The sequence below is a fragment of the Chamaea fasciata genome, unplaced genomic scaffold, assembly GCF_029207755.1.
Source record: "Chamaea fasciata isolate MVZ Bird 193981 ecotype frontalis unplaced genomic scaffold, bChaFas1.0.hap1 SCAF_4, whole genome shotgun sequence".
Lineage (NCBI taxonomy): Eukaryota > Metazoa > Chordata > Aves > Passeriformes > Sylviidae > Chamaea > Chamaea fasciata.
This window is the reverse complement of record NW_027094089.1, coordinates 71,145,251-71,289,429: the sequence shown is the minus strand read 5'-3', so window position 1 is coordinate 71,289,429 and position 144,179 is coordinate 71,145,251. Positions and strand designations below refer to the sequence as shown.

At 38.7% G+C, this 144,179-nt stretch overlaps 2 protein-coding genes across 5 annotated transcripts in view; one reads left to right on the top strand and one right to left on the bottom strand.

Moving 5' to 3' along the window:
- Positions 1-31,278, top strand: part of FBN2 (fibrillin 2) — a 121,216-nt gene extending 89,938 nt beyond the window's left edge. The window contains exons 40-65 of one of the 2 annotated variants that reach the window (XM_066181933.1): positions 725-850; positions 1,373-1,525; positions 5,654-5,722; positions 6,258-6,383; positions 7,208-7,333; positions 7,722-7,847; positions 9,108-9,224; positions 10,734-10,862; positions 11,157-11,276; positions 14,289-14,414; positions 14,629-14,781; positions 15,088-15,153; positions 15,406-15,531; positions 15,621-15,740; positions 16,299-16,421; positions 16,828-16,959; positions 18,324-18,449; positions 20,765-20,971; positions 21,659-21,784; positions 22,388-22,510; positions 22,648-22,764; positions 23,409-23,537; positions 25,595-25,714; positions 28,575-28,806; positions 29,450-29,606; positions 30,878-31,278. In XM_066181933.1, the coding sequence (XP_066038030.1) occupies positions 725-850; positions 1,373-1,525; positions 5,654-5,722; positions 6,258-6,383; positions 7,208-7,333; positions 7,722-7,847; positions 9,108-9,224; positions 10,734-10,862; positions 11,157-11,276; positions 14,289-14,414; positions 14,629-14,781; positions 15,088-15,153; positions 15,406-15,531; positions 15,621-15,740; positions 16,299-16,421; positions 16,828-16,959; positions 18,324-18,449; positions 20,765-20,971; positions 21,659-21,784; positions 22,388-22,510; positions 22,648-22,764; positions 23,409-23,537; positions 25,595-25,714; positions 28,575-28,806; positions 29,450-29,606; positions 30,878-31,243 (3,641 nt within the window). In that variant the 3' untranslated portion in view covers positions 31,244-31,278. Of the gene's footprint in view, positions 1-724; positions 851-1,372; positions 1,526-5,653; positions 5,723-6,257; positions 6,384-7,207; positions 7,334-7,721; positions 7,848-9,107; positions 9,225-10,733; positions 10,863-11,156; positions 11,277-14,288; positions 14,415-14,628; positions 14,782-15,087; positions 15,154-15,405; positions 15,532-15,620; positions 15,741-16,298; positions 16,422-16,827; positions 16,960-18,323; positions 18,450-20,764; positions 20,972-21,658; positions 21,785-22,387; positions 22,511-22,647; positions 22,765-23,408; positions 23,538-25,594; positions 25,715-28,574; positions 28,807-29,449; positions 29,637-30,877 lie in introns of both variants that reach the window. The other variant, XM_066181932.1, reaches the window with a different exon arrangement.
- A 14,784-nt stretch (positions 31,279-46,062) lies between these two features.
- On the bottom strand, positions 46,063-100,396 carry SLC12A2 (solute carrier family 12 member 2). Of its 3 annotated transcripts, none has more exons than XM_066181929.1 (27): positions 99,696-100,394; positions 83,860-83,979; positions 82,752-82,827; positions 82,082-82,177; positions 80,347-80,486; positions 79,453-79,563; positions 76,370-76,478; positions 75,826-75,953; positions 75,654-75,738; positions 71,412-71,572; positions 66,662-66,769; positions 65,935-66,058; positions 64,648-64,749; positions 63,267-63,422; positions 62,418-62,517; positions 61,485-61,596; positions 59,355-59,495; positions 59,046-59,152; positions 57,188-57,267; positions 55,775-55,912; positions 55,031-55,078; positions 53,459-53,581; positions 53,188-53,299; positions 52,634-52,720; positions 50,621-50,756; positions 49,861-49,928; positions 46,063-49,103 (listed from the first exon to the last, which is right to left on the bottom strand). In XM_066181929.1, the coding sequence occupies exons 1-27, from the start codon at positions 100,194-100,196 to the stop codon at positions 48,968-48,970; spliced, it is 3,405 nt and encodes a 1,134-aa protein (XP_066038026.1). In that variant the 5' UTR covers positions 100,197-100,394; the 3' UTR covers positions 46,063-48,967. The 3 variants fall into 3 exon arrangements, with proteins under 3 accessions (XP_066038026.1, XP_066038028.1, XP_066038027.1); XM_066181931.1 differs by lacking the exon at positions 99,696-100,394 and adding an exon at positions 98,132-98,182; XM_066181930.1 differs by lacking the exon at positions 55,031-55,078 and having other exon boundaries at positions 99,696-100,396.
- Between the last annotated feature and the right edge of the window lie 43,783 nt (positions 100,397-144,179).

Genomic DNA, 144,179 nt, shown 5'->3' with positions numbered 1-144,179 from the left:
CCTCTTTCTCTGTCACAGTGCAGTTATTACAAAAAACACTAATTTTTAGCCTTAAATCCATAAGTGGGCATGGTGCACGACACCCTTACCTAGAGTATTCCCTAAAATCATTATCTTTGGCAACACTGATACAATTAGCACAAAGCTTGTGAGGGAACACTTGGATATATTAATGTTTATTTTAGATGTTAGACCTCAGCCATGTGTATTCACTAAACTAAGGGGTTATTAATGGTTTCTGGCTTCTCACTTAAACACCTTGTATCCCTGGAAAGTTTTATGATGCTCCCTGCATTTTGGGTGTGAGAGTAGCAATTTAATTTACTCAATATAAAGTAAAGTTCATACTGGCTTTCATTTTGTATTTGAGAGTTTTTGTAACTGTTACAACCAAAATTGTAAATTGATCCAAAAACTTTTAAGTGACCAACCCTGCTGTGAGAAGAAGGTGTCAGTGTCTTTTGTGAAGTTGATTTGTTCCTATGTCAGTTGCAAGTTCAAGAACTTTCAGTTTATTTAGTGTGTTGTCTTGCACTTAAGAGAACTAAGGCTAAACTTAGAGGTTTAAATCAGAGCTGTATTTTTCAAGCTATTCTTTAAATGAAGCATTTTTGTTATCTTAGCAGTGTTTATTATGGTTGTATTTCTCAGAAACATTTGCTTTGACTTGGACCTCTTCTCCCTCGTTAACTGCAATGGGTTTTGTTTTTTTTTTGGTCTCTAGATATTGATGAGTGTGTTGCACACCCTGGAGTCTGTGATCCTGGCACCTGCTACAACACCTTGGGGAATTACACCTGCATTTGCCCACCTGAATATATGCAGGTGAACAGAGGACACAACTGCATGGGTATGCAAAATGTCGTCTTTTTTAGAACTGCAAGAATATCGGACTGTTTGAGGGCCATACCCTGTGCTTTGTATTTATTTTGACTATTTTTGGCTCCCAGTTGGTGTCATGTTGTCAGGAAAGAGATCCCCTGTAATATCGGCACGCAGCATTCAAGGACTCTTAACTCCTTAACAGGGCTCACTGTTCACTGGGTTATTTTAGCTGATCATTTCAAAATGGTCGGGTTTACCATACAAATGGATCTTGTGAGTAACTACACTGTGTTTATGATTTCTTAGGAGTTTGCCTTTTCCCCCCTTCTGTCTTTAAATGAAAACAGAAAATATGTCACATAAGTCTGAAACAAAGCATGTAGAATACATCAGTCCTTAAATTATTTTTAAATGCCTGTGTTTATGTTACATTCAGAAAACAGAGTTAATGAATCATTGTCTGGTTTGGTAGGGGATTTATGTTTATGTAACACTGTGATTATCATAATGTCGATTACTTCATAAGTGCTTCTTTTCTCACATCCAGACATGAGGAAAAGCTTTTGCTATAGAAGCTATAATGGAGCCTCGTGTGAGAATGAACTTCCCTTCAATGTGACCAAAAGGATGTGCTGCTGCACATACAATATTGGGAAAGCCTGGAACAAACCTTGTGAGCCGTGTCCAACTCCAGGAACAGGTAAAGTTTTCTGTGGTCACCCTATTTTATTCTTTCTTTGCTTATGTGCTGCTTTGACCTGTTAACATTTCATCCCAAAAGAAGCTTTACTGAGCACTAATATTGGTGTTGAAGATACTGGCTGACCAAAGATACCTGCTGTATCTTTCTTCCAGGAAAATTAATTTAGGAGAGTTTAATTTAGTTCTTGTTAGTTAGGGACACATCTATCCTGGTAGTCCTAGTCTGTCAGAATATCAAGATTGGGTTTCATACTGAATGTAGGAAGCCTTTCTAGAATTTTCAGTTGTCTCTCACATTTGATCCATGATCTGCATGGTTGCTTTTACATTGCCTCTACTGAAGGTGACTGAACTTGTTAGAGTTGCCCAGTAGGTAGGGCATTGCAATGGGAAGTAAAAAATTCTCTTCTGTAAATGAAGGTGAAAATAATTAAGGACAGTTCATTTTCAGTTAGTCTTTATGGAATTGATTTCCTCGAATAAAACACCCCTGAAAGCTCAACTCACAAAAGTCATTGTTGAGAGAATCATCAACTTTGAGGGAAACCTGACATTCATTGGAAGATTGTTTACATTTGAAAAAAATAGCAAAGATGCTTAGAAAAAACTAAAAAACTCGTGCCTGTTTTGTACAAACACAGTTTATTGCTTAATATACTTGTGCCAAGTTTACTTGTGTAGTATCACTAAATCTATGCCTCTGGTACTGTGATTTTAGTGTAAAGAATGTATTACTTCCATTCCAAGTGGTTTATCCTGGTGATGTGAGGTAAGCAACAGATAATTTAAGAAAGATTTTTTTCTCTCTCAGTAAACAGGAGGGAAATTGGACTGGAAAGAAGAAAAAAGAGCCTTTTTCTTTTCCTTCTTAAATAGGAGGAAGGAAAATGAAGGAATTCTCCTAGCAGTCAGGAATGGGAAGTAGGAATTAAACTTGAGAGAGGCAATACATGTTTGCTACGACAGAGAGCTTATGAAATTCTTTCCCCTAGTCATTCATGTAAATGTCATAAAATTGTCATCATGGTAACAATATGATGAGAAAAGTACAGCAAACTGCTAGCAGGGATTCATGCAGTTAATGTTCTTGGATAGAAAGAATTCTCCTTTTAGACTGGTGACACGCAAATTCTCAAAAACTTCTGCACCTTTTAATGATTTATTAAAACCAAAATTGCTTGGTATTATGCAAGCAGTTGTGGGATTTAAATATTTCCTGAAATATTTCAATATTGCCTTGTTAGCTTTTCTAAATGACTGTACTGTTTCTGCAGGCATGGTTGAACCTTTTCCCTCATGAAAAGGGTTTGTGTAAGGGATCAAACACAAATTCCGAGTGGAAATGGTTGAATAGCTGCACTTATGTTCTGTAATCAGTTGTTTTGCAGTCTGGGAGGGAGTTGCACATCACACACAGGGATTGGGGTACACTGACCTTAACCGTGTCACCAGACTGAATCCAGTGGCTCATTCAGAGCGTTATTCTGTGCTGATGAGGATTGTAAGTGAACTTCACATGCCCATGCTTTTGCCTTTTGTTTTTTTCCTTGGTGAACAGAGCTCTTTCTTCCTTTTTCTCTGTTTATGTTTAGCAATCAGTGTCTGTTTGATGTCTTTAAGTAGTAAAGACTGTTTTGTTTGGCTTTATGCATTATGCAGATCATAACTATTAGCATACAGACTTTAATCAGACATAATAGTCCTTTCTTGTTTGTTCATTTTTTTACCCCAAGAAGTGTAGAAAGCTGCTTCTCTGTTAAGAAGTAACAAAGAATGTACAGAGCTCTTTCATGGTTTGGTAATTTCAGAAGTGCCTGATCTTGGTGTTTTTCCTGTTACATGACAATCTTTTTGTCCTAAAAAGTAGTATAGTTATAAGTATATGGGATTTTGAGATCTTTTAAAGTCACTGTTACAAAGCCAAGCTTCCAAGAGGTAAATCTCTGGCATGTGTTTGTGTGACTATTTTGTCAGTTAGTTTAAAGGCATTTTCATACAATCCTTACCTAATTATATACTCTTTCTCTACATAGTAAAAACTGGGGGAAAAAAAGTGAAAAACTGAATTCAGTGTAATTCAGGAAACATGGAGGTAGTATAAAGGTCCTGCAACCCTTTCAGCCTCTTCCTCATCCTCCCAGACCTGATGTGTTTTATCATGGGAGTAGAAGATCACTGCCCACTAGGACAGGGTAGTGAACACAGGGCTCTGTTTTTGTCTGATATATTTACTGACAGGCTTACAGAAAGCAGTAAATGGCGTACATCTCCTTGCAGAAACTAGGTTGCTAAGCCTCAAATCTTATACATTTGTAGTATGTAGAATATATTAGTGTATTAAATCATTATGGGAACATGTATTAAAGATACATCTCTGAAAGAGCAGTAAATTGCTGAATGGTAAAGCACTGTGGTAGACAGCTCTGTAGCCCTGTACCCTGTACTGCAAGATAACCTGTGTGAGCATTAAGCAGACATCAAACAACAGGACAGAAGAAAGGAGAAAATGCTGATGTTCATAGTGGCTCTTGCTTGGCTTAGAAAAATGACTTAAGTATGTCTAAGTATTTTGCCAAATACCATTCTGAGCAGTAATTAACTAAATTTGCTAAAAATGGGGATGTTTGGTGTAGAGGCAAGAACTATTCAACTTATAATGATAGTTGAATTTTTCAGAATCATGAGTTGCTGAAGATCTACCATTAAATGTAGATGATAAGAAACTCAGACTACCGCCAGTAAAGACTGATTGCTGCAGATTAAAGAGCATTACTTGCAGGAAGACAGAAGGAGCTCTATGTTTTTCTTTTTTTTGGTGCTAGAATAATTTGTCAGCACTTCAGGTTTAGAGACGCATCAAAGGCAGGCTCCGTACTCTTCTTTCTTTTGGGTAAAGAGGTCTTCTGTAGGTCCTCAGCAGCAACAACAGTGAGCCAAGCACTCATGGAACTCTCCAGATACTAAACTTCCAGAAACCCCTTGAATTTTATGTCAATCTGATGTTTTTGTAAATTTTACTCACTTTTTGGAAGCATATTTCACTTTAACCTAACACCCTGAATGTATACAAATAACCTTCAACACACCTTGAAATGCTTCCTTGGCAGTAGTTTGGAAACTGAATATTGAAACATACTTTTTCTGGATAATTTGCGTGCTGATATGTTCTGAAAAGGTGCTGTAGAGTGGCTGCATGGCTGTTGTTTGCAAACTGTTCATTCAAACTGGTTGTGTCTTCACACTGGAACTGCTTCATTTCACTCAAACAGGTACAAATCCCTCTCATAGTATTATAGAATTTTGACATGCTTATAGTTGTAGACCTGTCACTTTTTATATTTCTACCTGAATAAAAAAATTATTGCTATAAATGTGTAATAACTTTTCGTCTGGAGAGCATTGTTGAGCCACTGAAACCTTGTCTACAATAATTAGTAGAATCCATGCTAGAAATTTTTCTCTCTATGTTCCAAACCCACTCAATTTCAAACACCTTTCCCGGCAAACTGGGGGTTAATTTATTTTAGACTTCATGCCAAGCATTTCCCATTCTCCAAGTGCAAAATGAGTATACAGATGAAGCATGTTAAATAAATGTGGTGGTTTTGGAGCATCTCTTTTTAAAGCACAGTCTCCATTCTGGTGAACAGCTCAGTGGAACTAATCTGCAGTAATTCCACAGAAAATAAAATAGATAGTATTGTGAAAGAAGCTTAGGTACTAGTAATTAATTTACTTAGGTAAATTTTATTTATTTCTCATATTTGAAAGTGCTGCTGTAGATTCTCACTAGTGCAGATGCTTAGAAAACAGGAATAAACCGTAAGGAGTTCAATTAAATAAAAACCCCAAAAACAAAAACCAAATCAAAACCTAGCTGAGTAACTGCATTCTCAAATCAGACATTTACTCATGTGCCAAAGCCTGCAAAGATTTGGGGAGGTTATGAATTACTATTTCAATTTGCATTAATTTACTGGCAGTCTGAATTTTCAGTATAAGCTGTACAAGAGGCAATTGCTCTCCTGAATACATTTGGCTTAAAACAACTCTTGAGAAGACTGCAGGTAATTCACGGGAGTTTTATGCATTCCCTAAAAATGTATTGCTTTCTGTTTTGCTCTAGTTGAATTCAGGAGCCTGTGTGGAAATATTCCTGGCTTCACTTTTGACATCCATACTGGAAAAGCTGTTGGTAAGTTTCACCAGTATTATTTTAACCAAAAATGATTTCGCATAATGTTTTTGTGCCTGCATAATTTTAACCAAAATAAACATTTCATATACTAAAGTTGTTAAAATTAATTTTGGAGTTACAGTGGTGACACAGGTTGAGACCAATTTATATGTAAAATGCTTCCAATTTTTCTTTTTCATTTCTGCATTTTGATGTGGTATTTTGCTCACCTGCCATCATCTGAGTTCATAATTTTGAGTTTTAATTGGTAAGATAAAAAGCTTTGCCTTTAAAAATATTGTGGTACTTCTCGGCATATTTGTAAGTTTTGCATCTTGACCAATACTTAGTGTAGCTCTGTTTTGATCCTTTCCTAAACTTCACATGCCATTTTGTGTCGTAATGGGCACGTGTGTGGTTTTATAACCTGTGTGTAATTTTGGTATAGTAAAAGGAACATCACAACTCAGTTTTAAACACGGTGAAAATGAGAATCTTTGCAGTCTATAAAGACATGATTAACTGTACTTAAAGTAGCTCCTCTCCCTTTCAGACATTGATGAATGTAAGGAAATCACAGGAATCTGTGCCAATGGTGTCTGCATCAATCAGATTGGCAGCTTCCGCTGTGAGTGCCCCACTGGATTCAGCTACAATGACCTGCTCCTGGTCTGTGAAGGTGATTTGAAACTTGATTATTTTCTCCTTAGCCCCCTAAACTTATCCTGAAGGGAAGGGGAGCATTTAATTCATGTGGTTTTCAAAATCTAGGAGATAGACTGTGATTTTTTGTAGGGCTCAAGGTTATAAATCTGTTTAAGTGCTTATCTTTAATACAAATACACTAAATAAAATTTGTAATTTTTATATAAATTTTATTTAAAGTTTTACTAAAATCTGTAAATTTTTTCTGTCAAGCTGCTAAATAGATAGTCAATGCTTTTGTTTTGGTTTGGTTTGTTTTGTTGTATTTTAGGCAGAATATTTAATTCTTGTCCTTAGAACTTATCGGAGAAAAGTATCTTGGGTTTTTTGGGTTTTTTTCCGACTTGAGTCTCTTCTACAGTTTTAAAGGCAGAGATACTCATAGAAGCTAATAATGTTTTGTGTGTTGTAGATTCAGTAGGAGTTTTGTCATTTGTTTGAGGATTTTGTACTAACATGTGCATCCTAAATAGTTGCAAACTGTGCCACTTACTTTTTCCATTCAAAGGCAAAGAGGAAGTTTATTTTGATACAAAAATGTCTTTAGGCAGATACTGCAAATTTGCAAAGTGACTTTGATGCATGATAAGTTGGATTTGTGGGATCCTCTTCATGCAGAAGGTGACATGGGTGAAATGGTGTTGATTTTGCTTTTTGTGTCCATTCCCAGCACACAAGGCTGGAGGTCAGGCTGCTCAAACTTTGCAGAGGACTGAAGTTTCCTCTTGCACAGACAGACAATGCGGTGTAAATCTGAGGCAGGAGTGGTTTCTGATGTCTGCAGTCTTGGTGTTTCAGATATTGTTGAGTGCAGCAATGGGGACAACCTCTGCCAGAGAAATGCTGACTGTATCAACAGCCCTGGGAGCTACCGTTGTGAATGTGCTGCTGGCTTTAAACTGTCATCCAATGGTGCCTGTGTTGGTAAGAAATCGGATGACTTTTTTCTCCTGTTTTTACCTCACCGATGGTATACGTGTATTTCTCTCAGTGTGCTTTATTTTCTGTTACCTTGTGCATTCTGCTATTTTGCTTTATAGTCACGTTTCTCAGTAAAAGGAGAGAAAAGATAGGGTGACATTCTTAAAGAACATTTTCCAGGTATCAGCCAAATCCTGACAGTAGTTTATCCTCAAGGTGTGTAGGCAAGCACTTCCTGTAAAATGAAGGTCTGTTATGAATCAGATTTACTTACAGATAATTTTGGACATGGTTTTAATCGTACCAGCAGACTGTAAAAACATTATTGTGTAAAATGAGGATGTAATGGAGGTCAGTAACGTGCACCATCTGTTTTATGGTTTTGTTATAGATCGCAATGAATGTCTGGAAATTCCTAACGTTTGCAGTCACGGTTTGTGTGTGGACGTGCAGGGAAGCTACCAGTGTGTATGTCACAATGGCTTCAAGGCATCCCAAGATCAGACTATGTGCATGGGTATGGAGAGAAAACACTTTTCTGTGTGTGGTTTCTTTAGCTGTGAGCTCTTTGCAGGGGGAGACAATGAGTCTAATTTTTTCATTAGGTTATACTGATACTATAAAACTGATTCATGCATTTCTGGGGGGGTTTTTTTATGAAAAAAGTCTGTGAAGTTATCCTTGGAGGGGATAAATTAGTTTGAGAAAAAAACTCAGCACAAAACAGTTCCAAGATTACTGACAAAACATTTCCACAGAAATACATCATATGGCTTATTTGACAGAGTTTTATAGGACATATCAGAGAGTGATAGAGTTTGGAGCTAAAACCACACTTTTTTCAGGTATTTAAATCTGTTGAGTTCATATGTCATTTAATAATCAGAATCCCCCTTTTAAAGTAACTATGCTAACTTCATGTGAAATTATGGCATGATAGAGATTATATAAGAAATAAGATTGAACAATAAGAATATTTATCTTGTTCTTTCAGTTCATAATCAGTTCGACAGTGTTTTAAAATGAAAAGGTGATGCATTTCTATTTTAAATAGATATTTAAAACACATTCATATTGTAGTACATACTCATATATGCCTAGAGTCTGCTTGTATTTAAACTAAATCCCATTAGTCAGACTGTCTGAGGAGGATATTTGGGAAAGTGACCTGTTTTGACAAAGCAAAATTTTGAAGAACTAGCTGGACAAAATCTCAATAGCTTCCAGATCCCCAGGAAACTCCACAAATTACTGTGACACATGGCAGGAGACACTGAACTTCTGAAAATTGATGTTTGCAAAAGTTTCTAAGCAGTCTTTGTAATTCTGGATGTGATATTGACATTATCCATTTACTTATATAAATTGAATTGCATTTTCCACAGCTTTTCATGGGCTCTGAGGTAAAATACGTACACAACAATCATTTCAGGGCTGTGATGCTAAATCCTTTGTACTCAGACCTGATCACTTGTATATGTTAATTAAGAAATTAATAAATGTTAATATGGGAAACAGAAAGATGGAATGCCTTCAGATAACTGCACATGCTTTTTTTAACACGTTACAGTACCCTTTATTTTAAAATACACACAAAATGGCATCATGTAGTGTTTTCCTCGTGTACTGAGAAGCTGTAAAAATCCATAGCATAAACACGTAATGTGACGGATGAAACGAGGGACCAAAGTTTAGGATATTGCAATTTTGCACAGACAGCTCATTAACCCATACCTGGGAAAATCAGTTCCCGCATGCAGTTTGTCTCTCCTCGCAGATGTTGATGAATGCGAACAGTATCCATGTGGAAATGGAACCTGCAAGAACACAGTTGGATCATACAACTGCCTTTGTTATCCAGGATTTGAATTAACTCGTACTAATGATTGTGTGGGTAAGAGACCTAACCCAAGCTTTTAGTTTCATTGCTGCTGGCTTGGCTTGCCAAGGAGGACAGTATGTAGTTAAACAGAAGATATGTCAGGGTGTGAAGAAAGTTAATTGAGTGCAGTGGCTTCTGCCGTTACCAGCCCTAGATGTTAATGCTTACTGTAATGTTTCAAACTAATTAAAAGTGTTTTTTTTAATTACAGCAAATTGAGATAATATTATATTATCCTAAATATCTGGACTACTGGGGTAACTTTTCAGTTCACTAATGTTTTAGTGCATCTCTCAGCTCCTTTAGATTGCCTTGGTGTTTACAGCACATCTTTGGCTACAGGTACAGTCCACAGGCACCACTTGTTTCATCTCACCAGTGCTGCCTCATGAATTTGAAATAATTCCGTTATTTCACAGTTTTGCTTGACTCTTGCACAGGATGAGAAATAAGAAGCAGACCAGCAATAAGAAAGTCAGAACACCTGATCTGCATAACTTTGCTCATTTTAGGAGAGCAGACCCACCAGATCTGCTCTCCTAAAATGAGCAAAGTTATGCAGAGTTGACACAGGCATTACTATTTCACGTTCCCTAAACACAGGGCACTAGAATATCTGATGAGTTTGGACTACTTCAGTTTGTAGGTTCCAATGATAAAGCAACCAACACCTTCCTGGGCTGAGAAACAGGCTCATAAACCTCGAGATCTTCGCCCTTGTGCAGAGCATAAGAAAAGAAAAGAAGGAAGCTTTACACTCCTTCCTGCTACAGAGGGAAGACAAAGCAAAGTCTGATTGCTCCTTCAACTTCAGGAGAGAGCTAATATGTCAATAAAAAAGCATTTTAAATCCACTTCTTGGCCAGGAAAGAAAAAATTAAAGTAACAAGAATGTGCTGCAAAGTACAAGTTTTTCTTAGAGCATGTTGTATATCCAATATCCATTTCATTTATGCTTCCTTCTCCATATTTTTTCCTTATGCAGTGCTCCTTTAAGTCTGCATTACTGAAGTAACTCTACAAAATAACAAGCATTTTAAAACATCATTTTCAGAACAGTTGAGAAGGAAAAAATCATCCTGTGGAAATGAAATTACATAATCCAAAACTTGAGATTGGCAGGGACAGGTTTTTAGGAGGAAACTCGAGTGCATATGGATCCAGATAAACTCCAGATCATCCCATGTAACGTTTTGTCCTCTGTTGGAAGACTTGGTGTCATGCAGTCCCTTAGGAGTAATTGAATATCTCCAGATGCAGTAATTGAGGTAATGCTATAAGCCTGGAAATTGTAATAGTCTATGAAAATTGTGTGGTTTAATTAGAACATGCACCTTAATTCTCCAGTGAGTGTTACTTTCCATCAGCTGTCAGCTGATTTGTTGCTACAAAATATACCTTCTCCACAGAAATACCAATATGGAAACTTGAGTGTGGTTATAATATACTGTATGTAGTATGCTGGGACTCAATTCTCACTTCCTAGGTTCAATTTTGATATTTTTAATTTTTTTTAATCAGATATTGATGAGTGCAGTTCCTTCTTTGGTCAGGTGTGCAGAAGTGGACGGTGTTTCAATGAAATTGGTTCTTTCAAATGTTTGTGTAATGAAGGATATGAGCTTACTCTGGATGGCAAGAATTGTGTTGGTATGTATGTATGTATGTATGTATGGTGTTCAAGTACTGATGAGCTGAAATAAACTAATAGCTCCCATGTAGAGGGATGCAACACAGTCTGAATATCTCAATATCAAAAGAGAATGACAGTGACTTAAATGAAAACACAGTAGAAGTAACAGGCTTTTTTTGGAATAGTTGTTGGTCTTCAAGCAATCAGTTGCCTTAGAAAATTAGTACAGAACCCTTCAGTCTTTTTCATTTTTTATTACCATAAGAATTACAGGATTCTAAACCTTTCTTGATTTCCTCCACTCTCCAAAGATACCAACGAGTGTGTGGCACTGCCTGGTTCATGCTCCCCTGGTACCTGCCAAAATTTGGAAGGATCATTCAGGTGCATCTGTCCACCAGGATACGAAGTAAAAAGTGAAAGTTGTATTGGTAAGGCAAGTCGTAACTCTTGTTCCTGAACAATTTAAGAGTTTGTATGTGACTCTAGTTGGGTGGAAAGCAGTTGTACACCCTTCTGGTTGTGAATTTTTCCTGACTTAAAATCAAGGTGACAGGGAATAGGTATGAAAAGTCTTCAGGAAGAGGTTTTAAAAAGGAAGGCAGAAGAATATTTTGTACTGTATTGTACTCTTCTTTGAACATTGATTTCTTCATTAATGCAAACAAAAATACTTCTAAAAAAACAAGTATTTTTTTCTTTTAGTCACTTTTCAAAAATAAAATTCATAAAACAGATGTGCTCACTGTATTTATCTAATTTTTACAGAAGGTAATTATTGGCAATCAGTGCATGAACTAAGCATTTGGTTTCAGAAGGAAATGAAGTTTAAAAATCTTGATGAAATTATGGCGCTTACAGGAATAATCAGTTAAATCAGTTTCTTCTAACAAACGTTTTCTTATTTTGACTTTTGTATAATGCCGCTCAAGTGCTGAGATTCAGAGGAAGAGAAGGAGGATACAGCAGACTTGTCATCATTTTTTCTGTTCCAGTTTGCTCATGGAGTTCTCACTTAAAGCCTTGAATGCCATTCAGCAGCTGAATGTCACACACTGAACTAAGATTTGCTGTGGCAGAGAACAAGAAATAAATCCAAGTTACAACTCCTTTTTGCAACAGAGCAAAGCATGGGACACTGTGAATTTATTGGGCATTTAAGATTTGGCTTACTGTCACCTAATCTGTGTGGCTGCAGGAACAGAAACCATTTTGAACTTTTTTGTCTTGAAAAACAGGATTTATTTTCCTAAGCCCCAGAGTTCTCTCAGCCATTGTATCATGCCACCAAATTCCATTTGCCTTCTAACTTCATAATTTCTTTCGGCAGCTACTGACTCCATATTAGCAGTTATGTTTGAGGTGAATTCAAATCATCTACATTTCTAAATTCATGAATATAAAATAATGAAAGGTTTTTGTTTTCAAGGAATGTTACTATTTATGGCCAGTTTTGTATCTTCTCAGAATCTATGTTTTTGAGAGGATCAGTGGCTGCCAGACAGATTTTTGCCCAAAATGAAAGAAAAAGGCTTGCTTGCACTCTTTTGTCATTCTGCCATGTGTCCAGAAAATCTGAAGCTAGAGCTCCTAGGAAATGCCCAGGTTATCACATGTGATTGCACTAAAGCTTAGATTAATATTTTGACAGCCCTTGTAGCAGATGTTCCCTATTACTCTCTATTGATGTTGTATACTAACAGCTTTCTGAGAATCCATTATGTCTGTCTGTGATGTGAAGGTTGGCAGTGGCTGATTGCTTTTTGAGCTCAGGGTGTATATATATGCAGGAGGAACCAGTACAACTGGGGCCACAGAAAAATTCTTAGTTTTTGCCTACCCATGTTATACATTCCCTTCCATTTTATAGGAATAAAGGGGAAAGGACTTGTTTTATTTCCACAGTCTGGCTGGTCACCTCTCCATCATGGCCACAGAAAGAGTCTTAGCACCAAACCATTCATTGCAGTAATAATGAGCACTTCAAAAGAGCAATTTTCCTGTCTTATGCAGCTGGATTGCTGAGCTTTGTATATTAACTGCTATCACAGCAACTGGGAAATTATTTACCATTTTCTCTGAAATAAGCTGACTTAGAACGCTTCACACAGAAAGAGCCTGTCTGTGGGAAGCTAGTTCAGACAAATTCCAGGTTGTGCTGCAGTGGTTTTGTCCATGTGCTGTACCTAATAGCAATTTCTGAAAATGGAACTCAAGGTAGTATTTTTCAGAAGTTATATCACAGAATCTACTCCCACCTGATTTCTTCCATCATTTCACTTACATTTTCCAAATAATAAAGATTGTATTTCCATTGTTTTCTTACCTGCTGAAAATAGGGCGGTTTTCTAAAATTCAGTACAGCAGAGAATTCAGTAAATAAGGGCAAAAATTTGAGTATTCATCATCCCTGAAGTTAATTTTCATGGAAAGGGCCTTGTTCCTGCCTACAGCTTTGGTTAAGCTTAGGTTAAGCTCAGTGTGGCTTTTTTTGTAGAATGCTTATATAGCCACAGGGTTCTGAGGTGGTTCTTTCAATATTCCTTACTGAAAGACTCAAAAAGGGATGCACTTTAGCGATTATTAAAATACATCTCAAAATTTATCAGATTATAATTATCTTTAAAACTTCCTTAGGAAGGCAGCTTATATATTCTTTTAGTATTTGTGGAATAGGATAAGTTAAAATACAGTTTTAAATAATAGATAAGAAAAATTAATGGCCTCCTAATATATTATTTTCCTGCTTTGTCTGTTGTCTGTACAGATGGGGGATGTATACACCTGATGCTATTTGAGCTGCACAATTTTACAGACACTTGATACTTACACTAAATACTAATACTTTGCCTTATGCTTTTGGTAATTATTTAATATAATATTTAGTGATATACCTCTATTAAAAATAAATTTCAACTATCTTCGAATAGTAATAATAATATATTACAGATTATCAGTAGAACAGGAATACATTTTAAATAACCCAATGAGGGTGGCAGTAAAAGACTGCTACATATAAATCTGGGCATGACTCTACTAATTACTAGCTAAGGTTTCGAGTCCCAAAATCTGACAGGAGGAAAAAAGTATACCTTTAATTAAAGAGAAGCCTCAACATGCAGATTTTAAAAAGTAATCTTGGGATGTTTTATGCTTCAGAAAAATTCTGTTCCTATGGGAAATGTGTTCTGAAAGTATTTATTTAATGTTTATATTTTTAATATATTGAAGAACAGAGAATGGTATTTAGGAAAGAAGGTGCATGCCAGTGAGAAACTCCTAATTTGAAGGAGTCAGTGAAACCTATGGGCTGCTGTAACTCCTGAGCACTTTATTGGAAACTGCTTCAGTTAAATCAGTTAATCAATAAATAAACAATATTCCTTAACCAAGGAGTTCACAGCAAGTGAGGTTATGGTGAAGGTTTCTCCATTGCTTTACAGATATTAATGAGTGTAACGAGGATCCCAACATCTGCCTCTTTGGGTCCTGTACGAACACCCCGGGAGGTTTCCAGTGCATCTGTCCCACAGGTTTTGTGCTGTCTGATAATGGACGGAGGTGCTTTGGTAAGTTCATAGATCAGGAATGTAGTAACTCAGTCTAAAAGATAACAGATACTCTGTAGAAACCCCTTCCAATTTATATCTTTATGAGGATTGCTGAGTGCTTTTAAAAAAGTATGAAAAATACAGGTCTTACATTATTTCTATCAGGGCAGACAGTCATCATCTAACTTGGGAAAAGGTTCTAGATCTGCATAACTGTATTTTCTTCTCCTAGATATTCGTCAGAGCTTCTGTTTCACCAACTTTGAGAATGGGAAGTGCTCAGTGCCAAAGGCTTTCAACACCTCAAAGGCCAAGTGTTGCTGCAGTAAAATGCCAGGAGAAGGATGGGGTGATCCTTGTGAGCTCTGTCCAAAGGAAGAAGAAGGTAAATATTTGAAATTTAAGATTTGTTTCTGGGGGAAAGGGAAGAGCCCATTGGTGTTGTACTTTTTGGTCATTGGAAAGAGAGATTTTTCTGGAATTTGCTCTCAGTGTCTTTTTCTAGAATGATTTTTCAAGTCAGCTAAAGGAATAAAATTAAGTGGAAGAAACCACAGACAAAGAGAAATACTGATTTCTTGGTTTTTCTCTGTAGACACCTGAACTAGTATCCTTTTTGGATGGCTTTAACCATCTGTCATGATTCTGTCTCTCACTTGCTCTATGTTTTAAAGAAAATGTCTCTCTACAGTTGCTTTTCAGGACCTGTGCCCATATGGTCATGGAACTATTCCTGGAATTGATGATACACGTGAAGGTAGGCATTCTTCTGAATATAAAAAGTAAGTATTAATACTTAAAACTATACTTGAATATTATAGTATGTTAACAGCTTGCTCCTCACAGCTGCTGGTGACAAGAGGCTGATCTGTAAACTGTGTTTAAAAAACTTCTTGAAGTGTATGGCTTGAGAAAAACATGATAGGGTGCTTAGGTATTTTTTAAAATGCCTTTTTTAAGATTTGAAATGCATATGCTGAGTGGCTGTTAATTTCTTCCTGCTTTTTAGATGTCAATGAATGCCTTGAAAGCCCAGGAATTTGCTCCAATGGTCACTGCATCAATACTGATGGATCATTTCGCTGCGAGTGCCCCATGGGGTACAACTTGGATTTCACAGGAGTGCATTGCATAGGTGTGTGCAGTTATAGGAATTGGCACCCTTGAATTTAAAACACAACTCTTCTCAGTTCTCTTCACTCTGCATTTATTTATTATGTACAGATACAGATGAGTGTTCCATTGGCAACCCTTGTGGAAACGGAACGTGCACTAATGTGGTTGGCAGCTTTGAGTGCAGCTGTCACGAAGGATTTGAGCCAGGCCCAATGATGAATTGTGAAGGTAACCTGTCCTCTTCATTATTCTTTTCTCCTTTGGCTTTTGGCCAGTCCTCAGCATTCAAATTACTTTATTGGCCATGTCTTTCATGCTGTAATAACTCAGAGGAAAGGAAGGTTTCTGTGCTTTAAAATATGTGATTGGAAAAGAAATCTGAATTGATTTAAGCAGAGCTTCTAGTTTATCACAGGACTTCCACTCAATGGGAATGCCTCCCATGGGGCATTCTCACTAATATTGTATTTTATGTATCATAATTTGCTTTCTGAAGCTGACATTTCTCACCACACAAAAGTACATTAAGTATGAGCATGTAACAAAAATCTGAAATCAGCCTGCCCTAACTTGCCATACTAAGCTCAAGTTCTTCTATATATATATACTAAGCCATTATTCTTAAGCAGATCATTGTTCAGTTTTCTCTAGTTACTCAAAAGCTCATGGTTTGAATTACCACCTTTCTGATAGTTTTAGCTGAAAAGAGAAGCATGGGTGTAATAAAACCTTCTGGTGATCGTTTTGAAACTTAGTAGAGAGTGACTGTTTTGTTTCCCTGTTCAGATATCAATGAGTGTGCTCAGAACCCCTTGCTGTGTGCTTTTCGTTGCATAAACACTTATGGTTTCTATGAGTGCACCTGCCCAGTGGGATATGAACTAAGGGAAGACCAAAAGATGTGCAAAGGTAATGACTGATGTATAAACTTCTCCTCACCTTCCATCACCAACACATAATCCAAGTATTTCTATGCATCTTGCATTCATCCTCACTGTGGAATTTAGCAAACAGCCCAGCAGGTGATGATTTGCTCTTTCAGAACTCACAAAAAAGCAATATTCAGTGTTTTTGTATCAAGTGTAACCCTTGAGGGGGACTGCAGAGCCAAGAATGTTACAATGGTGAAATTCATCTTTAACGTGACAAGACGATACAGCTCACAAAGATCAAGATACCTGCAAATTATCATAGAATTTGGCCTTCTCTGTCAGTGCTTTACTTAGGGAAGCCTGTATGTCCTTTCTTTTGAAGTTGTATTCAGGGACTGAAGCTACTGGAAGAAAGTTCAAACATGATTTTTTTTTCCCCCCAGATCTAGATGAGTGTGCTGAAGGTCTCCATGACTGTGAATCAAGAGGCATGATTTGCAAAAATCTGGTTGGTACCTTTGTGTGCATTTGTCCTCCTGGGATGATCCAGAGACCTGATGGAGAAGGATGCACAGGTAAAGCTTAGAAAGGGAAGAAGGCATCTAATGAAATATACACAAGCAAACAGATAAAAAATTATTTGTGTGTATATATTTATACATAAAATCAGAAAATAACAATTCATGAAGGACATTTAAGATATCTAATAATACCCAACATCTTAAAGTTTCTATTTGGTTTCAGTGTGAGTTCTAACTGACTAATAAGGATTTCAGAGTAAAAACTCCACTGCTCTACAACTAAATCCAGAAGGTTTTCAGACAGTTGTTACATCTAAAAAATGAACTTGCCAAACAAGTGAGACCTCAATTTATGGCTAGGAAGCAAAATTTTCATAAATAAAATTTACATTTCCTTTAGCATTAGTATAAATAATGTGTCACTTCTTTCAAGAGTTAAGACTCTTACGATTCTGAAACTACTTATGAAAGACATAAAGAACAAAAGATACGTAAACTGCCATAGTTCAAAACAGTTCCCCATCCTGGAAGTAAACAAACACCTTTGCTCATCACTTACTTCATTAGTTGAGGGGAGGATAATAGCTATATTTTAGCAAATTATATTTTCTTTTGGTATATAGAAGAAAACCTAGGACCATGCCAAAATTCTCTGGAGGGGGAAAAAAAAACCAAAAATCCATGTTAGTGAATGGTTTAAATGGAAGTATTTTATAGCAATGTTCCTTCAGCAAAAGAATGACTACTCTCCTTTAGAGAGCTTTATGATTTTTAGGGAAAATAATCTGTATTAACAAGAAATTAGTCCTTTTTTTTTGACATGTAATTCTGCCTTTAAAGAACCTGGAGTTTTTCTAGGTTTATTTTAAGCATCTAAAATATTGTGTAATTGCTTATGGTGTGTGTGCCTTCAGCTGTGGAAGAAAATACATGAAGACTGTAAAGTTTCAGGAAAGTAATATGTGGACTGAAATATGACTTACTGCAGGAGAGGTCATATGTAATCAGATACTCTTGATGATTACAAAGTGAAGATTTGTCACTCAAATCATGCATGTATTCCAGTTTTATTTAAATACTACTTACCAGGTAAATGTTGTGACTGGAACTTGCCTTCTGTGTTTTCTGCCTCTTGTTATATAATGTGAAGCATTAAAGCTTTTGTTCTGGAATAAAGTGCAGAAGGAATGAAATAGGATAACATTCCTTGGAAAGCCCTTTCCAGGTTCAATCAGTTGATTTTTCCACATCTTGAAAGTATTTTTCAAATACTACATGGAATATTTATTGTATTCTAGAGAGTCTGATATATTTTCTTGTAATGAATTGTTGTGGTTGTTGATGTTATTATGTTTTATTTTTGTTCTTATTGTTGCTGTTATTATTATTAATTTTATTAAATTTTTTTTTTTGTAAAGATGAAAATGAGTGCCGCTCCAAGCCAGGTGTCTGTGAAAATGGTCGTTGTGTGAATGTTGTTGGGAGCTACAGATGTGAATGTAATAAAGGATTCCTGTCAAGTCCATCAGGCATTGAGTGTCTTGGTAAATGTCTCTTCTGTACACATTTCATCTCACATTAGATTGTAAATGCAGAGAGAAAATTAGGCTTCTGAATACCTAATAGCTGTCATATCTACAGAAATGAAAATAATTAAATAATTACACTTCTCAAGTGTAAAACAAATAATTAAAACTAAAATAATTAAAATTAAAATATTATACTTCTTAATTAATAATACAATATTAAATAATATTATTCAATATTATTAAATAATGATAGGAATGAGCAGCTTGTAGCAATCAGGCCTCATGTAGAAACATCTTAATTCCATATAACATAAATGTAGACAAAATACAGGGATTTTTAAAGAAGGAGAATTTAGTTGCCTTGAGATAATTCAAAAATGGATGCAGAGTAAAATTGAATGTTTGCTTATTCAGAATGTGATTTTAAGCACCATATGGCAACTAGGCATTTGAATTTTCTGTACCTTTCATTCAGACATAAAATGTTATGATTTTACCAAAAAATGGCAAAAAATTTTTTGAGGCAGGCCTGCGATTTAAATACTTGTGGAGGGTTTTTGTTCATCAACCTGTATTTTCTTTTTAATACATTCGTATTTGTCATTTGCACTACAGAATTCATCATTCCCATTTTTATAGTCAAATGGAACTGCAAAAATTCACTTTTCTTGACCAGTGTTCCAGTGTCCATACAGTACTGAAAGGGTGTATTTATTAGTATTCTTGCATGAAAAATACATAATTATCTTACACCATTACTATAAAACCAGCTTCTTGTAAAATGTCGTAAGGAATGAGCTGACTTCATGGCTAAGCAATAACACTGAAGTGCAGAGTATTTCCTAAGGATTAGAACTAGATGGGAAGAGAAAACTGCAGTTTGTTAACCCCAGCCAATCATTAATGCCAAGGAAATGCCCTGTTTGGAGGTCATTATTGCCTTCCCATATTTAATATGTAATTTTCTTACTATTTTCTGCCTTGGGAAAGTTTGCCTTTTGCTGCTTTTCCTTTCATGTTCCCTGGGTTAGAAATTACAATGAAAAATGGATCTGGCAGAAACACAGAATTTCTTCTGAATTGTATCACAAGCATTAAGTCACAGATTACATTGTTTTAAAGACATTGTGCAAATCTTTATATTCTGCTCACATTAATATTCATTCCACGTCTCAAACTGGGGACAAAGCATTTATGTGTTCCTCAGGTCATAATGTCCCTAAAGACCTGCACAATATCCCTGTCTGGGAGAACAGAAATCTGCAGAGTCTTGCAAATTACTACAGCAAGTATTTTGTTTCACAGAACTGACACTTTCAGTAAGGACAGCTTTATTTGATGTATACAGTTAAGTTACCAGGTGGACAAATTAAGTCTTTCCTAAAGCCAGAGTTTGCCTTTGCCTAATTCTTGTAAGAAAGGTACAGATTCTTCTGATTTGTAAAAGAGAAGGTCAGCTAAATATTCATACATTTATAAATTCTGAGGGATCTCTACTAGCTTTGAGAGGAGAAAAATTAAAAGCTTTCATTTAAAAACATAAGCATACTCAGATCAGTAATAGACAATGTCTCCATTTTAATCAAAAAATAAGATAGGTGAAATAGCCTATATAGAAGGCAAGATTTGGAGTTTCTGTTAGCACTGGAAATTGGTATTTCTTTTCTCTTCAGCTGTTTGAAGGAAGCCTGTAGGAGCCCCGTGACCTTAAAGCTTTGCTCCCCTTTCATTTTTGACAGGTGTTAACCAAAAGGCTTAAAAATGAAACTAAAATTAGGCAGGGACATACCAATAATAAGGCCATACAATTCTATTTTTTTCCCCAAAAACATCTAGGAGTACCACTGAAAAAGTATTGAGTTGCATACATGCTTTCAAGTTGTAAGGATTTTTTATTTAAATCACAGCAGGATAATTACAGATGATCAAATGTGTTATTTTGGCCAGTAAAACAAACAAACAAAATAAACTTCTAACCCCACTCCAAATAAATCATTCAAATGCAAACACAGCATAGGCAGCTGAAGTGGAAGCTCAGTTTTGCCCACAGCCTGTTTTACTGCTAAGGGCACAACTTTCCTATAAGCAAAACTCTCACCTAGCTCATGCAGATACTGAACATTAGGGATGTCTTGTGATATATTTGGAATGGCAGCGTATTACCAGAACACACAACAATTCTGAAAGGCTTAAATCAAGATGGACTTCATGGTAGCTAATAACCTTCTGCTGCTTGCATATGTTGACAGAGAGCCAGAATTATACACCAGATGCCTAACGGAGCGGATCTTTATCTCCTCTATTTCAACCTCTCTTCTTTTTCCTCACAGATAATCGCCAGGGGTTTTGCTTTGCTGAAGTTCTGCAGACCATGTGCCACATGGCTTCAAGCAGCCAGAACCTTGTCACCAGATCCGAGTGCTGTTGTGACAGGGGCCGGGGCTGGGGGAACCAGTGCAGGCTCTGCCCCCTCCCCGGAACCACCCACTACAAGAAACTCTGTCCACATGGATCAGGCTATACCACAGATGGAAGAGGTATTTGCAGAGATGAAAAGAGGCAGAAAAGGGGAAAAGAATATGCTTGCATGCTTAAGAAAATGCAAAATTCCCTTTGAAGTTCCTTTCGAGAATTTCCTGTTAAACAACAGAGTTTTATTTTTCAAATAGTGCCAAGAGGCCAGAAATTAAAAACACATTTAACAGTAGCTGCAAACATATCAACTGTGCAGAATTTTCAGGATTAGGATTTGGTTGGAAGTTCCAACCAATAACTAAAAGCTAGAAATGATCCCACAGCTCTTTTATTGCTGAAAAGTTGGACACATGGCAAAGGCAGCAACCATCTCATTTAACAATGATCTCACAATGCTTTGCAGGTACTGTTTCCACACAGGATGCAGAAGTTAATGTGTGTTTTTTAATGTAGGTGATAATTTTTGACATGGAAGTAGTCATAAGAAAATTCTCTTGTATGGGGTTTGTACTTGGAGTTAGCAAAACTGGAACCTGAGTACCCAGTGAAACAGCAGGAATGTGTTGGTGCAAAGAACAGTAATGAAATTTGAAAGATGTTTGGCTTTGCATTGATATCTGTTTTTAAAGAGGGAGAAGGGAGAAAGTTCCTGTCAGAAGCATGATGATGAGGTACTCTGCAAATATGGAAGAGAAGTAAAAAGTTGAATTTAAAACCGAGACATGACATACTTAATAATTCCTGTACAGATATTGATGAATGCAAGGTCCTGCCAAACCTGTGTAGGAATGGGCAGTGCATTAACACCATGGGCTCCTTCCGGTGCTTTTGTAAAGGTGGCTATACCAATGACATAACTGGCACATCTTGTAATGGTAAGATTCATTAATTACTCAGCAGCTGAAGTAACCATCATTTATTTTTTCAGTTGTTACACAGTGATGTACCAATCTTTGTAAGTCCCTGTAGCAAACCATTCTTTTTATCTCTTTTATCCCATGTCCCTTATTTCTTTTCCTGATATGCATTTCTGGTTTTGTATTTCATTTGGGGAAATTGCAGAACAAGCTCTGCTGGCAGTATTCCTGCAGTAAAATGATCACTAAAATTGGTTGAAGCTGTGTAACTACGTTAAATGACAAAGAGGCTCGTTACTTCATGGTCTACATTTTTCCCACTTTTTTGTTGGTTTGCAGGTCCAAATATATCACAGTATACAAAAAAAGTAAGTATTTGTTGCTTAGATGCAAATACCAGTGCCACTGTCACTGTAGTGTATTACTCTTTCAAGGCAGTTTGTCATGGTAGTGGTAACCCCTCCACAGCAACACGTTCACAGAGAAAGGAATAGGAACCCTGAACAAATGTGAAGAGGGGGCTTTCTTCTTTGAGCATTTTTCTCTAAAATATTGTGCTATGTAACGAACATCTTTCTGTCAGAGAGATGAGGACACAAGATAACATTTTCTTCTCTTTAGATCTCGATGAGTGCTCCCAGTCTCCCAGACCATGCAATTTTATCTGCAAGAACTCAGAAGGGAGCTATCAGTGCTCATGTCCCCGGGGCTATGTCCTTCAGGAAGATGGAAAGACATGTAAAGGTAAGAAGGTTATGCACAGTAACTTTTAATTTGGTTGCAACTTAAAAGGAATTGGTTTATAAGTATGATACTTTTATCAAATTTGAATAAATATGCCTCTTTGTTGACTTTAAGACATCATCATCTCTTACTTTCAGATCTTGATGAATGTCAAGCCAAACAGCACAACTGTCAGTTTCTCTGTGTCAACACCCTTGGCGGCTTCACATGCAAATGTCCACCTGGTTTTACACAACATCATACAGCTTGTATTGGTAAGAAAAACACTAGTTTTCTTTCATAAGCTGTTCTGTAAGAACATTCTCATCTCTTGTGCTCTTTATGCAGAGCAATATTGTTAAGAGGGCGGAAGACAGATTTTGAAAAGCAGCAGTTACAGCTAAAGAAAAATGAGTCTATCCAGTCTGTTCACTATTTCTATTTTCTTGGTTAGCAAAGAGTTGTCCATATTTAATACATGTTATTATGTTCTAAGTATAACCACATGGGGACAAAAGGGTGAATTATTAAAATCTCATTTAAAATGTAGTTAACCAAAACCAGACTACATTTTCTTTTTTTAGTAGATACAGATGTCTGTAGATCTTAAGCATATGTATAAATCTTGCCAACTGAAATTGTTTCAGTTCAGCTAACACAAAAGGGCAGCATTTTTCCAGTATCAGCAATTACATGCCTGCTGTTTCACACTCATACCACAACTGAACTACCACTAGCACTTCCAATTTATTAATTACTCATAGTTCTGCATGAGTCTCCGGTTCGTCTGGCATTTAAAAAATGAAAAGCTACAAAATAAAATGTTGCATCTCTGTGGATTTTGTTTTTATGTTATATGAACATGTCTAACATCATGCCACAAGGTAAACCAACCTTCTCTCTCCTCTGTATTTTGAAGATAACAATGAATGTGGTTCTCAACCATCACTGTGTGGGTCAAAAGGAATTTGCCAAAACACTCCTGGAAGTTTTATCTGTGAATGTCAAAGGGGATTTTCTCTGGATTCTACTGGATTAAACTGTGAAGGTAAATAGGAGCAGTCAGACTTTTTTATGGTGCAGATCCTTACTTTGATTTCTAGTGAACCATTTGATGTTAAAGACAGAGAAAACAGAGCACCAGCCATAGTAAAAGTAATCACAAAATGAAATTGGCAAGTATTAGACTAATTGTAAGTATAACAAAAGCATATGCAAGAATGTACTGCCTTGAGTAATTTTTACAGAATTTTGAATAAAAAGGTGACTGACTCTCTAGTTGAACTCTTCAACAGTTGGTTTCAGGCTGCCATTGCAACTTCACATAGGTTTCTGCATCTAAAAGTCTAGCAGTTGTGGAGCTTTTTTACATCTATGCCTTTGTGTGTCTGAACAGAATTTCTCTACAGTTTTCATTTTGGCTAATTTTAATTGTCCACCTGAGGGTGGACTAAGATCAGATTCCAAATTCCTGTACTTGATTCTCCTACCACAGAGTTACACACTGAGAAGGCAAATTCACTGCATTCAGAAAGTCAATTATTACAGTTAAAATGCAGGTTATATTGATGAGCTTTATCTCTCTTTTGGCCCAAGGGGAAGCTTCAGTCAGGAAATCTGTACTTGAGCGCTCCAGACATCTCAGTGGGCCTCAGGTATTGATCAAAGAAGAGAATAAAAGGTAGTACAAGGCCACCTGGCTGCTGAGAATTAAAAATGCAAGAGCATACATGAAGAAGTTTATGACTTTCAAAATACCAACACCTCTGATAGAGCATTTAAAACAGGAATTGATATTTAGAGCCTATTTCTAGAACAGCAGTGCAGAATATATGCAGGTGGAAGTTTTTTCATCTCCTGTCAGTTTACTTTGTTCTCATAAAGTGCATGTGTCCTGGTGTGCCTGTAAAATAAAGAATTATTTTTTATTTTTTATGAGATTTGCATAGTGTACCTTAAAAATTAGGTCGCTTACAATCTACTTATTTCCTATAGTAGATGAAATTTAAGATGTCTGAGTTTTTAGAATTTGGAGGGTGGAATGGTTGTAGCTGTCTCTTTTTACTAACTCTAGTCTCAGAGACTTTTTATGTGGCTTTTTATTTTTAATTTCAAAGACATCCAAATTTGATATTCAAACACTATAGTATGTTTCAGTAAACTAAAAGCTTATCCCTAAGTAGTTGGTTTAAAACTGAAATTTCAAAACCCCTCAAATTTTAAGCATTACACTAAAACAACAACATGTGGATTACCAGGAGTAGTGTTTATTCTCCAAATTTGAGTACTGAAAGGCTCAAGAGCTCAAATCAGATCATTGATGTAAAGAACTGAATGTTAGTTGACTGCCAGGCTTTCTTAAAGAACAACCTGCATGGTTTTTCTATCTTACAACTGTGCTCATCTGTCATAAGTAATAAAACCACAAAATCACTCTAATTGGAAGGGACCTTAAAGCCCATCTCCTGCTACTCTTTGCCATGGGCGGTGACACTTCCCACTGTCCCAGGGTGCTCCAAGCCCCATCCAACCTGGCTTTGGGCACTGCCAGACATTTCCTGAACAGCTTCTCTGGTCTGGGAACCTGTGCCAGGGCCTCACTACCCTCACAGGGAAGAATTTCTTCCATATATCCAGGTTAAATTTACCCTATTTCAGCCTAAAGCCATTCTTCCTTGTGTCCCATCACTACATGCCCTTTCCAACTCTCCTGTAGCCCCTTTCAGCATTGGAAGGGCCTCTAAGGTCTCCTTGAAACCTTCTGATCTCCAGCCTGAGCAACCCCAGCTTTCTCAGTCTTTCTTTGTGGGAGAGCTGCTCCATCCCTCTGCTCATCCTGGAGCCTCCTCTGGCCTGGCTCCAGCAGCTCCAGCTCCTTGCTGTGCTGGCCCCAGAGCTGGCAGCTCTGCCGGTGGGGTCTGAGCTGAGGGGGCAGAGGGGCAGAATCCCCCTCCCTTGCTGCCCATGCTGGGGCTCAGCCCAGCACAGATTGGGCTTCTTGGGCTGCCAGAGCACACGGCTGGGTCATAACAGACTCCTGATCCACCAGTTTTTGGCAGTGGGTGTAATCCTGTGTCATGCTCTGCTTCCCTCCTGAATGCACAGATGTGGATGAATGTAATGGAAACCATAGGTGCCAGCATGGCTGTCAGAACATCCTGGGTGGATACAGATGTGGGTGCCCAGAAGGATTTATTCAGCACTACCAGTGGAATCAGTGTGTTGGTAAGGAAACAAACAGCACATACTGCATTTAAACAGCAAATGTATCAGAGTGTTTATAGGGACAATACCAGGCAAGGGCAAGAACGAGCAGAGCAAAGGGTGTGCAAACAAAAATGTTTCTTGTCCGTCTCCCTCTCTTTCCACACAGTTACTAATCCCAGCGTCAGTCAATGACAGGAGAGGTAGCAAGAAAACACGCTCAGCCTTCTGAAACTCACCATGACAATTAGCTTTCTTAGAAAGGTCTAAATTCTGACCTGTTTCTTCTGTGAAAAATCCCCATCATTGAATGTTCATTGAATTCCTGAAAGTAGCAATGTAAATATCTCTGCTGAGGAAAAAAAAACCTATTAAAAAACTATGCCTGTCATAAAACAGACAAACTAAAAAAGCATAAAAAACTATTAGCAATGTAAGAATTCTACAGAATAACATCTAAAGCAAATGGTGAGGAAAAAAAAGTCAAAAAAACCATTAGGGTTTCCTAGGGAGGGTTTTTCATGAGCTGGGGAAATGTACTCCCTCAGCATCTGGCCCATCTCATGCATCTCTTTTACCAAAACCTCAACCCAATCCGGGTGGATCCTTTCTGAGGCAGGCTGTGGGGCAGAATCAGGCTCTGGGGTATCATCCCTATTCTGTGGGGTAGGTATCAGGTTGGTTATCCAGGTCAATCTTCCCTTATCTCTGAATGCTAAATAGAATGCGCCTATTAGCAGCACCAGCCATTGTATGATATCATTAGCATTCAGAGAGGATTTAAACCCTTCAAAAACTGATGGGGCAGACCCAAAGAGGTGGGTAAAGGGTTGGGAAAAAAACTCCCCCGGTGTAATTTCCTCACAGTAGGTACCATTGTTAAAGTAACTCCAAAAACACACAGTTAGTGTACGATAGCCCTGAATCCATGTGCCTGCCTTCCAGAGGAAATGAAAAATCCATGAGTTCTTCACCTTATTAAGCCATAAAATAAACTGGATGACAGTCACAGTAGCTTTAGTTATGGGGCCTATATTTAGATAAGGGCTTGCAAATGGCAGAAATACAGCCACAACCACGTGCCACCCAAACCAGGGAAAACTGGACCACATGATGTTGTCCAACAAGGCTTCTATACACAAGAACTTAGGTCACCAAAGAACTGCCATTCCTTTTTCCTCTCAATGCCCTCTAGCCCCATGTTCGGTGCCAAAATCTGTCTCGGTTTATCTGCCAGGGAGGGTTGGAGTCTCTCTTAAAATGTAAGCCCCTCCTCCCTTTTTCCAAATTATCATAAATTTGCAATTAAAAGGCTGTCAGGCAAAGATTTTGGGAATAGGTATAGCAGTTCTTTACTAGGGATATAAAATTACAGATGTTGCAGTACAGAAGAATAAGCAGACAAATAAACAAGAAATCCTAGAAAACCTTGACAGAGTCAGAAATACAACCTGACACCCTGTTGGTCAGGGTGTTGGAAGCAGTCCAAAGTAAGCCCTCCTGGAGTGGCAGATGTGGTTCTGTTGGAGTAGAGATGGTCCCGTTGAAGAAAAAGGGTCCAGTAATGGTAAGATGGGTCTGGTCTTCTTCCAGGGATCCGGTGGAAAAACTGGATACCTAGTGAGACTGTGGCTCCTTTTTGTCTAGGTTAAGATGGTTTGGCTCCTCCTCCCTGTGTGGAGCAGCTTACAATAGTGCACTGTAATGTGTCATGTCATTGATGAGCTCTTAATGGTCTGTTAGCAGAAGACATTCCCATGGAAGTAGTGAAACAGTGAAGAGAGATAAGTAGCACTCCACCATCTGATTAAGTGACACTAACCCATTTGGGCAAAGATAAGCACTTCTGCTCCACCCAGATGGAATAGAATAATATGCCCTTTACAAAACCCAAGGCCAGCATTAGTTCTTCGTGCAGAGAATGAGACAAATTAGGAAGTTCAGGAGTTCTGTGTAGATTTTGCTCATTCATTCCATCACTTATTTTCTATGGTTCATGAACTAAGCTATATCATATACAAAACAAAATGTGGGATTTTTTTTTTAATAAGAACCAATACACAAAGAAACAATGTCATCCCGCGCTGTTCACAAAGACTAATACAAAATATTTGCCTTTTCAGGTTTGTTTTCATGGTTTTCTGTCAGTGGTATTATAATCAGAGCATGACTGTGAGCACTGCCATACATTTCATTTAGGCTGATTTTACTGTCCCGATTCTGTACATAAAAATTAGTTTATTCTACACATTTTAACATTAAGTAGCACATCAGCCAGTCTTTCTGAAGTCCCAGTCACCATGATCACTCCTGACTTAATACTGCTCTTCAGCAAAGAAAGCAAAGGACTGGGGTGAGGTGACAGAATGCACAATGAACAACTCCTACAAAACCCCAAACCAGCTTAAGTTTCTGTAAATTATAATCCTCAAAAGAATCTCCCTCTGAGTGACTGCAGACAGGAATGGTAAGGCATTCACTAGTGGTCGTGGTGAGGAAAACTGAGGTGAGGATAACTTGGCGATGAAAACCTACAGGTTTTAGAGAAATACCTTGGTTAGAGAAATAAAATAACCATGTTACCTACTACCAAAACACGACTTTCCATACCATAACCTTCCTCCCCCCCTCCCCCCCCCCCCCCGCAAAACCAGACCAAATCAAGTCACACTAACCGGAAGTGTCATCTTCTCTGTATCTTAACATCCACAAGTGAAGATGATACTCCTTTTCTTTCTCAGAAACCAGGTCTTTATGGGATGATGAGGTCAAGGATGTAGCAGAGCCCTGGGACTTGTGGATATTTTGATTTGTTAGCAGCATCATGCTGACATGTTGTCTCAGACTAGAAAACACCAATACTTTTGTGTTTGTTTACTAGATGAAAATGAATGCTCCAATCCTCACATGTGTGGCTCTGCTTCTTGCTACAACACCCTGGGAAGTTACAAGTGTGTCTGCCCATCTGGGTTCTCATATGACCAGTTCTCCCATGCCTGCCATGATGTGAATGAGTGCTCTTCTGCCAAGAACCCCTGCAATTACGGTTGCTCCAACACTGAGGGTGGTTATCTCTGTGGCTGCCCACCTGGCTATTACAGAGTTGGACAAGGGTGAGTTTCTCCATGCAGCCATTCACCAAAGACACATTGAGAAGGTGCAGAGGTGCAAATGAATGACAAGCTGCTAAGTCCTTTCTAGTTTTGTGCAAAACATCCAGAAACTAGGAAAAAAGTAAAATGTCTGTACATGCAACATGACATTAGTTTTAAATGTAGCATATAAATAATGTTAATCAACGAGTTCTGCTTTCTCACCCAGTATTAGCACATGAATTCCTTCATGGACCTGCTCAGTGGGGATTGATAATGCATAAGGATAAGGTACCATGTGTACTGAGATAATTAAGGGGTTTAAGTATCACTGATCAGTCCAGAACATTAAACACTAATTAACACTGTTGTGGTAGAGAACAGTGGGTAAACTCCATAGTCCCCAAACTTCAGGGCAGGCTGACTTTGTTCAGTTTCTCTGTAGAATTTGTAAATGAAAATTAGATTAGGCTAAAACCCTTCCGCCAGTGTTTGCATTTGTAAGCCACTCTAATGTGAAGGAAATTAAGGCACAACCCACCCACTGGGGAAAGGACAAGGAAGGGGATACAGACACTTTGGCACAAATTACGCACACTCCATTTAGCAGGGACAGTTCATAAAACTGCAAGGAGTAAGTAAAACACATGTTTTCGTTCCACAGACACTGTGTCTCAGGGATGGGATTTAACAAAGGCCAGTACCTACCACTGGATGGAGATGCTGATAAAGAGAATGCTTTGTCACCTGAAGTGTGTTACGAGTGCAAAATCAATGGCTACTCCAAAAAAGACAGCAGGAAGAAGAGAAGTGCTGACACTGTATGTACCAGCATAAAAAAGCACTGTAATGTTTTTCAAGGTATTTTCAGAGATATGACACCAGTAGTAAATGGAGGGAGTCTTTAAACATGTCACATCTAGTGGTGAGAATCTCTTTTCTCCCCCTGCTTCACCCGAGGTCCTGCTCGTAGTAATAATTTGATGATAAGAAACACATCAACAGCTGTGAAAGGATGAAGTTTTTAAAGCTTGCAAAGATTTATTTGTAGTTTGAGATGTGGTCTAGTTCCTCAGAGTACATTCGGGGGAATAATTCTCCTTTAATTACAGAGAACTGAGAAACTGGACATGTCTTCAGCATGTTCTTCTGCCAGGAGGAGGTTGGGACAGCATTTATGGTCTGGGACAGCTAAACAGATCTCCTTGCAGATCATTTTAGTCCTGGTGTCTGTTCCATAGTTGCTCATAGTGGTGGGGGATTAGACCTGGCTGATGGAAGTCCAATATTTACAGAATTGATGAAGTTTTTAGAGAATTAAACTTCAGATTAAATTCTTTTCTCGCTGCATTTTGTGGGCTTATAAGTGTAAGTTACAGGAACTCATATCTAGTTTGTAATTGTTACATCTGGTTATTACACTTCTGAAATACCATTAACCTTCTCAGTTTCTAGAACTTTCTAGGTAGTAACAGTGACATCCATAAACTATGTGAAAAAAGAAACACTTTTTAATCATTATCGTTGTCTATGGAATTCAGGTATTTACTGCATTACTTGCTCCTATCCAAAAATTTTCCTTATTTTCACTACGCTTTACTAGTTGCATTAGATACTGGTACAGTATGGAATTTGCAGAGAAGGTTTCAGTGCTGTGAAATGCATTTCTGTGTTGTTCCTGTTGGTCATAACAACATACAAACTGTGGGTCTTGGTGTGTAAACACAGTAAGCACACATTTCTCCTTGTGGTGGTGCATTCCCCTCTCCTCCTTTCTAGGCTGCAGTGCAATCTGAGAAATCCTTGGTAGGCCTTGGCCTTGAAAATTAAATCTGGCTTTTGCTGATACCCTGATGATCTATTAAGTGATCTCAAATGCTTGTTTCTAACACTCCTCTACATTGTCTCTTTGCAAGCATGAAGTTAAACAGGTTCTCAATCTGAAGTCAGAGCCTCCTGTTCATTGTCCTTGTAAGGCCTGTTTGATGCCTTTAGGATTTATAGGGTGCGTTGTATGGAATCAAGGCAGAAACTGTTAATTGTAATCCTCATTATTCCTCTCTCCTGCTCTAAACACTCTTTCCTCCTCCAGCTGGAGCAGATGAGCTGGGGAAGCCTTGACACAGAGAGTCCCCTGAGGGTGAGAGTGGACATGTCCAGACTGGGCAGCCGGGAGCACATCCTGGAGCTGCTGCCGGCCCTCAGGCGCCGCGTGTGCTACGTCATCTCCCACGGCAACGAGCATGGAACCTTCCAGATCCGCCTGAGGGACGGTGCCAGCTACCTGTATGCCGTGAGGGGCAGGGCAGTGCCTGGGCTCCACGCCCTGGAGATCACCAGCGTGCCCCTGTACGAGGAGAAGGAGATGGAGCAGCTGGAGGGCAGTCATGAGGACAGCTACCTCCGAGGGGAGCTAGGGGAGGCCCTCAGGGTGAGGCTGTGGGTGCTCCTCTATTAGCTGTGGTCCTGTTCTTCAGCCACTTCTATTCTGTCTACGCACCCAAGAACATCTGCTTTTCAAAGCTAATCTGCTTTGCAGAAGAGTGTTTTGGGGGAGGAAGGCAGGGGGGAAGAGTCCTTCCTTTCCATCCTGTCAGGACTGCAGAACCGTCTTTTCAGGAGGGTGGCTTAAAACTCTGCCATTGTCCAAACCTCTATTACAAGGGCAAATCATGGTTACTGTATCTTTTATATATAACCTTGATTTAAAGTATATTAAAAAAGCTAAAGTTCAAGAATTCATCATATGGCACTAAATGGCACAAAAATGTGAGCTATTCTTTTTCTTGTTAGCAGTCTGTAACACTTTGGGTATTTTGCTATAGTTCCTAATGAAAAAAAATTATAGAAGTTTATTTATTTTTAATGCAGTAATATATGGAGAAAATAACAAATTATGTAAACAAAAAGGGAAAGTTGCTTGTTTTCCTTCAGTTTTATAAATTTGAGCCATAACATTTTAGAGGTACTTTCTAATCAAGAAAAAAAAAAAAAGTAGATTTGAAAAATGTTTTCTTTTCTACTTGGACAAGCATCCAAACAGTATGTAAGTAATTCTAAAATATATCAGAGCTGAAAGATCAGTGTAGTAGGATATTCTGAAGTGGGATATTGTAAACTGTTCACATAGTAGGATACTCTAAAGTGCTCTTGTAAATGAGAACTAAGAAAGGAAAAAAAGGGAAGAGTCGTAGAGGACAAGTATCACAGTATCAGTCTCTGCAGAGATCATACTTCACAGCTCAATGGGGTTGTGTTCTGTATCACCCACAGCAAATAGTGGAGAAGGCACAAGCCCTGTAGCAAAATACCTGGACTGTTTTTAATCCACTTAGAACTGCAGAACTGAACTGTGCTGCCCTTCCCGCAGTGACCTCATGAGCCAACACAGGCAACCACACCTCATGCTCAGAAAGGGTGCTCCACAAACTGGCATTAATTCCTGCAGGCAGCTGAAGGAAATGTCTCTTAGAAGAGAATGTTTCACTCTGTTTCATGCTGGCTCGAAACCAGGGTGCATTTCCTGAGCCCTGAATGCTGTGTCAGGACTGCCACACCTGCAAACTTAATCATTGCAGCGCAGGTGAGGCAAGTTATGTATTTGAAGTTCCATGTTATAAATCTCATTAATGCTGTAGTTATACATGCCTCATTTTATCATAGCTTGTTTTGTAAGAAAGGTGATTGTACAGTTACTTGAGTTTTAGTTTACTTTAGTGATTTTTTTTTCTTTTTACATTTTGTACTGTTGTGTGTTAAGTGTATGTCTCAGTGGTGCTTTCTGTGACAACTAGTGCCTGGAACTGGCCATGCAACAAAATCTCACGTGAAAATAACCAAAGCACAACCAGGATTGTTCCAGTTGCATGTTGGTGCTGACCAGTGACTATACTGAGTTAAACTCAGTGATTTTTCTTCTCTTTTGTTGAGTTTGGGGATTTTGAAAAGAGACGTTTTAAGAAAAAAAGCTTTCTCTTGAACATTTGTATCAGTAAGACAACACTTTTCTTGCAATAAAGCGTATTTTGGGTTATTTTTTGTCCTTTTTTTTTTTTTCATTCAGATTTAAACTGGTGACTGATTTAAAGCAATAGCCAATACTGGGATCTGGCCCACATTTATTTGACATTACTTTTCAGATATAGTTGTGCAAGTTTCATTAGGGTTCAAAGCTGCTTCTCAGTAAAATGACTGACATCTACAGAAGTAGAGAGACCTCTAGGGGTCTGATAAATGTATACAGGGCAGCACTGACTTTAAGGCTTAACAACTGTAATAGGTGGTTTAGAAGAAGGATACTCTCACTCCAAAATGGGAGCTTTCGAGGAAACACTGCAAGGAAAGCCATCAGACTGCACTCGGCAGAGCATTTTGTCCAAATGAACAAAGTCTCAGGAGAGGAAGTAGTAGCAGCACTCATCCATGACTTCTCTGAGGCTACTCATTCTGGAGGATTTTATTGGCAGGGATTATTTACATGTGCTGCACACACTTGTTAGATTTTTGTAGCTTTTTTTTTTTTTTAAACAAAGAAACTATCCTCAGATAACACCTGCATTAACTAATTACACAGTAAGTGCAAGGTACAACAAAAGTCCTATCTCTTTTCTAGAAAGCATTATCATCCACCATTGTAAATTGTACAAGACAGATATGCACAATCCCAGAAAGAAGTCACTCTCAGCTTCAAATCCAGATGAAAAAATAACTAGAATTAAAAGAAAAAAGAATCCAGAGGAAGAAATCCAAAACCTCTTTCCAATCCAGCCTATCACAGTATATATTTCTATACCAATTTCTCTAAATTCTACCTTTTTACAGCTCCTAGTCTTTTAATGAGAAGGCTGACCACACATGCACGGAGAGAGTGGTGTAGGAAGATACAGAGCCCCCAAGTCTGTTGCTAAAAGTAAAATTAAAATCTTGCTGTTTAAGAGAGCCTGCAGTATCTCGTGGCAACTCAAACCAAGATTTTAGTGACTAATTGTAAGATCTGAGGTAGGTGTAGGCAGCAGGGACTTTACTTATAACTGTCTATATTGTGTAGTGTAGACACAGGTTTGATTGAAGTCTTCTGGTTCAATAATCATCATAATTTTTTAAAAAATATATTACAGAAATATGTCTGGTTTGCCATCTTCAATCCCACAGGACAAATTTGTATAAAAGGCTCAATTAGGCCCATACAATCCTTTATTACATAAACTGTTGGCCTAGCTAGGCATAAGCAGTCAGCATTCTAGAAAGGGCCATGGGATTCTTATATGGGATTTTATTGCTCTGGCTTATAATCAGCAGTCACACCTCAGACTGAGATCCGCAGATGACAGCTGAAGGGTCTTTGTGCTGAACCCACAGAAGAACCCAGGAGTGGCTGTGCCCTGCAAAACTAAGTAACAGCAAAAATCTCACTGCCTGAGTGTGTTCCTTAATTCTTCCCATGTGTAATAAAGTAAGCTTACCCACCTAAACTAAACTGAAGCTGCAACACAGGCATGCCTTGTACCCAAGAAAAGGGTTGGGTTTATGAACTTCACTCTGAGGAAGTGGATATTCACACTTCTTAAAGCAGGAGGGAATGAAACTGAGAGAGGGAAGAATATCCATATATCTTAGATAAAATCCTTGGTCCCTGTTGTGGCTGTTCATATGTTTGACATCAAACTGCTGTAGCAGAGGTAGGAAGTAAATTCTTTGCTCCCACAGAATTACAGAACTGGTGGAGGAGGTGGTTTCTCACACGTTCCAAGAAGCCAACCACGTGTCAGCACGGGTGGTCACAGAGAGGTCTGACGTGTGTATTTGGGCATGGTTTTTGCATGAGCTAAAACCTCCCAAGGCCTCCTCCCAGCCTGGGCTTGTCAAAAATGAGGTTGTTACTCAAATCCTATGAAAATGTCAGGAAAAATACAACCTTCTCTAACACTGTCTTTTTTTGTGTTAGCAAATCAGGCATGATTTTTTTCCTTTATTCTTGGCCAGGGTTTGTGAGTGTGATCGTATTTTCAGCCTCCACACTGAAGCAGAGGCAAAGCTTTGTCACTCACTTATACATTTTTTGCAAACTGGAATTATTGTGGGTTCCAAAGTACATAATTCTCTCTATTAATTAGAGCTGTTTCCTCTGTTGGTTATTGATTTTTCACTCTTAGTGCTCATTTGGCCCATATTTTTAGTTCTTCTATCATCTTTTTCCCAGGGAGTCACCAACTTTCCAGGCCTTCATCTCCTCTGTATCTTCTGGTTACTCCAACAATCCTTGAGGTGCCACGAATTTAGGATCCCAGATGGCCAATCTTCAGCTCTATTTGGCTTTGTTTATTGAAGCTTGTCAGCGTTAGTTTTAGTAAAATTAAGTTTACAGTGATTTAATGAACAAAGGAATAATAAGGATCTGTGAAGAAACCTAGCTAGTGCTGGCTAAAAGCGGTCTCTGCTTACAGAACCAACTTAATCAAGTTGCCTTAATTAGGGCAACTAATTAAAAAATTTGTTAGGAAAGTGATAGCATTTCCATTTCTACTCATTGCCAAAACCAGACCTCCAGACACAAGGAATGCCAGCAGGAGCAGCTCTTTGTGTGCCATCCCTTTGATGTCTCAAAAAGCACTTGTTATTACTCAGGATTTTTAAGCAGGATTTTTTTGGGTACATTTTAAAATCCTGTGAATAAAGGTGTTTTTTACATAAAGTAAATATGCAACACTTTTCTGCAGTTTTGTTTGATTCTGGTATTTCTATATTGCTCATATATTTATAGAAATATTTGGTATTTCTCTGCTTCAACCTCTACCATTTCCTGAACAATGTGGACTCAAAAACCCCTGTCAGTTGCCGCTAAGATTTGCCCCTGGGTGAGATTACTAAGAAGCTGCCAAAAAAAATCCATTCTGAACCAAAACAACACAAATGTGCACATGGCTAGGCAGACACTCCCTCTTCTCTGCAATGATGAGAACTGATGAATTACTGTCACCAAGACACCTGGATTCTGGAAATACTAGGAATTTTAGCCCAGATCACCAAACTCACAGCTGAAAATGAGCTGTGTTTCCAAGGCCTGGCTTGTGTTTTTGAATCTAAAGAATGAATATGCATTCAAGAAAACAGGATCTGACTCCCAGTTTACTTATTTAGCAAAAAGAATTCTTTATGTACCTAAGTGAGGGAAATACAAGGGCCTCTCTGAGTTCTGTAAAATAACTGTCATATCTTCAGGCCTTGCTGTTCTTCATGTGGAGAGAGCCCCACAGAGGATGGGAAGGGGAATATCAAATAACCATCTGACCATAACATTCAGATGAACATCGAATTTTTTTGAAGAACACTAGCTTTAAGGTGAAAGTTACACACAGAGTAACTGTAACACTCAAAGGCACAAATTTCACCATTGTTCTGTCTGCTCCAGAAAAATCAACTGAAAGAAGAGGGCTGAAAGGAACTGACTAAAAACTTAACAGCTCAACAGAAACCCTGGCAAGCAGTTCACCCCCAAGGTTAAAAGGTAACTGAAGTGTTCTCTGCAAATCATATTACATTTCTGAAATCCATGAATTCCTAAAGATCAGAAATAAAAGCAGTTTTGAGCATGTGAGGTAGACATTTGAGAAGAACCGCTCCCACACAACACTGACAGTCACAAATGGTCTGAATCAGGTGTAAACATTTAACATCAACAAGAAAAGGTTGTGTGGTACAAATACAGCACATCTGGTTTGCTATAATTGGGTAGGAGGCTTAGATCATAATTTTTGTGCACATATTTTTACCTGGGCATATGCACAGCCATAGAGAAGCAATGTCAAGAAGCAGTCAGATAAGGTAATACTGAGACAAACTGACAAAACCCAACAATTCCTCCCTCCTCCAAATGGGCTTTTTAACTTGTATAGCCTTCATATTTTATGCTTAATTTCTTAATATTAAGATTAGAATGCCAGCCCCCGTATCCTGCTAGTAAGTCCTTCACATCAAGCTGCTCTCTTTTCCAGGCCCTAGTTTTAGGGATAACCACAATGGTCTAGATTGAAGTCTGCAATACCACAGCATCTGATAATCACAGACCTCCTTTTCCCCCTTATCTAAACTACTCTTTTCCCCCTCATCTAAATTACTCATAAATTATCTAAACACTAGCTTAACAATTTCTGTGTCACAATTTCACTTTTTTTTTTTTTTTTCTAATACTGTAAAATGACAGTGTTTGGCTGGATGCCTTCTTTTCATGGCATTGTTTCAAACACACAGCTGGGAGACTGAAAACCCACAGTTAAGAATCAAGATTCAGCTTGAAATGCCTGTTGTTAAATCTATCAAGTGTCTCACAGAGCTTAGACAAGATAAATTAAAACCAGAAAAAAACCCCAACTACAGTATTTTTAAAGCCAAACTCACTGCTGCGATACCACAGCACTCTCTCCCTCAATCTTGATCAGTTAAATTGACCATCAGATCGTTCTGTCAGCAGCAGCCACAGCTTTGGAAAGTGCCATGTGTTTCTCCACAGGCCTCTGAACTTCTGTAGAAGAACACTTTTCTGAATCATTCATTGAATCCTTGGACACACACAGCATTTTAAGCTTTTTTTATTTCAGCATGCCTAAAACTCAGTGAAATCCTTACATTGTGTACTATTTTTATACAGACCAAGCACATGGTGATGGTCTCAAATAGCTGTTCTTGAATTAGAGCTGAGATTCACTACGATGGCTCCTGATCTAGCTCGTCTATTAATATCACTCAATGAAAAATACCAAGTATACCAGACATGTCATTAATTAAACAGATTGAAATTCTTCTTCTTTCTTATCACATGACATAAAGAAATGATATTTCTAAGTGTTCCACAGAATAATGAGATCCAGTTCCAAAACAGCGGGTTTTTTACTAAACAGCAGCTGTCAGGGAGCCCAATTTTCAAGCCAAGATGGAAGCAGAATACTGTTTGAAAATAAATTTTATTATTATAAGCGACTCCTCAGCAGCTGAGAACACAAATGTAAATTTTATAAACACACACTTTGAAATACGAGAGTTTGTGGAATATGGAGCTATTCACAGATGAGTCTTTTTTCCTGCTGGATGAACTGAATTACACCCAGCTCTTAGCCTAAACCTCCTTTCCCATGAAAAGCAGCCACACTTGTTTCAGGCAGCACTGAGCAGGACGTGATTAAACGGCCTGAGCTGGCTCCTGTGTTTCTGTCTGACGTCCTGGCTGCTCCTCTTTGTTCCCCAGCTTCCTCCAGTGAGAGGAAAACTGAACTGCCCTTGCTCAGGACATGTGCTCCTAAGGAGAGTACAGTCCAGAGGAAGGGCCCAAGGAAAACAAAACACAGCAACCAAACCTTGAATGGCGCATCAGAAAAGAAAATGCTTTAAAGGCTCATTTCCTTAAAGTTACATTCAACACCCATGAAAACATTTTGGCTGACCAGAGGGGGGAAAAAAAAAAAAAAGAAAAAAAAAAAAAAAAGAAAAAAAAAACCAGCAAGAAACAACATGAAAAGGGCATAAAATACGGATACAACTTGGCATGGTCAATAAAAACAAACAAAAGAACACAAACAACAAACCTGTCCTTTGTGGAATGCAGTGGTTTTTTAATGTTTCTGAAGTTCCAATATGAACACAGACAGAAAATGGGGTCATATCTATTTATCCACAGAACAGGCAAATATTTTACAGTCACAGTGCGAGATCTGCCTTCTCCATTGTACAGACAATATTTTCCAAAATGAATAAAATAGAAATTTCTTCTCTATATGAGAAGAAACCACTCTTGTCAAGTTCTTTGTCTCCAGACTAAATACCTAAAGTATTTATGTATCATATAAACACTATTTTTGTGAAATAACCACCACCTTCCTAAGAAAATTTTCCTAAGAAACCTTGTATTTGCTTTTGTTTTGTATTGCTACTTAATTAAAAAAAAAACCCACTTATTTTCTTGATTTTTTACTTTCAGCCATGCAATAGCATAAAAAGAACTGTGCGTTCAAGTGTAGAATGCAGTCTGCACTAAAAAAAACTGGTCATGAGGGCAACAAAGAAGAAATAGTCTAAAGTGACCCAGAGAAAAACCAAAATTTGTTAAAAAATTAAGAGGAAGCAGAATCTAACTAAATGGTTTATATTGAAAAAAAGAAAAAGACAACAGTGAGAAAAAAAGGCAAATCACTTCAAGCCTTCCATAGTACAAAGTGCTTTAAAAAAAAAAAAAAAAAAAAAAAGTATGCACAGAAGGCATTCATACACCCTCGTTGTCCTGTTGTCTATTTCCTTACAACACTTGTGAAGTCCTCTCCAAAGCAGAACTCAGAACCAGAGGATCTCATTCACAGGGATTCATCTTCTGCCAGTTCACTCCAGCAGATCATTTCACAGCTACTCTTGTGGCAGACACATAAATTTTCATGACTCTCAGCTCCTCAGCCAAGACGTGAGATGCCTTCAGCATTTTTGCTGAAAGGAACCTTCTATTCCTTTCTGTTCTGACAAGAGCATCTAAGTGCCTCAGAACACACCTGAAATGTGTGTGCTCCCACAGGTCAGAAGATGAGGTGTGAGAGTGAACAAATTTCTCCTACATCTTCTAAGAAACAGGAATATTTCTGTTTCTTAAACAAGCAACCTCCTAGAAAACTGCATCCCCCAATGACTGCTCAGAAGTGGCTTACCTGGAGAACAAACAGCACCAATTTCCAAAATCTTTCAGACACGGTGACCTGACCAGCCTGACTTTTACTAAAACCACAATGAAAATCTGAAATCTTAGGAGGAACATTGTTCCTTCAAGCTCCACGTACCGCAGGCCAGTTTGAAAGGTTTGTACATATATTGCAGTGAAGCCAGTGAAACCACACATCTTTTCCTGCTTTTGTTTAGATTTGGGAAGTATCTTCCAGTAGTGGTTTGAAAGCAAAACAAATGAGAAGCTCCAAGACAGACATACAATTTAATAGGAAAGAAAGAAAGAAAGTAAAATAAAATAGATGCAATAATACAAAAGACCACTGACAGAGTCAGAATACAACCTGAGCAGGGTGATGGAAGCAGTCCAGATGAGGTGGTCTTCCTGAAGCAGTGATCCTGTAGAAAGGTCTGGTAGCTCTGGTCCTCTGGGAATCCAGTGGGTAAGGGCCCCCTGTACTGTCCCAAACTCCAGATTATATCCAGGTGAGAAGGCTTGATTCCTCCCTCTGGGTGGAGCATCTCACAATGGGATGCAGGGGGTCCCTGATGGCCCATTAAACAGAGAGAACTCCCGGAGGGAGTTATCTATGAGTCATGGGCAAGGCATTTGGTGGGCCATTAACAGAAGATAATGGCCCAGAGGGAGGGGGTCTGGGAAAACACTGCCTCACCTGGATTCAACAGTTCATGAAGATGGTGATAGAATACTTTGTGCACATCCTATACTACAACCCAGGACACTTCCCTTCTGCTCAGAGACTGAAGGAACAAGCTGGTTTATGTATCTGATTTTTCTTTGTCAGAAACCATTAATTATCCCACAGGAATGTTTTAAGGTAGATTACAAAGAATAAAGTGTTATTTTAAAGAAATGACAAAAAATTAATTTTAGATGTTTTCCATTAAAAGGAAGAGAAAGTATTATTATTATTCACAGCAAAACACACACACGTTAAAAAAAAAAAAAAAAAAAAAAAAAGGGATTTGGTCTGAATTGCATATCACCCAGTAAATTGTTTCTTCACATAAAAACTGCTGTAGAATATGGTTAATTACTATCAGAACAAGGACAGAACTACCAGCTCAGAGCTTACTGCCCTTTATTTAGAGACTGACTACATAATAGCCAAAGCTATAGAAGGGGAAGATGGGTTTTATTACTAACCTGGTTTAATCCTGGGAAAGTAAAAATTTCTCGACTATGATGCATTTGGAGTGATGGCACATGGATACATTTGCAAATACAGACTCCAAACCACAAATTAATGCTGCAATATTTTGTGTCCAGGGCAGAATGGGTTTTCTAGAATGACTGATGGGTTTGAGGGTTGGACAACAGGATGCAAAAAGTGAGATCTGTGTTCTAGCAAGAGAGGAAATCGTAACCGTGCACTTCCAAGTCTCAGTGGAGAATAAAGCCTCATTTTCTAGATCCTTACAAATATGGCAAGAACATGAAAGCTACTCCCAAGCCCTGCAATACAATGAAAATAAAAATACCATCAATAAAGAGTGCTCAGTAAGGTTTGTCATGTATTTGCCAAAGGCTGAACTTTCCTCATAAAGCCTGCCATGCCTGAGTTACTACTATTACTGCTTGAAGGGTACAGAAAGATTTTAATGAGAACAAAGACTCTTAACAACACTCCATAAAATGATATCTGTATGAGGTTAGCCAAAATCCCCCTTGAAAGCTCACACTAGTGCGTAGTTAGCCTTGATTTCACCTGCTAATTCTGCATATAGCTGTCCTTGGTTGACTCTGCAGGGTGCTGTTTCCTCCTCTTGGCAGGCACTGTGCTTTGACCTGCCATAATTTTCAGGTGCCTAAACTACAAGCCTGACTTTTGTGCTGATATTTTTGCACCTTATTAAACAGTTTTGATTAAATTTTTTCTTCAGCACTGCTACCCATGAGAGAGGAGTTGCATTAAATTGCCCCCAGGGTTTACAAAACACACAGGCTAGCACTGCATTATCTGGCACATTCTTCTGCACAGGTGTCCCAGCCCTTACTTGAAGTGTAATTTTATTTAACACTACTCTAAATGTTGTTGTATGCAATTGGTAACAGCAGTACAATGGAATTGTTCAAGAGTCCCTATAATTTGCAATGCTGTGGTTAAACCATCCAGACAGACAGCTTGGTCTGAAAAAATGAGTAACCTCACAGGGCTGGAAGTGAGGATATTTCAAGGCTAATCCCAGCTCTTTAATTTAGCCAGAGCTTGTGGAAATACTTTGCTCGTGACTGACTCCATGTTACCATCTGTTTTGCATAGACGAATTTAATTGCAGAGATGTTCCAGGATTAACTAGCTGTAAAACTGTTCAACAGAGTGATAAAGTTATTTTCAGGCTAAAGTAACTTGAAAATGTGTCTAGTTGCTACATGATTCAGTTTCCTTCACTACTTTAAGCAGCCAGTACTTGAATATTTCAGGATGACACAAAGCATTTTCTTTTGTCCAGCTCCCACCTTTATAGTTGGAAGTGGCAGACAGTTGTGTTGTTTGTTACTTATGAGGTAAAATGCCTTATTGGAATGTCATAGATCACTCTAAAACTAGATGGGACATGCCAGTGTGTTCTAACATCTCTTCTCCCTCTGCCTGCAACATTTCGCCTTCTGCCCCCTAAGGTTAACACAGCTGGAAAAAGCCACTAAGAAAAGCAAGCATCACCCAGTGTGTTACGAAATGGTTACTCGGTGGTAAAAAGGCTGTTTGAACTCATCAGGAAGCTTCTGCTTGAAGGTTTCTGCATCTCTTTTGAGCAAAACCACTGTATTTTTTCCCACAGGGCCTAGCGGAATGAATCTTAAACTCTTCACCAATCCAGTCTAAGCTATAAAAAAAATTACAGAAAAAAATGTTATTATGCTGATATTTGTTGTTCATTCAAAGTACTAAGTTGTTTAATGAATGAAACCAACGGAACAGTGCAGGAAGAGTGCATTTGACAGTGCAGCTTCAGGCATTACATGAAATGCTGAAAGGCAGTGGTGCCACCTGGTGATATGATTTTAGTTGGAACTCTGAGAAGCGGTACAGGAATAGGATTTCCCTTATAAAAATGATGTTCTGTTAGCAGTTTTATTATCACTGTGGATGGATCTGAGGGGCTACCAGGGGATGTACCTGGACAAGGAACCTCACACTGGAGTTTGTTTTGGCTGCAGCTCAGCTGGGTCAGTTTTCTCCAGATCCCAGGGACCAGAATTGTGAGGCAAATCTCCCAGAGCCAGGGGCTACTGCCATTAGATTGCTGTCAACAGGGGTGAGAGGGCTGTGAGGGCCACTGGACAGGCTGCCTTACTTTTATTTTTACATCAGTACTAGCAAGGCAGAGCAGGTGGACTTTTCCCTGCAGGCCTTTGCTGTTGCTCTTGGTAGATCGGCTCAGTACTGAGGGATCTTTAGAGAAAGATGTGTTAAAAAGTTTAACATGGCCTGACAGTTTAAATCCCGAGGGATTCCCTTTCCCTGCTCCCTGATGTGTTGTGAGGTGCAGTTGAAGTTGGCTGTGCAGGCAGGGTGCAGAAAGGGTTCTTGGGAGATAGAAAGCCAAGGTTTTCTGGAAGAGACAGCAGGCAGATCACAGGAGAAACAAAGAAACTGCTCTCAGGTTCCTTTTGCTGCTCTCAGTTCAGCAAGGATAGGGGTGTGAGAAGTCAGCATAGGCTTGCCTTGGTAACTTCTGTTACCAAGCTGTTGCAGCTGTCAGCAAGTCCAGAGGAGCCTGAAGGATGGAGCAGAGTCTGTCAGCACGAGATGTACCTCTGGGCACAGGAAGCCTTCTGTACTTCAAGAAAAATATCTTCCCTGCTGCTGTTTGGAGAACGTGCCTGCTACTACTTCACCATTTTCTCCTTCCATTCAAAGCTTTGGACCAACTTGCATCTCTCTCTGTCCTAAATACAGGCAGTGGCCACCACCAGCCTAATCCAGAGTTAACTCTATGTCTTGGCTTGAAAAGACAGGGGTCTGCTAAGGAAAGCAGGAGCCTCCCTTGAAACGGAAAATGTAACCCCCCTCTGTCTGAATTATTGTAACTTTGAAATTAAGGGGCTCTCAGGCAAAGATATGGGAACAGAAATAATAGTTCTTTACTAGGAAAATTAAATAAAAATGCAGTAGTTAAAAAACAAACAAACAAAACCCAAAAAACCCCAAAAACAAAAAAACCCCAAACAAAACCAAAACAAAACAAAAAAACCAAAACACTGGCCGAGTCAGAATACAGCCTGACACCCTGTTGATCAGAGTGTTGGTAGCAGTCTAATTAAATCGTGGCTGCAGTCCTCCTGGAGTGAGGGATGTGATTCTGTTGAAGCACTGATCCTGTAGAAGGGTGTAGTTTTCCTCTGAAGGCCCAGTGGTGATGCAGTGGGGTCCAGTCTTCCTCTGGGAATTCAGTGGAAAGGAGGCTGCTCTGGTGTTCTCAATCTCAGATTTTTATCCAGATAGGAATGCTTAGCTCCTCCTCCTGGGTGAGGCATCTCACAATGGAATGATGTAATTTTATCAGTCATGCAGTGAATCTCAATGGCCCATTAACAGCAGATATCCCCCGGAGAAGAGATAACAAACACCGCTCCACCTGATTTCAAGATGGTGATAGAATTCACATACTTTTGGTTACATCTTGCATCGCAGCGTAAGACACTCTGGAAAACCTGTTTTGCATCACACAAAGGCAGAATAGCAGGAGGGATGCACCACTTACTGCCTGAGTGGTTGCACTGACCTGAAGTCTGGCTCCCACCCCAGCTGAACACAAACCAGGCTTTGAGATTTACAGGACCCCACAGTGGTTATGTGAGAAGTGTAACTAGAGTGGTGAAGATCCAGCACCACCAAGGTGAAGGGTATCCTTTTTCCCTGTTTTAAAACAAAATCACTGCAATCATTCTCTGCAGAGCCTTCACTCCGTTGTACAGTGATGGGATCGACCTTGATCAAATCCTCATTTTTTTAACCTTCAAATGCATGCTTGAGGTCACTAATGTATGAATTCAGTGCAAGGTAATGTCATTATTCAGATCCACTTCTTCACACTTGTACCAAGCAAACAGGAGGATCTAGAAAAAGCAGCTACAAACCTTCTCTGCCTCTGCCTCTGCCTCTTTACAGAATACACCAGGGTAGAGCCCATGCCATGGGAGCTGGCAGGGTATTTTTAACAAGCTTTCCCTTCCCAGTGGCCTCCAAACCTCACTGCTACGGCCTTGATTTAAACACTAACAATGGATATGCAGGAGAAATCCAAATGTAGCCAAGATTAAATACTAAAACTGATGAGATTATTAAGTTAGCATTCTGTAGGATTTTAATAAAAGAACTCACCCTTTCTTTATGCTTTTAAACTTCAGATTTTTAGTGCTTTTTAGTGGAGTGCACTGAAGTTAGGGCCAAATATATCTTGCTTACAAAGTAACTTTGCAACAGTCTGAGAAGCTATTTTCCCAGCACATGTCATGTCCCAATGGACATCTATTTTAATGGGAGAAAGAGGAGTTAAGAGAGCCCTTCTCTGTATGGAGGGGCAAAATGAATTGGAAGAGATTTTCAGATACCACCATTGCAGCTGAGATGCTCCAGGGGCTGAGGATGGGTCTGTGCTGTCTGGCCAGTCATGGCAAACTTTACAAGGTTCATTTCTTATGCAATGGCTGCTGTTTCTAGAGGCAAACGTTTCCTGCCCCCCCCCCCCCCCCCCCAAACCGATATAGTTTTGGCCTTATACCAGACACATTAATTAAGTTCCTCTGGTCCTGTGCAAATTCCACTACAAAGGTGGAATTGTATTGCATCAGATGGATGCAATAAGCATATTTGTCCTGGGGTGATGCTTGTACCCCCAGTTTTCTGTTCTGTTTATGCTGGATATTAAGTTTTACACCTTTAAGACTGGTTTCCAGAGCAAAAGGGGGAAATGAAGAAGCGCAGATTTTGTTTTCAGAAACTGCTCTCACTCCTCTGCATTCTGCTACTGGACTGTGCTGTCTGCAATGGACAGCAGGAGAGAGAGCTCTCCTTTGCTTTTTAGTTAGTTTTTAGCTAGCTGAGGCAGAGAAGTTCCTGGGACTGTGGTTTTATGTTCCTTTTTATTGGAACTGCTTAAACCTGTTCTGGACTGAAAACCCAGAAGAACACCAGGAACTCGCACCTGTGGCCACTGGGGCCAAGGACAGCATTTTCCAGTGCTGGAGAGACTGAGAAGAGACTGGGAGAGCTGAGCTACAACCCACAGCAAGGACTTTCTCAATTCTGCCATCTCTCTTCAGAACGGTGAGAGGGTGTGTTAATATTATCCACTTTCTGTGCTTGTCAACACTTTGCTTGTTGAATAAACAGTTTTTTTCGCTTTTCCTCTAAGGAAGGTTTTCCTGAACCAGTTGGGGAAGCTGCTTGAATTAGCTTTCCAGAGGGACCCCAGCTGGAGGTCTCCTTCTAAGACTTGCCCTAAACCAGGACAATATTCACATCAGGAACCAAAATCACCATTAACCTTTGAATTATGAACATTATTCCCTTCCCACCACCACCACCAAAAAAAATGCTTTTCTAGACAAGAGAGTTGTATTGAATTCACTTCTTTTATTGCAGTGACATCCCCCTGGTACAAAGTATTAACTGCAATAATTACGTTAAAACATTAGAAAAGCATCTGTGTGGGACAGTTACAGTACAGTGTCAAATCTTACATCCTCAAACCACGTGGGCCATGACCCACTAACGGTCAAATCTTTTAAATTATTGTTAGGTTTTCTTTAAATATGTGATGTCAGAAAAAAGGCATATAAAAAGAATGTATGTAAAAGAAAACCTAGATACAAGTGAACAAATAAATAATTGATTTTCACCAGCTATTATTGTCTTTCTAAACCCATACAAAGGAACCTAATCTATAAGAAGGTATGAATTGCCATATGTAAGTGATTTTATTTTCCACATAATTAATGATGATTGGAACATAAGTAATTTTGGCATCAAAACCAAAGCAGGAGTCAGAGTGACTGCCACTAACTGACATCTGCTGCAGACAGTTACTATTAATTGTTCAAATTTAAGTGAGCAAATAATGTTGGAATTTGCCCTCATGCCTAGCATTAGTGGACTCCTGACAGTGCACGTGAAAAGCATTCTATGGTATTTCACAGACATGACCTTACCTATCCCCATTATGTATATTTAGATATACTTTTATATAATTTTATACACATATATGCATGTATACACACACTTCATTTGGTTTCTGTGTTGTGTTACAGATCACAAGCAATGGTTTCCTGAATGGGCAAATGAACCTTTTAAAATAAGTGTACCTGTGCATGTTTTGTTTTTGTATTTTTTTTTTAAGATAGCAGCACTAAGTCCATGCCATACTGTCCATCTGCTCAAAAGAATGTTACCCACAAAACAAGGAGAAATGTGGCAATGATTCCATATGCACGATGTGACAACCTTATCCCCTACAACACACTGTAAAACCTGTGATATAGGTAAGTTTGATCCACATCCTGTCACTTGAAAGGAAACATCACTTTGACCCCACACTGTCTGTCTTGTCTTACAATGTTTTATCATAACAAGCTGGGTTCATGCTGGCATCAGTTATCTCACACTTAGCAGCAAGACATGCACATTTGTTTTTCTTAGAAGTTTTTCAAAAGTGAAATGATTCCATAGTCTCAAATCCAATTGACAGAAACACCAAAAAAAAAAAAAAAAAAGAAAAGATTTTTAGCAGTTTACCAAGAACTTGAAAACAGTGTACACTGCACAGCGTATTTTGATCTTTAATCACAAGAAGTTGAAGCTCTACCTTGCCACACAATTATACTTTGTCCTTCAAAAGGAACAGTTACATTTCAATGTGATCCTGTATTTAGCAAAAAACAAAACAAAACAAACCCTCTCAAACAAACAAAAACAAAATACCTAACCAAACAAAAACAAAACAAAAAACCCCCAACCTTTTCTGTGCATCCTTAAATGAAAGTCACTCACCCACTGGCAAACTGATCCGGTAGCATGTCCAATGCTAATATCAAAAGCTTGTGAAATGTTTTTAGGCAATCCTTTCTACCAAAAAATATCAGGAATTTAAAAAACAGTTCACATTACTAACCTTTATACAAAGGCTCAAGTGAAATTTCTTCTGCAGGTGTTCATAGTAGACTAAATTATGAAGTTTCCAAAATATACAATGAAAGGGCACATAAGACTGGCAGTTTCTTTATTGAACATAGAAAATATATAAAGTGGATGTATGGAATAGATCAAAATTGCTAGACAATCAAACCTGAGTATTATTTAGTAAGACTAAATTCATTTTCTGACAACTGAATGAATTGACCTAAAAACATCTCCCCTAAGAACTTAGTGGTCCATTTAACCATTTGTTGAAAAATGCAAGAGAACTGCAGCTTTTACATTTCATACTGGATAGCACAATTCCACATAGGGTTTACTGTTTTCAGTAAACACATCACATTGCTTATATTATCCCCATTCAAGCCTTAAGTCGAGTTTTGTTTCAAAAGTAAGTTGAAAGTGACACTAAATTGTAAGAGGCCAAGAACTAGGACAGGTCTTTTATTTTCTTCCAATTTGTATTAAGATAAAAAGCCTCAGCCAGCAAGATGAGCTTGATGTCACAGCAGAGCTAAGACTCTGCCAAGACAGATAAAATTAGCTATCTCGACTACTGCCAAAGTAGTCCCATTGTCAGATTTGAGAAAAAGAACCCTCTCTACAGGAATAATTAGTTTTATTATAACTGTTACAAAACTTAGTGACAGTCATGTCAGGGATTCGCTTTAGTTCTACTGACCTGCCCCAATTCTCACCTTTAAATCTTACAGATGTAATAACAGAAAAAAACCAAACAAACCAAACCAAAACTACAACAACAACAACACCCCAAAAAACTTTCTGATGACAAAAAACATACAGTACTAAGAACTAATAGCTCAATGGAAGACTGAAAAGCAGCATTCATTTTTATTGTAATATGGAATAGACTACAAACTAAAGGAAGTCTGATCGAAACTTAGTTGAAGGCAGATTTTGACATTCTATATAATTTACAAAATAGGATGTATGGGTGAGATTTGGTTAATTTCAGAAGGCACCTCAAGGCTAAAAGGCTTTTATAAATCTATAATCCTTTCATTGGTCAAAAATACAACATTTTATTGCTGCTATTCAAATAGCAAACAAAAAGCTCATCTTGTTCTTCAGTCTAACAAGGAATCCTCCCCCATTAAGCAAGATTAAATTACAGAAAATATAGAATAAAACTGAAGATGTCACAACTTTAGAAATACAGTGACTTTCCTTGTGTGCTTTCAAGTCAGTGAAATAGTGAAAGAGTCACTTTTTGCCTTTGTGATGTTAATGAACTATAGACCATAGCAGTCACTCTCCCCTGGGCACTGCAGTACCATTTCATCACAGCTCTGCCATGTGCAACACTCTTAGGAATAGAAGGTGAGGACACTCTGATGATTCCCACGAACAAGGAGGATTGGTGGCAGATCTTTAGAGAGAACTTCCAGCCAGGCCATGTACAGTGCACTGGAAACTGCCCCTTTCCGTGCCACAGGTAAGCTCCTGCAAGCCACAAGGGAAACAACTTTAATTGAGCAGAAAAACCTGGCCAGGTACAAGTCAGATAAATATGTAATGTGTAATAAATATGACATTTTATTCTAGAAAGATCTAAATATTGAGTCACACTTCCTCATCTTTTTAATTTTACCCCCCCTCAGATTTCATGAGTTCAGTTTGTATCTGAAACATCACAGGCATTTAGATCTACTTCCCCCTTACTTTTGGCCTGTTAACACCATTTAAGACTCAGCCCGCTTCATGCAGAATCCTCCTCAGCTGAGGACATTTTCCTCATCTTTAACATTTTAAAATACAGCAATAAGAAACCTACAATCTGCGTCTTGCTTGTTCACACCAAAAGCAATTCCCCAAAAATCTGTGAGCAAGATAATGACTTAACTTTATCTAGAGAGATCCTCTAGAAAAGGAAATCAAAGGATGGACTTGAGAAAGAGGGGAATAACTGCAGGCAGGAGTAGAAAGAACGTGAGAATTCTGAGCTGCATGACAAATGTGGAGGTGATCAACTAAAGCAGCATAATCAAAAGCACAACACTAAAAAGGACACTTTTTTCTTCCGCAGAATAGTGGCTCCATGCCTCTAATAAATAAATAACATGAGCACTGAAATTTTGAATTATTTCTATACTTCAATGCCAAGGCAAAGTCTTGCTCCTGATCTATATTTACATTTATATTTCGAATTACAGCTCCATATCAATTCAGGTAACACCACAAATTCAAATAATTTACTTACATGACAATTATGTTAGCTGTACTTGAATGTTCTTTCAGCAACTCGTTTAACCTAATCTGTCGGTAAGTCTGTAAATAAAATGAAACTTGTTAGGAACAGCTTTTAAAAACTACAAAAAATTCTTAAAAAAAAAAAGGAAAAGAAAACCAGTACGACCAACTAGAATGAGTAATTAACAAAAAGCAGGTACTTCTACCTCAGTGTGGAAACTCATTCTCATTATCAAAAAGCCTGCGGTTATAAGGTTAGGAAAAAAGAAAGCAGCAAGTTAGAATATGCAAGTAAGGCAAGTGCTACCGTATTACAGGATGCCATTTATTTTCTCACGCAAAGAAACACCTGAGAGGAAATACTTTTGTGTCTCTATGGTGCACAATAGCTTGGGAAAGATGTCAAAACTTTAACTGCTCCTCTGCACCACAAAGCGATGTTCAGTTTTAGTGCTTTTTTTTTTAAATAAAGAAACAAAAACCATTAGATTGGTAAAAAAAAAAAAAAAAGGTCACTAACAGCTGGCTATAGGCTCAATGATTCTTAACTAACTGCTAACATGAAAGCAGTCTGGCCCCTCATAAGCAAATGTAGAACCTTTTTGCTTTTGTGAACCATCTAAGTGGTTTTAGATGCTATTTTTTACCTGCTATTCACAAAAACTGCCATGGAAGAGAGAATAACAGGAATTAACTCATTGTTATCACAACCGCAAATGCAGTAGGGAAAGGAAGTTTTAACTGATGTAACATACTAAAAGAAACAGAACCTTTGTTTTGTAAAGCTCAAGCTCATTATCTGTTATCCTCCATGGTTCATCCTCCTTCATTTTATCTGCAACTTCTTGTTCTTTATCATCCTCATGAAGTCGGAAGGGCTCTATCATTTTCTCAAAAGCTGCAATACTGGAAGGATTAAATGAATAAACATTAGAGCAGATATGAGTTTTTATGGCAAAAATTATTTTAATGGCACCAGAAATTAAATTTTACTGCTATGTAAAAATGAACTGGAGTTTTTACCCCTGCCTGTTGCACTTAGAACATCAAATCAGCTTTTTCAACATGCAGACATTGTGATTCAGCAAACAATTTGCCATACAATTAAAAGTTTTACTCAGTTCAGAAATTTACCTCTAATTTTAAAAGCTGAACAGAACTATCCTTAAAGAAGGGACGATAACTGGGAGCAGGTTTTCCAGAAGTAATTTTGAAGGAGGAAGAGTTTACATGCTACAGTAAGAACAAGCTACCAAGTCTCATGCCCTTGCTGTCAGGATTCTAGCTTTGATCTTTTTGTTTCTTTTATCTCTTTACAGTACAGTCCAGGAGCCACATTCAAATGAAAAAAACCACAAATACCTAACTTAGTCTTCCTTATGCACTTGTAAGAATATGAATACTTTGAATTTACCAGGACTTTAGAGCAAGAACTTCAAAATAAAACATTATGAAGATCAAGGAAGAATTCATTTTTGCGAGAAAAAATAATTCACGTTACCCTACTTTTTTACCTACATTCCCTCCAGGAAATACAAAGATGTTTTGTTTGTTATGTGGGTATCTACCCTTGGTCGTCTTTACTCTACAATGATTTCACCTTAATCAAAAGAAAGAAAACAAATGTGATCTGCTATTCTTTGGCCGAGCAAAAAGGAGATCTAATAATAACATTATTATACATCACAGCAACTGTTAAAAATTAGTCTTCCTCCACTGTGTTTCCAGCTGCTGTTAAGACCTAAATGGTATTTAGAAATACTTTGAATATATTGTGGGGATGTATTCACAGAGACAGAAAGAAAAATGCCGTCAGAAGAAATTATTCATGGATCACTTCTATTTAACAAACATAATTTCACATGATTCTAGGATCTCAACTGTGCTGCACAAAATGGGTGCTATTCCTTCAGAGTTTTATGCCTTTCACAGCAGCAGGCTCCTGGAAGCTGAATATCAAAGAGAACCAGGTGCCAGAAATATTTTGTTTTACTTTATCTTACCTTTTTTTAATATTTACTTACTTTTTTTTAATATTTTTCTCAATGTATTCTATACATTTAAAATAATATTTAAAAAGGTATAAAAGAACTCATATTAACTTCAGCATTTAGCAAAGTTCTAAAATAATGCTTCTCAATCTCCATGGCATATCAAGACTTTGAGATAAATGCATGCCCATATAAAAGATATTTTTGCAACTTCAGCATACTCAAGAAGGCCTGAAGGGAAAGCAGGACAATGGCAAAGGAGGATATTTTTCGATCGTACACATTCTGTTCTAAATTTGAGCTGAAGGCCATCTACGATTAATGCTTTTTTGAACTTGAAAGTAGGAAATATCACATGTATGATCATGACTGTGTACATTAAAAGTCCAAGCAAGTTAGAATAGGAGAAGAAAAAAAACCCAAAACAAAACTCCAAATCAGGCTATTTCAAGACCAAGCTTTGTTACACTAAACTAAGATTTCATGAGATTCAGATAATTTAAGTTTTGGTGAACATCTCTCGTACTAAAGAAGATTGCTCCAGACAATTAAGTTTTTTTTAAATTTCATTTTTCTGAATTTAGTATTACTACTTAGGGCCATAGAGTCAAAAAATACAGATTTTTATATTCTTGGACATGGGAGTTATTGTTAATTATTTTCCCATATTTATGTGAAACACTGAGTAACACAGAAAATTCTATACCGTAAGATATGTAGGAAAGAATGAAGCGTTTTCAGTTAAAGACATCAGAAATTCAATGAATGAACAAGATGTGTTTTGAGACTTACTTTTCTTTCTTTGGCTTAGTATTAATATCCCCAAGGACCATAATATCTGAGAAGTCTATCCGAAATTTGCTAAGCAAAGTAGCCATCCTGCATCAGAAAAACAAGCCTTTAGACATGACTGTAGTTATAATTATTTCACAGGTTAAACAGACAGATGTTTGGTAATACAAAATACTGGTTTAAGAAACAGAAGAAAGGCATCCTAAATGTAACAAAAACAACAATCAAACTAACTTGGCAAACGACTATAAATCAAAAACACGCTTTGGAAAAAAATTCCAAACAGTTTTATTGCTTTAAAATCAGAGAAGAGCTCTCTCTTGAAGATAGTATCCGAAGATACTTGAAAATAGTGTCATAATATTGCAGAAAAATTAGTTTGAGTTAACTCATCCAAAAACAATCTGGGGGAAGCTAAATCTTTTTTTGAGAAAGGCAACAGCATGTCACACCTCCAGGAAAGAACAACTGAAATAAGTTAAGTAGGAAGAGAAAGTAATCCAATGTGTAACAATGTATTAGCATTTGAAATGGAATTTTTAAGGCAAACTTACGCTCTTCTGTCATGATCAATCCTGTTTATTTTTCCACCAATGAACACCCTGATCTTGCAGTCCTTCCACTTTTTCTTGGTTGTGATAAGGTAAGGAATCAAGAGTGTCAAACCTGTGTTTTGAATTTGAGACAGATTAAAAATCACCCTTCATTAAATAGTACACATTTTATATGAACCGACTAACATATATCCATTAACAACTAATCCAGAATTAGTCCAATACTTTTTTAATCAACACTTAAACCTTTTTAAATTATAAAGCACATTACCTCCATCATCAAAGAGCCACCAGACATCAATATTGCTCTTGCCTTGTTTCTTCTGGAACTGAGAACTGGCATCAAGAAGTCTTTGGTCAGCCAAGTTTAAAGGAGAGGATGAGCTCTTTGAATCTGGAAAAAATATATGGTGAAATTTGTAAGTGTTTTGCCTTATCACTTCAAAAATCATCAAATGCAACTCTTCAGTATTTTGTGATATATCTACTTTTAAATTAAGAATTTTCCTTTACACCACCCAATCCAAATCCAAATTTTTATTCACTGGATATAAACTGAACCGCCTGTATTTAGGGTATCTAGAGACTCATAATTTTAGCAGTTAAAGTAATTTAGCAGCCATCTGAGAAATAAAGGACGTGTGAGGTCTTTACACAGACATTTACCTGGACAATTTAATTAACTTTGCTCCAGAGCTTTAGGCTATGCAATCTCCCTCTTGCAAACAACAGAATTTCCCTAAAGATAAGTAGGTAACTGATTTTACAAGTAAATGTTATGTCCTAAGCAATTATTTCCTTAAATGTAGTTTTCTTTAAGCAGGTGGTGAAATTAAAAGCTATTTATGCCTATTGGGCCCTTTTGCAAAAAGTACTGTTTTGCATAACAAAGTTTTTTGATTTACTGAGAACAAGACAATATTAGCATTTTCAGTTAGAATAATAAAGATAATTTTTTTTCAACTGCAGGGAAAAAACCCTAACCTCTTTCCCTTAATTAAAACCTCAGTCTGAGCAAGAGCCAGGAGTCTGACATTCATTTCTATCCTTATTTTATAAGGATTTTTTTAAATTTAGAGCACATCTGTGACTGATTTACATTATTATACTATTTTGTTGCATACTGGGACTTCTTCCAAACTGCTATTTTGTGCTTCAAGATATAATTGCACTTTCCATTATTAAAACACAAAAGCTTCTAGCTGCTGAAATCATGAAGAAAATGTCAAAATAGTTCACACTAACTGTAGCTAAGGCAAAAATACCTGATTAACTCAAGTCTGAAATAAATGAGGAAGTGCAAACTCCTCAGGTAATTTCTCAAAATGCTGATTTGCAGGACTACTTTGCATTATTTCAACATGTTCACCTCACTGAGTAGCTGTACTAAGTCTTAATTTTCAGGATATTGAACTATTTCCAAATAACAGAGCAACAACCATGACTTTGGAAGATACACTGAATAAACTGAGAGCACTTCCACTACACCTTCAGATGGTATTTCCTGAACCAAGCAAGGACCCAGACAGACCCTCAGACACAGAACTGAGAAAGCAGAAAGGTACTGAACACATTTCAAATGCCACTTTAATAGAAGACTTTTTTGATTCCAACACTAATGCAAATCCTTTCTCAGTAGAAACTTCTTCACGGAATTTCCACAATGTTGCCTTTTTTCACAGTCTACTCCCTAAGGATGAAGTGCATTCTAAAGCAGAAATGAAGAAACAAATAAACTTTGCATGGTTGGTATATTCCTCTCTGGTACTTAGGTGTAGAAAAGGAAAACTGAAATCAACAATGTGAAAGAATGATTTAACACAAAAAGATGGAAAATGCCTGCCTTTATTCAACAGTGGTTGTGCTGGAGTCTTTCCATCCTCATCCTCTTCTGGAAGGTTTTTAAAGACATAAAATAAAAAGGTTAATTTCCTTTGTGATATTACTGAACACAATACAAATGTAAATGAAAAAAAAAAAGAAAATAAAGATGTGAAATGAAGCATTTTTTTTTGCACAGAGAAAAGTGCACAAATGCAGTCTCCAAATCCTAAAATTCATCTGTACTTCAAAAAAATTATGTATACCTCCACTACCCATCTAACTATTAAGGCTTTTGCTTTGTAAGAAAAGAAGTTGTTTATTGTCGTGTCAAAGTATCTTGAATGATTTGTATCTGTTAATATGCACATAATATTCTAGTCTGAGATGAACAAACCTCCATAAATTTACTAGCCTTCCAAACACTCGTAACATGCAAATGTGGGGCACAACCCTCAAGCATTGTTTACTGTCTCTCACACTCAGTAACAAAATAATCCATTTTAAGTCATTGCCTACTGCCTGGTTTACTTAGGGGACTAGAAACAAATACTTGGTTTATATACTGGTAAGATCTGAACCAAAGTACCTAAGAAATTAGACATCAATTCTATAAAAGCATAACACTTCTATTCCACAGACAAAAAAAAAGTCCCCTAAATAATCTCTGGGCAAAGAGAGAGAGGAACTGAGGAGGAGTGAGAGAGAGAGAGAGAGAGAGAGAGAGAGAGTGAAAATTCAAGGTTCATCACTAACTAGCAGTTACCTTTGCGTGGAGTGGGAGCTCTTTCACTGGATGACGGAGCAAAAGCTATGGAAGTGTCTGTCTCAGATTTCTTGCTATAATCCACTTTTACTATGACTTCCTTGGGGCAGGGAGACTTCTCTTGGGATGACAGCAAATCTTTGTGAAAGCAAAAAAACTATTAGAAACCACTGAATTGTTACAAAGAGTATCAACACAAGAATGTGACTATACTGAGTCAGTTTAATATTAATTACATGTTACTGTAACTGTTACACCACCACAAAGAGAGAAGGAGGGGAGAAAATCAACATAAAAGTATTCTGCAAACTTCTTCAGAGGACAAAGAGGCTCCTCCTCTGAGGAGAGCTGTCATTTTCTGTTACTTTCCCAGGTTGTGGTTGTTGACTGCATGCCCAGAGTCTAAAAAACAGAGCTAGGTAACACGGTGGAACTATATCTAGAAGAGGAAAAAAAAATCACTTGGTGAAATGCTTTTTTCTGCTTTTAACTCCGAGAGGAAGATGAGCCTTAGCCATGGCACAGACCAAGTGTGTCTGTCTCACTGCCAAGCCTTTTCCCCAGGTTTGGCTTCTGTGGAGCAGCTGTCAGAGCCAGTGGGTACCAAGATCCTTAGGACACCTTGATGTTACATTCCCAGTTTTCTCAGCAACATTGTTTCCACACTCCAGGATCACTCCTTGCCATTTCTCATGTTCCTCTGCCCTGACGGCATATGGTGACAGGCTCCCTGACTCTCTCCAAATACTGTAAGACTCATCCTTTCCAGTGAAGGAACCTCCTCTTTCAGGGGGTTGCCCCACTTCGTGTCATTTCTTCTCAAGGTAGCAGCATTGTATGGAGCAAGCCACAAACAAATCACACATTATCAAATAAGCACAGCTGCACCAAAGCTCACAAGCTTGGAATTTAACTAAAATCACACCATTCCACTTAAGAACAGTGCTCAGAAAGCATAACCAAGTCTTTTATATAGGAAACCTTTCCAAATTTGAGGCAGACTACTCAGAATCCCTAAATTAGTCTGTGAAGGGGCTGGCAACTCACACCAAACTCAATGGCTTTCTGCACAGTGCAGTATTTGTTGTGCTTTTCACCATTTCTGGGCTTGAGCCCCAACTGTTTGATGTCAACTTCCCAGCATCATTAATCAGTTTCAGGAAAGCAGAAGATATCCTGGAAGAAGCTGTATACAATTTGCAAATACAAAATGGTGAAACACAGAAAACCCAAGTTCTGCTGCTGACCATGGGTTACTATCTTAAAGTTCAGACCTACTAATTTCACTGAATTTTGCTGCATCACAATAGTGATGTTCTGTTGATTTTTTACTAAGCTTTAGTATTCTCAGAATGCAGTTTTAAAAGGTAATTAGAACAGCAAATTCATCACATGGAACAAAGTAAGTCATACCTTGGCCCTGAAGGTGAGAAATGTCCAGGCCCTCCTTGAGTCGAATGACAACTACACCATACTGAACATCAAAGGCATCACTAAACAAAAAGGACAAAAATAAAGTATTTCACAGCTTTTTCTTTTACAAATGAAAAATGCACGCTCCCTGAACATATTCCAGTGATTAAGCACTGCCATTGGAAGTCCCAAATTATAAATTTGCTTTAGAATGTCAGTTTCAATTGCAACATTGACTGAACATCATTTTAGGAAAAATATTTAGAAAGGATACCTGTCCCTTCCCCTCCCTCTTTCCACCACGTAAACAGTGATTAAATAAAATCAACCTGAATAGGTCACTCAAGTTCTGCATAGATAGTAAGATACACCAAGAAATACAGATTTTTTTTTTTATCTCCATCCATCAAAAAAGAGATTTGAGTAGATCTTCTTGATCTGAGAACTAAAGATTTCTGGCATCCTTCCAAAACGTTTGGGTATTAAAACCACCTAAGATGATGTAATTTAATATAAAATTAGCTGCAAGTTAGCTATAATGGGACTAGTGCCTAGTCCCATTGCATCTAATAAAGTTGAAACTCACTTCAATCAAAAATAGAGGCAGAACTTCATTACCATAGAACAAAGCAAAGACCCTGAATAAACTGAGTAAAAGTGGAGTAAAATTAGTAACAACCCCACCCTCAAAATATAAGACAAGAAAAAGTTGAACTTAACCATATCATACAGTTTGCATTAGTCATTAATCACCATCCTTTACAGATAAATAACTTGTTCATTACAAACAACCATAAATCAGAGAACTCCCTCCCACATAATTTCCACAGACAGAAATTTCTCAGGATTTCACTAAACACTTCCCTTCAGAAGTATTAGGACTTGATTAGAAATGTTTGAAGTATCAACGTATTCTATAATAAGTGCAAGAAAAATTGAGGCTGATTTAAGATTTGTTCTGTCTATTAGTGAACATTTTAATTTCATTATTTAATGTGTTAGATTTGTAGAGATTAGATGTGTTTCTATTGTGTGCTTCAGAAACTTTTAGTCTTCCAGAAATATATTTGACCTGCAGTTATTACCTCCTGAGGTTTCTTTACGGATGTGGAGAACCACATGACTTGCTGACCTTGACAGATACTCCTGCAAAAGCCATCCCAAAATAAAATACGAAAAAAAGAAAAGCTAACCAACGTGTTCCCTTATTTTTCATTGTATTTGGTGCCCCTGCTATTCTCTTTAAGACCTGCGTGAGAAGACTTTTTTCTGTCCTTTTCTAATGCCTGCCTGTAAAGCCTAAGGCCCCATCCTCTCTCTCTTCTAAAAGTACAGAAAATGAGAAATATAAAGCACAAAAGAAAGTGCTGGGTTAACCAGCACTTCAGCTGAAGACAAAAACCTCCGTGTAAGTAAAATAAGCTTTTTTTTTCCCAAAAGTGTTTGGGTAGCAGCACAAGTTACTCTATTAAATTTTTCAGCCACAACTGGTCTGCCTTCCAGTATTATCAAGTTACTCTAGGATTTCCTTTCTCTTCTCCCTTCTGTATTAGCCTGGGTGTCAGCGTAATGTATCTTGAAAGTATTTCTCCTTTTAGCTAGAGGAGTAGCTCTCAAACCCCAGACCTCTGCCATACCTCTTTTTAGAAACAGAAAGTTATTATAGAGATATCTAATCTGCTTAAACTATAAAGACTTACTTATTACTTTCCACATCAGAAAAATCCCAAGGTATTGAAGACTGTTGAATGGAAAATCTAGGTCCACTTGAAAGAGACTTCATGTAACTAAGATCTTTCTTACTACCAAACACATTGAAATGGAATACAGCAGCTAAGGCTTATTATTTTCTACTTACTGGAATAAATTGATATAGGTTTCAACATCTCTCATATCACTTTGTCTCCAGTTTTTCTTAAATCCAACAACAAGGGTGTTAGGTCTCATTCTACCCAAACCAGCAGCCTAAGAAGAACAAGAAGTATTTTATAAAACAACATGTTACTGACACAACTAAAGGTTCTGTTTTCTGCTTAAGAGAATAATAAAGTACTTTTCATCAAAGTTTTAAAGATAATTTTGCAAAAGGAATGTATTTCAAAGTATAAAGCCCTTTCTGATTTTGATGTGCACCTTGAGCACTTCAAATTTTTTTTTTAAAGAATACCTGCATTAGGTATTGTCCTCCATCCCTCAAATCCTCTGCATGCACTGGTGCATAGAAAGCTTTCATCTTGTTTTTAATTAGCCATCGCTGATATTTAGCCAAATCAGTTGACAGTTCCTTCATGGCTTGCCTCCGAGGACCCTTTCAAAAAAAGGAAATAATAAGAGGGGAGGGAGCAAGAATTAGGAATATAAGTAATGGGAGTAAAAAAGCCCCTCCCAATGTTTTAATGTCACTGCTAGAAACATATTAACACTCAGAGAACCTCAAAACATGCTTGCACATTATCAAAAACAGTCCAAACCACAAAATAACAGGCATTGTCAGCAGCAAAAACAGATTTTTCTTTTTTCCATTTTTAGGGAGAGGGTTGCTCAAACTTTACCAATTTTGTTTCTGCAAGAGCACAACCCGCTTCCCCAGGGGGTGGCAAAAGCTTGTCCTCCAAAGCATTAACATGGTTTTAAAAGAAAAGGACTTTGTAAAGAAATATACACAGATACAGGATGACTTAATATTACACTTCATGGAGTATTTGCATCCTGCAGTCAAAGTCACCTCCTCTTTAAATACTTCCTTTATGTTATTTCTTTTGGGATGAAGTTTTTGTGCTCCTCCTAGACATCAAAATGCAGAACACAGGACAAGGTACAATCGAGAACACACAGTAGCCCAGTTTTTGCAGAAGGACACAGACTCGACCAAATGGTCAAAGCTACTGAAGAATAAGGTAGTGCCACCTTTCCCGGAGTATCCGTATGTGGACTGCATTAACCTGATTTGCTCTAATCTGTTCACTAGATCAGAAGCAAGTCATACTTCGTAAGTGTAATAAATTTAAACACATTTAAGAGTAATCCATGTTTTCATTCAAAGTCTTTCAGGTGTGTCACCAGCACCCTCAGCTTGGTGTCAACTGCAAATCTGTGGCCCTGCTCTCCCTGTCTGTGTCACTTATGAAGGTATTGAAGAGCCCCAGTGCCAGGACACAGCTCTGAGGGAGACCTCTCATCACCAGCCTCCAGCTGGACATGGAACCACTGACCACAACTCTCCGGCTACATCCATCCACTGAATCCTACACCCTTCCAACCCAGGTCTCTTCAATTTGGAGATGTCAATGTCATGTGGGACTTTGCAGAAGGCCTTGCAGAAGTCTGGGTAGGTGACATGTGTCAGTCCTGGATTACATCTCTTAGTCACACACTGGTTAAATGTTCTTAGTGATGTGACAGAAGTTTGGCCTTAAGACATGAAGGAAAACTATACAATTCCAATATGGTAAAACGCATTTACCAAAGTTTATCAGAGATGCCACAGCCTCTCTGTAGCTAAATGCAAGGTTTGGTACAGGTATGACAGCCATCCTACATATCAATCAACAAAACTCATGACAAGTAGATTCTGAAGAAAAGTTACTCGAAAATTGCTTCTTTCCCACCATCACAAAACCACTCTTCAGGTTTACCACAGAAGACACTAACTAGTAAGAACTGTTAAAATTATGTCCTCGCAGAACCACCCCCACACAACACCCTCTGCAAAAACATCCTCACTTGATATTCTGACAAAAACACGCAGGGATACTTAGTGAAGTATCAGGAGCTGGTCAGAAAGGGAAGAGGAAACACCTGACAATTAAATTATTTTGATAACTGAAGGAATAAAAAGTTACTTGGAAGGCTGAAAGCAATTTTTAGCTATTGGCTAAACTGATACTGACTTCTCTGCTCAAGAAGGTTTCTTTTCTCCCAGGCTTTTTAAGAACTTCTCAAGGCAATCAATCTCCCAATGTTTACTTCAATTAGAAGTAAAAGTTCCTTCAGCATTTAAGCATCAAATTATCAAAGGCACTGATTTTTTACTAATTATCCCCTGTAGTACACATAACTGGAATAGTGATGACCCATACATTAGCAAAACTTACCAGTAAATCTCTTTGCATTCATTTAATGTGTAAGGGTGCTTTCATAAAAAAAAAAGAAAACCCAAACAAATAAACGAACCAAAACTTAAACATGAGCCAGAAACAAAGTCAAACAGGTTAAAAAAACCAAACCAAACCCCAAAGCAGAGAGAAGAAAAACACCACCAAGGTAACTTTATAAAGTAAAGACAGAATAAACTTACCATATGTACATGGCCACAGATCATCAAGCCCACATTCTTGGTGAAAGCATGGACAAGGTGTAGCAAAGCTGGACGTGCATTTGGAGCACCTGTCATAATTAAGCACTGAGGTCTAGAATTAGGAGGGAAAAAAGAAGATTGGAATTGGAATTTATCTGGAGTTCTGGGGCTTTTTTATTAACAGAAATGTTTCTTCCAAATATTAGCCATAGCAACACATTCCTCAGTGCAAATTTACAACATATTTACACTACAAATGTAATAACCTCATCCACTTCTATAACACGATGTTAAATTAAGAAAAGATTGTTACCCAACTGTCAGCAGATCTATGACTAATTGCGTAAAAATTCAGTAATCCCAGTAAATCTGAAAATCTACACATTTAAAAAGTTCAAGAACAGATTTCAGACAAGACTAGGTCAGAGGGATTAAGTTTTTCTTCCCCACTGGTAAGTCACATCTCTTGCATTGTGTAGCTTAGATTCTTCTGTGTCCAGCAGAAATACTGGAATTATATGCTCATTTTAATATTACTTTCCTTCAGAAGGCAGAGCCAACCTAGTGCAAGTAAGTCAAACCTTTAACTCACTTTTAGAAGAGCAACTGTCCAAACTTCAGAACTCATTACAGGTGATTATTTTTCATAGTCATCATACTTAACACGTTATATCATACAAATCCCCTAAAGTAATCTCTTTCTATCTCTTTAGCTGCTCCATTTCACTTTCATGGATGTTTTGTTCAAAACTGTTGCTGCTAAGTTTTTCATGACCTTGGAGGATAGCACCTGTACTAAGAATCCCAGTCAATCTGTAATTCCATTTACTTGGATGAATCATAGGAAATGAACAGGAACTTAATGGAAATCTTGACAGCAAACCTTGTGACAGCAACTTAGCGAACACAGAATTTCCTGTGTTTAAGTGCTACCTGAAGTTTTTCACGTGATCTTCCACTCCTGAGAGCCGAATGGAATGCTGCAGTGCATTCAGGTATGTCAAGGCTTGAGTTGAGGATCCCCAGTTCACATCTATTGTAAGATTTGAGGTTCAAATGCGTTATTTACAGTTGTCCGTAGTAAAACCACATGATCACAAAATGAATGCTGTATACTGACTACACCCACAATTTTAAGCTACACCTTGCTACATTTTATACAATACTAGTCAACAAAACCTACAGTTTAACAGACAATTATATTTAAAGATAACATTTCTGTAGAAGTTTTAGCAAAAACATTAAGGAAGGGAGTAACTGACATTTTTATCTCCACATTCCAAAGACCACAACAACTTCAGAGCTGAAAGAATAACACTTAAAGAAAAAATACTGTGCTGAATTATTTTATACCACAGCAAAGAAAAAACTGAATCTCAAAAGACTGCCTAAACAAAGTCAGATACTTTCAGTGGAAAACTGCTAGATTAAGCAGATCCCAGATTATTATTTTTATGAGGAATATGAAGACCATCACCATCTTGTTGCTCCCATACACATCTCTTGATAGCACGAATGAATTTACCGTTTTTCATATGCACCTTTTCCTCCAATTCTTACTCAGACATTTATGCCTAACTGGCATCTTCATAATTTGGGAGGAGGGGGAACAGCAGTGACTATGCAGGCAAAATTCCATTTAATTAAAACTAAAAAGCCTGAAACAGAAATTTGATCTAGTGGTCCAAACAGAAAGTAGTTGCTTGGATTTTTTCCCTGCCAAGGCCATCATCTCTTCCCTTCCTTCCCCCCTCCACAACCAAAAGAAGCCCCGATACATACCTGGTTTTTTGTAAGTGACATAGATGTAAAGCCCAAGGACTATGACATAGGTTAGAAGTGCTGCCCACCAATTAATGACAAACATTACAATGCAGCACAGAATAGCTCCAACAAGAGAAATCCACATATTGTAGTATTTGAAAGCAGGGCGCCAGCCTAGTCAAAATAAAATTTTGGAGGGTAGGAAAAAAAGAGAGAAAACTAGTTTAGACAACACTACAAGAGAAGCAAGGCACTGCACTTCTATTCCTTCTCTGGTATTCTGCATCCATTACGTGTGAATGTCTGAATTTCAGTGACATGTACAATGCAGACTGGTACATTTGTGCTTTCCATTTTCCAACACCTTTCAAATGAATTAGCATCCTTCTCACACAGATAAGTAAATGCTCCTAATTTTGCCCCTCAAAAGCACAGCTCAGAAGAGAAGTTCAAGGATGTTTGTGTATGTCTACTGAATCAGGCTCCAGGAACTTTTGGCAATAACTTTGCATGACATTTGATTTTTCGTTTCAAAGATAGTAAAGCATAAATCATCATCTCATACCTCAGTTTCTTACATACTGGTATTTTTAGTTGTTCATTTTAACTGTTTACACAGAAATTCCCACTACATGAAAAGGAAAAGGACAGGTATATCTAAACAGAACTTGGGTACATCAAAGTACTGGACTGCCAGTGTCTTACATTTTTTGCCACAAGTTTATCCAGAATCAAGTACACACATGCACACCTCCATAAACACATCCAAGATTAACAAGTGTATTAAATACAGTTACTAAAGTTAGAACTGTTGTGCAAACTATTATACCTATGCTCTGAGAAGAAAAAAAATAAATCTACCAGTTCAGTAACTTCAGAAGCTTTTAAGGAGTTATTCCAGTACAACTGCATGTGGACAGGGTATAATGTACACCTGTTCTGCAGGTACCAGGTTTTGGCTTATTCCTGTAGTTTAACCAACCTTCCAAACTAAAGACTATAAAAATGTAGCAGTAACACCAGCAATATGTGTTTCTTCTGGACTGGAAGATAAAACAAATTAAGAGAAACTGAAGACAGCAAAAGGGTGGATTGCCAGCACCAGCTACTGAATTATCAAGGAAACTTTCTTCCCAGGTTTCTGAATAAACTCTGAATTATCTTGTGTTCCCTTAGCAAAGACAACAAAATTAGTAGCCCCCAAGCCCAACTGTATCACCCAGTTCTCAAAATTTCAGAAGACCCATGAATACAACATATTATGCTTTTAATGCCATGAGAATCAAATATGAATTTAATAATTAAACTAAACCTTAATTTATCTTAAAACCTTTAAAACTGTATTTATGCATAAAGGAATTGCAAGACTAAACTCCCACCGCTAAAATGTATTTCCTACCTGGAGATTTTGCAAGAGAAGCATGGAATACAGAGAAGTTGATCAAGGCATATGAGGCCAAGAAAAAATTAGAAATAATTGGAGCAATGACATTCAGTTCGGCTGTAAAATGAAAAAAAGAAGTTGTTATCAAAGGTATTATCCACTGGCTCTGCAGATTACAGAGTAAAAATTCTGCTACAAAGAATCTTATTTTCTGATAAGAAAGTAAGTTTATCCTTTTTGGGAAATGCAGTTTACTCTTTTTGCTGACAGAGCTTTACGTCAATGATCTCCTATTTACTAAGTTATCTTTTAACAGTTAGGAAGTATAGCTTTCAGTTTAAAAATATAAGCACTACCAAATGTTCTAGAAGCACTCTGGAAGCACTGCATACTTTATCAAGATCACTACTTGAGAAAATTTCTTTCCCAGCAGGGCTTGGATAAAATCGTGCACTAATACACTAGGTTCTGAAGAATGCCAGAAGATTCTAGTATTATAGACCAACACCATCACAAAAGTGATGCTTACATCCCCTTAAGTGAGAGGGAAAACTATATCCTCTCTCCTTTCCTTGAGGCAGCATGGTACAAAACATCTGTTTGTGCAGTTTCACCACCATTAAAAAAAAAAAAAGAGTGATCAAAATGCAGAATGGGACATCTTAGTCCGCAAGTTTCTAGTTGCAATCAAGCTTCCAGTCAGCATGGGTCAGTAGGGACCCCATGGATGTATCTCTGCCTCAAGCAGATGTGGAGGAAGGAGGACAGAGCAAATTGGAAAAGAAGTTTAAAGCACTGGCACAGGACTCATAGATGGATGCAGCACAATTAGTTTGTCACCTACAGAGAACAGACGTAATTAATTATACCAAGATGATCTTTAGCAACACCAATGTCAGCACTCAGTTCTACCATTTGCAACTTAACAGAAAAGCACATTTTAAATAACACTGCTCATACAAGTTTGTATTTTACTGAAGCTGTCATTATTAAAAATCTGAAATAAACTTTCATATTTACAAGATGTTAACACTGTCTCAAGCAAAGGATGTATTTACAGTACCTAAAGACATGTATCTATGGTTAAAAAGAGAAATACAGTTAAAATTTACTGCAGTTCTTGGCAGAGTTGTATCTAGAAGATAGGGGAAAGTAAGCCACAAAAAAACCAGATTTAGAATGCTGGTTTAGAATTAAGCTGTGCGTTACATCTCTAGGACCCTGTCATCAACTTCACAACATGTATTAGAATTCTTTCTAAAGGACAAAAGGGATTAAGATTTACTAAAATTTCAAACTAACCAATAAGTATGAATCCAAGAGCAATTAAAAATGTTAGAATATATCCTCTCAGTGGTTCATTGTTCTTCCCATAGCCTTTAGCAAACATCTGAAATCCTGGATAAATGTTGTCCTTGCACAAAGCCTAAGGAAAAAAAAAAAAAAAATAATCAAGAGTCAACATGCATTTTGCTCATGCCATCTTCCATTGCATACTATCTTTCTGAACACTTCCTGATAGTTTATAACCATCATGGACTAATTGTATTCTCAACTGTCTTGGTATCTTGACATTTCGCATTTCCACTATTCTATCCTGATATGTCCACCTGCAAGAAGCAACTTTGCTCCTCTGTGAGTAACTGTCCATTTTCCTTGTCTACTGTCTTTCAATCACAAAAAGTCTTTTTTTTACAGACTGTATTTTCTCAGGAAGCAGAAAATTTCTCCAATAAACACACTAGTTCTCTACACCAATAGTACTGACTCCCCACTGAACTTTTTAAAACCCAAATAAAGAACCAGAAGGAGATACAATAGTTAACAAGAAGGTAGAGCAAAATACACTCAGGAACCCCAAGAAACAGTAGCAAACTGTTGTCCTATTCTAAACAACAGATAAATATTAGAACAATCTACTGATGCCATCTGATATGGATCATGATGGCAGTATGTCAGTCCCCTTCCAAAAACCATGACTCAAAATTAATTATTCTTCAGAATATTACTGTTTTCTTCCCTTACTTACCTGGAAGATCTTTGGGGCACTCACAAGAGATGCTAATGCAGATGACAGGGTGGCAGAGAAAATACCTGCAGAAATCAGTGGTGCAAATCCTGATACCATGCTCATAACCTGAAAAACAAAATAATTTTTTTAAATACGTGAAAAACTACACTACACAAAGAGATGGCATCATTACCTACACAAACAGAAAAAAACCCACTATGCACTCTTCACTTAAAAGCTGTTTAAATATCATGCATTCACATAAATGACTGAACTAGAGACACATGAGGGAATATAAATGCATCCTGGTTTCAGGACAAGAGATAGTGTCTTTTCACACAATGTATCTATAATCTGAAGCCCAAATTACCAAGGGCAAAAGTCTTCATGGGCTCATAAGAAGATTAGAAGGAAGTAATGGACAAAAAATACTTCGGAGTGTGTTATATATTCCAACTAACCTACTGCTGAGTAACATGGTCTCAGAAAGCTCAAGTGATAAAACAAGTGAAACTGGGAAACATCTTGGGAAAGTTCACAGTCTTTTCTCAGAATCTCCATCATTTTAAAGTCAGGCTTTTTGCCCCCAATCAAAACCACAAGGTCAAAACAAACTTGTTTCCTATCTCCCCAAGATCAAATCCCAGCACATCTCTAATCTCAGTGACAGAAGTCAAATATGCAATCCTTGGTAAAGGATCCTTTTTGGATGAGTAATGAGCTGGTAACATCCAGTAACTCAAAGAGTCTTAAAAAAAGAGGGAGCTTATAAAACGTGAGTGCCATCCCTGTTCATGGCATGTGGATTGGAAGATGATCATCTTAGGTTCCTTTCAACCTAAACCATTCTACGACTCTATTATTTTACTGATTATTTCTGTACCATAGTTGCATCCAGCTTTGCATCTGCCATGTGAATTAGGATACACAACTGTGTAATTAAAAAACATTAATGGTTTAACAGAATACTTCTCTTTACAAAGAAAAATCTAAACTTGCTTTAAGACAGCCAGTGCTGAAGAATTTTAGTCAACAGACCAAACCCGGCAGGGTGCTTTTTCAAGCACAATGTGGTTCTACATCATTAGCACTGCTTGTCTTTTTCACCCTCATTTCAATTGTCAGTAGAGCAACTGAAGGGAGGCAAGAAAAAACATGCAGAAGTCTCCCCCTCAAAGCTACTGTAAACTGAAATTGTAAAATCTTGCTATCTAAATAAATCTTACTAGGTCAGATGTTCTCAGACACAATGTATAGATGACTGATGAAGTTTTGTCCACTAGGGCTAAATTCATAGTAAAGTTTAGTGGATTTCTCCAGACAAGACTGACAAAGACTGCTGGGCCTCTCAGTCAGCTGAATTTGTGCACTACATCAGGTTTCACTGGTCAGTTCAAAGCATGCCTTGCTCGGAAAAAGAAATTTAAGAAACGGAGGCTGCAAAAAATGAGAGTCAGGTTTCTGTCAGAATAGTATGACAAATGAAGGAGAGGATTTCCTGAAGCCTATTTGCAAGTATATAACAAAAAAGTATGCCAGGCCTATAATCATAGAGGAGTAAAACTAACAACCTATCTATTACGCTATCTCTCTTATGCCTCGGTTTAAATTTAATTTCAAAAGCAAACAGAAAAAGTTAGTTTTAAATGACAGTTTCTAGTAACCCTACATTATGTAACAGAATAAAACTTAGAGATGTAAATGCTTTACTATTATTGTAGAAACAAACTTCGGCTATAGCAACATAATACACAAGTGCAGAATAGTTTTTATAGAAGCAGTATGCAAATTTTTTTCCCTGCAAGGATGGCTTCATCAATCTTCCCTCATTATAGACAGAATCTGTGTAAAAGTGTCGATCACTTTTCTTCCCATATGTAAAACATTTTTACTTTGATGCCTTCACTTTACTATACTTGCCTCAACTTGCTATTTGCTTCTGGCAATCAACTCATATTTTACATTCTCTGTCAAGGTTCTGTCCAATGCCTCCAATTATTGACACTGTATTTTTCACTATTACACTGTTCCATAAATTTGAAAGATATCCCAGCAACTAACTGCCTATACAATTAATTGCCTATGCAATCAAAATTTGGCATTTTAAAAGCTAGCAAGTTATGCCTTAGGTTAAGAGACTTCAGGAAGCTTTTCTAAGCTAGGAGAGCACAGGTAAAACCAGATCCAGCAGAATCAGTGTGCCATGGTGTTAAACTCCCCTCCTTCCATTCCCAACACAATTTCAGACCTCTTGACCACAAACCAAAGAGCCCACAAAGGCAGCTACCCATAGCACTGAAATTTTTATCCCCGCAAAATCAGGCAAAAAAGGGCAGAGTGGCCCTGTAACCACTGATGTGATGACATAGTCATACAGTTCCTGCTGATAAGGGCCTCATTATGTTTGACTGACATTTACAGTTGAGACAGTTTCCCAAATTTCAAACATTTGGGATCATAAAATACTGTATTTTGACTATTTAGTTCCTAGGTCCAGCACTTTGGAGCAAACAACTGAGTTTCATGCTGCTTTCAACTTTCATCCAAAGCTGGAAAAAAAACCAACTGCATTTTAATTACCCAAAGTTCTAACTTTTTGCTGGGAAGCTCTAGGCTGAGGCTACAGAGCCCAGAAAAAAATTTTTGAAAATACTCTTCTACCAGGTGACAGCCTAGGCACAGAATAACCACTGACACTGAACAAAAATATCAGAAGTCTGTGAGAACCTGCAATTCACTGACTGTAAGAGAAACTACAGATGGTCTTCCCAGGCAGGTCTGACTAAGCCTGTCTCACCTACTGTCCTCATTTAGAGTTTCTCATCTAAGGTTTCCACAAGTAAATCATAATACAAGTCATCCATCTACTGCTTGAACACACCCAAACCCTGAGCTGCCCCAGCAGAACTTCAGATCATTTCTTTGCCGAAAGAACTGAGTGCAGCACAAAGCGTTCTAAGTGATGAAATCATTACACTGTGAACACCAACTGGCACTTTCTGCCCCAGAATCTGCCTGCTTACAAGCTGGAAGATAAATACAACAATCTTCCTTCACCTTAGGGATTAATTGAAGTTTGTGCAATATTTGCTCTCAGTTATTTACCACACAAAAAAGGGATGTAAGTTTGAGCTTGAGAAGTGCACAAGCTTGGGACACCCCCTTCCCACATACACCATGCTCTGCATATGACAAAAGTACCTCTCCTTACACCTAACAATCAGAGATACAACGTTGAGAGCAGTTCAGTTACAGTTTCTCCTTAGATAAACAGTCTCTCATACAGACCTCTTCCTTCTGACACCTGAGAAGACAGAATTAGACTCTTCTCAGAGATGCACAGTAAAAGCTGAGAGGGTGAAAGAAAAAACAGCAAGGGAGAGTGCCACTGGGTATTAGAAAAATGAAATTTCACAGAGGTTTTCAAAACTACAACAAAGTAGGGGGGTGTGAGGGGCACCACATTCTCTTGTGCTGCCTCTGGCCTTAAAAGTGACTCTTCCTAATTGACACCAACTCTTTTTTCCAACTCTCTTTTCTGTAAGTACAAGTAACATTTTTGTTAAGAACCTTACAAAAGTCATGACTTAAAGACACAATCAGAGGAAACCAGTTACAGGCTATTCACAGTTGTACACCTGACAATATGTTGGTTCTTTTGAGCTTAAAACAAGCAATAGAAGTCATCAGATTTTGCAAATTTGTCAATCCCACAAGAGCAATTCTGACTTTCTCTGAACAAGAACAAAGTTAACGCCACACAAGATACTCATATTCTTCTACTATAACAATTTCATCAGCGGATTTCAGTTCAATCTCTTGCCAACTTTTTGTACACCAGTTAGAAAAACTTTGGGCGAAGATGGGACTACCACAAACTAAGCTGGAATCAGTTTGCAGTAAGTTTATTTTCCCTGGATTCTTTCAAACCCTTACCAGTAGTTCATGAACAATCCAGCTGGCTGTGGTGAAAGACTATGAATTACCCCTTAACTTGTAGAGGATTTTAAAATACTGTAACATCATTTTTAAAGAAAATTCATCACCTTATTACCATTAAAGAGGATGCTATGATAAATGTATAAAACAATCTTTAAAAAAATCATTGTTATTTTCTAAAAAACTTGAAAACATAGCAAGCAGGTCACTGACAGAGGCTACCTATGATTACTCAGCACCACTACTTAGAAATGAGTACATCTACACCCACCAGTGAATGATGACATTCAGGTACCCAAAGAAAGCTGCAGCTCCACCACCTATATCTCAGCAATTTACTCAGAAAAAGAGTATATTTACACCATCTGTGAATAAACACCTAAGAGTTTCCAATATGTATACGTTCTTTTGCATACCAGCTAGAGTGAACTACCCAACTATCCCAGATAAAACTTGTATTTATGGAGATGAGCATATTTGGCCTATGACTTTTCCGAATAAGCAACCAAAAAACACCCCAAGCCAACAAATCCAAGGAAAAAACAAACAAAATCTACCAAAATAACAACAAAAAACCCAAAGAAACCCAAACAAACAAAAAACCACCAGAAAAATCCAAAAACAAACCCAAGCCAAATAAAAAACCCACCAAAACAAAAAAGACCCAACAAAACCTGCACAGCTCCCCAACAATAAAAATTAACACAAAACCAACAGAAACCCACAAAAAAATCACCCAGGAAACACCCACCAAAAAACAAACACACCAAACTAACTAAAAAACTAAACACAAAACCCAATAGACAGGATCAAGGAGGAAGTTTTATACCTGGAAATTGTTCATCAGACCATAGTGACACCCCACCCCTGCCTGAGACTGACAGGATGAGAAGTCATAGTTTAGTCTGCAGGCTGCAGCAGTGCAATTTGTCAGCTCGGTGACAATGGTGTCATTTATGTTTCCTGTGGCATCTCGAACTACACAGGAACCTACAACGGACACAACAATAAAAAAGAGCCTTAAAAACTGAACCTGAATTTAAGGATATGTGTTAACTCCTTTTTATGTAAGCATAATCTCACAGAGCAACATTAAAATACAGCATTTAGTTTTTTAACACAAAACAGTACTAAGCCTATCTTCACTGTGAAGAACAAATACAAAACAACTGCTGCCTTGGCTGAAACAATCTTTAGGTTTTTTTTAATATATCTGATTGCAGGAAGAAATAGAACGTTTTGGCACAGAGGAAAACCACGTCAGTAGACTTGCAAAAGCTTAAGACTGCAATTTTAGCTTAAAATACTATTTCTCTGAAGCATGAGTTTCCAAATAGCTCCCAAACTGAAGTTTGATTTGACTGGACTAGCAAAGGTTGCCCAGAGAAGCTGTGGCTGTCCCTGGATCTCTGGAAGTGTCCAAGGCCAGGCTGGACAGGGCTTGGAGCCACTTGGGATAGTGGAAGGTGTCCCAGCCCATGGCAGGGATGGAACTGGATGGTCTTCAAGGTCCCTTCCAACGCAAGCCATTTTATGGTTTTACGACTTCATACTTTCTCTGTTGATCATTTTTCCTAGAGGAGTGCAGATTTGTTTTGTATGTATAGATGTTTCCAGACAGGTATACACTCTGTTGCAGTTGTTTTTTTTTTCTAGTCACTATGACTCAGCCACTAAAAGAAAGGTAAGTTTCATGAAAGCCAATTGCAAGCCATTTCCCAATGTTTAAATAAGCCATCTCCTATGTGACCATGGTATTTTTCAGTTGGTTTCTTCGTGAAAAGCAGACAGAGAGTACCATTTCTCCCAGATTTTTTTATAATCATCACCTTAACTACTGCCTTCAGCTCATCTAAGACTACTTTTAATTCTGCTGGTCAAGAAAATGCTGGAGAAACAGCATTTCAGCCTGGAAGTATTAAGAAAAACTAAAGAGTACCAAAAACCCATGAAGTTTTCTATTTCAAGGGGGCTTTGTCTCATATATGACTAAAAGTACATCAGACTAAGTATTATTTAATGTTCTGTGGTCTAATAATAGAGGTAATCAAACTGTTTGAACACCAGGAAATACTTCCATGGACTGGAGTTAAACAAGGAGTGGGGAAAAGTCTACAGAGTCAATAAAACTCCCTTACTTTAATCTCTCAGGAACCTTAACATGAAGAATCGCCTTGCAACAGAACCCCATGACAGCTAAGGACCTAAATTAATTACGTGCAAAGTAAAGGCAGAGATCTGCTGCAAGTTTAAGTTTGTACAGTTATATTCCTAGGCATCTATGTATGTTGTCTCACTTCCATGGGGAAAATTAATTCCTAATTAGCTATACCATATTTTAATTGTTGTGAGTCATCACAACTTGACTGACAGCCCACTGCAACACCTGGTCCCAGTAGGTGGACATTAATTAATCTTTCCACTCCTCATTTCTTTTTTAGCTACTTATTATGCCGACCTGGTTAAATTACAATGAAAGTTTCCTAAACTAAACACCTGTCTTACGCTTTTCTTTGTGAGTATGTGAAGGAGCCGAGGGTTTTTTACTGTTTTCTTGTTTAAATGGGATTAAAAGCTCTGGAAAAGGAAAATGTTTCTCCTTCTTCACACACAAGTATTTGCCCCAGACACTCAAGCAGTAAATACTGGATTTGACAACACACTTCTCAGCTGAACTATTTGTAAATAACATTTTGTTGGTGACAGATTGCAGTGGCAGGCCTGTAATACTGAAAAACTTATTAAATATCTACAGTGCACTACCTCAGCCATCCTCCTCCTCATTTTGTCAAAGGCCAAACACAGCTGGTTTGGCAGGACTTTCAAACATGGAATCAAAACATAGCAAAAAAAGACATGGCAGTAGGAACAAACTTAATGTGGGCTTTACTGTGAAAGAATGTAGAACAGAAGCCAGCCAGGCAGGCTCTGTTCTCAGCAGAAGACACTTAGATAAAAGTAAAAATAATAAATATTACTTTCTCTAACACTCATTCAGAAAAGTTTCATTTATTCATATGATTCTGACAGCATTTTCCCAGAAGTCTCTAGGTCTTCTCTCCTGTGAAAAAAAGATTTCACCTTTTCACAGGCATTTATAAGCATGTTCCTGCCAAAGTCAAATTGAGCTTTGCTATGTTTTAAGCATGAAAAAGTTTACAACCATCTCTATCAAGTTATCCCCTTGATATATGAATTCCAGAGGTACTACAGTCCTTCAGACTGCCGTTCAGAGCGTTTAATTTTACTAGTGCTGTAAACACCTACAGTTTGGCACTTGTTAATTAGTTTTACTTTCAAAAGTTCAGGAAGCAGGTCTTAATGCTTCTCAGAACTTCGGCTTTTTTTTCTTTTTTTGGTTAGAGCTTCCCTTATTTTTAAAGCAATAGATGCAGTTCTTTGAAATGTATCTTCCAAGAGTTTTGATGCAAAATTGCCTGTGAAGTCTGCCTCATGCCACCTGCATGTCTGCATTCACCCTTCACTAAATTATCAAACTGCATACTTACATCTCACAGATATCTTCTTGAAATAGCTACCTAGCTCTAGCAGCAGGATCAGTAATTTTCCTTTTTTCAGCCTTTTCTACTCAATTTAGCCCTCTTACTAACTACAGGGCACACAAACAGCGAGTTAAGTTTGGAATATCTTCCTCTTCAGCTATGACTACTCTGCAACGTTTACTAGCCCCTTCAAATCTTCAATGACTTTCCTTACCACTCCTCCGGGAAAGGAATAAAAACTATTTGTATTTGTCAAGAATTTCTAATCCAGTGCCTCAAAAGGAGTTAAATTCCATTCATAATCTCTGAGTCCTACTGCCTTTTTCTAACTAGCAGAACATTTCTGATGAATCAAACAATTTCACGTCCAGTTGGTTTTGCAAAATGCTTCTTTTGTCAATTTTACATTGCACTTTTCATGTTTGGAAGCTGATCGAAATATTCCATTAATAAGTGAGTATGAATAATTTCAGTCTTGTGTGGTTTGAGGTTCCAAAGGATTCAAATTTGGTAGCAAGAGGTCTACGCAGTCAATCTAATTAGGAAATGAGTGTAGCTCATTATGCTGCATAAAACACAATCACTACAGAGCAACTATTTGGCAGAGCTACACTCCCACGTTAGCCAACAGAAGCAAAATAGCAAGATTGGTATCTTTGGAAAGGAAGTATCATTAGTGGTAAGATCAATAGCACTCTTATAAATGAGAATTTCATTCAAAAGGCACCACAGCTATTATAAAACAAGGTCTTTCACATAAGAAAAACTACTATTGCTGTCAGAAACTTGTTTATGTGAAATTAGTAAAAAACATTTCCAATCACAGGCAAGAAATGTGCATGATTCAATTACAATTCTGTAATCTAAAGGTTATTAGAATTATTTTATGTGTGGGGAAAAATGTAGTTAACCACTGGTAATCTACAGCAAAGCTGGTATCAACCCCCAGGCAACTTCTAGAGAGGATTCCAAACAACTGTGGGGTGAAAAAGACTGAGACGAGAAGACTCAGATCAGTCTGTGGTTACGTCTCCTCTTTGCACAAGAACATGACACTTCCAAAAGCAGGCTGACAAGAACTGGAAGCCTTTGTCTCCTTTCTCAACTAGGGAATTACTGCTCAAGCATCCTCACCACAGTGCTGCCTGATCATCCCACAGTTCACTGCAGGTAAGTGGCTGATTACCATAATCCTCAAAACAATACAGGTGTTTTTTCAGTGGGTAGTTCCTGAAAACATGCTTTTCTAATCCAGAGATTATCCTACTGGTAAATTGTAAATCCTTTAACATAAATAACTGCAGCAAATGGGGAAACACTGATAGAAGTCTTTTGCAATCTATAGTCTGAAGCACTTTTCTTAGAAAAGGATCAAGTCACTTCACAAAATTATAAAACCAGCTGAAAACTGAATCTCCCAAGAGTAAAAACCAGAAACCTTTGGCTATTACCTTCCTATGCAGGAAAGCCAATTACACGACTTTACATAACAAATTACATAAAACCATATCAAAATACAGCCTCAGAAAGAACTTGAAAGGATAAAGTTAAAAACATTCTCTATTTACCTACAGATACTGCAATTCCTACGTAAACCAATGTAGTGATTAAGATGGCCAACAGCGTTCCTTTAGGTATGGCTGACTGAGGATCCTGAAAGAAAAATGTCAGTGGACAGTGATGACAGAGATCAATGCACACTCAAGTGGTTGTGAAAAATGCTTTTAATTCACTACTTACCGCAAGGTCCCCTGAGATATTTGCACCAGCAAGTATGCCAGTTGCAGCAGGGAAGAAAATAGCAAAGACAGAAAAGAAAGTTTCCTCTTGTCGGAAATCTGGTCCAAAATTCTCCATGAATATTTCGGCTGCAGGAGGAGATTTAAGTCTGTCAGCACTCACATGGAAGCTGAAGTATTAACCCATTCCAGCCACTATCAAACCAATAAAAAAGCTGACAGTCACAGGACCTTCTTAAAGAACAGAACATTTAAGCCCTAATTCATTACTTCAACTCAAAGTAAAAGTCAACACACTAAACTTAGGCAGATTTAAAGATAGTAAAAATACTTACAGTAAAATCCAGCTTTTAAAAATTTAATATATATTCAACAGTAAGGAATATTCAACTTTTGACACAACTGCAGAAGTTTGAAGAAATCAGGAAAAATAGTCTCCATAGTTAAGTAGGACTATAAGATATATTAGATGTTTAATTTAATTGTATCAGCTTATTTTGGAAAAAAAGGTATTGTTTACCATACTGTAAACTGTCCCAACGTACCGTTATAACCAAAGAAACCTTTGGGCTTCTTGCTGTCCAGAGGGATAAATGTTCCTATCACAAAGTCTCCAATAGCAAGTATGAGGATCACCAGCAGGACTATCTGTGCCTGAAACACAATGACTGCTGTCAGAAAGGAGAACTTGTTCTCCTCACAGTATCAAATGCTCTGCTATAAAATGTAAATGTTTATTTGATTCCAAATTCAGTTTCACCTTCTCAGCATGTTCTCTGCAAAAAAATGAGGAAAGCTGGAGAGAACTTGCACAAGGATTTTTAATTAAGAAACAGGAATAATTTCCAAGTTTTATGCCTAATCAAAAAGGTTTATTATTACCAAACACTTCAAAATTATACTTCTAAAGACAAAATGCTTAAAAGGCCTAATTTCTCTACTTAGAAGCTTTCCAGAAGGAGTGCATTTGAGGACGTTCAAGAAATTTGCATGAAAATAGCCAAATTCAATACAAACGCGACTATTGCATTATTAGCCATGGTCCTATTTTGTCTTATACTTTAGTATGTGATATTTTCTAAAAACTTTATTACATCCAGAATCAAACAGCTTTTGTCTCCTATTTTATGCAAGGAACTAGGTTATTTTGCTACATTTTCATGTTCTCAACCCTTACTTAAGAAATTAAACTGCAAACCAAAACAATTACTTGTTAATTCCTAGTTTTGAGACTTCATTTATTACATGCTAGATTTTTAGTCACTTTTCCGCAGAGCTATTATAAGCCCTACAAGTTGAACAAGAAGTACTTGGTCCAACACTTCAAAAGTGTGAACAAAGATAAATCTAGGCATTGTAGGAATGGTTCAGGTCTTCCATTTAAATCAGCAATCACACTGCTGTTATCTTTTTGGTTATTTGATTCCTTAGAAAGGAATGCCAGTAGCTTGGGGGAAGCTATTCACAGACCATTTTTAGGCCTAGGATCAGGAGTTAATATGCAATATCACCGTGGCATTGCTGATGCCTACAAAACAAAGTTTTCAGTTCACACAGCCTCTCAAGAAAACAGGGTGGAACAGTAATAACAGAGCAAAATGCCCTGGAGTAGATTAAAAGTCCACCTGAAGAAAAATTTGTGTTGTATATAAATTTGTGTTGTATACAGTTGGTGCCCTGTATTTAAATCTTTGCAAAGCCTCAAGAAGAGGTGACAGGTATAAGGATACAGCTGGGTGTTTACAGAAGTCCTCAGTAAGACAGAAACATAAACATGAAGTTATCACAGAGCAATTGCCGCAAGTGGATTTTTCCAGTAACTAACCTAGACTTCTCCCTGAAGCTAGGGATGTTTGCTGAAAATCTTATTTAAATTCCAAAGTCTGAAAGAATGGGCTTCTAAGACTTCAACACAAGGAGCTGTGCAGTAAACACCACAAACTCGGAAGACCTATTTCTTAAAGCAAACTTTCCCAGAAACAATCCCAGTCTCTCCTCACTTTTAGATCTATTTCTAAGGCATTATTATAGATTCCCCTGCTCCATTTTCCAAGGCATTTTCTAAGATACGGCTAACGCATAGAAGAACACCACAGCTCAGGATGGAGACATTAGTGTTTTGTTATGCTAAGTTGTATGTTAGCCCACATGAAACGCTTGCTTGACAGGTTCTGCTGTCTATCATTGCTCTGACTTACCTCCTTCCATGACAGAGAAACCAAGTCTTGACTTTTACACTGAGGACAAGACTTTCAAAAGATACCCTTAAAATAAGGATGACACTGCAGTAATGTCACAATTCAGGTTTGATGTAGAAACATTAAACGGGTATTTTCATGAAAGCAACTGTTAAGTAACTGCCCATGCTACACAGCAAAACCAAGACACTTCTCATGACTTCAAGTGGCAGCGGCCAGAGGATTAATAACAATTAATTCTTTCAAAACAGTTCAGAATAAGGAAGGAATTGTTTGCAGGTGAGCATATAAAGACAGCACCACAAATTACAGACAGTGAAAGGCTACTTGAGAAAGGTAAACAGTTTTTACAGAAGGTCACTTTAGAAGTTCATGCCAAAGTCAATTTCTCTAAGTTTCTCTTCCCCCCATTAGATCAAAGCAGTGCACTCAATCTTCACTCACTTCTTCTAGGATCCCTATTTCTTGGAAGCAACAATGATAAAAAACCCTCTCTCATTTTAATTATAAATACCATCATCTTCTTGATGCAGGAGTGTAAGAAACTTACAATAGTTCATGAAAGGTTTCTTCAGCTGCCTCTCAGTGCAGAAAATAGGAGCTATTGTGATATAAATATAAGTTGGGAAGGAAGCCCCAAGTGAGAGCCTCTTCTCCATTTTTTTTGAGGACGTTATGGGCAGATATTCAGAAAAAACCAACAAGGTGCAGAAAACAGAGCAAGCTACACTGCTTCATAATGCCAAGCAAAAAACTGATAAGGCAGCTTCTCTGTTTAGGTACTCCAAGATCTCTTCAGTCAGAGTTGACCTAAGACTGTGCAGCCACCAAGACGAGGGAAGGAGGTGTTCCTCCTACACATTCATCACCACCAATGCTCAAAACCCTTCTCTGTGCTGGGTCTAGTGAATGCATCCCATTGTTTGGCTGTTTCCAGGTGAAAACCAAACCAGAAGAGAATGGAAGAAAAGGCAAGGGTACTGCATTTGAGCTAGCACAAACTACACAGTTCTAGACTGGCTTTGGAACCACCCCTGTGTTTTTCATCCTCAGAATTTGCCAAAAGTCCATAGTAAGGGAAAATTCCCATGCTGAAGTTCTTCCTTCTCCTGTGCTGTAATTTCCCAGAAGAGAGAAATACCATTAATCTACTTGAAAATGTCATTAAGAGTGGATCATGCTGGAGTTTAGGTTTGTGTAGATGTTTAAGCTTCCAGCAAAGTGGTTTAAGATCTGAAATGCTGTTCAGAGCTGCACATGCTAGTGTCAGACCAAGAGCCACTGCATAAAAGTCAGCTGACTTCTAACATAACATCCTGCAATACTGGATACACTGAAAATACTAAAAATAAATCGGATAGCTAAGCTACACAAACAGGATCAAAATTATGAAGCAGAGAATAAAAAAAAAAAAGATGGGAGTTCCTTACTTTTGCTTCCCACTCCATTCCTGCAATGGAAATGCCCAGCAGTATGACCACAGTGATAGCCCCTATGATTCTGATATCATTCATTTCATCAATCATCAACGTTCCATTTTCCTAACAAAACAAACAAAAAATACACACAGTCATGTACCTCATTAAGGAAATACCTTCCCTACTAAAGAACAGCATTTCCTTCACTATAATTTATTAGCAGTTAACCACACCACAAATTTACTGAGTGCAAATTCCCTCTAGGAATACAAGTAATTTGAGTTTTGCCTTGTTTCTAAAACAATGAATCTTCCATATGGAAACTCTAAGGGCTGTTCAGCCTGGAGAAAAGAGAGCTCCAGGGAGACCTTACAGTGCTCACTTAATATTTAAAGGGGGCTTATAAGAAAGATGGGAACAGACTTTTGGATAGGGCTTGTGGAGACAGAAGAAGGAATAATGGTTTTAAACTAAAAGATGGCAGATTTAAACTAGATATAAGAAAGAAACATTTTACAGTGACAGTCAGGAGGCCCTGGCACAGGTTGCCCAGAGAAGCTGTGGCTGCCCCTGGAGCCCTGGCAGCATCCAAGGCCAGGTTGGACACTGGGGCTTGGAGCAGCCTGGACAGTGGAAGGTGTCCTTGCCCATGGCAGGGGGGCACTGGGTGGTTTTTAGGGCCCCTTTCAACCCAAACCATTCTGTGATTCCACCTAGATGGGGGATGGACTAGATAACCCTGAAATGTCTCTTCAAACCACAGTTTTATGATTAGACGAATCAAAAATCAAGTATAATTTTTTAACTTTACATATAAAGCATATAATTTATAAACTCCAATGTTCTATATGAAGTATAGAACTTATATATAAAGTATAATCAATATAAGCACTGTCATACACATACCTTTAGTAGCTCAACAACCGTCTCTGCAAAACCAACAACATACATTGCCACGGCCACAGCATTGGCAAATGCAAAAATCAGACCTATGGCACCACCAAACTCTGGCCCCAGACTTCTGGAAATTAAGTAATATGCTCCCCCTGAAAGAAAAATAATACAAATGACAAAAAAGTCCTCTACATGATAAAGCCTAAAACCGACAGTCATTAGCAATTTAACATCTACATGAGCCAGAATCCACTCACTCTTTATTCCCTGATACACTAGAAAATAACCCTTAACTCAGTATTTTAGGAATAGAAGTGCTGAAGCTTCAGGAATATATTTCAAGTTCTTAGGAAAAGAGACCAGTTGGAAATAACCATGACTCAGGCACCACATCATATAATTCAGGTATGCAAGCGGTTCTGTGGTTAACTGTAAAACATGCTGCAGTGTAACTGGGCTTTTTGCTTCGAACTTTTACTGCTCAAAGCACTTGTGCAGTCAAGATCAAGAAACTGGCAAAGATTGCAATGAACCCACTGAAGTTCCAAAACTTCAAGACCTGTTTCTAAAAGCACTGTTGTTAAAAGAATTTTCTGCCCTCCAATGGGACCCTCAAGAGCCTGTTCTTTTTACTTTTGAGCTGGACAAAAACAACATTTCAAATCCCACATGACAAATGAAAATCTGAGTATCTGTAGTATTACAGGAGAGTAAAGTTTAGAAAATGCAGCAAAGGCATATTCCTTGAACTGAGGGCTAAGGCTTCTAGAAGCAAAAAAATCCTCCAGCTCCAGTCTGAAGTAACTGAGTGCATGTTAAAAATCTGCAACAGAAAAAGCTTAATTTTATTGCATTTGACTTCTTATGCAAATCCTATACATGTATCCAGCCTGGCCATACTCTGTATTGTATATGTAACATTAAAAAAAAACAAACTTACTGTAATGTAACATTTTCATAGGAACAGTTGCTCCTGTGAAATTCTACAGTTCTTCCAATTCAGCACTTCAAATTTTCTAATGAAGTACTATTTTTCATGAATGACTTAAAAAAAAAAAGCTCCTATACAAATGGGAAAACCTGATAAACATAATGGAATTAGAAAACAGAAAGGGCATTTAGAAACTAAGTTTGACATAATGCTAACACTCAGAGCTGACCTTTCCCATTAGGTCTCTACTCTGTAATAGTGAGGCTTTTCTCTCCATTCTTTATCTTAAGGAAGATAGTTTTATAAGTTCCTACTTCAAATCCACCATATTTTTTTTTCTAGTAGCAATCTTGTAATGTCATGAAGCAGTTTGATCATGTCAGAGGCATCAACCATTTCCAAAAATAGCTGACAACACCATATAAACCATGGAAGAGAATGAAAACCATCACCCTTGGGAAAACTGGAGCTAAGAGAAAGAGGTACTTACGTGAAGGTTTATTTCAGGACATGAACACATATAAGCATACTCTTAATCAAGCAGTGCAGCTCAGGAGAATATTAAGACCCTACTCATTCCTGGATACCTATCCTTAAAAATGTTTGCATTACAAAAATTTATACCAATGAAGCTTCTTTTACAGCAGAAAAGCAAGGTACTAGTTCAAATCTAATTAGTAGGCTACCTAATGACTTTTTGTTAATTACGTGACTGTTTAATCATACAGAACACAAATAAGGCTTTGCTCTTCAGCAACATTAAAGTGTGCACCCCAAGTGAGGAAAGCTTTAAAAACTTCATGAAAATAGCATTACCTCCTCTTACAAACCCATTTGTGGCTATTGCTGAAGTAGACAGTCCTGTAATAGTTGTCACAACGGTGGCCATTCCAATAACCAAGACAGACAGACCTTTTGGGAAAAGAGGTGAAAACCACTAAGCCCAGCAGTACTGAAGAGTACAAACCTTCAACTTAATTTCATTTAAATACTCAGTCTTACAAATACAACACAAATTTACTTTCAAGTAAAAGGCTTCCTCTTTCCCCTCTCAGGATACAAATAAAACAAGGCAAAGATTTTCTTAAATCAGTAAGGTAAGAGCTGTATTCTAGAAATTCAAGGAGACACAGATCAGTCCAACACTAAGTTAATCCTTTGCAGATCAGTCCAACACTAAGTTAAGTCTTTGAAAAGCACTGCTTATATACTACACAGTCTATATGCAGGTTTTAATACCCAGAGATCAAAAGTTTATCTCTCTATTTCACTCAAGACTTACAAATGACAATTTTAAAATACCTGCCTTCTACCTAAATGAAAAAGTGTAACTGGTTGAAGTTTTTGATAAGGATAAATTACCATAAAATTGGCAATATTAAGGTAATTTCCTGTTCCTGTTTGAAGTAAAAGCTCAGGATCAACACCTCTTGTGGATCACATTTCAAAGTCACTGAAATAAAATTACAGCCATTAGTACCCATACCTATCCCAGCTTGTCCTACAATCCATGAGAGTCTGATGAAGAGCATCACACCCCAAATATTTAACATGCATCGTACCTAGGATAAAACAGAAATTTAACATAGATTAGTTCTTGCATCTGCAGCTGTTTTTACTAATTCTTCATTTCAGCTTTTAATGTTCTTGAAATTATCCTGCTGCTGTATTTCCTCACCACTTTTCACGTTATTTCACAAGAATATGATGTTATTATACATGTTTAAGTTTGATTTTAAAAAGGGAGTTAAATATGATTAAAAAGTTACTACCTTGAACATAGAGTTAAGAGAATTTCAGTATCTGACACTTGCAGTATGTCTTAAGCAAACAATAGTAATTTAGACCCTAATAATAACAGTAATTTAGACCCTAGCCTTTAGTATCCAAAATTCACACTACACGACTTAAAAGTAAGGCAGAAGTCTATGATGACTGTGAGGTCTACAACCCCAGTTTGTACCTCCCACAAATCTCTCTCTCTCAAAAAAAAAATACACTAAAAGCAATACCCTACTAAATAACTTATTCTTTTTAAAATAACAAAAACTCTGCTGCAACTCTCCATTTCTATAACTTTTGTATCTTAGAACACAGCTGCACAATAACAGCATGGACGTGTGCATTTTTTTTAAATCTTTGTATTTACAACTCTTAGATCTCAATAAAAATAGAGTTTGCATTGTACAGAATTTAGACAAGAGACTAAAAACAGATCTTGGGTCTCTGTTTTACTCAAAGAGCAAGATATCAATCCTACAATTAAGGAGGTAAGGACCTCTCCAAACCACAGAAGTACAGTATGTATTTTTCTACTACAGTATCTTTTTCCTTCTTGGAAATCATCACTCTTAAAACCTGTGCTAAGAAACCATAGTCCCTTAAGAACTTAAAGCCCTGAAGCGTTTATTGTCTTAAAATTCAGTTGAAACAGGGGCAACCCTTCCTAGAATTACAGCATTTATGACACCTCTCATACATATAATCTTTATATTACACTATCACAATGCCTGTCAAAAACAAAGGTAGTTGGAAAGATCTGTAAGAATACATCAGCATCTGCAAGAAATTGAAAAACCATATATCAAACTTACCAGCACACCTTTTATCCAGCCAAACTTGACCACTCCTTTGCTGTCAGGTGTGTAAGCAGCAGCTGCATCCCCAGCTGGTGTGCCTTCCTCACCATTTGCGTAGCCATCTTCAAAGGGCTCCTTAGAAAACATAAAAAAACTTTGTATTTTGTGTGACTGACAGAGCAGAGTGGGCATAAGAAACTTATGTAGTAAAAAAAACCCCAAACCCATCTCACTTGTGTAAACAGAAAAATTAAGAGTGACTATGCAGAAGTTTTGAGCTGCTGATTTTTGCCCCTTGCATGACCGACATCTTAGATTTCAAGGAATGTAAAACAAACTTACAAGAGCAAACTGGTAACAGCCAGTGTGGTAAGCATTATCAAGAATTAGTTTTAGGTGCCTAAAAAAGTCAAACACCTGGTCCGTAGAAAAAGAGCTGGAAGATTTCAAATGCACAAGAAATTTTACATCTTAATCTGAAAGCACAGACTGCTCTATCACAAGTTACTGGTCTCTGTTGTAGCATTTCCTGTAGTTCTGACTTAGCTGTCATTTCATCAATTTTTCAGGAAATAAATTATTCATTTCCCTGTAAACTATTCTACTACTCTTTGTAAGGTGATGCTGCCAGAAAGAAGGATGGGAGATTGGCATTTCAGGGAAAAGGAGGGAAGAGAAGTCTCTTCCCAAACACTGGTCCTCATTTAAATAGGAAGGATGACAGATGGAGAAAACATCAGTCCTGTGGACAAAAGCCAGCTTATGTCTTTTATTCATAATTCAACTCTCAACTTCAAAAAATGCAGAAAATCTCAACTGTAAATATAAATTGAAAATATATATGTATATACACGCACATATATGCTTGCTTAAATGGCAACTCTGTTTTGCCAAGCCAAGAAAACACCAGAATACTTAAACATTTCCTACACTTGCTATGAGAAAGCAAGAAGCACTCTAAGCTGTTAGTTTATCCAAGGCAACAAGTATTAAGAATGGATACACTAGAAAGACCCTGAACAACATTCAACAAACCAGCTCAAACAGCATACTGTGAAGAAGCCTGCATCCCAGGGCTTAGAAAACAGTGAAACAATTAGAGGTTCAATCCCAATGACGTAAAGGGCAAAAACCACATTTGCTAAGTAAGACACAAAATTGAGTGGACACAAATAAGGCTTTCAAGTGTGTGCAGGGAAGGACTAATAAAGATTAGGCATTTTACTGAATTCTTTCTACTCTTGGTACATTAGTACCAGATATAGCCTCAGCTCAGAGTCCAGAGGAAATATTTCTAAACCTGTCAATTATGAAGGGTGTCATCCATATGCTCATATAATCGGCAGTAAACATACAAACCAGATTTAAAAAAAAAACAGATTATGTCAACCTTATCCAAAGGTCAGTAGCACAGATTCATATCTGCTTCTCTCACTGATGCAGAATTGTGAACTTCTCATAGAAACAGATACACCTGCAACACATCTGGTGACCCTGTAAGGCACAAGCCTTCCACTGTTAGGCAGAATCAAGATCAGTTTCCAGATCATTACCTTTAACAGCTTACTCTCTTAATGGGTACATTATACTGTCTCCAGAAGGGGTTAAAATAAAGGAGTTTAAAAAAAAAATCTTATGTATTATATATATTTTCTTTCTTTCATGTATGCATGTATATGTATTACTGTGTTATATACACTAAACAGAGGACAAATAGAAACCTAACCAGGAATTACCCAGTTCTGCTGTACTGCAGCTTTCCTGGATAGAACTAACTGCTGTAATTCTTGGGAGATTTGCACAGCTTTTGATCAGATGAATTACTGATTGCTGATTATTTGAATTCAGGCACTCAAGCCAAATCAAGTAGTGGCACGTAAAAATTCAGAACAGTAGGAAGAACAGTGAGGACCGAAAAGAGAATTACAATGCTGCTACATTTCAGAAACGCTGACCTACCTGAATCAGAACTAAGAAAACATCTCCTACTTAAGTCTGAGCCTCAAGCCAGAAGAGGATGAGCTGACCACCTACCCTGATCCAATAGCTTAGAAGTGCAGAACAAAATCCTTCTAAGCACTAATGTCTCCCTTTATGACTTGTTTCAGAAGTGGGGAGGAAACAAAGAGGAAAAAAAGATGCATTAAAAAAGGGGCAGATTATGACCCTTCACAACAATGCCAAACCCTCCAATCAAGCATGAGACAGTATAACCACCTATTACTTGTTCATACAAAACCCATTCTTATTCCTTACAGAAAACCATCACATTATACTTAGAACAAACTCTATTTTAAACCATTACATAAATGGAGTCACGTTCAAATTATCTAAACAATTTTTAAGCTTGGCAAAAAAAACTTGCCAACAGTAGGTAACATCTGCTTTTACAACAACACGCATCACATCTGTAGCAAGAAGTAACAAAATTATTCTCTGAGAAGACTGGTTAGGGAGGATCAAGGAACAGCAGGAAGAATCTGTATCTTCATGTCTTAAAATAGTGCAGTTATGCCTTTTTTTTTTTTTTTTTTTTTTTTTTTAACAAGCTTGGAGTTTGCTTGCTGCAAGTTCAGGTTTGGTAAGAAGGTGGAGAAATACCTTTGTACCTAGTCTAAGGAAGGATCAAATACTTCATCATGTGAGCATGGCTGGACAAGTATTGGTAAAACCTGCACACATCACCAAGGTGACCCCCAAAGGTCACTTCAAAACCTCAACCATGTGGCAGCTACACATTTTACTGTAGTGCTCAAACAACCCACAGCTCAGCCTGTCGTGTTCTGGGGAGGAGATAATGGCTCATGACTACTATTCTGAGTTATCAGTTACCAGACCAGCTCCAAGACAGTGCACTGTGAACACAGGAAAGTTTTGTTCTCCATGTCTCGTCTCTCCACACCGTGCAATATTTCTTAGGAAAACATTTTGAAGAACAAGCAAAATGTAATAACTGAAAGGTTATTCCTGGTTATCAGTGCTGGTGGGTGCCCAATAAAGCACCACTGAGAACAGATATTACGAAGTGTGGGCACAAAAGAATTTCACTCCAGAAGGCTCCAAGTTCAGCCCTCTAAGGCAATATTAAGAAAGCACCACTGTGGTCTCAGCTGTAAATCAAGCAGGCGTAGTATTTTTCATGCTCGTGTTCATGAGGAAACAATGCTTCTACTCAAGTAAGACACTGGATGGAAAGAACTGCCCTAGAACTATTCTCGAACAACTGTTCTAAAATAGTACGATAAGATCTTCATAAACAGTAAAAAACACTAACACACTGTGGATTTGGAGGGGGTGTAACAGAAGGGGAAAGAAAAGGGGGTTTGACATTTCAGATCAGAAACAGTCCTATTACCACAATTCTTAAAACAAAATAATCAGTCCAAAAATAATCAGTCATGGTGTTCACTTGCGCTGTAAAAGGAAAAATAATGTATGTTTACACGCTCACCATTTTATCATACATTGAGAGTACTTCAGACAAGAAATAGTTAATTTCTGCTCCTACACAGATATTCTACTATTTCGTCTCCAGTGCTGGATCATAACAATAAGTTATTTGTGACAACTGTGAATAGCCTCCACATCTATTAGATTAGTAATGTGAAAATACTGGTATTTTGGTAGAGGAGATTGAGGTTTTTCACACACAGCCTGTTATACACTGGTACATCAAAAAGTTCAGTAAAAACTGCTTTATTTAAGCGTTCTTGATAGTGGTGTATGTCATGCAGCCTAATTTTTTTTTGTGGTGAACTTATCTAAATCCCATCTTATTGTCAATATACTTGGGCTGTATGAGGTAATACCACAATAAGCACACACGAAGTTTTGCTTCTTTTCAAGAATCACAACTTGGAAGCCGCAAGTTAAAGACAGGACCACCAGCAAGTCCTGTATGGAAGGCGATTTGCTGTATCTCCAGACAGATTGCTATCACTGTGAACTGCCTGATTTGGTGTGTTCCAAGTAGTCACTGACTTCTTTAGCTAATCCCTCCCACTGCTATTAGTCCTGTGTGAAAACAGGACGCCAGAGAAGCACCTCAGACTACAGCATTTAACTGCTTTTCCCATTGCTCAAGTTTAGCCAGTTACAGGTTTATCACATGCCACATAATATGAGGTTCTTTACACAAACTCCCTAGAAAGGTTTCACAACAGCACCTTCCTCCCATCTTGGCAGGATACAGTACTGAAGCTGGTTTCAGTAGTTTATATTATCATAATGCTAAAAATCAGGAGTCTAATCTTTCCAAGCTGCAGCTTCTGCAAAGAAATATAAAAATGGCCTTCCACTACATTTAATCAAGCCGCTTAAACTTAAAACTGCTTTGTACCTACATTCTAAATTCTGATACTATATTCTAATACATACTTTATTCTGATTACATACCTATATTCTGATACTGAGCACAGTTCTCTCATGCTTACTAAGAACAGGAAAAAAAAAATAAAGGAAGCTACTTGAGAACCATCTTTGCCCATAGAGTATTGACAGAACGATTCCATGCCCTCACCAGTCAACACCTCAGCAGCTCCGAGGTGGGGGATGTTTGCAAGAAACCATCACAAGAGAGGCTTTCCCACATCTTCGGCAGTCCTTCACTGTGGCTCACAGCACTACTGCCAACCTGTTCACTACCCCTTACAATCACAATTTCTTGTTTCTATCTCCAAAAGGTTAATTTTTTTAAGCATTGTCACTTTAAGATGTTTCTTATTTTGTGGAAGGAAACAAGCAGTAAGACGTATTGATCCAGATGCAGCATGCCATCTGTCTCAACAGAGGAAGAATCATTACTGGGAAATTATACTCTCAAATATCCCAACTCCAGACCTGCACACTATTCAGATTATGGCTACAAAATCTGTTTTCCTCAGAATTAACATACTTAAAGACATCCATAAAAAAAGAGCTTATAAACTTTTGTTTTGGTTTTTTTGTTTTTCTAATTAAAGGACACTTTAGCCAGAGCATAGATACCGTAAAAATGACAGAATAAAGCTATTAAGTTACGTAAGAATTAATAGACATTTTGCCTCAAATGGTGGTAACACTTCCAAGTAATTTTAAACACTACCAAAGATCTTTTTCTTGAAAAAGTACATAAACTTCTGGACTCTAGCTCCCACCATCTGTGACACTTCCATGGATATGAATAAAGGATTTTGGAAGTGCTAGATGTATTTCATGCACAAAATAACTCGCAAAATAATCCTGCTGCTATGGTGTTTACGTCTGATATAACAGAACTTTTGAAAACTGTACTGGTCCAAGTGTGATGCTGTCTGATAAAGGATAAATAATAAGCTAGGTATTGAATGTTGCCTGAAGGACACCAAGCAGTATCAAATATATCTGTTCTTTCAACATTACTTTTCCAGCATGTTGATGTTTGCAGTCATAAAATTCCCAGTTTTTGTCTAGAGGTCAGTTTGATAAGCTGTTTTTATCTTTTAATGCTTTTATCAACACAGTTATGAAACAGATCAAGAGGACTGAGCTTCCTTCCCAAAACACCTAAATCTCCACTGAATGGCTTTAAGCATATTGTTATCCAGGGACACCAGACAGTCTTATGATAAACCATTTATCAAGAAAAGCCTTGAATCTGGTTGCCTGAGATTCCAAATTATTTCAGTACTTAAATACACAGGAGGAAATATAAATTTTCACCATTCTTTGACTCAAGCTCGTGACACTGACTACTGTTTGTAACCATTTTTTCAGAAAACAACTACAAAGCTGTAGTTGTTTTCTGAAAAAACGGTTACAAGAGAGGCTGAGATACTATTTCCAACTTTGCTCACAAACCACAAATCGTGATGAGTTTCTAATTCTAAACTTAAAACAACTCTGCCAAGTCTGACAGTTTTTAAGTGGTTTTTTTCCTGTAAGGGAAGTAACTCCAAAGGGAGGAAGTATCACAGGTAATGACTTTTAAAATATCTTACTCTATGTAACATTCCCTTAAAGAACAGTCTGACTGGACATTATTTAGTTAACTAGTCCTGCTCTGCTGCAATAAGGATGGCGACAGGTATGGAAACTAAGAACAAGCATGCACAACTCTCAACTAATGCTTTGTAACTGGCCTCATTCTGATGAAAGAGCAATGAAAGTGTAAATTCTACAACAGATGTAACCGTCTGAATCTTTGGTACTTCAGACAGGGTTACCCCTCACTTAGAAATTGCTATTCAGGAAATCAGTATCTTCCACAGGACACTTGGAACAATTGACAGATTTCTGCTTATGTATCAGTTAAAAAAAATTTACCAAGCTAACAAAACAGATTCAACTGCCCAGGTTTTTCCAGAGTAGATGGGAAGCTTGACTGATCAGCATTGCTCCCAGTAAGGGAAAAAAACCCAGTCAGGTAGCATACAGAAGAGAATACATGGCACAAAGACATCTTTAAGATACCTCAGTCTGCCTAACACCTTATTAGCATTTTCTTTAAAGAACTAACTCAAAAGGATTTAAATGAAAATTAATACTAGCAGGGAACAATGACTAGTCATTGCTGTTGACAGCAGCTCAGAAATTTCAGCAGTCATATTAGGTATTTTACTAGTTGGTTATAAAACAGGAATGGAATTTTAAATTCTATTAGCAAATTTGCCATAATTCCCACTCCAATGTCTTTACAGTCATAACTTTAAAAAGCCTACTAAGCCATTAAATGGCATCTAGATGCTATCTAAAACAGCAGAAGATAAATTGTCCAAATAAAACAGTCAGTTCTTAAAACTCAGGATTCCTTGGACTCAAACATCAACAGCTACAATAAGTGGTTACTCACCTCAGTCAAAGATCTCCTCTGCAGGTTTGCAGCCAAGAGACCAAAACTCAAGTGCTTTGACTATATTACCTTCTCTACAATTACACATTTAAAATATAGTAGCAAATGCCTTTGGCATCCACTTCCAGAGATTTTTAAAAGAGATTGCATCAAACACTGAATATTAATGTTATCTCAAGCTGAAATTAAAGAGTGTTGCATTGTGTTTGCAGCAGAGTAAATTTGAATAGAAGAAATTTATAGCTGCAATTAACATGTCAACTTAAGGATTAGCTATGTGTCTCTGCCATCAGATTGTATTTCTGTCTTGCACACTGTTTTTAATAGAGAAACATTAAACAGCATGGTTTTTTATGTGTGTGCATATACATACTGTATATGTAATGATTTAGTAAGCCATTTTTACTTTAATTCTTTTAAAGGGATAATCATCCACTCATCCTCCCAACTTTTACAGGTAGTATGATGTATTAACTAAGTTAGCAAGACTTAATCAGGAAACTTACTCAGGCAACTGATTTCAGCTTAGGAGTAAATCCCTTCTTTCAAGGTGGTATACTTACAAAGGATAAATAGGAGATCTGTTTATGAAGATTAGCACTACTTTAATGTCTTACATGAACACAGTTTTCTTGACAAATCTCTAAACTTACTATATGTAGGCTACATCCCTCTGAAGCAGTTTTAACATGTGATAAAACAGCAAAGTTTTGTTGACATCAACAGGTATGAAATACCTGTATCCTGTCAGAAATATAAATATCTGCTTCCCCCCCTAGGAAAAACATTAATTAAAGAACAAGAGCACTTTGCAAAATAAAGAAAACTACCCCACATCTTTATATCTTGATTCAAGCAACCCTCCATATGCACAGGATGGTACGAAAATGGCCAAGCAGATCATGAAAATTAGAAACAAATGAGAAAAGGCCTCTGTTCAGTAGCCCTGCAGTGTGGAAGACCCACAATGCTTATGATCTGCACCCCCAAAAATTTTGTAGCTTAAATAAGGCCCTCCTGTCACAGAGTAGTCAACATGGTCTGCCAACATAAAAACAAAACATAACTAACCCCCAAAAACCAAACGTCCCCCAAAAAAGCCCAAACTACCAGTCTCTCCAGTTCTGGTTAATAGAAAGTTGCAGGAGGCATGACTTCCTGCACAAGTGTAGGGGCAACCAATCCCTTCAGTTTAGGGAATGTAGTCTACTTCACACCTCGAGAATGCCCCTTCATTTCCGCACATGACCCTTTCCAGAACCACGTCTGCACTCCGAATTATCTAGAGATGCAATTATTCCTTATGGTGCATTGAATATAGCATTCCTTAGGATATCCACTGTCCTGGAAGGAGAAACCACTCTTCACAGGAAAGTGGAGCTAGGCTCTGAACACCGGTAGTTTCCACATGAGTATCTGAAACGCATAAGCCTGATACACTACAGAATGAAGCAGATGCAGCACTTGATTGCATAAGAGCTGAAGTAAATCCAATTAGCAAGCCTCCTGCAGAGAAGTTTGGCATACTCAAGTGTAGTCCAAGAAATACAATGTTCTGCAATTAAGTACAAAAGAGAATTAATTTCAGTCTTGTCAAGAAATTATTTTGGACACATCAGATTTTCAAATCATCCAGATTTCCAACCCTAGACACCACCAGATTTCCAATCCTAGTTCAACCCCAGCAGCCCAGCCCCAAGCAGCCACTTGCTCATTCCTCCACCAGTGGGACTGGGGAGAGAACTGAAGGATAAAAATTCACAGGCTACAGTAAAGACAGTTTAACAGGGAAAGCAAAAGCCACACGCACATGCAAAGCAAAGCAAGGAATTAATGTCCTGCTTCCCATGGTTGGGCAGGGGTGTTCAATCATCTCCAGGAGTGCAGGGTCCCATCACCTCACAGTGACTTGGGAAAACAAACACCATCATTCCCAATGTCCCCTTCCTCCTTCTCCCCCTACTTTTTATACTGAGAATGGTATCACATGGCCTGGAACATCCCTTGGGTCAATTTGGGTCACCTGTCCCAGCTGCATCCCCTCCCAGCCTCCCATGCACCCTCAGCCTGCTCACCAGCGTGGCCACAGGAGGAGCAGGAAAGACCTTGGCTGTGTGGAAGTCCTGCTCAACAAAACCAAAAACATTTCTAAATTACCAACTCTGTGTCCAGCACAGATCCAAAACAGAACCCCACACCAGCTACTGGAAAGGAAATTAACCAAAAAAATTAGCCCAAACCAGCACACAAGTCATCTATTCTCCACCCCAAAACAAAGTTTTATTAGAGGCATCGTTGCTCCTAACAGATTTTGGTTTTCATCTAATTCTGCAAGACATGGTACACTTTGTATTCAAGAAGTTGGAGACGGGAGCAAATGGCCCTATGCAGCAATAGTAAAACCCTAATAAAACATCTCATTTCTGTAGAAAGTCTAGCTCCAATGTAGTAAGTTCCTGGAAAGTTACATTTTACCTGTTGGCTTACAACAGACTAAAAAGTCCATTGAAGTAATCCTAATAAATCATCCAAGTACTACCTGAATTTTTAATGTCATGCTCTGAAGTGGCAAATGCAGCTACAGCACAGCCTGAGCCAGCACTAAGCAGGGCTGGTATGTTCAGACAGGAAAGCACTCACTTGCACTGGCACAACACCACATTTCAGCCAAAGCTGCCAAACTCCTTGCACTTCTAAAGCAGTACTACTCAGAATAATCTTAGGAGTCTCTGCCACATAGACTGACAGACCAAGTTGAAACATTAATCTAGCATCACAGCTCCTTCTCAGCTGAAACAGACAGTGCTATTTTTTTTGAAATTAAAATAACCCAAACAACTGAATCATCTGAAGTAGGAGCAGTGAAAACGAAGATGCAAGAGATAAGCCTTCTTATTAAAATGGAACTTCAATTTTTCAGAATTTCTTTACTCTTTTTATCACCTTATCCTTAAATCAGTACAAGGCACAGATAATACAGCCAAAGTTACTTTTTATGCATAAATGAAATTTCAGTAAGTTCATCAGGTTTAATCAGTATGGTGAAGTGCAGAAATAAATCAAAGACCATTCATGCAAAAATGGGTATCTTCCAAAACTCTGAAAGACAAATAATTTGAAGTCAATTATTTTTAAAAAATGCTTAGTAGCAACCAATGACCAGTGTGACTGCTATTACCTGTACCAAGAAGTGGGGAAAATGAGTTTGTGGTTGCTCATGAATGAGTATTATATGAGGCTTTAGGAAAAAATCTGAAGAATTCAACAGAAGATGCAGTACACTGGTTTAAATTACTCCAAGATACTGATCTTGCCAAGCTCCTCCCCTGCAAGAATGTTGTTCAAGAATGAAAATCATTTGATGTCTAATCAAGTGCAGTACCAAATGGGAAAAAAAGTTAATCTGAAGATTAATTATGCAGCATCTTCCTCTTTAACCAGTTCTGGAACAGTCCACTAGGAGTGTGACAGTATTTTTTTTGTAATGTTAATAGAGAGAAAAAAAGGGAAGCGTTAATTTCATCTTTATATCACTCTTGAAGTTTCACTTTGTACTATACACATAACTTGTACAGTAGCATATGTATATAAAGTTTTTAAGTAAATGAATATATGTATATTAGGAGTGCATACTCAAAACATTTTTTATTGATACCTGCGGGCAGTGAAAAGACTGTAGAGATCCCTTACGTGTTGAATCAGGGAACTGAATCACTACATGCAGTGCAAGATTTTGCAGCTGAGGGGGCGTTGGCTTTCTGTAAACCAGATCAGATCTGTATGAGATCCAACTAAGATCTGTAACAGCAAAAAGTTCATCCCTTTCATCAGCAGTCCACACTTGTGCTGTGAGCTATGTTAAAAAAAAAAAAAATTAAAAAAAAAAAAAAAAAAAAAAAAAAAGTAGTAAGAATAATATTAGCAGTTTGCCGAACATAGTTCAAGCTTTTCAGCATTCCATAGGTGCTCTGGACTAAAGACTCATCAAAGATTCAAGAGATACAAGCATCAAGCAACATAAAATACAAAATTATATATGCTGTTTATAAAATACAAGCCCTGGAACACTAATATTGCAGCAACACAGAAGTACACTCATTTTTTCCTTGATAGCAATGGTTGTGCTTAAGTGCAGCATCACGGTAAGCAAAGTGAGGATTCTCGACACAGGCTGAAAAAGCATTAAAAACATCCCTCTGCACGATGCAAATAAAGCCTCACTGAATACAGGTGCATTAAGGTCACTGCTGCTTTAAAATGATAAAAGAACAGTTACCAATTATAGGTTTCTGGGAGACATGCAGCAGCACTGAGAACAAGACTAAGAGAGCTTCTCTTGTTTTATTTTAGTACAGTGAACTTCAGAAAGAAGATTCAAATTCTCACATATATGAAAGACAGCAAGAAGGAAATGTAGTTTAAATTAAAAATAACAGGGACTCAAGAAAGAAAGAGACCTACAGACTGTAAACGAGACTCAGCAAGGTGGTGCAATAAAAACTATCCACAAGAGGGTCTCAATCTTCCATGAGAGGGGAGGAAGGAGCTTTTAAAGACAGACATTATGTAACAGGGTCAGCTAACTTGATACCAACAATCATCTTTTAACCTTTTACGCATCTTTAGCTGAGTTCTGCGTTTGTTACAGGCTAAGCAAACAAACCACGAACTGAAAGAAAACAAAAACAAATATTAGAGGTGCAGCAGTAGTTTAACACTCAAGACAGAATGTATTTTCATTTAAAGGCAATGCTATACACTGATCTTTTCACTGTGCTTATGTTAAACTTTTGAAGTCATCAGGTCAGAGGAAAAACAGTGTTTGAGAAAATACTTAAAGCCAGAAAGACAACTGAAAACAATTATAGTCATCCATCTTGAGTAAAAACAAACAAAAACCCCTCAATTTGTATCAGGACTACCAGAAGTTGCCTTTTTTCTTTACACGTCTCCAAATTCAGATGACAGGTGCACAGATTTTTGTGTGGGAGGAAGCAAAGCACACTTGTGTTCTTAAATACGTTGGGATTTCTTTTTGTTTTGATTTATAATTTGACTGGGGGAGAGGGGTGGAGGTGGTGTAAGAATCTTCCTCTGAGATTAGTACCTTACCCTGTCAGTGCTCCCCGCGAGTATCTAACAAACAGCAGAGCAGAGCTGCCAGCAGAGGGCTTGGTTCACACCACATCCACTCACCACAGCTGCGAGGGACTGCATAAAGATCAAATCAGAACCACTCGTATATAGTGGGATCTAGTCTTAAGGAAAAAACATATGCTCCCCAATTAACTCAACGCTATACAGAAAAATCCTGAATTATTTCAGTGGATTACAGTGTGCAGGTCTGAATACTCTAAGAGTATTGTCGGATCAATAAGGTCTCCGATATTATGACAGGGTATTGATAAACTGAGAAGCACAGAGACACGTGCAGTATTCCTACACACTGCTTCCTACAGATGCAGCTGACCCATGAAAAGCTGTAAGACAGGAAAAAAATTAAGAAAAGCAAGAATGCTTTTCATCTTCCCAGGGTCTGAAGACAGATCCCTCTCAAGAAGGCAGGGAACACTACTGCAACAAAAACCTGCATGTCATGGTATGCTGACTTCACTCCCACTTTTTTGCTAACATCCTCTCACCTCAAAATCTCTGGAGACCAGAGCTCCTGCAATACATTCCCTTTATCTACAAGATAGCAACTGCAACAGCATCACCAAATACTCTCTCTCATCTCTGTAAAGCAGAGACAAATTAAAACATACCAACTGGGTAAGGAATAGATTGAACACCTTAGTTATCTGCAGCCAATGACATACTAAGACAAGACCCCTTCACCTGGAGTTTAATATCATCAACCAAGACCAGTGTTACGCAATTTATCCACCTCAGAGTACTGCAGCATCACTCAGCTGTGTTTCCACAGCCAGTTTCAAGTACAATCCCTTTCCTAAGAGGAAAGTCACTGCTGGAATAACCACACAAACACCTATCCCACCAGGACTGCAGGACAAACATTTGTGAAATGGGACCCCTCCAGCACATGAGTGTTTGTGTCCTCCTCAAACAGTCACTCTTTTTCCAATACTGCTTTTCTGTGAGAACTGAATCAGTAGAAGTGTTAGACAGATGAAGCTTCTAAACAAAGCTAAAGGGAAAAAAAAATCTGTTCTATAATTGGGACTGGCATCAACAATGCTCCAACATTGCCTCACATTTATCTACCTATAAAAAGCAAAAGAATAGCACGAACTCTAACTGTAGGATAAAATAGCTGCATTCAAAGCACTGAACCATACTGCTGGTAAACAGTTTTGGATCATTCCTTACACAAAGTATCTGCCACTCTTGATGCACTGTGTCAAGAGCAAGAGGCACAACAATAGGTATTCACACAGTGTAAACTTTATGTAAAGTACTAGGATGTTTGTATCAGCTGCCTTGCACAGACATGCTGTACCTGATAAATTGGTACAAAATCCACAGCTTAAGCACAAGGTTAATTCTTCAAGCTACCAAAAGTCAGTAAGATACTTTCCCAAAAGCACAGCATTATTCAACAGTAAAGACCTGCTAGTCAGCAGGAACTGAAGTCACTTTGAGAATGGAGACAACAAGCCCCGGGAAACAGTTAAAAAAAAAAAAAGCACAATAGTTTTAAGAACATCTTCCATATAAAAGTACAGCACCATCTTGATTTAAAAGTTATCAGGGCTCTGGGTTTACAACCAAGTATGTAACCAGAGACAGGATGTATTTCAAACTCCTGAAATTGTCAGGAACGTAGGTATCCAATGCTATTAGCATGCACAACACGCCCTTATTAAAAGCTTTTGCGTTCACAGTTTTATCTTGGAAAGTGTTTTGCTAAGTTGGAAGCAAAAATAATGGCTTCCCTTCTTCATATAAGCCTAAGTAGCTGCTAACGCTTTAATTGCTTTGGACATTAAATATCCTTCGACAGAACACTTGAGTTACTCCATTGAACTTCAACCTAAAATTCTGACATTTATATCGAGACTTTTAAAAAAATTAATACCAAAATTCCATATTCCATTCCCAGTATTTATTTTATGGAAGGAAGGGTCCAAGCAGACAGAACACGACTTTAAAAAGAGAAGTATCTTCACACGTAGATCTATCCACACTGCAGAACAATTAGTGACATTTAAGAAATTAATAATTTGACTTAACTAATGCTCACTGTGAAACTGTTTTGATAATGATTTATAATTAGGTTGTCTACAACTCCTCTATGCCACAGACTACAAAGAAAATTCCTTGCCATTAATTACTTCTTAATAAAGAAATTACAATCTTAGAAATTATAGTTCCAGAATATATTATAATCTGCACTGAAGTATCTTAACGTTGTCAAAGAGCCTTCCAGAGTGTTGCAACAGTAATGCACTGAAAAAGCTATCTGCCAACCTTAGAAATCCGAGAAACGTTCTGCTTACAAAACTGAGTATCCAATACCTGGTCATCCCATCACGGACCAGAAGTCAGAAATTTGGGGGAGGAGGACAGAAAACCAATGTGGTTCTGCATGTACTACAAGCACACATATATGTGGTTTATTTATAGTTTACTCAAATCCAAACACGTGGCAGTAATTGCCAATTTAGATTTCATGCTAACTTAGAATCAGACCACAGATCACCACTTAGCTCCATCAAAAAGGGACCTGGAAGGCAGGAGTAATTGCAGCTATGGTTAGTAATTAGAATTTGACATCTAATCTCAGATGTCACAAATACGTACTTCTATAATACACCAACCAGTTACTTCTACTGAAACAATTCCACAGCCAGGGGAATATAGTCAAAGTCAAAAAATACAGTTAAACAATCACCACCACCTTCCCCCCTCCCCCAAAAAACAAAACCCAAAAAACCACAAACCCCACATATCAGTGCTGATGAACGGAGCAGCCTAATAACGGTGTGAAACAGGTAAATGTGTAATGGAAAGAACACACATTTCCTCATGGAATTCCACCTATAAGGAGCGAAAGGTGGAATAAAAAAAAAGTTCTGGAAACAAAATATTCTTCATTTCCTTGGAACGTGGCCCATGCATTTCTTTATTTCCCTAAAACCAGCAGAAAAACTCCATTTAAAACACAGGCTTCTGAGCACAGCCATACACCAATTCTCAAACTCTGCGAAAACAGCAGTGCAAGATATAATGCTTTATGTAGCGTTAGTTTAGTAGTTTATTTAAAAAAAAAAAAAAAAAAAAAGTCTAGGAAGTGAATTCTACATTCAGCTAAAGCTGGTCTTTTAGCCAAGACAGCCTGCAACGCAAAGAAGGCTCTCACTGTCAACTCGTCTCAAATAGCACACGGACTCGTGGTCCAAAACAGAAATAGCTTGAGACGCACAGCTCCGAAATGTTTCAAGCCCTGACCGCCGCGCAGGGGCCACCAAGCAGCCCTGGGGAGCCTCGCTAAGGATCTGTGCCGGCGCAGATCCAGCAGCATCCGACCCGGATCCCATCAGATCCAGGGGGCTCTGCCTCAGCGGCGAAGAGACAAACCTCCGGCCGCTACCAAAGCAAGCGCATCCTTATTTAATCTTTTTAGCGTCTCTTTCAAGTGTTTTCACTCTCTTTTCCAGACTAATTCCCATGGCGAGCCCCCGAATTAATACCCTATCTGCTGGAGGCTATTTAGAACTGGAAAACCTGTAAAAGATAACCTTCCCCCGCACGATGAACAGGAATTCAGACCTACGGCTCGAAATACCTCTCGCACTGGGGTACCATCTCCCAAAAGCACGTGTGTGGGGGGGGGGATGGATACCACTGCGTCACGAGAAGACAAAAAAATAACAGCACTGAGACGCAAGCTATGCATCCGCGCTATTTGCGCCTCCTCGAGGCTCGGCGAGCTTTCCGGGTGGTGGTGGGGGGGGGTTGTTGGTTTTTTGGGGGGTTTTTTGTTGTTTTGTTTTGTTTGGTTTTTTTTAGCTTTTCTGCCGACACGCTCCGAGGAGCCGTCGCGCCCCCGAAGCCGAAGGAGCCCGGGGGCCGCTCTCACCTTGTCCAGCTCATCATGCAGCTCGGCCAGGCTGGGCCGGAGCAGCTTCTCGCCCAGGTCGGCGGCCGTGTGCCGGTAGTGATCGATGCGGGGCACGGCGTCCATGGTGTTGTGGCCGAAGGTGCGCAGGTAGTAGGTGTTGGTATGGGTGTCATAGTAGTAGTGGTGGTGCCCGCCCGAGTGCAGGCTGCCCTCGCTCATCACCGTATCGCCGCCGTTCTGGACGCCGCTCACATTGCCGCCCTCCGAGCTGCCTCCCCCGGGCTCGCCGGGGCTCTCGCCGCCGGCCGACGGGTCCACGAAGTTCACCCGAAACCTGCCCTTGGCTTCCTCGACTCCCTTACCCGCCACGCCGATGTCCCCGCACGACCTGCGGGGCCCCTCGGCCACCAGATCCACCTGGAAACGGCTCTGGCTTGGCGTGGGACCCAGCGGCTTGCCCAGCACATCCTTGGAGCCCTCAGCCCCCGCGGACCCCGCCGCCAGCTCCTTGCCCTCCATGCCTTCCCCTCGCTCTGTGGCCGCCACTGCTTCGAACGCCCCTCGCAGCCGGCGGTTCCGCTGCTTTAAGCGGCCGAGCAGCGCCCCGGGGCTGCCGCAGACACAGCGCCGCGCCCTGCCCCCGCCGCAGCGCCAGGTGACGGTGCCTCCGGTCCCTCCGCCCGATCCCGCTCTACCCAGACAGGAGCGCGGTGCTTCCCCGGCTGGCGCGGCGGAAGGGATGCAAGGGGGGGAAAACCGGCGGCGCCGCGCAGGCTCCGCCCGCTCCCGGCTGCGGCGGAGGGCGCGGCGGGAGCGCGTCCCCAGCCGGGCGGCGGCGGCTCCTCCCGCCTGCACTATGGCGGCCCCGCCGCATCCGCCCCGCGGCGGTAGGGAGGGGCGGGGGGGGGGCGCGTCGCGATCCCGCCCGGCACAGCCCCGCAGGCCGCCGCCACGTCTCGCGAGAGGAGCGCGGGGGCGCTTGGAGCCGCTCGGTGCGGCACAGACCCCTCGGGTGACCCCGGGACTCCTCAGGCACCCCCGGGTCCCCTACACGCGCCCGGAGTCTTCACACACACACCCAGACCTCCCATACACGCCCCCGGGAGCCCTCACGCACTCCGGACCTCCCATACACACCCCCCCTCAGTCCCGTCCCCCTCCGCCCCCCCAGTCCCTCACATACACCGCGAGACTCCTCATACACACCCCCAGTTCTCCTCAGGCACCCCTGGTCCTTTACACACACAAACACCCCCGGACCTCTCACACACCCCCTGGGCCCCTCACGCCCCAGACCTCTCACATGCTTTGGTGTCTCACAGCTCCTCGGACCCCTCATATATTCCTAGATCCCCTCACATCCCTCCTGTTCATCACGCACAGCCCCAGAGCTCACACACACCCTGGTCCTTCATATACACCGCCAGATCCCCTAACAAACCTCCGATTCCTCACACTCCCCACGAACCCGCTCACACCCCAATTCCTCAGTCACCCGACATAATCACAAGACTGGTTCAGGTTGGATGGGACCATACTGGGTCATCTGGTCCGATCTCCCTGCTCAGCCAGGGTCATCCCAAAGTACATGGCACCGGATTGGGTCCAGTCGGCTCTGGAATGTCTCCAAAGGCAGAGACTCCACACCCTCCCTGGACAATCTGTTCCTGTGCTCGGTCACTGCACAGGGAAGAAGTTTTTCATGCTCAGGTGGAATGTTCCTGTGCATCAGTTCCTGCTGTTTCTCTCGCCCTGGTGATTGACCAAACAGCTCCGCTCCAACTTCCTGGCACCCTCCTCTCGGTATCTACAAACAAGGGTGTTTCAGCCTCTACTCGAGGCTGAACAGGTCCAGCTCCCTCATCTGTCCTGAGAGATGCTTCAGTGCCCCCATCATCATCATTACCCCTGGACTTACACATTCCCTGGTTCCTCTCACACTCCCTGCACCCCTCACACTCCTGGGTCCCTTCACAATTTCCCCCTGGATTCCCCCTTTTTTACCTTCCAGCCTCTGGATCTCTGTCAAGTACACTGTAGAACCCACTTGCATAATAGATCTAATGTCAGTAATGCCTTTCTCTGTCTCCATTGCTGCAGCTTTTTGTCCCTGTTTTCTCAAAGCTTATTCTTTCTCCAGAAGCATACATGGTTCTTTAACGTGAAAAGTGAAGTCGTTCTGCCTCCTTGCTCTTACTGGAACATAAGTGCCTGGATAATCCATTAAAGCATATGAGGTTGGCTCTGAGGTTGTGCAAAGAAACCTCAGATGGCAGTAAAATACTTCAGCTTCCATAGTCAGAATTTAAACAAGGACTCACCTGTGATTTTTCATTTTGTGTTTTTGTTGTATTTATACTTGAAGGTAGCAGTTCACAGACTATCTCTAGAGGTTGGCTATGTCTCCAAGACAGTTTCACCTTATTTAGGGTGCTAAAAATCATCAAGCAAACATTCACTTCAGTCAGGCCTCCTGAGCAATGCCACCTCTTTATTTCAGTGACATTTTAGTTGGTACTTCTGGGTTCCAAGTATTTTTTTTCCCTCAAGTACAGTTTTGTATATTTTCCCCCTCTGCCTAGCAATTCTGAGTGCCAACATCCATCTTCTAGCTCACCAAATCTCTACTGTTTCATTTCAATTAACAACAAATGTGGTGACGTCATCCAACAGAAAATGACTGGAACTATAAAACAAAGCTTGTTTTTCCATAACAATTAGAGGAAATTTCAATTCTAGGGATGTGCACATGTCTAAAAAAAACTGAGGATGCCTCAGTAGGTTAAAAAGTTGGGTACGCTGATCCTTCTTTGCTTAAACACTGCTTTAGAAAAACAGTAAAAACCATATATTTCAAAATAGTTTGAGACAGTCTTTGATAGACTCACAAATTAAAAAGACAAAATATTTGAAACATTTGGTGAATTTTCAGACTGTGAAGAAAATAAAGTCTGTGTAAAAAAATCCATTAAAAACTGGAAAATAAAAAGATGAGGCCACAGTGAAGTTTTTGCTTTTGTCAGGGTGCAAGGGCTTGAAAAACAGTGAATGATGAAGGGAATGAGTAAAAATAAAAGATTTTTGTTCAGAACTGAAAGTAAACAGCACCTAAGCAACAGATGATATGCAAAGAAAATCCACCATACATTTTTCATAACCTGACATAAACAGTTCTTGATCAACATCTGCATAGAATGTCATATGATAAGGTGTTTGGAAACAGTTTAGACTTGGAAATGGCAATTTCTGTCAGTTCCCTGTATAAATAAATGAAAACAGAGGAGGGAAGCAGCTTGTGAAATCCCATGGATGTTATACAGGTGATAATGGTGGGACAATATTGCAATATTTAGATGTTTTAAAGAACACTGTTCATGTATGAGTGGATGTGTGTTGGCTATGTCTGCAAGGCCAGTGTCCTGCCTGGCATTAGTTCTTAGCATTCTGTGATTCCATGGTTGTATGAATGTGAAACAGTGCTAAATACTGGCTTTGAAGAAAACAAAAAGTTGAGGATGCTACCACAGCCTGCAAGAAAGACAAGGGAGTGGAGAACACAAGGAAAAGATTGATGAGGAAAATGCAAGCCTCTCAGAATTAAAAGGATCAAAAAGATGAGGAATTGCCACTGTATGAGAAGCTGGCAACAACAGCAAGAGGATAATGTACCAAGTCTTCATCAGGATTCTGCCACTTCATGTAACTGATAAGAAGGGTGAGAGATTTTGTAACTGTAAGGGAGGATAAAGGGCACACAAGTTCCCAATAACTGCCAATTGAAATCTCAGTTATAGTAAGAAATACACTTTGAGGGAGAAAAATAAAAGAATATTCACTATAAACCCATAATTAAGTGGTTTCTGACATACCACTGCTTAAAAGAGAAGTGCAGTAGAGTTTGGATATTGTTGGTAAAGAAAATAGCATAACACATTAAATAAAAGCAACCAATAAAATACTCCTATTCTGGCCAAAATTCTTTACCACAGAGCATTAGTAATTGTTTTGGGGTTTTTTTCTTCAGAAAGGAAGAAGGGAAAAGAAAGCTGTGGAGGTATCAGTATCCTTTGACAAATTGTCTCTTTTTTCTACTTTGAATTTGCCATTTGCCAGCTTCACAAGATACTTCATAGGGCTCATTTGATAACTAATGTGAAGCGCTGGAAGAGACAAACATTTTATGCCATTATGATTGTTCTGGTCGTTTAGACTAGATCTCACTCTTGTGTGCCTCTTTGCCAAGCAGAAGAACTGTAATTTTAAGTCTTTCTCTTCCAAAGTGCAAGCAGATGACAACAACTCATTTTGCCTACCTGACCGGGTCTTTTCTTGTATGAGGGCTCTTTCTATCATCATCATCATCATCCACTGGCGCTAGGCTCTTGATGGGCTTGCTGTTCCAGATCTATGTGGGAATTCGTTTTTTTCTGTATATTTTTCTGTATTGGGGCATTCATCTCAGGCTCATGATCTGTTTTGATTTGATATTAAGACATTTCATCTTTTGCACAGAAAAGGTTTTCTCTAGTAACTTGCCTTATTCCTGTTTGTTTGTGCCAACTACCTCTCAACCTTTCTCAAGACATTCTTGATTGGTGATACGAATTTGTCATCTCTCAACAATTTTTTTTTCAGCAATTGGCACCTGTAAGAATCTAACTCCTTTTAGTCTCCTCAGGAGCTTTGTCTTTGATCAGTTTCTTCTTTTTTTATTTTTTTTTTGTTCTTGTGGTGAGCATAGGTGGATTTGGGGATTTTGTGTGCTTTTTGTTCCTGTAGAGCAAGCTGCAGTCACTGTTTCAATGCAGTTCTTCAGAGCTAAAATTTTAGAGCGGGTTCTATCCATGTGCTACTTGAACCATATGAGTATTAGTCGCCCTCTTGGATTGTTGTCTACCTAGTTGCCCCTTTTATGCAATCATCATTAGGATTTAAAAATGTTGTTTGTGCATCTTGTCCCCCATTTCCCCAGCTCACACAGCCTGATTCTTTGTTCTGCTTTTTTCTTTCTTCACTTCCTTTATATTATTTATTTTCTTCTATTTTTCCTTCCTGCTCCTTAGAAAATAGAGGCAGAGTTAACATTTGTATACTCCTACTGTGCTGTTTATTGTGCCCTTTATAATTATTACAGGTGTTCATCTAAATCAGTGTTTAAGTAATATTTTCTTCTCCAAGAAATCTTGATGAAGTCCTAACAAATACAGTATTGTCATGTGGTAACTTACCTGTATTTGTATTACACTAATCCTAGCTTACAAGAAAAAAGGTAATTGCAGCAACACTTTTGAAAAGTTGCCAGAAAAATTCTATGATTAAGACACTTAGAAATGAAATCCGTTTGCTGGCAGCCAGATGTGGTGCTAGAAAATCTCTTCCAGGGGGCCTTGCTTGTTCTGGTCGTGCCTTAGATATGTCCCTATGTGTCTTCAGTATCTGACTGTCCTTGTTTTTACAGACTTGGTGGTAGTGAGATCACCACCATAATTACACTAGTCCTAAAATTTTAGTGTTTCTAGCATTCTCTGAAGACTGACATTTTAGATAGCTTCTTCAAAGGGCTCCAGTTTTAACACTCTGTCACCAATGCATTTGCTTAGGAGTGAGGTGCAGGGGGTCTGCATGAGGTCTCATGTCTGTCCAAAAATATAAGTTTTTGCAAGATGTTGTGCAGTTTTGGTAGTTGGAGGAAGGATATTCAGCACCTGCTTTCTGCCCTCAGTGTGAATTTCCATGTCTAGTTTTAGGGTACTGGTTTATCTTTAAAGTTCTGGTTGTCTTGGTACCCAAGAAATTGCCTTTCATCCTGTGCCTGTAACAGTCCAGTTGAGAACGGCAAAGCCCCACAGGCTCTAGAAACCAGTGCCAAGGTGTGCATGTGACAGAGTGAGATTAAATGCAAAGACAGACCTTATAATTACGAACTTCAATTATCACATATCTTTCGGAGCATTTATTGTCTGACTCACTCCTCTTTTTGCCCAGCATTTGAAAATTGCAGTGTGTACATACATGCATTAGGAAGAAGAAATTACTCAAATGGAGATGGAATTCATTATTTTAAAGTGCTGTGGCTATAGGCACATACATCAAGAATGCTTTGGGAATGTAGATGGAGTTACTACAACAATTCTGGAAATAAGACAATGAACAGGCCTTTTGTGCAGTCTAATATATTTTCAAAACAAAATTTTGCTCTTTGTGATTTTGGTTTTGTTTTGTTTTAGTAATTTTAATAGTTTTAGTAATTTCTATGTCTTAGTCTCTAAGGAATTTTGTTACAGATAAAGCTGTAGGCTATCACTGTGGTGCTTCTGAAATGTTAAGTGGGCAGCCTGAGCACTTAGTAACTTCAGTCCAGACTGCAGAGGACTAATTTTGATTCCAAACCAAGCAGCTGAGATGCTCAAGATGGAGCTCATACAGTCTCTCTCACCAGAGACCCTCCTATTTAATTTCTCTGTGAGCTAGGAACCTGTTCTGATAGTTTCTTTCTGACACCTCTGTGTGAACAAAGTCCATTGTGCATATTTCAGTTCCTTCATCAGTTCATCTCTTTGCTCTCTAGAACTACAGGCAAGAAGTTGTCTCAGACAAAACTTTGGAGATTGTAGCCTATGTCCTGGGTTGAAGTATATTCTATCACCATCTTCATGAACTGTTCAAACCAGGTGAGGCAGTGCTCCCTGCCTCCCCCACTCTGGATTATCTCCTGTTAATGGGCCCATCAGGCCTTATCATATGACTCACCATCCCATTGTGAGATGCTCCACCCAGAGGGAGGCACCAAGCATTCCAGCCTGGATATAAGCCGAGATTCTGAACACCAGAGCAGCGCTTACCTACTGGACTCTCAGAGGACAAGAGCTACTGCTAGATATTCAGATCCATTACTTCTACAGGATCACTGCTTCAACAGAACCGCTTTGCTTGGACTGCTACCACCATAGGGTGTCAGGTTGTATTCTGTCTTTGTCAGTGTCCTTGTACTACTGCATTTCATTATTTCTTTTAATTTTTTCCCTATAAAATTATAATTCTGACTTACGGTCTCCCACTGGTTTGATTTCAAACTAGTACAGCCTATAATCATGAGGTAGCCAGAACACAGGGATTAAGGAACTGTGTTATCCTTCAGGGGTGTAGCTAAAATATTTCTCTTTCTCATTTTTCTAAGTTTTTTGTTGTTGTTGCTGGGTTGGTTTTTTTGGTTTTTTTTGGTTGGTTGGGTTTGGTTTTTTTGTTTTGTGTTTTTTTGGTTTTATTTTTTGTTTTTTTTTGTTACTTAATTATGTTTCTGGAAGATAAAATAGCTTTTACATCTTTGTATCCCATTAATTATCTTCTGAAATGCATGTCCTTTGGAACAAATACCCGTTTTGTAAAGAAGCCAAAGGAGGCAGGTTGGCCAGCAGCCCACCAGTGTCCACAGATATCTATATTTCCAGAAGCTCAAGCCACCCAACCACATTCTACTCATACAATTAATTTTCAATTCTTTTCTTTTAATTTTTCTTGTTCTGTGACAGTCAGTCCATTAATTTTTTTTTTATTTTTTCATGTTCTATAAACACTCATTATCAAAATTGAGTGGAAGTTACTGATAATTCATGCTACAGTCATCCTTTTGATTTTGGGTTTTTTTGGGTTTTTTTTTTTGTTTTGTTTTGGGGTTGGGCTTTTTTTTGTTTGTTTGTTTGTTTTTTTGGTTTGGTTTGGTTTGGTTTTGGTTTTTTTTCACTTTGCCTACTTAATTCAGTGTTCAGAAAACTCCTAGTTTTTGTCCTGCCTTATAACAGCTTAAAACTGAGTGGTTCAGGGTGGGGGGAAAAGTCCAATTGTTTGAATGGAAATCTTGATACCCTCCTCTGATATGACGAACAAAATGTGTCCCATATACTATCAGCATCAAGAGTTTTAATCCAGTCATTACAGATTTTTTTCATGTTAATGTACAAGTTTGTAGAGTTTACATGTTCAGGAAGTTAAGATTATGGTAAAGGAGGACTACACTACTTCTATCATATGTCACCAATGTAATCTCTTCTAAACTTCAATTCGTATTCAGATCTCTGAGGAAGTATGGTATATGATTATGATGTGTATGGTATAAATTGGTATCAGAGGATGGAATCTTTGGAGACCAGGCAGGGAAGATGAACCTTTATCACAACCCTGATGATGTCTGCACAGGGCACTTGTGCCCCAGAATGTGTCCAGCCTTTGGAGTACAGCCACTGGGAGCTAATCAAAGAAGCTTGTTCATAAGCAGTTTTAATAACTATTCTCTCCTTTTGTTGCCAGAACAGGAAATTAGTGTGGGAGCACAAAGAAACTAAGGTGCAAGAAGATATAGTGGTAAAAGAACATATTCTGACTTGAACCATTTCACAGATGGGAAAACTGAGGCATAGAAAGATGACAGCCCAAATTGAATCTACTATGTGAGAGTGGAGGTGGATTATTTTGAACACACAATACCCTCTCAGTTTTCATTTCCACATTTTTGTTCCACCCACAGATTCATTGGGGAAACTGCTAATACTGAAGGCAGTCAAATCCATTCTAATCTTATAAGTAGTGGAAGCTGAAAATGCAGTTTTGTAGCAATGCACTTGTTTTCCCCTTGCTTTCAGGCTAAGAAATACAGATTGCATTACAAATACTAGTTGTAGGTCCTTTGTGTAACTTTTAAAGATATGTTGGCAGGATAAATTGCTGTATATTGTATTCCTGAACAATGCTAAGTATTTTGGTCAAATGTTCTTTTTTCTTGGGGTATTTTTGTAAGTGCTATTGAAGTCTTTAAATGCTCAGATAGTGACTCACCTGCATCCTTTCAAAGACTTTATCACTAATCTCTGGAAATCATTACACGCAGGTTTTATTTAAAAAAAAAAAAAAAAAAAAAAAGGGTAGCCCCATTTTTTTGTATAGGGCTAGAATCCAAATCTTTTTCTTGTCATTAAAAATGTTTTTGAACTCTTTCCCTAGGGTAAGTTCAGGGTGACCTGGATGAATGGTCACTGGGAGCGCTAAGGAAATTCAAGGTTTATGAAAATTCATTGAAAAAGATAGCGTGTAGCTGACACGTATATGACACTTCCAAGTAAACATGATTGTTTCAAAGGGGAAAAAAAAAAAAAAAAGATGAAAACCCTATGATGGTGAAAAAAGGTGAAAAAGGGATGAAACCTGTGAGGGTGTTGAGGCCCTGGCACAGGTTGCCCAGAGAAGCTGTGGCTGCCCCATCCCTGAAAGGGTGGGTTGGACAGAGATTGGAGCAACCTGGTATAGTGGAAGGTGTCCCTACTCGTGGCAGGGTGTTGGAATGAGATGATCCTAAAGGTTTCTCTCAACTGAAGCCTTTCTATGATTCTATTGTTTTATGATTCTATGTCATTTTTGTCATAATATTCAGCCAGCCACTCATTTCCATTTGCAATCATACAGTTTAATTAGTCTGCATTCCAAAAAAGCACAATAGACAAAAAATTCCAGTTTTCTAGAAAATAGAAATAAAAGTGCTTTAAAGTGGAAAAATGAGAGACTGAAAAAGGCTGTGGTTCTTATGAAGGGTCAGATAGGAAGGAGCTTAGTACATGTATGCAAAATGCTGTAAAGCACTGGAAGAGGGAAAATAGGGAGCTACAGTCAGTCTTTCAACTATAATAGAACTATCAATTAAGTTAAAAAATTATGACACTCAGCATAATAAGCTTGCTGATGCAGATGCCATAGACTTAGGAAGGCGGGAAGAAAGGACTCGCCATTCACCAGAAAACATCAGCAGTTTTCAGGCAGAGGAAAATATTAAAGCTCTTAATCTTATACTGTCGAAGTGTATGTGAACTCTTAGCAAGGATTTGACAGAATTCCTCCTCAAAATCGGTATAATTTTGTATTTATAAGCTGCTTTCTGAATTTCATCATTCTTGCATCTGGCATCGGCCCCTTTAGGGTCTGGACTTCCAGATAATGTTTGCATTAACTTACCTCATGTAGTGCTTCTGCTCCTAGGAAAACACCTCTATTCAGACGCATCTGGTGGAGAAAGTGGTCATCAGGTACCTTTATAGATTCTCTGAAACTGAACTGGAAGCACAAAATCTGATGCAAATTCTGGTAGAAATGTTCAAAAGAGGATTTTCTCTTGTCATTTGCTTTCCCCTTGATGAAAGATACCTAAAGCACCATTGAAACAGACATTGACCTGCTGCTGCTTTGATTGATTAACTGGTTCATATTTTCAAAACATCCTGTAGGCAGCTCATTCAGACCAAGAGTGAGAACTTCTGCTGTAACTGTAGCTCATTCCTGTTCCACATATCATATTGTAAAGTCTGTTTTATCCAGTTTCAAAAATAACTTCTTCAACTGTGTCAAAAAATATGGCAAACATCACCCCACACATTGCATTCTATTGTCATCACCCATTTATGTCAAAGGGAATTAATATCCTAGGCACTCCTTAATCTTCAGGATGGACTGGAAGAAAACACAGAAATACTGTCCTGCAGCTGTCTCTGCACATCCTCTACTTTTGAAAATCCTCTACTTTTGAAATCTGGTTATCCTTCTCAACTAGAACATCAAAATGTAAAAATAACTAATTTTGTCTTTTGGTAGTGCGCCTTCTTATCTCTTTACTCTGTCAGCAAGCAGGAGTTTTTCCTCCTATCCCTCCCTTTATGGTATGATCTCTTTGAAGAATATTTTTCTGTTTTGTAATGGAAATGATGACTGATTCTTCATTCGATTTGTGCTTCTATTTGCCCTGTACAGGCCAACCTTGTTCCCTGAATGACCAGCTACCTTCCACTGCAAAGACACACCTTAGACAAAGATTTGTCTCCATTCTGCCACTGTCTTATTTATGTGTGAAATTTTGAATCCCTATCTGCTTGTTTCTCCTAAAGCTATTGCTAGTATTCTGTTTTATATTCCTTGTCTTGTTCTGTTCTGTCTTTCCTCTTGGCCTTTTTCAGCAACAGATCTTGAGCAGGTTGAAAGTTATCTGATGCTAGATTAAAGTTTTCAGTACTCTAGGCCACTGAATTTTAAAACATTCTTAATGACCTATCCTGTGTTGACACAAATACTCAGTTGAATAGCTGTTTTATATGCATAGCTAGACACCCAATGTGGCAAATTATGTAAACGTGTTTGTCTCCTATGCTATTCAGCAAGGCACTGAAGAAAAAATTTAGCATTAAACTTGTTGAGGCCCACTAAGGTCAAGCAGTTTGTTTAAGAGACATGCCAAACAGAGGTGGATTGCTGAAAGAAACCCCCCATTTTGCAGTTAGAAGCACAGGGGGAAAAAAGAAGAGGTGAAAGATATAGACACTAGCAAGGAGATTGAAGTTCCAGACTGAAACACTTCTCCTCTCAGCAGACATATTTAAATATTGTCACTGAAATTATTAATTTGGTTGCTTTTTTTTATTTTTTTTTAAGGAAGTGTATTTCATAAAAAAATTGGAAATAGAACTGAGTAATTATATTTACATTTAATTTCTCTGGATTTAGTTTTGTAGCAACTGAGTCTAGTTGAGAGGTACAGGCTGTGACCTCCACAAAAGATTCTCTTATGGTTCATATTGTGTTTTTTCATTTGACTCTACCACTCCTGCTCCTTGGGTGAGCATACACTGTCATCCATCCATAGCATTGTAGCATGTTCTTCTATTAAATATAAGGAAGAATTCTGCATGCTGGAAACTTTTGGGGGAAACTTTTGCAGGAAACAACACACAAGCGAATTTAATGGGAAGTGAATTACATGCTTCAGAAATGTAATATTAGACAGAAAAGTGTGGGTATTTTTTCCAAGTTCCTACTTTTATTACAATATGGATGGCACCTTTACTTTGCTAAGCTGACAATTATGTCTATTTAGGTAGAATATTGACATATGTATTTTCATGTTCCAACAGGAGAGCAGGTGTTCTCTTTTTTTAATGGATATAATAGGTAAATGCTGAAACTGGCATTTTGGGAGGCTTGTCGTTCCACTCATTCCTTAATTCTCTGTCTGCAGGTTGATGAAGTGTTGGCATCTCAAGCATTTGGCAACTAGATGCAAATAAAGTGCCTTGTCAATTTGCAAAATATTACTGTTTTATCTGCATACTAAAGTGTACTAAAGTGTATTATTAAATACAATTTAAGATACCAGAAAGCCCTTCTCTAATAAGATTACCTGAAAACTTATACATAGCAGTGCTCTGTGAAAACTGCAACTTTGACTTCAAAATCTAATATTTTTTCATGTGTTTGCATCTTCTCTTCAATCAGATTTCTGATAATATTTAATTAACTTTTTCTTTCAATTAAAAAGCTACAATGTATCTATTAGTTCCCAAAGAGAGGGAATTACTTTTCTCAAAGAAACCAGGGTGACTTTAAAACATGATGTAATGTAATCATTTTACTGCCTAGAACAATGAAATTAGAAAATAAATTTACATTAAAACTGCTGTGTTATCTATGAGTACTTCACATGATGTAGTCCTTACAGTTCTGGAAAAGAATTACTGTTTTGATAAATAATATTAGTGGATGAATGACTATTCCTTTAAGATGACTGACTCATAAATACAAATATGATTGACTGAGAGTACACAGTAAAAATTTTGTTTTCCATTTTTCCAGTATGCACAGGAAGGAAAGGTCAGTGCTAAAGGCAGAAAGTTTAGAAATCTAGGACAAAAAGTTATGATACATAGTGTGTTTTAAATTTGTGCAGCTGTTACCATCCCTCTTTCTGTACTAACCAGATGTACCAAAATTCTTGGTTTTAATCTGGGTAATGTCAGATTGTACACTAAACATTTCACATACACAACTGAAGTCACTCTTGATTTCTTCACCTTCATTCTGATTTGGACATGGGTCAAATTCAAGACCTGTTTTTTCCCAGTTGAGTCATTCTGCACATATCAGGGACAAACAGAGTACTAAGAAAAAACTTAGGTTTTGCTGGATAATTTTTCCATTGTTCTGCAGTTAGATTATCTTTAACTTACATGTGTGTTGTGCTGCTTTTTACAATCTAATTGATAAAAATTGTGTAAATTAAATCAAATGCTTTGCTAATTTACTTTTATTATTTAAAAAAACCCAAACCAAACCTCAGATCAAAATACATTATCAATCTGTTTGTTTTAGTACTGACCTGTCTGTGAAATATTGTAACCTCTATTCAAATTCTTTTCAGGTTTGATAATAGACACCCCTTTACCTTGTTCTAAATCTGGTTAGTGGGTCCGTAAGTTGACATCTTTCTGCCAGTTGTATTTCCCTAACATTTATTTTATAAATGTGAAGTGGCATTTTTTCAAAATAGTAAATTTTCAGAAAAAGCTCTAGAGGTTCATCATAACAATGCACCAGCCAAAGTGTATCCCAGTAATTCACAGGAACTATGAATACATAGGGAAGAGAAAACATTACCACTCTTGCATTAAAACTTTGTTGGAAATGAAAACTCAATCTCCCAATTATTTACGTATTTACATATTTATTTATTTATTTATCACACAAGAAAGCAGGAGTTTTTTAGTTAAATATAAATTAATGATGACAGTCTAATTTAGGTAGTGTATTATTTTAAAAAAACCCAGTATGTATTATTTGCCAGAAATATTATAAGCCATATGAGTAATTTGGTCTCAATTGTTTGTTGCCTTTTGTAAAATTAATTTTGAAAAATAAATCCTGTACTTTGTTTTTCTCTTGGCTGGTAAAATATAGGAGTAACTACTTTGTATGTCAAATTATTGCCAAAGATTCAAAGATGCAAACAACCTTCAGAAAACTAAATCAGATGCTACCTCAGTGGTGTTCCTACTTGGGAAAGTATGCAGGGAAAATTCTTTCCTTCTCACCATTATTTTCTTGCCAGGATAAGGCTGTTCATTTTCTTCCTCTGCTTTCTCTCTTTCCCTCCCCACAGTCACTTAGAGCCAGGTGTTTCTTTTGCTCCCCACCTTAGAAAGCAACCACTATAAACATGACTTTTAGCCAGCAAAAATCCACTCTCTGTGAATAAATTTGCTGCTTTTATTCCTCATTTCTCTTTTGCAGGACTGGCCTGGATGGGAATTGCCCAAAGACAGCAATAGAACACCCTCTTCCAGAGCTCCCATGAGAACTGTCTCCCAGTGCCAGCATCCTACAATCTTGCTGTGCCAAAACACCTTGTCCTCCTCTTCTGATGGGAGCACTAGGAAATTGCCTGCCTGTCAGTAGACAAAGCACTGGGTTAGCCATTCCAGTTAAAGGTTAACTCTAAGAGCCCTTCCATTTTGCAACCCTGTTCTCTGAGGAAAATAATTTATTTTACACAGAAGTCTCAGTTCACATGAAATGAATTATTCTGTTCAGCTGAGGTACCTCGTCTTCCCAGAATCAGCCTGTAACTGCTGTGGGGGGAACTTCTGGAAGACAGCATAACTGGCTGTTCCAACCCTCCCTCCAGAGGGTCCTAACTCCTTCTGCTGGCTGTGGTGAGCAGATAGGCCAGCTAAGTTCTTATACTTTGCAAAATTAGGCAGCTGGCTCACAACCCAAGGGGTTATGTCAGTGCTCGCATTGAAACTCAAGATTGCTGACTCTGTGAGGAGAGGAGAGGAGAGGAGAGGAGAGGAGAGGAGAGGAGAGGAGAGGAGAGGAGAGGAGAGGAGAGGAGAGGAGAGGAGAGGAGAGGAGAGGAGAGGAGAGGAGAGGAGAGGAGAGGAGAGGAGAGGAGAGGAGAGGAGAGGAGAGGAGAGGAGAGGAGAGGAGAGGAGAGGAGAGGAGAGGAGAGGAGAGGAGAGGAGAGGAGAGGAGAGGAGAGGAGAGGAGAGGAGAGGAGAGGAGAGGAGAGGAGAGGAGAGGAGAGGAGAGGAGAGGAGAGGAGAGGAGAGGAGAGGAGAGGAGAGGAGAGGAGAGGAGAGGAGAGGAGAGGAGAGGAGAGGAGAGGAGAGGAGAGGAGAGGAGAGGAGAGGAGAGGAGAGGAGAGGAGAGGAGAGGAGAGGAGAGGAGAGGAGAGGAGAGGAGAGGAGAGGAGAGGAGAGGAGAGGAGAGGAGAGGAGAGGAGAGGAGAGGAGAGGAGAGGAGAGGAGAGGAGAGGAGAGGAGAGGAGAGGAGAGGAGAGGAGAGGAGAGGAGAGGAGAGGAGAGGAGAGGAGAGGAGAGGAGAGGAGAGGAGAGGAGAGGAGAGGAGAGGAGAGGAGAGGAGAGGAGAGGAGAGGAGAGGAGAGGAGAGGAGAGGAGAGGAGAGGAGAGGAGAGGAGAGGAGAGGAGAGGAGAGGAGAGGAGAGGAGAGGAGAGGAGAGGAGAGGAGAGGAGAGGAGAGGAGAGGAGAGGAGAGGAGAGGAGAGGAGAGGAGAGGAGAGGAGAGGAGAGGAGAGGAGAGGGCAGGTTTTTGCCACCCCTTCTGTGAGAAGAGAGCTGTTTCACTCAGGATTCTGCCCCTGGACAGTAAAACCTTTGCTTCTGAATGCAGTGTGTACATGTTTCTTCTTGATTTTTTTTCCACCTCTTGAAAAGAAGCTGTAGGGTTATTACAGCCCTAGGTGATGTAGAGAGAGAGACTTGACCAAGAAAAATGTGCAATGGACTTAGATAATGAGAGAACAATAATGGGCAGAGTGAGGAGGAAGGAAAACAGATTTTTCAGAAGGTGTGTAACTGTAGCTTTGGGATAAGATAAATCCACTGCCCTAATGACATTCAGGATATATGTCCAATAAAACCCACAACGGTAGATTTCCTCTCTCTCATCTGGTGGTTAAGTAGCTTTGATTCTCTGCCCTTGGAGAGCTTTTGAACAGGCATTTCTATCTGCCCTACCCTCACACCACAATGTTCTCCAGCCTCTCACATGAAAGCGTCATTGTTGGTGTTTGTTCTGCCTTTTTATATCTAGGCAATCTTTCACCTAGCCAGGGCAGGTGTAATGTCAGGCTTATTCTGTGCCAAAAGTACCAGATACGTGCTCCTGGATCAGACTTTGCATTCTTATCCAACTTGTCAATACCTACGTAATATGTTTTCATGGAATTTTTTTTTATCTGTACCACAAGCTGCAACATGTAAATGTTTGTGTCTGCAGTGAGTATGTACTTTTCAGGGACATTTTTAGAAAAACAGGTTAGTACTTCTTAAAAGACAATCTCCTTGTTATACAAAAAGAGCAATTCATTTAATAGTGTTACTGGCAGCATAATTAAAATATTTTATTAATATATCCTGAAAATCTTAGAATATCTGGTTTTGTTGCTGAAATATTACATCTCCTGAGGAGGTCATTCCACAGCATTTTCAGAATTAAATCTTGTTGCCCTCTTTACAACTTCTGACTTTTAAAAATAACTCTTGTATTTTCTATTGGAAGCACTCATGTGGAAACAAGTATTTCACTATGTGTCTTCTGCCTCATGGGTGTAGAAAGAGAGGGGGACTTAACAGTAATGGTGGGACAGATTATTTGTGCTCCTATAATATGGACTATGAGTTAGATTTTTAGGGTCCCCAAACTGGGGACAAAACGTATATACCTTTGGCCCTTCTTTAGATTCAGTCAGTTCAATAAAGCTGAAGAGCTAAAATGCAGACATGAGTTTTTGTCAGAATTTTCTGAAATTGAGCAGTTGTTATCAAAATATTGCATAAATTTCATAGCTCCACAGTTTTGGCTCGGGGTCTGATTGCACTTAAATTGTTTTTGAGTGATCTAAAGGGAAATAAATAGATGTCTAGTAAGAAAGTTCACTTTATCCTATTTACAGTCGAGTCTAATCTCAATACATTTAGATAACTGTGATAAATGTCCTTTTGAACTGAACCTCACCTGTTCCTGAAGGATTACAGAATGCTTGAGTCTGTGAAAGCATTAAATACAACTGCTGGCTCAGATTAATTAAAATTTTGCATTTTTTAAGAGCTCACAAAAGGTTTTACAGAACCTACAGAAATACACATTGTGGATATTCCCTGAATATTATGGGAAAGCAGCAGCTGATTGTATTTTATTGAGAGTAGGTGGTCTAAAAGATGGGGACTTGCTATCTTAGCCATGGAGAGGTTGGATAGGACAGAGGGAGGTTTATGCGTTCCAAAGCAGGCATCTATTAATAGAAATGAGAGCCTGGAATATATCCTCTGATGTAGCCATTAGCAATTCAAAAACACAATTAACAAATATTCAGCGGATGTCATTTGTATTCTAGGTTGTTAATACCAGAAAGCTATTATTAGAACTATGAAGTACTTTGACGACTTGCACTTTGAGGAATACAAAATTTTCCTTTGTTTACTGTGTGCTGCTTACTAAGTTTTGGTGGAATTTAGATTAAAACAGTATCCTCTATATTTTTAAAAGCTAGAAATCTGCATTAGATAAAATTATTGTTCCCTGTGAAGTGGATTGAAATATGTTGTTCATTGGGATTTTTTAAAAGTTAAAATTTAAAACTAACCCTCGTGATAGCAAAAATTAATTTCAGTAGAATAATCTCAAAGTAAGTGCTGCATGAGTAAGGTTAAAATTAAAAGTGAAAGACATCAGCTTCAGTTTAACTTATGCCATTTACATTCAAGTGACATAAAATTTTTTTGTCAGAAGAACAGCCAGTTTGAGCCACACACTTAAACGTAAAATTTTTATACAAATTTAAACTCTGTCAAAATTGGCTAGATGCTCTGTTGATCAGGAATAGAATTCATTGCTGCTGAAATGCTGGCATTTTCTGAAGGAGTTTGTTGCACAGAAGGCCAAGGGGTTCTCTGCAAAAACAGTAGTTTTAATAACAACAAAGTCAAAGGCAGTGCCATATTTTCCACACTGTCATGAAATGATAAGTGCTTTCGTATTTTTTTTTCACCTTTGAGTGCTGAGGTTACTTGTTTTCTGCTGAAAAATTTAAAAATTGAACAAGCTATCCCCACATCCAGTCAAACCACTTCTTTACAAATATCTCTCAGGCAGAATTGTTGAAACTTTATATGCATTCTGCTGTGTTTTGAATCTTGGGTTAGATTTGCTGTATTGCTGTGATTCAGATATGAACAATTTATCTGACATGTCTTCATGAAATCTTATATACTACAGCAGATCTTAGAGTTACAATGCAGTGTAAGCATTTTCATGCATTGTTATATTTCAAAGTGCAGGAGTATCTTGTCTCTAAGTCCAATTTCTATAAAAGGGATCTCTGAATTTTAAGAGGGGTTTTTTAAAGTATTTTTCTTACGTCTATCAATATATTTACAATATTATTTAATTGAATTTTAATTACCAGACATTATCAGTTTATGATTGTGTGGATTTTCTCAAATTTTTATGAAAATACCCAATATGATGCACGATGATTTTTACATGATGCATAATGTTTTAATGACTTTTAAACACAGCATGATACACTGTAGTGGTTTGAAAGCTAAACAAATGAGAGGCTCCAAGTCAGAGATCCAATTTAATAGGAAGAAAGGAAAGAAAGTAAAATGAAATAGATGCAATAATACAAAAGACCACTGACAGAGTCAGAATACAACCTGAGCAGGGTGATGGAAGCAGTCCAGATGAGGCGGTCTTCCTGAAGCAGTGATCCTGTAGAAAGGTCTGGTAGCTCTGGTCCTCTGGGAATCCAGTGGGTAAGGGCTCCTTGTACTGTCCCAAACCCCAGATTATATTCAGGTGAGACTGCTTGGTTCCTCCCTCTGGGTGGAGCATCTCACAATGGGATGATGGGTCATGCAGGGGCTCCTTGATGGCCCATTAAACAGAGATAATTCCCGGAGGGAGTTATCTATGAGTCATGGGCAAGGCATTTGATGGGCCATTAACAGAAGATAAGGGCCCAGAGGGAGGGGGTCTGGGAAAGCACTGCCCCACCTGGATTCAACAGTTCATGAAGATGGTGATAGAATACTCTGCGCACATCCTATACTACAACCCAGGACATACACACAAATACTTTGTGACTGTAAGGTAATGGAAATATAGACACCAGGATGTGTGCATGCTGATGTCAACTGGATGTTATGCTTGTCACCAGCAATTAAATATTTACAGAAGAAGACAAAAGAATGTCCCTTAGGCTGGGAGCTTACAGAGTTATGTGAGTAGCAATGTTGAGGGTATTCTGGAGATGCCCAGTAGTCAGGGATTTGGAAGAAACACTCGTATTTTGACAGCAATAATGACAGTTAAGTGTTGTTAGATGATTGGTCAGGTGATTCCCTGGCAGACTTTTGCCAGGATCAGCTTTTCTGTGCCTGTGCTGCTGTCTTTGCTTTGCAAAGACTACATGTCCATTCTCACCCTGTGTGCATGGGCAGGGCCATCCCAATGCCTCAATCAGCCCTACAAAATGATAGGTGAAACAGAGGTAGAGGCAAATATTCTGAAACTTTTCCTCAGCAGCAGTGAGAGGGTTTTTTAATCCTGTTGCAGGGACCCTTCCCAGAATGATTTTTCAAGTGTTGGTATGAATAAGGTGGATCACACAAGGTGCTACAGGGCATTTTTAAATTTGAAGTTTACTTGGGTTAAGCTGATCTCTGTTAAACAGATTGATTCTGGTCATTTAGAATTTGTCCTAATCTTCCTATCACTTTACTTTCCCATTAATAAGTCAGATCTTTCTTATCTGATGATATGCATGTTTGTATTCTGGTAAATTGCTTTCAGGCTAATGTTTAGGAGGTGCAGTGTTCTCAGAATGTCAGTTTTGCATAGCACAGAACACTTGATCTGCTTACTGCCTGTCTGTCTGCAAGCAGGACATTGTGTACCTCAGAGAGGCTCCAAATATACTTTAGATATAAAGCACCAAAAAAAGCAACAATATTTATTCCTACATATTTAATTTTATACAATGATAAGTGAGGACCTGTTCTTGCTGATTTTATAGTCATTACTGGAGCAAAAAATAAAGAAATAGATGAAGAGAGGCTGACATGAAAGTCATGATAGCAATTTCATAGTTTTTTTCTCATCTTGGTCCAGCACAAAACCTCAGAATTACTTAGATGACTCTCCTCTACCATTCTTCTTTCTACCTTTTCATATTTAGAAACCACAGTGTGCCTCCATAAAACATTATGGAAAACCCAATTTCAAATGTCGCAAGGCCCCCAGAGTGGATTGTTTAGTTAGGCTGCAAAGGCAGAATTTGTTAAACCAACCTTCCAGGTGTTACGGCTCATCTCTTGAAGAGTTCACAAAGGCTAGACCCCAGAAACCATTTGGAGAGGCCAAAATAAAAGAGCTCTGTGAGGTCAAAGGCAGATGACATAAGCTTCCAGTGGATTTAGCAGCCTGGATGTGGGCTGGACTGGAAGTTGTTGACTGTCGAGCTGGCTCTCATGATAAGCTTGTTAGGAGGTTAGGATTAGGACTGTGCGGGAGTTTTCAGTCTAGCCGCATATGAGATAGGCAGACTGTTGTGGATGCCACAGCTGAAATATTCACAACATGAGCCCCAGGCAGCCTTTCCTTATCATTGGCTCTCTTACAACATGCCTGATAACTCTTACTTAACAGTCATCAAGGAAGACAGATCCATAATAGTGAGAGACAGCAGAGGACTGGTGCAGAAAACACCTGGAATTTAGGGAGTGCACAAGAGAATGCCAGTGGGAGTGAATGGCAAGTACAGGGATTTGCAGGTCCAAACTAAGGTTCTTGAATGATTACTACCACCAGGAAAGGATTGAAGGCTGATTATCTTGAGAAAGAGACATGCCTATCAGCTGGCTAAATCAGATTAGTCATAAACTACTCTCCTAAGATTTTCTTTCAAGCTTGTGCTCACTTTATCTTCAGAAAGGCCATTCCTTTGAAAAGCAGCTTTCCTGTGTACTGTGCAGGCACCTTAGCTCCAAGAGAAATATCAAAATGTGCCTGAGATAGTGCTTTGGGCTTGGATTATTCTGAACTACAACCTGGAAATTAAAGGGATGCATTTAGAAAGTAGTGTCTGAATATCTGTTGCCAGGATCTTGAATAATAGAAGACTAAACTTGTAGTTAAACAGATTAAATAGCACTAAAAATCTACTAAATGTTAGTATTCTAGTTTGTGAAAAACAGGCCATTAGAGTACCACATACATAATTATCCTTTTTTACAGGATGTATCATGCAAAATATCAACAAAAAAAACTGCCTAGTGTCCAGTCTCTTCCCACTTAATGCTTCAATTTAGGATGTGGCTGTATTTACACAGTGCATATACTTAACTTATTGATTTGGGCCTGTTTCCCAATCCTGTAAGTCATGGGAAACATAAACAAGAAACTATCAAACCTTATACAAGTCTGCAAGTGTTTGAAGTTACACACATCCTCCAATTATCTTTCCTCTCAGTACTGTTCCAGACAAAAAAAAAAAACAAAATTTACTCTGACAAGGATACTGCAATGTGTAAATTGATGTGGAAACAGAATTGCTTGTGAAATCTCATTAAAGCTGAAAAAGCTGAAAAGCAGAAGAGGGAAAGCTACAGGATAAGAATAGCTGGTGCACTGCTCCTCAGATGGGAGTTCTGCTTTTTCCACAGCATCTAAACCCCTACGTATGTTGGAATAGATATTCTCTTTTAAAACACTAAGTAAATATTAAACTTCCACACTCTCTGCCTTACTGTTTGCATTCTTTCATTCTTTGACACTTGGCTGCAAGGGGTTGCAAGTTTCTTGGATGAAGTCACTTTGTACCAAGATGGCAGATAGCTCCAAATAACACAAACAAACAAAACTGGGAAAGACAGGCGTTTCCTGAATGCTGCAGTGCTTCTCTCTGTGCAGGGATCAAGCTGTGGAAGTTTTCTGTTCCTTGAGTCTACAGTTGTAGTTATCTAGCCCCAAGATTTTGCTTTGCTGCCTGGACAAGGTCATGAGTCAAGGTCATGACCAAATAATGTTTGCTTTTTTTCATTATTGGTAAGAAAATAATCTTTCAGTTAATGATTTACAGGAAAAAAGAAATGAAAAAAAAGAAAAGAGAAAACGTCTGAAGTATGAGAGTTAACCAAGTATTACACTGATGTGTGAATGCCTCTGGGAATTTCATCCATGCATCCACGGCTCCCTTGAACACATGCTGCACAAGATGTTGGTATTCTGTGATTATAATTCTCCAGTTTTGTGGTAGAAAGCTAATCCTATAAAACAGAAAGAACTCCCCATATTTTAAGCAGCAGATTGAGAATAAGTAGGCTTTGTTCCTAGGTTTGCTGGTGTCTTTGGGGGTCTCCTCAAATTATCATTCATACTGGGGATTTCAAAAGCATCCCCTCATCCTGAAAATCCAAGTGAAGATATCTAGGAACTGTTATTCCTGTGATAGTCAAGGCTCCTGTACATTTCAGCAGAGTACCAGAATTCAGCTTAATTCAACACAGCATCCTGGGATAGAAATATAGGAAGATGGGAACATAGTATCAGAACTCAACATAGGAAAATAAATCTCATGAATCTGAAATGGAGCACTGCCAATAAACAGGGCTTTGATTTAAAAATCGTTACATTCCCCTTTCTAACTCTTGCCGACACAGGCAGAATGGTCCTAACATTGACCAGAAAAAAGAAAATGTTCTAGTCAGTGCACTCTGAACATGTTCTGGACATTAATGTAGTTAATGATAAATACCTTTAATAAAGAGTGTTTTTCCACAATTTTTTTTTTGTGATCTATTCACTAACAGACTAATTTATTTGAATTTTAACCATCTAAATTTAAACATCAATTTTAAATTACTTGCCTATCCTCACAGTGTACTAACGGAGAGAGATAAGCATCTCCAGTGGATGATTCAGCCACCTGAAGATAAAAATGTAAGATAGATGGGAAGTGCCTGTCTTTTCATTGGAGAAGCCACCTAGATTTTGTGGAAGACTTCTAACTTTCAAACAGGTATAATTAGTTGGGAGAAATCTCAGAAAGCTACATCCTCCAGAAAAGGAAAACTTCAGAAGAATTTGTCAGGGATTACAGGGAATTACTGTCACCTGAATGTGAGACTACTGCTAAACTTAAGTAAAAAACCAAATCCTGAGACTTGAGGATATTGAGGATATATGAGGATAACCAGAAATATTAAGATTTTTTTTTTCCTTTTTTTAACACTGATTTTAGTGTCTAACAGTGGAGTGCTGGAAAGAACTGTATTCCTGATAATTTTGTTGTCACTTTACTGAATTTGAATTTTATACATATTCAGTTAGTGGCTAGAGACAAAATGCAGTGAACTGCTGTCAGCCATCTGCCTGGGACTTCTGGGCCACATGGAGGAGCAGCCATGCCGGAAAGGCATTCACACAAGACTAAAATGTCCTGCATTGCCTGTGAAAGGAACAAGTCAGATGTTGAAGCACAGGAGCTCAGCACTGGAGCCGAAAGGAAAAACGGGGTGCTGAAGTACTGCTTCAGTTCATTTCCTGGCAAAAAAAAAAAAAAAAAAAAAAAAAAAAAAAAGTCATAATATCTATGAAGTTGTTGGCTCTGGCATGGAAGGGACGGGGATAACAATAGAAGCATTATAATTTGAAGATATATTAACTTGTCTTTCTCTTTCTGTATCTTCTCAGTTTCTAACTTCAGTCTTTCCAAAGAGACTTTTGGATCTAGACAGGCTCCCCACAGCTTCTTCTGCTTGTTTCCTGCCTCTGACTTTTTTCTGAGATCCTGGCTTGTAATTTGCTCTCCTCCTACAGTTCCTTATGGCAGTGTCTTAGTGCTATCCAAAAATACATGTGTTCCATAAAGAAACCGCCTAGTTGCTTGGAACTGATACTGGTGTCCTGGGTCTTGCTAGATTGTACCTTCAGCTCATTAATTTCCTTCCAGAAGAGCTCTTTTCCAATGTAATGATCCAGGTTCAATGACTCATTCTGGCAGCCAATTTAACCCAAACTGTGCTGAAGTGCACAGTTCAGGTAGAACTGGATCTCAAAGTGATCTGCTGGGTTTTTTTCTCAGATGAATTGTTACACATGGATGCTCATTTGATTAAAATACCCAATGAAATTTTAAGAAAATTGCTTCACACTGAGGATACACTAAGAATGTATGTTTTGGAGCCAATCTAATATACACAGGTATCAATTTCTTTCCCTCCTTACCCAGTTTTGGCAGTACTGGGGGCTCAGATTCACAGTTAGGTTGTGTGCAATTTGCACCCCACTGCATTCCCTATTACCAGTGTTTTGTGATGTGGAAAGGTCCAAAAGATGACCAAAAGATGTACAGAAATTTGATTTGGAATTACAGAGATGCTTCAAGCCTTTAAATTTTTCTTACAGTTTCAGCCACAATTCTCCCTTTGCTTTGGCATTATGCATGCAGACAGGCACGCTAATACCTTTATTACATAACTGTTCAGAAATGCTCCCATTTCACAGGAAAGATGCATCTCATTCACACACCTTATGCAAACAAGATATAAATTGCTACACAAGTGAGGACATGCAACATTATGCTTGAAAAGGCTACTCAGTTGCAGTCGTCATAGCCCTTCCCTGTGCCAGAGACTGAAACTCTCCCTTTGGCTTGTTTTCCTCTCTTTTTGGGGCTGACAAAACTCTGCTTCTTCATCACTAGCGGGGAAAAGCTGTGCAATGAAAAACAACCCTCCCTCCCCCCAGCTCCACGTTCAAGGTTGGCTTGACCCTTTACTGACCGTGCTCCCGTGCAGCAGATCTGGTGCCAACTGGGCAGTTTTTAAAAATGCCAACCCAAATTAGGCGAATTGTGTGATTAAGCATGTGGGTGAGCTTAAGCTCTTGTAAACCTTTATCATCACCTTTGCCACTGTCTTATGCAGCTGTGGAAATATGGACTGCTCAGCGAGGTGAACTTCATTTGAGGGGTGGTTTTGATATTTACAGAGATGCATGTTCTTCCAGCTGGAGGCTTCACACAGCTGCGGCTCTTAAGCAGTTGGCCTCAGCTGCAGATCTGCAGTCAAATCACAGATTTTTTTCCTCATCTGGGGTTTCTGTCCTCTCAAAGACCCCTTCATGATGACTTCAAGAAATTAGTGATTGAAAAACCTCTGCTGACTGGTAGATTTGTGCAAAATGCAGGGGCAGATGATATGATTATGTTTTGACAAGAGACAGGCCTGTGATAATTCCAGAAGGTTTTCTTTTACTAATACCTAGGGTAGAGGAAAAGCAAATTATATTTCCAGATTTTCAGATACTAAAATACTGTAACCTCAGAGGATGTACTAGTACTCCGTAACTTGATTTAATTAAACTTTGCATTAAATTTGGGTCAATTCTAATCCATTTCTTGAAAGAAAAGAGGCAGTAGAGTGAAGCAAGAATGGGGAACACACAGAGCAGGTAAGATGCTGACAGCTGCATTTCCCTATTCCTTAGCTCTTCCCCCTTCCCCCTGTCTAACTGGTACTTTTCCTGTAATGCTCCTCACTACAGGGAAGCCTAGGAGTGTTTTGGCATGGAGAAGTCTGCTTATTCTCCCTGGAGACTGCACAGAGATCATAAATCCTTTTGGAGTTCTTAACCCTTATATGTAACTGACAGCTTTAATCTGCTTCATTACTAAATTCAAGCAAGAGGCAGTGTAGGCTTGTGGAGAGGAGGACACACATTCAAATTGCTGGGCAGCCAGTCACACATTTTCTAATATTGTTATTTAATGTGTTTTTCAGGCAGAACCCACCATGCACTGGAAGTGATCAGTTTTTGAGATGCACCAGTGTCCTAACAAATACTCGTGATAGAAACAGGTCCCTGAACATTCTTTTGTTGAGGAGTTCTCTGGTTTAATCACATTAGCGACTTCTGCCATGTTTTTCCTGAGTTACAATTTGTGTTGCACTCCTTCCCCTCATTGCTTTCCCTCTTGGCATAACTGATGCTCCTTCGTGCCTTCTGCTGTCAGTGGAACCAGGTGCCAATAGTAATGGTTATGTCAGGGTGATCTGTGAATGCTGGTGACCTCCTCATAGAAAGAAAGAATGGTGACCCATTAAGGCAACCCAGTCAACTCTGTGCAAATAATTTTTCCAGGTCTCTAAATACAGGAGAGAAATCTACCCTGGCATACCTTACTCCTCACTTACCACTCTTATGATACTGTACCAATGAGGTTTTTCACTGGCACAGCACTGTAACACATATATTTCAGAGCATTTTAGTGCATGAGAAAACATTTCCTGCAAGTGAGACAGAAAAAATAAATTACATGTCCCAGGTGGCATATGGTTTTATTGTTGCAGATAGGGAGAAGTTGATGTCTTGTGTCTTCTTTTGATGTCTTGTGTCTTCTTGTCACAAAGCTGCAAGAACCATTTGTGAAAGATACTGGAATGCTGACGTACAGTGCTTGAGGTTTTTCCACTGTTTTACCATGGTTGATGTTATTGTTTGACTGACTGTGTGTTTCTGAAGATGACAGAACATTGTCTCTTCTTCAGTTTACAGGGTTTTTTCACCCCTTTTACATAAGGATTGCTTTCACAGCACCAATTGCTTAAGGCAAGTACTATCTAAATGTATTTGAATGTATGCAATCATCAGAGGCATGTTTTGCAACTCTTTGTCAGAATCCAATAAACACACAGCAATTATAAGGGAGATTATGACAATGTAGTAGGTGAACAAACAAGTTTCTAAAACGGACACTTTCCCCCCTTAAATATTTGCCAGCATAATTTTTAGAAGAATCCAGCTGTTTATAAGGCTGCTGTGAGGATCAGCTGTGTGTTAGATACTATAAAGGGACATTGTATTCAGAGTTTGAAGACCCAGAAACAACGTGAGAAAATTGGTACACTGCTGATAAGGTTGGATGCTAGAGTTTTACCAAGGTCCCATATTTCATTTCAACACAACACTCTCTGAATGCCAACAAAACAAACACAAACTTCAGGATGTTTAAACAACCCAAATTCCTTTAGTGGGAAGCTGGGCTGGCAGTGAGTGGTACCCGATGAGGGAGCAGAAAGGGATATAGAGCTCACCGTGTTAGGTCCTCTATAGGTCAGATCTCAAAGGACTTCAAGTGACAAGTTTATTGTCCATGGTATATACCAGGGAAACACGAAGAGCATCTATTTCTGATTTTAAAAAACATCTAGTAAAGCAGTGTTCCCAAGAATGTTAGAGACATTGCAAAACATTGATTCCTCCAGCTTTAATCCAAAAACTAAATTCTGCCTTTTTTATATTGTCCAACATCTGCTACAGCTGTTAAAATGTTAGTGCTGTGTGGTCTTAGGGTTCTCAGAGTTTTATTTGCTTCTAGTTCCCACCTTTCATGTGTAGTCACTGATGGGAAATTGCCCAGGAGGTCCAGTGCTTGATGGCAGATCTGGGATGTTTCAAGTACTTTGAGAATATTTCATTCATATTCACTCACTGCTTATATAAAAAGTTGAATTTCAGTCTACCGCAATGTCTGAGTAATGCACCAGGTACCAGAATAGCAGTGACTTCCTAATAATTTCTTAGTTATCTCAGTAGTGTGTATGTTATTAGGAAGCCAACTCCTACCTGTTTCAAGGATTTTAAGGTCTTACTAGGAAAACAGTAGAAATTAGATACTATTTGCCATGCATAAGGCTCTTATAACACAAAGACAACAGAATATCAGTCACTCCAGAAAATTGGTAGGATATTTAAGATATGTATTTGTAAAGGACAGGGGTTTTTTGTATGTAGGAGGTTTGGATGTCATCCAGGATGACTCAAGTTTGTAAGGCTTTTCTGAGTCTGTGACAATTGAAGTGACATAAATATGAATTATAATCACAACAAGCCAATGCTACTTTTTAAAGTCTCTACTGTGCCTTACAACACTTGCTTTACCTTAGGCAGCCCAAGTGTCCTTAAGATACCATTTCTTCTTTCGCCAAGCAGCTTCCTGGTATGACAGTCTTCAGTTAGAAAGCTTGTTTGCACATTGACAAGAGCATTGTAAGTAATTAAATCAGCACTATTTCTTGTCCCAGAATCCAAGCACTCCAGTTGGGTGAGTTTTCTGAAGGTGGAAATGTTGCTCCCAGTTCATACGGACCATTAAAAAACCAGAACAAAGCAAAAACCAAACAACAAAAGAAAGAACTCCTCTGTAAATGCTTCTCCATCCATATAACCAGAATGAGAGGGGAAAAAACATCTGAGAAGTATTCCAACCCACATCCAGCACTTAAGGTGCTCCAGAGGAAAAAAGAGTGTGAGGTGTACTTGTAGCCGGATGCACTGCCTGGAGTGGGGGTAAAACAACTCCGACAATACCCCCTATCAGTGGTGAATGGAGAGTGGGGTATCTTGGTGTGTTTAGTGTTGAATAATGCTGAGACCAGTACGACTCATCACTGGCAAAAGTCAAACATCCTGAGAGTGAGGTGAGGATGTGGCAGGCGTGGTTAAGTGCCCGATAAAGGAACGAGAAGTGATACTACTGATAACTTATCTGAGGCTGCTGAGCTGAGACCTGGCCTGGGAACATCTGACTGACAGTCCATCACCTGATACTATAAAAGCCCAGGTCTACTTTTTAAAGAGAGGATATTCTCACACACCCCTTCCTGGAGAGTGTGTAGAGATTCCTCCCTGGTGAGAGGACTCCCCTCCAGGTTATCTCTTGAGGCTAAAGAGATAGATTTACCCCCATCTTGGGGTGGACGAACAACACCAACCTCTACTTAAAAACTGATTTTTCTAGCTTAATACAATTGCTTCAATATAGCTTCAAAAGTAGTGCACTATACAATAGTTATAGCTACCTGTACTGTGCAGTGGTGAATTCTGATTACGATGTTGTAGTCCAATCATTATCATAAAATTACCAAAAACAGGTAAAAATAAAAACTCCTAAACACCAGTCCAGAATTAAGAAGAAGGCATTCTTTATTCATCAGGATGCATGAAATCTCCTCTAAAATATGGACCCTGCTGAGTACAGAAAAAGCTCCTGTTTATACACTATATTTTACATACATATTCATAGGTTTTCCCAGGAAAAACATACAAACAATAATAATTTCCCTGAAATCATTGGCATGGAGGTCTTCTCCCCCCTCTGCTCAGGCCTTCTTCTGTCCTTGGCGTCTCTGTGGTGGTCCCTGGTGGTCCCTGGCTGGCAACCCCAAGGTTACACCTGACCGCCCAGTGAACTGGTAAAACTTGGCACAACTCAGCTGGTTGCTTTCCATTTCTTCTTCCCACGAAATGAGCATTGTGTGGTTCCACAGGGCAGTGATTTTTGAAGAATAAGCATTGTATTTACCCACCAGGTGCAAACAATTCTTCATCTGGTAAATATAATAAATAACTTACTTTCATATAAATCTTTCTGGTTTGCCATCCTTAATCCAAAGGTTCAATTACACTTGTACAATTGTTCAGACATAAATTGTTGGCTGAGTCTGGAGTAGGGATTGGATACAGCCTCACACTGAGGAGTTTAGAAATCCGGGGGGTCCCTTCCACACTAGGTGACTCTGTGGGAGGTTCTCCCTGAAAAACCCTTTCTGCAGCTCTCAGTCTGCCCTGGGCAGTAATATTGTTTATGTCTTTCAACAGTGATCCGTGGGATGTTCTGTTAAAAAAAAAAGTCCCAGAATCCATGACTTGGTGTTAGGAGATAAAATTTCTGTTAAATGTGTTTAGCCTTTTAGGCTGTGGTATGCTGACATCACAGAGAAGAAATTTATCATCACCTGACAGATAATTGCCCCACATGAACTGGGAAAAATTAAATGCCTTCATCTCATTTTATTAACCACTGAGTCTGATAGGGTTACAAAGTTCAATTCCTGAAATGACAATGCAAGATTTTTTTAAAATTTGTGTTAAATACTAATTTTCCACTCAGTCTTTTAAGGAATTTTGAAAATCACTGTCAAAAGGGTTTAGACTAAAAATTGTGTTTATAGTTGTCATATGTCTCACAGATTTAAAGGACCTTGGAAATGGTCCATCTCAGAGTGTACCTGTGAAACTGCAAAACTATTTTGTGAAGCAAATGCCAAAATAAGTTGATCTGTTCTGTGTTGATGCAGAAATAACTATGTTCCAGGCCAGATTTATAATAAATGCTCATGTGGAATTGAGATTGACTGTAAAACACAAAATCTAACCTCACCCTTCCTCCCTCTGCTTTGTTTCAGGCAGGGACGTTTCTGGTGTACTCCCTGGGCTGGAAGGAAACTGCAGTTTTTCAGAGCTTTTGCCTTGAAATTTTTCTGTCCTTCCCCAGCTCCCTTTCCTCCTCCTCACTGCCGTCTCTGCAGAGATATCAGAAGTTCCAAAGGCTGACAGTGCCTGAAGCAGGTGGTGTTCATGACAAAGGCCTGGCACTTTGTTTTCGCTCTGATGCACAGTATATCAGCAGTCAGCACCATGCATGTAGTCAGACCTGTAACTGCTCTCAGTATTTGAGGTTAAAAAAAAAAAATCCTGTGATGGTCTTCTTCATGTAAGGACTTCAAAGGAACATAAAAGAAACATAAGACTGTTCAATATGTGTAAAACATGATATTAAGACATCTGATGGGTTTTCTGTAAGTTCATTAAGATGTTAATGGAGCAGCAGTATTTATCTTTTCAACACTCTGGCATATTCTGAACATCAGGATTGCAGCTCCTCCTCTTTTAGAGGAAAAAAGATTTTTAACCATGTGTCTACTCAAAATACCAAATAATGCCAAGTAAAAACTTTTTCTGGCCCTGGAAGTAGAAATCTGTGTGGAATGTCACAGAAATGGCAGGGTTGTAGAAGGGAAATAAAAGAAAACCTCTAGGAAATAAATGATGTTTTCTTTGCTCTTCTAATCTTGCCACAAAAACAGTTTTAAAAAGGTACACTATGGATTGTCCCAGGGGAGAATATGCCCAGGGGAGAATTTTAAAGGAAGTGCTAGTGCTTGGGACAGGCCATGTGCTGTACCCACCATGGGGTGGAAGAAGTTCTGATAAGAAAATCTGTACTTTGACCAAGGGAGAACATTCTGGAGAACAGTTCAGGAGCCTGGTGACTCCAGCTTGGTCATTTGGAGCCATTTCCAGAACAAATTAAACAACATTTCTGTCACCAACCTCATACCAAATGGGGACAGCAGTAGGTGCTACATGTGTACAGTGAGCCAGGTGTATTTCCTGAATGGTAACTACCTACCAATCTCAGCTTTGTTTCAGAAGTTTTGGGGCTTTTTCTCCTTACAGAATAAAAATTTAGAAGAAAATCACTGAAAGCAGGAACACAACATGAGACATTTTTTAGATTAAAAAAGAAGAGAAAAAAAAAAAAAAAACAAAACAAGGAACTAACTAAAAACAACATTGATGGTGTTACCCAACAAGTTCTTAAAAAGCAGTCTATGCAGCAGTGGGAGAAGATGTTGGAAAATTCTTTTAACTTCAGCACAATAATGTTTAGTATGTGTATCAGTAGTAAATATGTGATAATATGTACTAGCAGACTTCTTAGTTTTGAGATTTTGTGTCAGAGCAAAGAGTGATAATAGAGGTCCTCTCAACCTGCCCCCATACTTGAGATACTCTCAAGGAGAAAAGATTCATTAGAAGATCTGGAACCATAAAAGGGAAATATGGGGAATCGGATGTTCCTAAATGATCATCAAAGACCCTCAAGAGACCCCTACTCATTTCCAAATAAGTCCACTGAAATAATTTGTATATGTGAATATATTCAGGAAATGTAATGAATATCCAGCTCAGTGTGGCAGAGTAGGTCACTCCCAAGCTATAAAAATATGAAAATTGAAGGAAAATAATACAAGTAATCTATGTCTTTTGCCAATCTGCCCTCACTTTTCAAGGGTACAAATGGAAACAGGAGAAACAAGCTCTAAATACTATGTTGTCTTCAGTGGGAGGAAGAGAGTAATGAGATGAGAGAGAAGAAAGAAAAGAGAGAAGGAAAATGGACAACTAGAAATGGACAATTAATTTCCAGTCAATTTTCAAAAATCTCCCTTTTGCCAGTGAAAAAAGTTTTTGTCAAACCATCAAATTCCTCTAAAACTACTGAAACCACACCTCCCCGTTTCCTCCTGTGGGTTGGATCACCTTGCCTGTCAAATTGTCACAGCAGCACAATTTCTACAATCAGAGGAGCACCCAGCCTGTTGTCTCCATTTCATGCTACATGCAAGAGAGGTCAGACTGTGTGTCAGCTGTGAATCAGGGCCTTCACACGTGCCCTCCTCTTCCTCTCTGCAGTGCTCCTTGATTCAGGGAGCAGTGTGTGTTAGTTCCAAGTGACTGAATGTTGGGTCCCTCTCACTCAGCCATGTGCAATCCACTGTGCTTCCTGCAATGGAACACATAGTGATGATATTCAGAAAGTTAATACCTCCCAGCAATGAAGCCATTGATCCCCATCCAAGAATTTAATCAACAGGACACGTTTTCTTCAACTGCAATGTCTCATGAATTAATTACTGCAATTCAAGGTTCTTACGTGTTGAAAAATGTGCTTGGTTATTTACAGGGTAAAGCAAAACACTTTCAGCTGGGAGAGATGATTTGTCCTGCTAATCTGGGCCATGGTTAACCCAGGGTTTAGTCACTGAAAATAAATACCATTCTAGTAACTTCCTGGGCAAGAGGTCAGGAAGAATATCTCATTTTCTTTTTTGAGTCTAGTATCCTAATTCCAGAAGCACAATGACTTCCAGTCCTGAGGGAAAATGTAAGCATAATAAAAGATTAAGCTGCAACCTTCATGATTCACATATTCCTTCATTTTGCAGTCCTAATTTTGTGGAAAAAATTATGTTGCTGGACTCACTTTCTCCTTAAGAGGCAGAAGGCCAAGATGAATCTGAGGGGTTTTTCCATCTTCTAATTTTTATAATTTTTGTGAGCTGCACAGGTCTGTCTGGTTTATCTTTCATAAGAAATGAAATTGTCATGCTCCAGTCAATCTGCTGTAGCAATGTGAGAGTTTACTGACAATGGATGTTACAGAAATTGTACAGTACTACAGTACTACTCTGAGGAAGACAAGGTTTTAAACTTTTAAACCGGCCCTCAATGTCCCCAAGCTCTTTTTTTTTTTTTTTTTAAACAGGCATCGATATGGATCTTTAAATTAGTTATCTGTAAAACAGGTTAGTTTATTCGACAGTTCTGTGCAGGTTGTTATACTGGGAAAGCCTGCCATGGTTATTATAGATGGACAATATGTATAACCATATATAAAGGGAAATAAATAACAAGAAAGCTAATATGAAATATAAAACATAAAAACACATTAAGATCATCAACAGCTGGCTATATAACAACTAGACATCACATTTCTTCTGTGACTTTCCAAGTTGTCTTCACGGTTTTCCTGTTGTCTCAGGTTAGACCAGAGGTCAGACTGGTTTTTACTGTGTTTGCAGTAACAGAATAAGAGCTCAGTCCTACTTCTTGAAGTCCTGAAATGTTGCTATAATACTGAAAAAAAACCCCATTGGTATAAGACAAGATGATTAAAAACACTTTATTAATATCATTAAAACTACCATGTAGCTGTTCTCCATCCTCACCCCCATATTTAAGATGTAGCCAGGTTTTGGGAGGATCAGCAGTCTTAAACAACTTTCTGGCCTTTAAATCAAACTTGTGTAACAGAACATGCTCTCGATTCAAAGGTGGAAAGAGAATTCCGGCACTTATAGAAACTAGGGCTGAAATATCATTGTAGATGAAGATCACTCCATTTCAGAGGAGTTTTAGAGAAATTATTCTAATCTTTGTAGATTTTGTCAGCTGAAAAGGCAAAAATGTTGTAAAACCAGGGCCCTAGAATCAGATCTTTGAAGTGAATTTGGTTGACAAGTTTCACCTTGTGAGATCTTGGAGGGTAAAACAAATTCTGTTCCGTGTCGAAGAGAAATTTCAACATGTCTGACCTTTATAAAGAAAACAGTGCCTATTTTACTCAGTCCTATATCCTGAAAGGTCACATGGTGATAAGAGCACCTTATTACAACTAAACTGTTGAATGTATTTGTGATAAGCCGGTTATTTTCTTTCTTATCCTTCTCATTAATTAATTAATGAGACCCATTGTTGTTTTAGCCTACATGGCTGAAAGAACAACGTAATCCATGACATTAGTTTAAGAAGGAAAACTTTTGCAAATACTTGCCTGAAAGAGATATTTCAGAGACCAGGACTTTGACTCCACACATCTGCATTTGCGTCCAGACGTAGAAACAAATATATCTTAAAAATTTTTCAGAATTTTGAAATAAGGTAGTAAGTACCCAAAAAGGAAATATATATTTTAAAAACTTGCAAAAGCAAACAGACAGGGGACCTCAGAAAGTGATGAAATCATATTAAAAATCATAGTGAACTCATATTAGAAGTCCTAAAATCATGAGACTACTAGATAAAAATCTAGAAGCAAATTAATCTTTCTGTGTGTACAATGTAATATCAATGATGGACAGTAAATAATGCAAATGATTGCTTAACATTACTGGCTGGAAGTTCTTTTGATGCTAATCATCCATTCTGAGAACTGCAGAAGAAGGGATAGAGCTGTTCTCTGTAAAAATACCTGAAATATTTCTTTTCAATTGATGTTTCCAAAGGAACACAGACTACCTAAAATACAGGTTACATATCTAAAATACTTTTCTGCAGTTTTGGAAAGAAGTAACCTAAGCTGAACTAAATTAAGAAGCAATCTAACCTGGGTTGATAACATAAGAAGTGTACAGAGAATCAATTATGTAATTTTCTGCCTGTTTTGCCAGATCATAACCTGGGACCATCACACAATAGAAGATGTGTCTGTCACTGTCAGAGCTGGAGGTATTTTTATGCAGGAGCAGTCCTGAATTTAAACATGCACTTCGGGGAGCAGCAGCAAATATAATCATAACAATTTAACCTAAGCAAGCCTGTGTTAAAAAAAAAAAAAAAAACCAACAAAAAAATCCAAACCCAACCCAAACCCAACCAACCAACCAACAACAAAAAGCCAACCACACTTTATCAATCATCTGCATATGCTTTTTCTTACTGTATTTATTGTTCTTTAAAGCCTTTTGGCCTGGGTTTTTTACTGCTGAAATATTTGTACCTGAGGATTGTAATAAACTAAGTTATGGGTACTATACAAAAAAGGCCTCAGTCAGTGAGATTTGATTGACATGTACTTATTTTTCCAGGAAATCATCACCATTTCAAAGAGCTTGAGAACAGTGATTTTGAGTTGTGGAAGTTGGGGCTCCCATGGGGCTAAGAAAAGCACATGTTACCCAATCGATTTAAGTGAATGGTTTTGTGTTGGGGGACTATAAGTCAACCTTCTAAACTGGAAAAAAAAGTCAGACTGGATCTGAGTAGTCTTAAAGAGTTAATTTTTAATGCAAATGACAACAGCTTGTTGAAAAATACTGACAGCTGCTTCTATCTTCCAAATCTGGGAAAAGGCCTTGGAAGCAGCTGCTCTGTGCAGCATGGAAGCTCCTCTGCAGAGATCCTCACTTTTCTTAGGGCAGTAACGACTTCGCTTGCCACTATGTCATTAAAACTTTCTGGTTTGAACAATGTGGGTTTTTAAAACTTAATTAGCCTACCTAGAAAAGCCCTTTCTTCTTGGGTTCAGGTCCTTGAAAACAAAGAATCAGTTAGGCTGGAAAAAACCTTTAAAAATTTTGAGTCCAATCATGGACCCAGCACTGTCAAGGGCAGCACTAAACCATGTCCCCAAATACCACATCTACACGTTTTTCAATTCCCTTCAGGCATGGTGACTCAACCACTTCCCTGGGCAGCCTGTTCCAGTGCTTGACAACCCATTGGCTGAAGAGAAGTTTCCTAAATTCCAGTCTAAACCTCCCTACCCCTGGTTCAACTTGAAGCCATTTCCTTGTGCTGTCCCTGGGGAGCAGAGCCCAACCCTCTCCCCGGCTGTCACCTCCTGTCAGGGAGTTGTGCAGAGCCAGACGGTCCCTCCTGAGCCTCCTTTTCTCCAGGCTGAGCCCCTTTCCCAGCTCCCTCAGCTGCTCCTGGAGCTCCAGATCCTTCCACAGCTCCGTTCCCTTCTCTGGACACGCTCCAGCCCCTCAATTCCCTCTCCTGAGGGGCCCTGAAGTGGACACAGCCAGCACTCGAGGTGTGGCCCCTCAGCAGTGCCAGCACAGGCACGGTCACTGTCCGGCTCCTGCTGCCACACCATGGCTGGGACAGCCCAGGGGCCATTGGCCTCCTTGGCCACCTGGGCACCCCTGGGCTCGTGTCCAGCTGCTGTCACCAGCACCCTCAGGGCCTTTTCCAGCTTTCCAGCCACTTTTCCCCCAGCCTGGAGCTGCAGGGGGCTGTTGTGACCCACGGGCAGGACCCAGCACTCCATCTGGTTATACCTCACCCTGTCAGATTATGCTCTTTTCTGACCCAGAGATGGGGCAACTGAGTGGCGTTTTAAAAACTCTTATTCCATTTTCAGTCTCATGCAAAGGGTGAGATGATACAGGTGTTATAATTCATGCCATTACAATTAGAAGATGACTATTTCTTAATTACAGTACATTATAAGTGTTTCTTGGCTTATCAGCTTTTACCACATAATGCTGTAAATGCTTTAAAGCTAATAATCTAAAATTACCCCTTATGGGTCTTACTACAATGAATCTTTCATAGTTCTATTTTTCTAAAGTATCTAGTAATATTTGCAAGGCCATCCTTTAAAACTTGTTTCTGATTCTATTTCTCTCTCAACAATGTCTGTCCTATTCCATGACATTTCTAAGTCAGCATTTCTTATCTCAAAGTTTGCATACAGATGCATACTATGTGAGCCTTCTGTGAGGCTTTGAGAATTCTCTACAAATCCATTTCCCACATTACTCCATTGGCCTCATCCCATGGATCCAGCCTGTCCAGACCCCTTTGCAGGGCCCTCCTGCCCTCCAGAAGATCCACACTCATTTAACCTTCAAACTTACGTTTTACAAGAAAGGGCTCTTCTCAATTGCTTAGCAAAACAAAAAGTATCCACATTATTCCCCCACCCTTCATGGACCTTAAATTTCTGACTAGAATGCAACTTGGCTCATTTGGTCCTAGAAAGAGTCTCACAGACTTTTTTGTATTTTTGGTAGCAAGGCAAGGAGGAAAGTTGAGCCTGAAGAAAGATATCCACCTCATATGTTCCTGCGTGCAAATGGCAAGTCATCCCCAAAGAATGTACTGCATGACACTATTAAAATCTTATTTTCCTAATGTCACTTAGTGATTGTTTGCTCTGATCCCTTCCTTATTTTCTCCATGAACATTTTGGATTCTTCTGAGCATGCAAAACTATAGACACCACATATTAATTATTCTGTTACTCTGCTTAGCATATGAAAATGCATTCTGCATTCCATATCAAAAGCTCCTGAAGCAGCTTTCAGAAACCTTTTCTGTGTAGTGCTATTGATATTTCCAAAGAATTTCAGAAGCAGAGCAAATTACTTATTCAAGTTGTATTTGGTGCCTGTAACAAGGAGTCCTTAATATTCAAAATAAAGCTAAACAATCTCTCTATTTTGCCCATTGGTTCCTAGCACTAGAAGTTTAAGACAAAACTTAAGACAAAGTTGGTATGCAACTAAGAAGGAAGCTAGGGATTCATGATTTGTAACTCCTATTCATACATTTCCCCTTCCTTTCTCCATCTAAAAAAACCCTTTGGACATTTTTTCAGATGCCTGTAAGATATCTATTTTTTCCTGAGAATCCTGACTCATTTCCTATCTTCCTGTAAATAATTTTACCCGAGAATTTGTCATCCAGTATTCTCCCTATTAACAAACCTTCAGTCTGTTTACATTCGGAAATATTGCAATATGCTAAGGCTTGAAAGCAAAGAGATAATTAGCTCTGAGAACCTTTCTGAAGTGTTTTATTCCATATGCTTTTCTGAAACTGGATGATTTGGCCCTGGAAAAGTAATTGGCCCTTAATTATTACTTTATACATCAAGTTAGGGATTCTCTCTGCTCCCTTGGCTTAGTGTCAACTCTCAGAAAGGAAATGATGGAAACTAAGAGCGTGCTCTGTAAGGTTTAGCTGAGGTCATGGATGCATTTAAGAGCACGCATTACATGACTGCCCACATAAATGGGAGATAAGCACAATTCTGATTCTATGTCTGTATATAAATAATTTTGGTTTTTGAAAGGAAGTGGGTTTTTGGAGACAACTCATATTTCATCTGGATATGCAAAGTGCTGTGTTTTACACCATTTTTGAAAGGAAAAGACAGAAGTATGGAAAGTTTCCTGCAGGGAAATACAAGTCTTGGCAATATTTCACTTTTGTGATGAATACCTGAGTAACTATTGTTATCCATTTTAGAGCACTGTACTTGAAAAGGGGCTTTTAAAAACAGAAAGTAAATAAAATGCAAACCATTACCTGCTGCGCCTTTTGTATTTTAGCTCTCTGTGTTTTGCTAAAGAAAAGCTACCCAGAGGAACTAGTCTTGTATCCAGTATCACAGCATATCATGTCTACTTCTTTGACGTCTGCTCTGTATCAAAACCCTGTTACACTGCTGCATCATTTTTGACCTGCATTTCGTCACTTGAGGAGATAATTCCCATTCATACACAATAAAGCAACCCTGGATCTGCTTTTATTTACTTTAGCAATTCGGTTTACCTCTGTTTTTGCCTGAGAAAAACCCAAGAAGAGGGCTTTGGACCTTGTATCCTGTGGTTTGGTTTCACCATGCATGGAAGTGATCCTGTGTACAGAAGTGTCATTTAAAGTATGTGACAGCTGTTTTTTATGCTTCTAAGTAACTTCTTTAAATAGAGATATCCATAAAAACAGCCAAATCAACCTTGCAGTTATAAAGAGAGGAGTCCTTATTTTTTACAACATGTCTCTTTGTTGATCTTGTTTTTGAAGTTGCTTGTCGGTGACTGATACTAAATCCACGTAGAATATATCTGATAAATCTGATTAATTCAGGGGATAATACGACTTAAATAAAGCGCAAGTACGGATTGCCAGCAATGTCATTAGTTTTAGAAAATGCATCTGTAAAATGTCAAAGTTTGCAAGCATGCAGACTTAACTCACTTCTGTAACTACCATTTTATTTCAAACTATTAAGGTGAAGTTACTTATTCTGATACCCTTTTTGTGGTGCAGCACAATTAGGTGTGTTATTCCATGTTAAAGCATAGTGATACTGGAGATCAGACATTGCACCACAGAGAAGACAGAAATATCAGCACGATTCACCTGAGTCAGAAAAATCCTACACTTTATATCTGCCTCAAACATGATTTAATTTCCATGATATCCAACACCTGTTGATTGAAAAAAAAACAAAAGCAAAACCAAAAAACTCAAAACATCCCCCCCCCACCCAAAAAACCACCAGGAAAAAACCCCCCAGGCCCAGCACAGCTACAATCATAACAAACAATGACCTTGGCTTATATCTTATAGCCATGGCAGCAACTGAAAGGACTGTTCCCACAGTGTGTTAGGAGGGGGGTTTTAATCACCGTTTCCCATGACTGGGTGTCTCAATGAGGGAGCACGGCTGAAACAAAGAGTTCTGCAGCAACGGGGGTAATTCTGAGACACAGCACAATATGTGATCACTCCGTAGGAATTTTGTTTCAGTCCTCCAGGGAATGTGCCTGCCCCATAGGTTCTGTGTGCAGCTGTTTTTGGAGTTCTAAAGCTGCACCTATGGACAGTGGTGAAGTTTTTCCGTATTAATGTGTATGAGGGTTTATCAAAGGGCAAGAAGGTTAGTGAGAAGGTTTTTCAATGTTTCCTGTTAGTTTGAGCAAGTCAAAGTCAAAACTGGAGCTTGTACTCAGTCTGACTTTTGGATATTTCTCTGTGTCCATTTCATTAAATAAAGGAGTGCCACTACTCTCAGTTCACAGGATTAGGAAAAAATATAAATAACTGATCCCTTTCAAAACTAAAAAAATGTGAGGAGGCTTTTCTGTCTTTGTCCCTGGCAGGTAAAGTGAATGACTCACTGTTTTAAGTCAGTTAGCTGGTGCATTTTTTCTTGTATCCTTAGGAAATGCAAAAAGCACAAATATAATGCAAAAAACTTTATTACTACGTTCATAGCAGATACAAAAAATATTTTTAAAAGGGAAAATAGCTACTGGGAAGTTGAATAGGAGTTTACATAATATTAAATGTGGGATTTATTTCTGTACTTTACTTCAGGCAAGAAAACTTTCAGGTCAATCTGTAGTTGGGCACCAATACTGCACATACCACAGGTTAGCACAGAGGATAGGGTGCATGTGTTGTGCTGAAATAACCAGACCCCCTCTACTCACCTCAGACACAGTTCCAGAAGTCTTTCCTGAGTTTTTTGCCGGGAAGCTCAGAAAAAAAATTGCAGATCTCCTTTCTGGCTTTGCAATCAATAGTTTCTGGTCTGTGGGTATAAGAAGTGCTGAAGACTCTTCTGTGTAAGACACTTAACCTGCTTGTTTTATCACCTAATTTGCTTCTTTTGCCACTCTATTTAATCCAACTCTCAGGGCTTTCCTCTTTCCATTGGATCCAATGCTCCACTTAGCAGAAGTCATTACCACCACCAGGCAGATTTTTTTTTCCTGACGGCTCCTCTGTCACACAGCTCTTTGTAAAGCTTCTCATTTGACCTTCCTGGTACTGTAAATTAGTAGGATCACAATAAATACTGAGTTTGATTGGAGTGGATTTCATGGTAGCCTCTCAAACTGCTTTTCTCCAGGCTGTGGAGAGTGGAAGCTGCCCAAGAAGCAAGGAGATGAGTTCTGGCTGCAGTCTACCTGCAAACAGGAGGAAACACGCTGTGTAAGGTGTTCAAGGAAATGGCTATTTGCATGGAGCCTTTAATGGTCCCCAAAATGTGTAAGAATAAATATGCTAAAGAAATTCAACAATTTGTTGTGAAGGGAAGCTGTTCCAAAACTGGCAGTTTCTTATCTGTGATGTTTGCTTCACTGATTTTGCCAGATAAGCATAAAGAAGTCAGATATAAAGTATGACCAGTGTAGCAAAATAGAGGTGAGAGATGGGGACTTCCCAATTATTCTGAGGGATAAAGATGGTTATGGCCAATGGAGGTGAGTGAATTAAACCTGCAGTGCTGAGCATCCCTTGTTTTTGGGAAAGAGTGTGGTATTTAATGTATCTGCAGTAGCAGGGCAGCAATCACCATGGTAGATGCAGTGATACTTGTGGAAATTTAAAAAAAAAGCAAAAAAAGATATGACAACAACAAGCAGTGTCTGTGTAGTCTTTCAAAATCTGCAGAAAAGCACAAAAATAACTGGAGTAATAAAGGAAATGGCCCTCAACACTGGATACCTAAAATAAGAACTAAGGACAAGTACTTTCCCAGAAAAGTCACAACCTCCAGTAATTGCCACTCCAAGGACTTCTCCACTATATTTAATAGCTCTTGCTGGACTGTTCTTCCATTAAGTTTTTATGGTCACTTTTGGACATTTTTCGTGTTTTCTTTTTCGTTTTAGCTGAAACTGCAAGGCTGTAGTTCTGTTAGGTGTGTTGCTAAATGTTTCCTAACTCTTGTATTTGGAGAGGTAATCAAATCATTGCCTACCTGCATATTCCCTGTGACTTTTATGAACTGCTGCCTGAAGAGCTTCAGTGTGTATGTTCCCACTTCCCTGCCACTCTTGTTCATGGACCTTACCCTTTATCTGGACTATGTGAGCCTTTTCTCATCATGCCACTTTTCAATATGAAGCACTCAGAGCTGCATGCAGAATTCAGGATGTGGCAGCTCCTGGCTTCACATTTTGGCACCGTGACGCTTTTTGGTGAAAGCAGAGGGGATGGAGGGCAGGGGGAACAGGATAACTATCCCAGTTGTTTATTTTTAAACTCAATACTGTTATACTCAGTTCCTGGATTCTGGATGTATGAGAAGTTAATGAGCAAACAAGCAATGCCACTTGTAAACATCCACCCTTAAAACTGGTTTAACAGCCAGTCTTGCAGAACCCAGCTAGGCAGGACTGTGCATTGTCAATGGAACAGAGCTGCTGTGAGAGCTAAATTAAAGGTCAAAGTATGTGACTTCGTTCCTCTTTGGGAAATGCACAGTATCTAGTAAATGTTGTCAACAATTGGGGTTGGGTGGTCCCTTGAGGATGGAAGCTGTGTGGAAATTCCCATGCCTTGGGCTGAGAAGCAAGAGAAGGGAGAGGGACCTATTGCCTTGAAATACATGTGGGCAAGAGGGAATACAGGAGTGAAGTGTCTTTACTGACTTACAGCTGTATGACACCAGTGACTGACTGAAATTAAAATATTTTCACAGGTGTTGGAGGTAAAGTGGAAAATGATCACTTGTCCCAGGTGCTGTGGAACTTGCACATTTAGAACACAATCAGTAGAAAACCCATAACTCATTGGACTTTATGTGGGGAGAGGTTTACAGAGAGAGAGAGAAAGGGAGAGGGAGAGAGAGAGCGAGGGAGAAAGAGATGTCCTGAGAGCTGCAAGACCCACGAAGATGGCAAGAAGGACTAAAGTTCTCAGTTGATGGGAGCTGTTTGTTTAGTTCATATTCCATCCTACACGGGACAAAAACATCTGCCTGAGCCTTTCTTCTGCCTGAGCCCTTCTTGCAAGAGCTAAAAAACCCCTTAATCTGTATATTCTCCATGTATTTCCCCATTGCTTTAATTTGAACAAATGACAGTATACATATTTCAATAATTTAAATTTAGATAGTAAGGCTTAAGTGTTTAGATGTTTAATCACCTCTGAAATATGTTTTTATTTTCTACATAATCTGCAAGAGGTAGTGATCCTACAAACTTTTTTTGTTTTCCCCACTTTGTAGCCTGAAATGACCCATCTGTTTAAACTGGTAAGCATGTGCAATAAATGTCAGATAGAAATTAATTTTGTTCTACTAGGAGAGCTTATTACTTCCTGGAAGGATGTCCCTGAAAACCAATACTGGTATTTATCAAGGTGCTGCTATTTCAAGGTTTTACAGGTATGTAAAAAGTATCTAAAATTGTACACCTACACAGAATTTACAACCCCCCTGCACATTTAATTAATTTAAAGATAAGTGTCAGATTTTGAAAGTCACACTGAGATTTCTATTCATATTTTGAGTTATTTCAGTGACTTAAAAACAAAACTGCAACATGCTGAGGGGATAGTTGCCTTGGAAGGAGAACAGCAATAAAGATGGCTAAAGTATGGGTAGTTGAAGCCACTGCATTGGTTTTTTCATTGTGAGTTCTGCAACAGATCCACTTTTGTACATACAACAGTGAGGAAACTACACTTATAGAAAGCTATTGCAAACCCTTGCCTCCAGAAGAGCATGCAAACTCAGAAACAACTTGGAAAGGGTCTGGGAGAGAGCCTATAATCAAGGCGCTTTTTTTCCCATATTTGTTCTAGTATCCTCCATGAGATTAATCTAGTGAATACAAAACAGAAAGGGAAAACTTTGCATCATTTCCAAAATTCCTAAGGTCAGGCCCCATTTTCTTTAAAAACATAAATATGAATAAGGAATATAAAAAAATAGTTAATACCATCGGTGATCAGCAGAAATCCACCCATATGGATCTGGTGTTTTCACAGGATCATGTAATGATTTGAGTTAGAACAGGCCTTAAAGCTTGTGTAGTTCCACTCCCTGCCGTGGGCAGGGACATCTTCTGCTATCCCAGAATGCTCCTGTCCAACCTGGCCTTGGACACTTCCGGAGATCCAGGGACAGTCACAGCTCCTCTGGGCACCCTGTGCCGTGGCCTCTCCATCCTCATTGGGAACAATTTCCTCCTAATATCCCATCAAAATCTACCCTCCTTCAGTGTGAAGCCATTCCCTGTGTCCTGTCCCTCCATCCCTTGTCCTAAGTCCCTCTCCAGCTCTCCCCGGAGCCCCTTTAGGCCCTTGAAGGGGCTCTGAGGTCTCCCTGGAGCCTTCTCCTCTCCAGATGAACACCTCCAGCTATCCCAGCCTGTCCCCAGAGCAGAGCTGCCCCAGCCCTCTGATCCCCTTTGTGGTCCTCCTCTGGACTTGCTTGCTTTTTTTATACAGACAGATCATTTTACACACATCAAAGGAATTTTTGGGTCTCTTCTTCATTCCTGTGTTGCTTTTGTTCTGTTTTGTCACAAGAGGAAACAAAACAAAGCAAAGTGTAAAGCTATTTGTACAAACGTATCCTTTCAGCAACATATTCTTTAAAAATGAACAGTTCTTTTGTTCAAGGCTCAGGAAAAGTTTAAGAATTTACTTTCTATGTGGCTCTCACACTGATCTGGCGGCTTCTTTAGGACTTCAGTATCAATGACAACACTAATTTTTCAACTCAGACAGCACTTTCTAAGTTTTGCAAAGTCATTTATATTTGCTTGCGTATCTCAACTGTCTTGCCCGTATACTCCCTTTGCATACCATTTATTTGGCTACATCTTTAGGAATTGATACTTTTCCATTATGTTTACGTAGAAAGAAATTGTTATCAAGTTC

Coding starts and splice junctions, on each gene's coding strand:
- SLC12A2 (XM_066181929.1), bottom strand. CDS start 100,196: ATGGAGGGCAAGGAGCTGGCGGCGGGGTCCGCGGGGGCTGAGGGCTCC. Junction 55,913..57,187: donor TTCTCACCTTCAGGGCCAAG/GTATGACTTACT, acceptor GCTTTCACAAAG/ATTTGCTGTCATCCCAAGAG. Junction 53,582..55,030: donor ACAACCACTGTTGAATAAAG/GCAGGCATTTTC, acceptor TATTTTTTCCAG/ATTCAAAGAGCTCATCCTCT.